This window comes from Hoplias malabaricus, chromosome 4 (assembly GCF_029633855.1).
Source record: "Hoplias malabaricus isolate fHopMal1 chromosome 4, fHopMal1.hap1, whole genome shotgun sequence".
In the NCBI taxonomy this organism is placed as follows: domain Eukaryota; kingdom Metazoa; phylum Chordata; class Actinopteri; order Characiformes; family Erythrinidae; genus Hoplias; species Hoplias malabaricus.
In genome coordinates this window covers 35701531-35806392 of record NC_089803.1, presented here as the reverse complement: position 1 = coordinate 35806392, position 104862 = coordinate 35701531, and the positions used below count along the sequence as shown (strand labels likewise).

Below are 104862 nucleotides of genomic sequence, written 5' to 3'. Positions count from 1 at the left end.
AATGACTCTTTACTCCTTGGTAGAAAACAGGTTGTTTTTGTTAGAGCCATTAAAACTAAGATATTTAAATGAACCCTTTTTGTGCAACTTTCAAAGCAGAAACAGTCCTTGTAACTTCAGCATGTAAGTGTTATTTATATACATATATATTATTTATATCATTTACACTCATCCACATATGCACTTTTACACACGCGCACACACACACACACACACACTTTTTCTCAAAAAACGAAACCACAGCTGGGGAGCCTCCTGTCCTTATACAGCCTTATACTACTCAACCATGAAGGCCAAATAGGACTTACCTAGGTCTTTATCGGCCATATGTTTAGGCTATTATAGCTATAGCTAATTGTCCATACAATAAATATCTTTTATTTACAAGGTATGGCATACGTTGTGTGAGATTCTTTTACACTAACTGTATGAACTTTGATGCCCTCAATCTCTTTATATTGTTAAAAATGTATGATTAAAAAAACTGTGTGTGTTCACCTGCATTTTTGTTTTCACATGCAGGTTCTTACAAGTTCTCAGTTCTTGGAGTTAATGTACAGCAACAAGCTAAATTCCTGGAAATGCACTTGGAGTAATTCTCTAGAGGCAAAACATAACCACGTTATCATATCGCTTATAAAAGAAAACAGTGATAGCTGTTCTGCTTCTATAAGGAAGACATCCCTAAAGGCATTCTGTACACATGCCAATGTAATCAACTCCAAGACACATCTTCAGGAGCACAGTGTACAGAATAGTGCTGAACCAGCAGAGCCATGAAATTCCCCACAGGAAAAAGAATAACCCGGGTTTAATAATACACCCTTACCCATAATGTAACTAATTATGTGAGAAATTGGCACACAATGAGAATGATATTGTGACTGTGGGCTACAGTCCTCTTGTTTTAGGTCATTTTTAATTATCGCAAGACCTATCATGAGAAATTAATTAGGAAACATTTCAGTTGTCTTGTTCAGAAAGTAGTGTGGAGATGCTGTGGCTTCCCTGGTCCTGAAGGGATTGTGTAGGGGTTCAGTTCATGCAACCAGTTCCCATCATGTACAGTGCGCCCTCCTAAGGGACCCTTTATTTTGTTGGCATTGTTTTGGTAGGGTGTTAGTAGTTGTGTTTTTGTTCTGTTTTGTGTAGTGCTCACTGTCCTCTTAGCCGCTTCTTTTTTTGTAAACCTCTTGGAAGCTGGTAGGTTTACACATGACCTGGGTGTGATTTTCTTTTCTTTTTAAAGTTTGTACTGGATTTGCCTTTAACAAAGGGCCATAAAATCCCAGTGAGTGAAATCACCTGTATTTAGATTAGATTAGTGATATATGACATGACATTGTTGAACGTTGGTAAATTTTAGTAAATACATTTGAAGAACAGACACAAACTGGCAAAAAAATAAAGACAGACAGGACCAAAACTCGCATTGTCCCCAAAAGTGTCTCCCGCTGTTTTTTTTGGGCCACTGAACAAGCGCAAATGATTCTCTCAATAGGAGCTCTGTAACCGTATGGTTAATCTCATAATTAACTGCAATGTTGTTATGGCTAAGGCTGAGATTTTAACAAGGGGAGACAGAGCATCATCTTTAGATGAGGACATGGCTGACCATTGACCTGCGCCACTGAAGTGAGGAACAGCATGAGACTGTAAAAGTCTGAGAGGAAAAACACAATCATTGGCCCCCACCCTTTCCTGCTGGGCCTTCAGAAAATCACACAGTGTAATGATTACTTTTGAAACGTGTTATTGGCTTCAGTGGACAGTGAAGGCAATTCAATTTTCCTAAAGAATGTAGTATCTCTGTAGTATTGTGCTAAAAAAATGTATTTAATAGCACCACATGTAGATATCGAGTTTATATGACTTCTGTCCCATTTGGGGAGGAAAGGGTTTAAAAAGCATTTTCTCTGTATTGTTAAAAGCCAAAAACCCATTTGCAAAATATCTCACGTCACCCTTCATCTGAAGGAACACAGCTACTTGCAACAAACCTGCAATGAGAACAGTGGGGCCAGATGTGTCAGATGTTGGCAAGGTCTTACAGCATGTTTAAAGTCTGACACACTATACTATTAAGAATGTGTTTTATTTATTTCATAAAAATGAAACGTTTTGGATATGTGGAACCCAAATCACAGATTATGCTAGTTTTCACAGTCAGAAGTTGGCTACACTTGGAGTGGGTAAATGTATGCACTATTTTTATATTTTATTTAACAATATAACATGAAATAATAAATTATTTTGGTTAATTAATCTGCTAATGAGTAGAGTTGTGTATCTGTACTTTACTTGAATGTTTTTATTTTGGGGAAACTTTCTTACTTTAACTTCACTACATTTCATAGTCAAATATCTTACTTTTACAATACACTTACCACTACATTGAGAAATCTGTTGTTGCTTTTGCCTCATGCGTGCTTAAAAATGATTTCAATTTCAAAATGAAAGAAGCGCATAATCTTTGTCAAAAGTGGGTTGGCCAGGACAGAGCTCTCAGTTGCACTCAGACACTGTCTGCATGGGTTTTGCACTGACTAAATACGCCTGAAGGTAGACTGACTGGCTGTGAGGAACTGCCCATAAGTGTTAATCTGTGTGATTGGGTGAGTGTGTGGTGCCCTGCCTCTATTTTTTTTTAGACTTTGTCCAGACTCCATGCCAAAAAAGCTATACATAGCAAATGCCATAGGCTATGTATTCTCTCTGACCATGTTGGATACTATCAAACAAGCAGCTGTGCTGTCTCTGGCTCTAGAAGAGCAGTCAGACCAATGGCTACACGCAGAGGGCATGCATGATCAACCAATTGGGACTTGCAAAAGGCGGGACATACAGAGCAGTTCACAACACATGGTGGGATTGTGGCTGTGCAAAGCACATGTCAGCATTGAAGGAAAGCCTCCATGCAGAATGAATTATATGTCCCTAAATGTGGACATGAAAAATAGAAACTCACCCTAATAAACAAAACCTAAAGACAAGCACACTCCCTCAACATACTGCTGACCTTTATGCCTTTTCAGACTAGCTCATATGGACAGTGTAGATTTGTGCTTCATTCATTTTCTTCCTGTTTGGGGTCTGGAGCCTGCATAGAACCACTCATAGAACCATATTTATTTGCAATACAGCAGCCATTGAAGTAGCCTTTAGCATTTGAGCTAAAGGCTTTGCCCAGTGTCTGTGAGTGCTGTGGCCTTGCAGTGCTCTAATGTCATTTCAGTCAGTGTGGTCTGGCCAGGGTGGTCTTCTGACCCAATGCCATTTTCTCCCTGCTCAGCCTCCTTTCTCACTAAAGACAGACGCTCTGTGGGCAGAATGGGAGAGTAAAGAGTTATGCAATCCATCAATCACTCTCGGAGGCTGCACAGGCCTCTAGTGTGCTGCTTCATGAATGAGGGAGACAGAATTTGGGGGGAGGAGCTGGTAAAGCTTCATTGAAGGCTGAGGGGTGAGCCTTAGCAGGATCCCTCCTGTGCCTTCAATCACATTATATAGTCGAACCTCCAAAATTATTGGCCGCTTCTCTGCACGACTGCAATCCACAATCCAAATGACAGGTGAGTGCACACAGAAGCAAATGCTTGTTTTTATTCTCGTGGAAACTATAAGCTTGGGAACTAATAATGTTGTGTTGTGTTAGAGTCTAATGTTATTTAGTCTTGTTAATTTTATAATATGGTTTCAAGTTTCTGGAACACATTACTAATCAGCATGTATATATTCTTCGTTTTATGTGTTATATGTATTGAATTTAACAATTTAACATTTAATTTTCCATTCACAGTTTGTGTTATACTGATTTATGTGAAGGTCAGTTATAGTTTTGTATCTATGCTCATCCTGTGAGTGAAGGATGAGTTAATTACTCTGTAGTTTAAAAGCTGCACTATATATATATTGCATGCAGACATGCAGTTTGATTTTTCCTGCAAGGGTCAAAGTGCAGTCAGCACTGAATACACATTTGTAGACTGTCGGTCAAAGCATTGCGGCACATGCTCCAGCTGTAAAGGTCAGTTAGTTTGTTCGGCATGGTAAAAACATACACTACATTTGAGATTGGGCAGTGGTTTTATTGAACTTTTCGGAAAGTTACAAAGTCTCACCTGAACTACAGATGAGAAAGGCACAAGTATGAACCTGTCACAATGTGCTTCAAGGAATTTCACCAGTGTAACATTCTTCATGTGGTACTTTTCCAGTGCAGTCCCCATTAGATACAAGAAAAGAGCCACAAAAAACTTTAAACTTTCACTAATATCACAATGACCAAAACTAGATGTAGATAGTCTTGTGTGTGTTTTATTTATTTATTTTTTTGACTTGAGAAAATAATCAAAGAATTATATACATTTAGGATCTACCCACCCCTGCCTACACATTAATAACTCGTTTAATGAGTCAATGAGAATTAATGGGTTAATAAAAGAATTAATGGGTTAAGAATTATGGAATTTTAAACAATTATTTGACATTACTGACCTCAATATATCTGTGGTATTTAAAACTACTTTTATGGGAAAGACTGGGGGACTCCCTTTTTTTTTCCAGATGACCTATGTGATCATTTAGGACGTAATACTCTTGCCTGTTCCCAATGGTGCTGGCCTGTAAATATTGATTTTATGACCAGATAGCAGTGAGCACAAACCCTTGAAATGTCATTGACTGCTACTGTGTCACCTGACCAGGATTAATTCCCTGTTGATTTCTGAGTGGAATACTAAGTCACACCTAGTGAACGACGAGCACATCTTGAACCTCTTATTTCTGTGGTGCTTGGTAATCAGGCCACTTTGTCAGCTCCCTAAGCCTGTGAAAACCAAGGTAAACTGTGATCAAACTTCCTGGCACCAAGTTTTCTCCTCAAACACAAAGGCCTCCAAGCCACAGAGCTTTTTTCTGCTCATTGCTGCCAACCCTTCATTCCCACAAGTTCCTTGTTAAAGCAAGAGTCTATTTTTACTCCCCGCACCAGGCTTTTCAGTAAAGGCCCGGCAGCGGATGGAGGGACAGAGGCTGAGTTGGTGCTGCTTGTCCCCACATTCTCCTCTGAGAGAGAGAGAGAGAGAGAGAGAGAGAGAAAGAGAGCAAGAGAGAGAATTCTCAAGGCTTTTGGCACAGCAGGATGCCTTCGTTATTTGTTGTTTGAAACCCCAAGTATGTCGAGAAAAAGTTGTCCCTATCCCCCCTGAGCAAAGAGATGGAGGGCTTGAACATATTCTTTCTCTAAATCCCTCAGCTGAGGACGTCTGGTGCTTGAAGACCACACACTGTGGAAAAGGATATTGCTGTTGTGTAGGATGCAAATAGCAAAGTTTGAACTATACATTCCTAGTGTCCTATTTTCTGCATAGGTTAACTAAGCTGCAAAAGCAGTTAAATTGGAATTAGTCACATTATAACAGGGCTGGGGTGCTGGAGTGCCCTGGAAATAGCTGTTAATGTGAGCTGACAGGAGTGAACACAGTCAGAGAGAGTTCTGTTTGTGGCACAGAGAGAGCTCTTTTTGAATCGTGCCACTAACAGGGCAGAGGCACAGCCCACAGTGCTGTTGTAATGCAGCACTATGTCTTGTGTGTTTGCAGCACAACTGAATGATGTAGGCCACAATGTGTGTATAAGAGTCGTTGAAGCTGGAACGCCAGTGCTTTTTTTGGATAAATAGGGCTTGAGCACTTAGGATATTTTTAAAGTAGTATAAAATTGCACAATAAATAAAAGAAAACCACGAACACAGTTAATGTGCTTCATGGTTTTTGTGAATGAAAAGGATAATAGATAGATTAAGCGTACTTGATGTATTTAAACTCTGCAAACATAGAAGAAATATTCATGTCATTGTTAAGACAACAGTTTGGAAATGTTCAACAGAAATGTATCCAAGATTTTCTTTTCTTTGAAATGTAGGTAGATACGTTAAGCTACTATTCCTTGGCACTAACATAACACTCCAAATCCCTAACACTTGAAATTAGCGTGACTGTATCAGTGGCAATCTGATTAATAATTTTGTAATGTAACTATGTGTATAACTGTGGTTATGTGAATATTGGATCACTGCCAGGGCAGTGCTACAGAAGTGGATGTTCCTCTACACTCTCCGAAAAAATGGTATGATACATGTACACTGTTGGTCACTAAAGGTATAAACTCTGTAAATGAACCTTTAAGGGTACAGTGGTGGTTTTAAAGTCCAGAGCCAATACATAATTGTTCAATTCTCAAAGACAGAAATCCCAGGCACAAAAGCTGTTTTCCATCTCAGCATGACACCGGAGTCCAAACCCAGGGCTCCTCCGCTTCACTGTGACTGTGCAGACTATGAACAGAAAGGTATATTTCAAGTTGATCCACTTGAGCTCCAAATGTTCCAGGGGCTTGTATGTTCCTTACAGACAACCCAGACAGAGGGAAAGGTTTCATGGTGGGGCACTAACATAACATAGAGGGGCCAACTTCAGCATGCTTTAAAAAAACTACAAAGCTCAGAGCCCAGCCTGTGGTGACATGTAAGGAAGAACACAAGAAGAATAATTGTGTTTATTAATTGACTTAGGAAAATTGCTTTTCTGCATTTAACCCATCTGTGGTAGTGAACACACACACACATGCAGAGCCATAGCAGGGGGCTGCCAATCACCTTGGCACCTGGGGAGTAGTTTGGAGGTTAGATGCTTTGCTCAAGGGCACTTCAGTTGTGGATGAATTTTTTTCCTTCCTGTCCTGGGAACTGAACTGATCACATATGAACATGGCCCTGAGAAAGCAAAGGCCACATGAGACGTGAGTCTTGTATTAGTATGGCTGGGTCTTCAAGGAGGTGCTTGTCAACCAGTTGTCAAGATATGGAGGCACCTTCAGACCTTGAGATATCAGATGAGGCAGAACCACTCACATGTACCTCGGGAAGACCCTCAGGACAGGGCAGAGTCCAAGACTGAAACACATTCTCGTAAAAGACAATAAGAGAAAACGCCTGTGTTTGCAAATGCAACGTGAATATGGAAATAAGAATTTTTTAAAAATACCAGGGATAACCACTACTCTTTGTGGATTAGGCAGTTACACTACAAATCCTAGTATAAGAATAGCAGAATTTTAGAAACATGTTCATGCTCTATAGTACTGTATTTTATTGTATAATCATGTTTCACCAACTGGTTTACCTTTCACAGTGTTAATTTAACACTAAATTTGTTGATTTAATGCTGTGCAATAACTAAGGAAAAATATGCTGGAGTGTGTAAGGTGGTTATGGTTGCTCATTGTACTGTCTCACACATGTGAGAGAGCCATAGTGAACAAACGTGCATACTGTCAAGACAACCTGCATTGATTCTAGCAGGGCAACAGTTCTAGATATCAGAAGATAAACAAAGCTCAGATGAGCTGTACTCAGGTTTTTATTTAATTTTTTTTTACGAAGAGGAAAGATGAAATCCATTCTTTTCAGAAAATCCACTTCTGGTGGACAGGACGTTTGAGGGGGAAAAAACAACAATTGAGCTTTATTTTATGGTATTCCAGTTGTATAAGGCTATTTTTAGTTTTGCAAACATGACCTTTGTCATACAAAGTCTGCATAGATGCATCGCCTCTGAACATGCTGAATCCTGTCATGAAACAAGGGATTATTTTCTATTGCATTCAATTTACACAGGACGCTTTGAAAGTATTCTGCCTTTTACGGTTTTTTCATTCAATTTTTTCTTGTACTCTCTCAGGAGAAAAAGACATCATGTGTAAAATGGAGCCTTCTAATGGTCTGAATCGCTCACTGGACATTGTGCCCAGCACCGAGGAGAAGATGAAGGACAGAGGCCAGTGGAGTAACAAGCTGGAGTTTGTGCTGTCTGTAGCTGGAGAAATCATTGGACTGGGCAATGTGTGGCGCTTTCCTTATCTGTGTTATAAAAACGGAGGAGGTAAAAAAACAAAAACAAAAGGCAGACTGTAGAACAGACTGGCTTGGCTTGATTTTCTTATTTTCTGTTTAGCAATAGATAGATATTGGGATACAGAGAATAATAATAATAATAATAAGAAGAAGAATAGTCATACTGTTTATAATATCTGTCTATATAAACAATGTTAAATGTGTACATTTAAATAAAACCATGTAAATTCGAATTTTTTTTTTTTACCAGACAAGCATTTTGCACTGGGTCATTTATTAAGCTAAGGAGCTTTTAATAGGTGAATTAATCAATGGAGCAAAAGCTAATATTTTTGGCATGAGTTGAGTAGTTTTTAGTTGAGTAGTGATATAGTGGGTATCACTAGCACATGCTTCATTACAAACAGCATCAACATTGCTATTTAAGTACATTTACTGATGTACAGTATGTAAAACCTTAACATTAGCCATGGTATTCAGAGTTTGTGAGAATATTTAAAAAAAATGGTGGCCCTCGTAACTTAAGTTTCTATGTCAGATAAATGGCCCAACTAAGCTTTAAACCATTTAGGTCCAGATATATTAAAATTACAAAAATTAGTTTGATTAATTCTTATGTTTAGAGTTTTAGCTGGAATTTCTTACACACAGAAATTTCTCTCTTTTAGGTTGATCATCCCACACAGCCATTAGAGAATTTGTAACCTGACTGGGAAGTCGGGCCCAGTTTTTATTTTCTGCTTTTACCAGGTGGCTGTGAAGCTGACCTCTTGACCTGCTCGCTGGGGTGTTTGGAACATAGCTGCCTCACTGGGTCACAGATGTTCTTTGATGTGTCTGTGGTATCTGGATTTGGAAGACAAGCATGTTGGGAATTCACAAAAGAATCAGCTCAAAATAACAACCCAACTCACCAAAAAAGCATACACCAATATGACAAATTATACCACTAAGCGGTTTGTGGATGCTTGCTCAGTAAATGTGTGGGTAATAATAGGAAGGTTGTTCCCCCTCTGATGCAACAACAGCACCCATTTTTGTGGAAAAGCTTTAGACTTGATGTTGAAACATTTCTATGAGAATTTGATGGAATTCAGTCATGAGCTCGTTAGTCAGGTCAGGAACTTGTGTTGAGTGGTTGGTTTTGAATCACAATGACCACTCAAACTCACACCAAATTCTTTGGATGGTGCTCCATCAATCCAGAGAATTCAGTTCCACTGCTCCACAGCCCAGTGCCGGGGGCTTTTTACTCTTTAGCCAACACTTGTCACTGAGAATATTGACCTCAAGTGAAGGTGTGTGTCCAGAATCTGTGTGCCTTAAAGTAGTTTACTGAATTAATATAGGTATGTCTTTAAGTGCTTAGACACAGTGAAACAAGATTACAGTGGTCCAGTGTACCCTCAGAAGGCAAGATATTTGAAACACTGATGTTTACACATTTGTTTCAGTTTTGCTAATTTCAGCCATTTTCTTCTTCTGTCCCTCTACACAGGTGCCTTCTTCATCCCTTACTTGATCTTTCTGGCCACCTGTGGAATTCCTGTGTTCTTCCTGGAGACGTCATTGGGTCAGTACACCAGTGAGGGGGGGATCACCTGCTGGAGGAAAATCAGCCCACTGTTTGAAGGTTGGAAAAGCAACACAAAACCTTCTAAGCTTCTCATTACTCTTTCATATTTCTAAACCAAGTTTTTATGAGCAGGTGTTGGATATGCCACTCAGGTCATAGTGGCCTTGCTGAATATCTACTACATTATAGTTCTGGCATGGGGAATCTTTTACCTCGCCTTCTCGTTCTCCTCCAACCTGCCATGGGCCTCCTGCAACAACACTTGGAACACTGGTGTGTTGATTTATCATCATTTAGTTACCATTTTGTTATTGGATATATTCTTTTGCTTATTCAGCAAGTCTACAACTGACCATTCAAAACAAGACAATACCATAGCTTCCAAGATAGATTTATTGTTAATAATGTTAAATCATGTTGTTTAGACTCTTGCATGGAATTCCAGCGAAGGAATGAATCTGTGGACCAAAGTCATTTTGAGAACGCCACTTCCCCAGTCATTGAATTTTGGGAGTAAGTATTATAAGTGCCACATATGTGAATCATTGCTTTTATATGGTATATATGAATGAGTGAGCGAGCGAGCAATTTACAAGGAAGGTTCCTGCATATAAATTGTCTCCCATGTAACCATAGAAATGCTGAAAGCTTCTCATATTTATTGTACATTTTACAGTTAATCCCTTGTTTAAATATGTCTTTTATACGGTTTTGTTTTGTTTTGTTTTAGCATATATTTTGCAGTAGAGCATTAATGCAGTTGATGACACTTACAGTTATCCCATAACATAAATTTCAATTAGCCAAAACATGTTTGGTGGCCAAATTCTGTCTCAGTTGTTTAGCACTTGATAGATTCTTTATTCATCCCAGAGGGATAAAAAAAAAATACAAAATAGCATGTTGAAGTATGTTATAAAATAAAATAGATATAGAAAATAGAAATAAATATAGTAAAATATAATAAAAATATTTACAGTGTAATGGAGGTAGTGCATTAACCAAGGTAAACAGTGTAAAATACAGTACAGTACAGTACAGTAGTGCAGTTGTAATGTCAGCAGTACAATATGTGCAAATATATAAATATAAATATAGGCATATACTTATAGACATAACAAATATAGGGATTTGTGTATTCAATTGTCCAGAGTACAGCAGAGTCACAGGATTATTATTTGCTGTGCTGAGATGACTTGAACAGTCAAATGGCCTGAGGGACAAAAGACTTCCTGAATCTGTCCGTGGAGTAAGACTGGGACAGCAGTGTACCGCTGAATGAGCACCTCTGCCTCCTCTGATGATGACACTGTGCAGAGGGTGGTCAATATTGTCCATGAGGGTCAGCAGTTTACTGAGGGCCCTTCTCTCTGCCCCTGATGTTAGGGACTCTGTTTCCAGCACAGAACCAGCTTTCCTCACCCGTCTGTCGAGTCACCTGGCATCACTCTTCTTAATGCTACTTCCCCAAGATACTACTGCACAGAACAGGACACTGAATATCACAGACTTGTAGAACATCTGCAGGAGTTTCTTTAACCTCAGAGTGCCTCTCCTCTTGTCCAGATGATTGAGCCCTGTGCAGAAGATAGATGAGGTCATCCTCCACTCACACCTTCTCTTGGTACGCAAACTGCAGTAGGTCCTCAGCATGGCAGACTTGGGGTCTGAGGAGGTTCAGCAGCAGTCACTCCATGGTCTTCATCACATGGGATGCAAATGTGACCGGCCTGTAGTCATTCAGCTCTTTTGGGTGGGCCTTTTGGGAACTGGAATGATGCAGGATGACTTGCAAGTGACCAGAACCTTCCCGAGATGCAGGCTCAGATTGAAGACGGGATGGATGGTCTGTGTATGCCTTGAAATTTCTAGGGCACAGTTTGACTGGGCCTGCTCCCTTCCTGGGACAGATTCTCCTCGACTCTCTGCTGACCTGGTCTTCAGTGAATGTGGGAGGACTGTGGGAGTGGATGTTGGTAAAGGCTAATGTATTTAACCACTAATACATATGTGATCTAGTTAGCTTTGTGCAAACTATCAGGTTTGCCTAAAAAAATATATAGCTAAATGGGTTTCAGATATAGGGAATTCTAAAACAGTGCAACCTGCAACAAAATTCTTTTACAGACAAAAGTGAGAAATCACTTAAATCTCTTAAATTTGCACAGAAATTTCTCAACACTCATGTAAGTCCCTTGCTTTCTTTTCTGTTGTGTGTGTTCAGGAGAAGGGTTCTGCGGATTTCTTCTGGGATTGATGAGATTGGGGAGCTGCACTGGGACATGGTCCTCTGTTTGCTTGTGGCCTGGATCATCTGCTACTTCTGCATCTGGAAGGGTGTCAAGTCCACTGGCAAGGTGAGATCAAGATGGAAGGAAGAATACCAAATGGAAAATAGGGAAAGTTGCATTTTTTTCAAGTATAGACTTTAGAATGTTTCATGTAATTTGAGCTTCTTAGATTTTTAAACCCTTTTTACAGGACTCCAGAAGCTATTAATGCTTTGTTTCTGGTCTGAGGGTCCTCAAGTTAATGTTAATAGAATTCATTTTTTGATGGAAATGTGAATGATGTACAAAAACTAAAGTGAACTGTATCAAGTAAAGAGTTTAATATGTTTAAATTATTTTCATAGTTTGAAGTATATTTCTTTAATATCAAGAAAGCTGCTGTTGTGTTATCCATTCTTTCATCGCACAAACATTTTTCACTGAACAAGTTTTTGTCCTATTGCCCCCTAACAGCTCACCAGAGAATCTCATAATTTCACACAAATTCAACACTGCCCGGGTTCATCTGATTACAGAGCTGAAAAACATGTTACTGGATTAAAAATGACAAATATCCACTATAGGGCCACAAGTAATAATGCTGTATCACAATGTAAAACAAGGATGACCATTTCAGTAGCATTTAATATTTTATTTCATCTCATGCTTCTTACCAGGTTGTATATTTCACGGCAACCTTCCCTTATGTGATGCTGCTGATTTTGCTTATCAGAGGAATCACTCTGCCAGGGGCTTCTCGAGGAATTCAGTTCTATCTCTATCCTGATCTGGGACGCCTGGCAGACCCACAGGTATTACACTCAACTCAGCATGATGTTTAGCCCAGTGTGCATTAGAAAGAAGTTGCTTGTTTGTATTTGAGCTGCTAAGCAGAAAAAGTCTGTGAACTTTTATACATTAGACAAAAAGTTCATACAACAGTTTCTGTATGAAACTGTAGAACAAAACTAAGGCACTAATGGCACTAAGAACTCCTTGTTTCCAGTGTTGTGTCCTGTTATTTGAAGTCTCTGACTGCACTTTAGCTTGAGGTTGAGTTCCTCTGGGGTGAAAGTACTTTTTTCCACTGCTACACAGGAGGGTTCTTTCCCCTTCTACACAGGGTTCACCCAGGTGTTTGGTATGTCCTAGAACTGAACACCCAGCATGAAATCACGGGTTGTTTCATGTCTTGTTATGGTCCGGCTGTGCATTTTGAACTTTGCTCAAGTTTCTCCATCTGTTACAGAAAAAGCCACCCCCCCCCCCTAGGTAGAAAAACAGTGAAAAGTTCAATAGGGTCAAAAGGCATAGGAATTTAGAATTTACCTATACTCTCTTGAAACACCAAATGAAATCTGTTTAGCAGGTTTAGCAGAGCAATACTTTATATGTGGTGCAGTCTTAAAGGTACCGTAAACAGTTTTATTTTGAGCAAGCGACACCAACTTTTAATTTTCTAGTTCTTTAAAGAAACATTTTTGAAAATTAAATGAATCTGAAGGACATACTTAAGGTTTAAGTAGAAAAGTTCTATACCACAGGATGTGTTATACCCCATGAAATATAGTTTCTATACCACCGAATGTTTTATACTACATGATACTATAGTTCTATATCATAGGAGGTTCTATACCACTACGATGTAAACTTCCTGTACCAATTAATATTCGGAAAATAGAACACATTTTCTCAAACATTTCTATAAGTGAATAATGTCAATTTTGTTTTTCACTGTTATCAAAGCACTGGAATATTAGCTGTGTCACTGTCATTCTGTAGTAGAGTGATGCCTGATTGGACAGATTTCTTGATACAGTCATGTGATTACTCCTGGTGTTACTGGGCAGTTTAGGAGTCAATTAATTAAAAAAGAGCTTGTTTCAGAGAAAATTCGTAAAAATAGAATCTTTCATTTTCTATAAAAGATCTAAGAAATGACCTGGCATTTGTCAATATAAATTCTAAGGGGACTAATAAATAATAAAATATTGCATTTTGCATAGAACTGGTGGTCTTGTGATTGCCCCACAGCCCGTGTCACTCTACTGATGGAAAACCAATGGAAACCTAGTAGAAAAAATACTGTCATTCATATATTTAGTTAGTGTGGGAGAATTCTGTTTCGTTATGGTCAGGGTTAGAGAACAGTTCCTTAAATTGCAAAATCATCGCTTTTTCCCTTTCATCATATATCTGGCTGCCTGGAGCACTGCGCTCAAAACTGTTGTGAGATTATAGCACCTGTTTGCTGGGGCTGACATTGCATAATCAAAACTGTCATTAAACCCTCAAGCTTAATATACTATTTTCCTTAGAAATCAAACCAATTTAAATGACCCATGCCCCACGCTTTTCCAGGTGTGGATGGATGCAGGGACCCAAATCTTCTTCTCCTATGCTATATGTCTGGGCTGCCTCACAGCCCTGGGCAGCTACAACAAATACAGCAACGACTGTTACAAGTAAGACCCCTTTTGTAAGACTCAATGTTACAGTGACTGATTAATGGTATGTTTTTAGAGCATGATTTAAACTGACAAAAGGAAGCCTTGTAGGTCTTGTAGGTCATATTTTTGTTGACTCTTTCTGATCCACAGAGATTGCTTGGCTTTGTGCTTCCTAAATAGTGGCACAAGTTTTGTAGCTGGATTTGCTATTTTCTCCATCCTTGGCTTCATGTCTTATGAGCAGAATGTACCTATTTCAGAAGTGGCAGAATCAGGTAGGTGCAATTTCTGTTGGGAGATTAAGTATGTCTTTTGCAAGTTTGCATATGCCCAGAAAGGCTGAAGGCAGCTATTTCACTAATGACATGCAAAGTAATAAATGGTAACACCAAATTAAGTGTTAATTTTATTTAATTTAAATTAATTTCACAAATATGCATAGTTTCTCCTGTTAGCATTACACATAGTAAATGGTGAATATTTTATTTTTATGAGAAATTATACATTATAATATAATACACTATGTCATTCCTAAACTCATAATCAAATAAATGTACTGTTAATTGGGTAAAATAATAACTCAAATAAAAGGACTACCCCCCAAAAAAAGTACTTTACTTTTTACTTAGTTACTAAAGCTAAACTGAATAAACAGGCTTTTATGACACTGTTCTTCTTTTTGAATCTTTAGTCAAAAATACAAGTTACAAGTCAAATTTAGCACACCAGTAATGCATGATGAAACTAGATCAAAATAAATGTAAATTAATATGGAAATGCAAATGCAATGTAAATTATTTTTGAATTACTAATATACTTGAGTAGAAATGAAAGTGTTACTATCCTGAGGAAAGTACCAATATATCATAACTTTACTTAAATACATGCACTTGAGTAAATGTAACTAGTTAGTCTGTAAGCTGTGGTAGTCCAAAGTTGTTCTGCTCTCAAAGTATAAAATCAATGAGAGCAGCAGGGCAGTACAAGAAAAGAGAGATGTAGAAACTGATAATCTATGTTCCAGGTCCTGGACTGGCCTTTATTGCTTATCCACGTGCTGTGTCCATGATGCCCTTCTCTCCTCTCTGGGCTTGTTTCTTCTTTATTATGATTGTGCTACTTGGCCTGGACAGTCAGGTAAGAGGCACACATGTGAGATGTAACTGAGATGTATATATATATCAGTTATATTTAGCTAATCATAGACTGTCCTAAAGAAAAAAAATCCAAAACTTTTTATTTATAGTCTTACACACTTTAGATCCAACTGTTTTGGAGGTTATAAGTGTTGCCATGACGAAACTGTTGTGAAACCGTTAATGGTGATGATAAGCCACTGCAGAGATAACTGATATTAGATATGAGAGAATTAGCCACTAGCCTGAATCAGCTTTGCTTTTTTTGTCCCGTTTACTTTCCCATCATTTAGTTTGTCTGTGTGGAGAGCTTGGTGACCGCAGTGGTTGACATGTACCCATCAACGTTCCGCCGCAAAAACCGCAGAGAACTCTTCATCCTTGTAGTGGCCATTGTTTCATTTCTCTTGGGCCTGATCATGCTAACACAGGTAGGGCTGACTAAATGACAGCTTCTTTTGAAGGAAACCCACCCAGACATGGGGAGAACACACTAGACTCCTCTCAGACAGTCACCAGGAGCAGGGCTCGAACCCACAACCCCAGGACTCTGGATCTGTTGCGACAGCGACTTTACCTGTTGTGCCACCCTGTTCAAATTATGTATAAAAAATAAAATAATATCAAGATGAGGGTTTTGATATGACAGTGACTATACGTCAGTACTTTCATTGAGTGAGGGGTTGGGATTAGAGTAAGTTTTTGGCCAAATGGAATGTGGTCGCAGGAGAGATTTGGCACTCAGGTCACACTTAGGGTAGATCTGGTTTATAGGGAAAATCCAAAGTCCAGAAAAGAGCATTGAGGAAACCCACATACTTTTAATTGTCGTCATCCATAATAGTTCTCTCTTTGCCTCTCAGGGTGGAATGTACGTCTTTCAACTTTTTGACTACTATGCAGCGAGTGGGATGTGCCTCCTATTTGTTGCCATATTTGAAACTATTTGCATTGCCTGGATTTATGGTGAGAACATGGACACAGATGCTACTGTCCTTCAGTCACAATATGTTTTGTTTAATGTATTTCATACTTCATTATTCAGCAAAAAATAACCAGTGTCAAAACAAGTAACTGTTTTCAATGTCCAAACAATAAATCTCCTACTTGTTCTAGAGCTACACACTCTACACTTCGTGCAAAAACATGTTGAATTATGATTAAACAGTTTACACAAATTCTTCTATTAATTTTATTTACATACAACACATACATGCATTTCTTACTAGCTCAAGGTTTAGCCAGAAAATGACTGCTTCTTTTGCTTCTCAGGTGCTGACCGTTTTTATGACAACATTGAAGACATGATTGGCTATCGACCAGGACCCTATATTAAGTACTGCTGGTTGTTCCTGACCCCAGCCACCTGTTTTGTATGTTGCAATTTAGCATTATTCCCTCAGTAAAAAATATGTTCATGCAAATGATTTAAATAAATGTACTTTTTATTGTGTGGTGTTAATAACCACAGTTATGGGGCAGCCTCATATTTGCCACTTTAATTCTAGCCTCATTGTATTTTTTTCCCCACTAATATCTTCATCTTGTAGGGCACCTTTGCCTTCTCTCTGATCAAGTACACTCCACTTAAGTACAACAATGTATATGTGTACCCTTGGTGGGGCTATGCTCTCGGATGGCTACTGGCTCTATCCTCCATGGTCTGTATTCCTCTGTGGATCATCTATAAGATGGGCACTACCAAAGGAACACTCAAAGAGGTGATACCCTCTGATTACAAAGGCAACATGTAGACTATCGATCTTCTAATAATTCTAATGAGCATTCACAAATTTCTTCATATCTTTTTCTGTCTTATTAGCGATTCCGTGAGCTGTCCATTCCCTCCCCTGACCTGCCAAAAACCAGACAGGAACAGGAGAAGATGCAGGCTATCTTTTCAGCAGATGGGCACAGTCTTCGTCAGAGAGGAACCCCTACCAAGGAAGGATACTTTCCAGTCAATGAGAAGGAATCGAACTGCTGAATCCTATAATGCCATAGGCCATGATGTACCACTTTAAGTCTCTGTAAAGGTGGAACTTTGAAACCTTACACTGATACCTCACACTGCTAACAGCAGCCAAATAGCACCAAACACGCAATGGAGGCCATTTTTCAGCTTCCTTTAAGTCCTAGAAAAGACTCTGTCGCCCTCTGTAGGTATATTTTTTAATTATCAACAACACTGGCCCTGTTTCTGTTTTGCCCTAGTCCAGGCAGCCAAAAATTCCCTTTTAATCCCTATTTGCATTAGTTCTCTAATAAAATTCGCAATTATTTTTTAAATCAATTTGCTGTATAAACCTAGCTAATAACCCAAACTCTAAATATTTATAATGTTTAATAGGCCTGTCAGATGTAGAGGGGCAGAGAAGAGTGAGGAATGGGCTGAGATAAGAATGTGTGTGTACATTTACCACTGGACTAATATACCCAGTGTCTTAACATTTTTATAATTCTCTTTGTAAACATTTCAGTATTATGTTGAACAGATATTCAGTGTGTGGAGGGATATATACAGGCTCTCTCTGCCGAAGTGATTGCTGTGATCTGCTTTCTAAGGAAGCAATTTGTATTTTAGCTTTCACATGGAGATGTGACATTGTTTCATATTTCAAGCCACAAGAAGTACACAGTCTTTGTGGTAGAAAACACTGCAGAATGCAGGAACTGCATAAAATATGTATGTACTGTATTGGAATGTGTTGACACTCTCAGACACATCACAAACAGAATGTAAAACACCACACGAACACAGACTCTCAAACACACATCACATACATCAATGTGCCTGATCCACTTGTACCAGCACCAGTACACCATCACCCAGTGTCAGGGTAGTGATAGAAAATGACCATTAAGGAACAGGTATATGCAGAAAAAAATTACACAAAATTGACATTCAAAAACACACTTATATTCCACATACACACACTCTCACACATATCTTTGACACTCCCCCACACAAGACACAAGACACTAGACCCAGACACTCATACACATACACACACTACTCACAGATATTCACATAAAAGACACATCGCACACCGGCTCCCAACACTTACACCATGTTCTAAGTCATTACATTTCATCTGTTCAAGAATCTTCACCCAATCTGACTTACCCCTGAGACCGTTCTAAAACACCTACAAACACTAATTAGCCCAAAACATCAGTGGATTAGAGAAATTCATAATATATTTTCATACTGAGATTGTCATTTTAGACACAGAGTTCAAGCATGCACTCTCAAAAATAAAGGCGCTGCAGAGGATCATTTGAGAAATGCCCAAGAAGATTCATTTTTGGCTCCGTAAAGAACTATTTTTGTTTAAGGAATGCGTGTGTGAAGAACCTTTTAAAGGTTTAAAATCCATCACTCTGTCTTAAGGTTCTTTATCAATTTAAACATATCAGCAAAAATGGTTCTTTATGGCATCACTCTAAGAACCTTTTGTAGCAACTTTATTTTTAAGGGTGTGGGCTTAATTTGTGGTTCAAACTACGAAATGGCACAACAACTACATGCGAGAGACACCTTGGACCATACAGATACACACTTGCTGTTATATTTTTGATTGCAGCTGTCTTTGAATTTGTTTTCAAAGGGCATGAAACAAACCAAGAAACGCTTCAAAGTATATTATAAGATATGGCATATGATATTTTGAACCACCAGAAAAATGTAATGGCCAACTTCATAACAGTAAGTAAAGCATAGAAGTAAGGGCAGTCCAAGGCATTTTAAGGAGTACCTGCATTTAAGTTAACGTAAAACAAAAATACTGGAGGTCCAATAACAAAGAAAAGGTTAAATAGAACATGTAGTTAAAGCACGGTAGTTCATGGACACAACCTACAGATATTTCTGTGTGAAATTTTTCAACCTAGCCTTTCCAAGTAAAACTGAATTTAAAACAAATATACAGTGCAATACACATTAAAAGAGTAAAGCAAAGGTAATTGCATAACCATGGTCAGTGTTTTTAAAGTGACATATTTTCTTTGCATGTTCAGCTAAGATGTACTGCTTTAAAGGTACATGAATAAAGTTGACTTTTGGTAAAAGGTATTTGTATTAAAGGATATCTGTACTCTGTACAGTAGTTTTAGATTCCCTATCTAAAATGATATAAAACTTGTTGTATTGAATAATACAGTAATTTAGCTAATTAGCTTTTCCTTTTTCAGTATTCTGTGTGTACAGAAGTGTGTAGAAGTATATGTACATATACTTATACTAGGCTTTTGATTGATTTGAAATATCTTTGGTATATTCCATACCTTCTTCAAAAGTATGCCTGTAAAGAAAGTCTGCATTAATCTACATTTTAGTTCCAGTTTAGTTATTTAATTTTAGGGACTGTTTCTTGTTTTTGTTTTTTAATGTACATTTCTGTTGGTGACAGTGTCTGTATCAGTGTATGATTGCTCAAACATATTTCATTTCAGGCTCCTAAATGTGCCAAAAAGAAAATAATGGAGCCTAATAAAGGTCAGTTCCTATTCTACGGAATAGGACACTAAGAATACTGATACTAAGAATGTCCACTACAGCTTCGGAAGTTACTGAGTACTTAATTCATTTTTAGAACTGCAAGGTTTGTTTTGTACTTCAACTCAAATTATTTTTGGGAAAGATCTTACTATTTTTAGTATAATTATTTCACAAGGTGAGACATTTCCTTCAGTTTATACATTACCCACCTCTGTGTGTATATACTCTAATCTTCTTATTTGCATTGTGATGAAACATGTTTGGCAACAATGACTAAAACTTTGACCAGTCTATATGTATATAATATGTAAAGAATGGTTATGGCTTATCTTTAATGAGGAGCTACAAATAAATATATCAATTAAAACCATTTTCACTCGTTCACTCTGTGCTAAGAAATATTTTCAGTTCTTTAAGACTGTAAAAGCCAAATAGCTGTTTACAGTAAATACTTTTCTGCTTTTAATGTAAATACTTCTTAAAAGTATTCGTGATCCACAGAAAAAATGGCATAGGAACATGATGGCACTATGGTGTAATGTTATGGAGGACTTGTTTTAATATATACAGAACTGTGCAGAAGTCTTAGGCACCTAAGATAATTTATATATATTTAAGCTAATGCCTTCTCAGTAAATGTGGTGCTTGTATAAAGTTATCAGTCTCAGTAAACACAAAAATGTAATAATATAATACAAATAAGAAATATAAGATATTAATTCTATAAAGTACTAGGTGTGAGTGAGTTTGAAAAACAATGTTTTGTTCAGATTCTTGAATTTGTTAAATCAACAGCACACATTATTTAAAATCATTATTTATAAAACTAGGTATTGGATGATAACCTCAAATAATGTAGATTGCCACAAGGAGAGATTTGCTAAAAACAAACAAACAACACACAAATTACGCCCAACATTAGAATAAAACCAAATAACATTATTCCAGTAAGTGTGATATTCTGTGTGATATCTATGGAGAGAGATTAGTCTCAAAATACTTTACAAATGCGTAAATGTTAATCCACAAATTAAACACAAGTCACAAATATGTTTCACTGTTCACAAATGAATACATCCCAGTCTGTGTCTCACTGTCTGCAATATGTACAAATACAGTTACATTCATAAATACATGCTTTTCATAGATATTTCATCTTTCATCAAATTTCATATCATCATTTTATGCAAAAATAAATACATTTGTTTAAATTTACATTGCAAATATTTGTTAAGTCAAAGTCTCGAATTTAAATTTTATTTGTAAAATGTAGAATCTGCGTTTGTGGATTAAGTCACTCACGAGTTTTCCGTGACGTGCATTTGTTCATTTCCTCTCGGGTTTTTGGATTTTGAGACTTTCCTTTCGCATTTCACCCGCTCCAAACACAAATGCATCCTGATCCACAAATGTGGCCAGCAGGTGGCACTGTTGTTTTAGGACGTGGGGGGAGGGGGGTAACTTAAACGGAGACGCATTTGCGCAACATTTAATGTGGAAGTTCGAACAAAAAGCCCTCAAACTGCTGAATTCAGCTTCATATCACAGTGAGGAGGGGGATCACTGGGGAACACTTGAAGGTGCCCTAAATTTAACGTTAAAATCCAGCGGAACTTCCCTAATTTCGCTGCAGACTAGGGTTGTCAAATAAAATACGCTAAAATCATCCCGTATTTGGACTAAAACCGTGTTGCTTATTGGACTGATATGTTTCGTAATGTTGAGATTGGATTGTTAAAACGGGTGATTTCTTTCAGACAGATGCTCACCCTCAGCCGGAGGGAGGGGCGGATACCCCACGGCTCCGAAACAGAATAAGCGCTTCTCATTGGTCATCACTTTTATTTAGCCAATCAGCAGCCAGGGTTAGCTGTCTATCATTTACTGCGGCAGCCAATGGAGTCATAGTCCCGCCTGCAGGGAGTTGTTTTGCTGCGGCCCTGACAGGAACGGGCCGCAACAGCGCAAAAATTATTAAAAAGCTAAGAATACATACACTACACAGTACATTTTACACAGTTTATTTTCAGAAATTACGTGCATAGACTGCATCCTGGCTTAGAGCACTTAGCATAATTTTCCGTGATTTCTGAGGTATCGCTACATTATTGGCTAACGCTAACTTTGATAACTGACAAATCAACACAGGTTATGATTACAGCTCATATATAACACACAAATTCATTAAACATTTGTAAGTTGTTTTATTATAATCAAATGATATTTAAAGAAGTTATTGTCGTATATACAGAGTGTCCGTTGCTCCACTGAAGAAAAGCTGAAAAAAAACGGCTTCAACTGGAAAGGCTTCAACAGGGCTTATGCGCCTGCGCCGCTTCTATATTGAGACTTACTAACCCTATCATTTACCAAAGTCATTTATGGACTATTTATTTAATACTGTTATAACGCCTCTGTTGTTACACATGTATTCACCCGTGCACACGTCTCTCTCTCTCTCTCTAGCGCCGTAACGTCTTTTCAAAATGAAGGTCTTGGTTGTATGGCATTTAAACACGTTAAACCTTTATAACCTGTGATAAAGTACACCTAAGGAAAAATACATGTCATGTTGATTTAGACATGTGAACATTTTAACACATTTGTGAGAACATATATGTCAGATTTCCCTCTATTTTCTATTGGTTGAAGGGGTCTCAAATTTAAATCACATGATCCACAGGCCTGTGATGAATTACACACAAAGAGCAATGCATTTCGTGCTCAATTGTACATGTGTACCTATAAACAAATTTGTGAAAGCAGATATATACAGACATATCTGTAGAGGTGCTATTGGGATTGTTGGTGATGTAGCATGTGAAATTCACATGGAACTGATGGCACTGAGAATGCATTAATGGTGCCATTGGGACTAGGTACAGCCTTAGTCACCAGGGAGGCCAGTGTGGATTTACAGTTGTTCATGGTAAAGGGTAAGGTAGAACTGTAAAGTTGGCTTGGAGGGGGGTGGGTCTGGGAAGCCAGACTTCACTTTTGAGCTTTATGGATGTGTTGTGTATGGTTGTGGGCTTAATTAATCGAAACACCAATGAGAGGAGGTGCCTGCCTGATGACCCCTGTGAAGGGCTAGTGATACCATGGCTGTTTTGGGTACTCATGGGCTGGGCTCAATGAGTAACCTTAGTTGTTATGGATAGCCGGTTGCTGATTGGATCATAAATGGCCACAGCAACCTTAGCATTGTGGTGTAGGATTCAACAGGATATTTGTGGCTGCCGGTAGGAAGAGAGTGTGGTGGGCCTAATGTGAAGCTCTAGTGGATTGGCATAGTATATTTTACATCTTTTTTTACATCTTGTGTATGATTATGTTGTGTTATGATCAGTTGTCCCATATTTTCTATTTGTGGACTAGGGAAGATTTCAGGCCTATGACAAAGTAGGTAACCCTCCAAATTACAGCCAGCTAATTACTGGAAAAGTACAGAGTAAGTACTTGGTATGATACTAGAAATATGTGGTTATTACTGGGTATCTTACAAGCATTTTACACATAAGGCATAATCTTCTAATCATAATCATAGATTACAACATTGAATTAAATGTATGACAGGTCAAGGTATTATTACTGTCATTGTTTTATAAATAAGGAATGCAGCTACTATTTTGAACTCACTGTGGTTCTTACAAACATTTTGCATAGACACAAAAGTACCTCCTAAGTGTAAAAAAAATAAGTACATACAGCAAATTCACTAGTGTTAAATCAACTCTATTAGTGTTAACACTGAGAGTGTTAAATTATTACACTAACAGTGTCGATTTCACACTAGTGAATATGCTGTGCAGTTAAGGGTATGAGAATAGATATATTTGGCAAGTGGCAGCAATCTGCTTCTATACTTCTCAGAAAGAACTCATTGGTAAATCAAATAATCTTTTCCAGGATCCTGGAGCTGTGTGAATGCGACACTGCTGCGCAGTTGAAGGACAAGGAGGTGAGCAATACAATCCATGAATAAAGCCTTTAGGGTTTAAACATGTTTAATTTATACAGCGAGCAGCTATGAAGCTATTTAGCAAATTAAAATTTTGGTGATAATAGACAACTGTCATAATTAGACTGAAAAGACTTACCTTAAAATGGACATATTATACCTATTTTTAAACAAGTTAGAATCAGTCTATGGGCTAAAACATGTTCATGACATTCTTTGCACAAAATCACTGTCCCATAAAGAGATATCACCAGTTATATTCTTGACAGTTTCAGTCCCTTTCAGAATGAGTCGTTTAAGGGCTCTTTTATGCAAATAAGCTGTTGTTGGTCACATCCCACCAATCCCATGTTCACACTGAGAGTTTACCACATGTGAAAATGACAGAAAACAGAGGTGCTATCCAACCCTATATGTTCTTCCCTCAGTCTGACCCAGAGCAAAAGAGGAGCCATCTGCACACAGGGACGGTCCAGATTTTACTGGGGCCCTATGGCCCAACTCTGAGCAACAATGTGACCATTTTTGATAGTTTCACCTGACTCTAAACTAGTACTATCCCTCCTTTTTTGGCTTAAGAATAAATAACCAACCATATACAGAACAAAATTATGTGTAAACAATTCATATTTATTCAAAAAACAATATGTAAATAACAAGCAAATGTAGCTGTTTATTCTCCAGCTTGCAGCATTGTGTCATCTTAAATGATGCAGTAGTTTTGTCCAGGCACCTGTAACTGCTCCACTGTTTGTGTTTAACAAAAAGTTCAAATATGACAGTGTTAGTGTGATTGTGTGAATGTAGCGGCAGCAATTAAGGTGGAACTGAAACTTCAAAGAACTCAACTTAGCACTTGAAAATAACTACGTAATTTTTTAAGGTGGTATGAAATAATAAGTTTAGTTTTTGGGAAAGTTTAAATGAGTACTAGACTGTATAAAAACATTATATATTCACTTTTCAGCTTCAAAGTTTGGTTCATGACACTGTGGCACTACAAGGCTTTTAAGGTCGTGGAGAGCAGCTGCATAGTGCACGTCGCCTCTGTTCCTGCGGCTAAGTTTGTGGACTATTATTTATTAACAGACCAACCTCAAGAAGAATAATCACAAGTTTATCTCACTGCTCTACCTGCAGCTCAGTCTCTTGGAGTATTTTTTCCTCTTTTCATTTCCTGAAGGATAGTTTCTCTTCATCTTCTTCTGATGATACACAATCTCTGCCTAACTGAGATGCCAGGCGGAACCAGAACTCCATAGGGTGGAGCTGGATATGATCCATCTCCTCCCTTGCCCTCTCTCATTGAATTGAACCATAACCATCTCCTCCCACCATCGTTTTCGCTCATGTTCAGGCCAGAGTGGTAGAAACAACAGAGCGGCGACACTCTCATAGGGAACTGTTGTAAAGAGTCACATTAATCACATTAATTTCCATTACTTACCAAGCGGGATGTTGCATTTATTTATTTATTATTTTGCTGATGCTGATGCATTAGTCATACTTAAGGCTGCTATTGTTTTGTACTGGTTCTTAACTGTCAAATGTTTATCTTAATTAATAGATATGAATGAATTTGGTAGTAAGGACTTTGCTAGTTTTAGACAACTTATGAAATAAACAAGTGATGGCACTATGAAGACAATGTGTGCCAGTTAATAAGAGGTGATCTCAGTGAGAGAGGCTTCTCTGAAACAAGTGGTTGTTGTGTTTCATTCATTCAGTCAGTCAGTCAGTCAGTGTACAGACTTTGTGATTAGGTTAGACTTATTAAAGGGATCTATCTTTTTTTTTGAACATATAAAATAATATAAAACACTTATGTAAACTGTTAAAAAATGATCATACAAGGACCTATTAATATAAGCTTCAAAACACAGACTAAACCAAAGGGATGATGAAACTGACTTAACAATGACCAGGCTGACATGAAGTTACTGAGAAAGTGCTGGTAAAGTTATGATGAGGCTATTGCGGCAACCAGGCTTCCAGATCCTCCACAGCTTAAAATTGCAGCTGCAGGTACACAACTAATTTTCATGGCAACAATCAAGGTACTTGACAGCGGTGTGGTTGTTGTAGCTGTAGGTATTCTTTGCTTTTCTACTCTGACTCTTACTAACAAGATGTCCATCATCAATTTACTTTTTCCCCCCTTGCAGCTTTGATACACTTGGACTCTATTCGTAACCTCAGCCTGATGTACCTGCCGGTAATTGTTTTTTCAGATCATGACATGAGGGAAGCTTTCTTTCCAGGAGCATGGCCTCTATTTCAAGCAATGCCACAACATCATTGAGTTCCATGAGAGAAACACTTGTTCTCACCCAGAACAGCTGCTCTGTGCTCTGTGCACTCTGCAAGAGTAACCCTCCTTTGTCTCATTAAAAACCTGGAAGTTATTCCACAAAGTAGGCTTTTTAAATTAGCCAGATACTTTAAGTCAAACCTTGAGGACTATCTAATAATAATCCTGCCTGCTGTCCTGCTGCTATTTTCTCATTGAACAGATTTGACATTAGGCTTAAGTTACTTGACTAAACTTAGAAATGCTCCTTTGTGAGATACCCCCTTGATTGGTAACAAACTAAATGCATGCCTTAATGCAGGAGGAATGTTATATGAATTCATGTAGTAATAAATGTATCATATAATAATAACACTGCTCAGTAAACAAACTCAACAATGAGCAAGTTTCAGAAAACACTCAGAATTTCAAAAATTGTTCATTTACATTAACGATTTGTTACATAAAAATTTTAAAAAGTACAAATGCATAAATAAAACAGTGAATAAACACAAAAACTCAAATATCATGTAAATAAATAATGGTGTATTTTTAGATACATTAGACATAATTTACTTTATTAACTTTATGTATCTGCTCAGTCAGTGCAGACAAACCACAATGTGTAGTGTATGGCCAAACCTGTTCAGTATTTTTATTATTATTATTATTATTATTATTATTATAAATCCCTAAGAAAGTGAAGGGAGATGTAATGCATGTTAACAAGAAGGACCCTTTTCCCTCCAAAAATAAAACTGGTAAACATCTTGCCCTTCACCTGCCACGTTGATGTTAAAATATGCAGAAAATATAAATGCAGTTGAAAATACAGAGAAATGGTATAATATTATATTATTTACCCATATGAGAACAGGACAGCGCAGGGATTGTTTGGGACTATTGAAGAGGAACATGAACCTTGTGATGGCAGCGAGATCAATCAGTGTCGTAACTCTCTCTCTATACAGCTCTGATTCAGGCCATCTTGTCATCTCTGCATCACGACAAGTAAATTAGCTAGCTTCGAAGTAAGTTAATCATTAAAAAAACATGATTTTATGTCTCATGGTTAGGGAGACTGTATGGTATTTATTTATTTATTTATTTATTGCAGGGTTAGTGTTGGGGGGGCTGAATAGAGGAAGACTGTGTGCTTAGCTGTTATATCCCTATTTATCCACGAGATGTTAGATATATTGTTAACTGTATGCAAACATTCCATACTAATGCATGTTAATTCACTAATCAGGTGTTCAGATCATTAACCTGGTAACTACATGTATAGAGTAATGGATTTACAAAGTATCAGTTTGTAAATCAGTTTTTTATCAGTTTTAATATTTTTTATTCTCTTGTGCTGCTTAAAAGCTCAAGTGTCTGTGTGAGGTTTCTTTTACTCTCTTCATGGGCTGAGATGATACTTCACTAATTAGTTATCTATGAGAAAATCTAGATTATTTTAGAAAATACTTGTATCATCAAGCACTATTTAGTGAGTATTGCCTTAAACTTCTTTTGAGTTTTTTTACTGGCATTTCATTGGAAAGTTCTTTTAAAACTTGCAGACAGGAACATCATGTTCCTACATAAACATAGACACCCACTTAAGCTAATAGCACACTGTGTCTACACATACTGAAATATATTATTACTAATTATTGATTTCTGGGGGAAAGCACCGGATGTAAATACCTTGTAGTGCACTGATTCAGACCTGATTCAGGGCTGATAAATGCCTGTTTTTGGAAACTGCATGGTTCTTCAAACTTTATCACTATCTTATGTTTCCCTGTGCTGTACATGCATCTTTCAAAGATTGTGTGTTAGTCTGTGTTGGGTTTGCATATTGATTTGCCCAGTCTTAATAGTATTCAGTTTAGTCATTAAATGAAGATAGTTACTGTTTCATTATGAAATGAAATCCTTCTTTATCATTCTGACTGTCATGTATGTATTCTGTGGTAGTGGGGGGAGTATCAATATATGCATTACAGTTTCAACATGAGATATGCAAGATAATACATACAGATGAGTGTGCAGAATGTTAAGTAGTACACTGGACTGTGTTGACAGAAATATCAGTAAAGAAAAACAATTCTCAGACGTGCGAGAACACCTCAGTTGCTATATTCATATCACATGAAAAACAAGGATGCCAGACAATTTATCAATTCAAGCTTAAGTCAAGAATAACCAGAGTGACTCTGGTCACAACTGTGTGGTGACTTAAATTCCAGCTCAGAGGTTCAGACCAATAGAAACATTCAATTTTTTAACAAATGAAAACACAGACTGGTTGGAGTTGGACTGGATTTTGGTTCCGCAGGGCGGAGTACTTTTGCCTTAAGATGAGAGGCCCTTTGTTAATTAGCGGGACCATACACAACATGCCTAGTGAGCATATTGGGCGGTAAGGCTCTGCCTGCACAAACAACTTCACGAATGCCTGGGTGGTTCTATGCAAATTTCCCTAGTGTGACGTTACAATACGGGAACGTCCAAACGGCTCTTAAAAGTATATGATTCCACAAAAATCTTTCAACTGACTCACAGAAAATGGATGGATTTTTTTTTCATGCGTGGAGTGTTTATAGGAGCAGTAGAGACCCAAGTGGAAATACAAAAGGGTTTTGCATAATATGTCCCAATTAAAATGAAAATTCCATCATCACTTTCACACAATTTTAAGATATTTCTTTTGTTTTATGAGCAACTGTTGTTAGGCTAATTAGTATGGAATTCATTCAGTTCAATGCAATGAAAATGTCACTATCACTACCACTCTTTTTCCTTTCATGGGCTCCAATATTTCTAGTAGCACCCTGTTAGCTCCTCATCTGAGAGATTTTGGAAAGCTGACAGCACTTTTTACTCTTTTTTCCTAAACTGGGCACCTGATGGCTTAGACCTTTTCTTATCCATTTTTGTGTGGTTAATTTGGCGCTGGGGCAGCACGGTAGTGTTGTGTGCTTAAGTCCCGCTCCGGGTGACTCTCTGTGAGGAGTTTGGTGTGTTCTCCCCATGTCTATATGGGTTTCCTCCATTGGTCCAAAAACACATGTTGGTAGGTGGATTGGCGACTCAAAAGTGTCCATAGGTGCGTGTGTGTCAGCCTGCGAAGGACTGTGTTCCTGCCATGCTGCCAGTGATTCCAGGTAGGCTCCAGACCCACCATGACCCTGAACTAGATAATCGGTTACAGACAAAAAAGAAAGTGAATAATTTGGCACTGAACTGGAGCATTTTTACCCATCGTTCAACACCGTCAACCAAGTCTCAAGACTAAATCTTTAATGGTGAACCGTTTTGTTTGTCCCACACTCATTTAGTGCCTGTCAAAATCAAGGGGCAAGTGAACCCAAGGTGCTGTTATACCGTGAATTATACCCATGGTTGAACTGACAGGAAAAGAGACAACAACGGGGAAGCTACATGACTCATGAGAACATCGTGATGACAGGTCGCCCGCTTCAAAGCTAGTTCATTTAGTAACGATGCGCAGCACAAATATCACCGTCTTTTCCCAACGTCGCGTGCCGCCCCCTGCCCCTGTGGCCCATGCCTACATCTGCCACTGTGTGTAGTGATTGGAATGCACCTAGAATGGTGAAATCAGCTGGTTGCCATGCACCGTGATAAGTGACCGGCAGAGGACCACGCGCGGATGTTCTCTAAATGTAACAAAAATAACGTTAACCGGTACTAGGTCGTTACAGGAATGGATGTTTGGGAACGTTCGATTAGTTCTAGAATAGGACGTGTAGCGGACGTCCATAAAGTCCTAGAAATGTCCAACAGGGAACATTACAAATGTACACAAATAGTGGTCGCGGGGACCTTATCACTAGTTGTTTGATGGGGTAGGCACCAGACACCACTACCGAACACTACCCCAAGCCTGAATTCAGGGATAGGTCCGGTAATCTGCCCCCTGAACAGGATGAAGCATGAAAAAACCGAATGAATGATTCATTTTGTATTCTTCCATTCGCGTTTTTAATGTTAAGGTCCAGTAGAGTGCGCTCCTCTCTCTCTCTCTCTCTCTCGCTCTCTCACTGTTTACGGAAGTGTGTGTGACGTGTCAGTGTGTGCTGGGGCATTCTGGGATGCGAGCCTGTTCTCCTGCGGTGGAGAGAGCGAGAGATCTCAGTGAAATGGAACAGTAAAGATTGCGCTGTGAGACGCCGCGGAGAGTCCAGTCGAGCCGTAGAGAGGGTGATGGCGGCGGCCCGCGAAGGGGGAAAGTCCTGGAGCTCGTAGACCGGAGCGACTGTGTAACTGTGTATCGAGAGCGAATGGCCGCTCTCCTGTTTCTCCGTGTCGCGATAACGTTAATGTTAGGCCCGAGCGGGCTGTAGGACTGCAGCCGTACTCCGGTTTTCCCTTCGGGATATTTGTTTACAGACTTGTGGGGGAGGAGAGCAGGAGAAGAGAGAGAAAATGTCGACCTCCAGCCCCGAAGCGGTGAAGAAGCTGCTGGAGAACATGCAGACGGACCTGCGCTCTCTCTCCATGGAGTGTAAGAAGAAATTCCCCCCGGTCAAAGAGGTAACTGAACACCCCCCGACCCCGTCAGGAGGACGGGTCAGCACCCCGATATTAACAGCACTCTCAGGGAGGGAAAACACTCGGGACTAAACCTGGCCTCAGATTCTCCGTGGCGTGTCTGTGATGTGTGTTTTGACAGACAGGAGGGATCTTGTCGCTGAGGTGTCGCTTCAGCCCTTACGCACGCACGCACACAGAGGGAGAGCAGAAAAAGTGAAACATATGAGTAGAGCACGGTTATGACCCTGCTAGTTATCAGTATATGGTCATATTGCTAACCATATGGGACGTGTGTGATAGTTACATGGCCATTCGTGTTATCCACAAAAGTCTTTTTTGTTTTGCTTAATTATCATAATTTTGTGTTATTTTTTTTATACCAGTTATGTTTTTGTTATGTTTATCGGCTTGGTCACATGTTGTCCTAATATGAGCTCTGCATTGATTTTAGTTTATTAGAGAACATTTGTCATTTGTATTAGCTGTATTTCTGTGTGCATATACATGTATTAGGTGATGGTAATGGTCATATTGTTATCCATACAAGTGTTTTCTCTCTCTCTCTCTCTCTCTCTCTCTCTCTCTCTCTCTCTCTCTCTCTCTATAAAAGTATTCATTGTGTGTATCTTACAGTACATTACAGTAGAAAGTGGAGTTGTAGACATTGTCTTTTATTACAGCAGGACAGGAACATTTGCCAAAGACATTTTGGTCAAATCTGTTGTTGTTATTATTAGGAATTGTTTTTTGTTTGCTCTTGTTGGTTCATAACAGCAGTCCTGTGCTCAGTAACCTAGTGGAAGAGTCACTGTGTGTGGGTTGGGGGGGTGCCAGGGCTGGATTGGTCCCAGCACTATTGACTGTTGATACTATTGTCTACAACATTACATCATGTGTGGGGCCTGTCACAGCAGGAGCTAGTTCAAGAAGGTTTTGGTGTTTAAGCTTCTGATTTTTGTCACACAAAGCTGATCAGTGAGAGATGAGTTGAGGATAGTTACATGTTGTCAACAAGTGTTAGTTTTCATGAAAGCTGCTTTGTGTCTGCTGTATACCAAACGGTTTTGATGTTGCAGAAATCCTGAGGCTTTTTGTTAGCAATGTAGGAAACTCCTTGTCGTCTCAGTCATTTGGTGTAAGGTGATCAGCATGGTTGTGTTTAGTCCGTTTTTTTTCTCATCTTGGCTTAAATACGGACTCTTCAAGAACCGTAGTTTTGCAAAAATTAATTGTCTTTATATCTGAGAAATCTACTTTTAAATGTCTTTTCAAAGTTCTCTAGTGTGTGGATAGCATTACTCAGTTTTCCTAGAAAATAAAATAACTACTGTCACTTGTTGGAAGAAGGCTTTATAGATTCGATGTTACTTTGTGTTTATATCAAGTGTCCTGAAAGGCTTATTTATGTGTGATATAGTCAGTAATTTTTTGTTTATGAGTATTTGTTTCTAATGCCATCAAAACTACATTATATTCTATACTATATAGAGTAGTTTGTAAATATTGAAAAATCCTTCAATTATATATTTTTTTGTAGTAGGTTAATTGTGCCTGCCACATTTTTTATTTATGCAAATGTTTGTATCTGTTCTGAGATACACATACAGAATTTACCGTATTTTCCACACTATAAGGCGCACCTAAAGCACTCAAATTATCTCAAAATCCGACAGTGCGCCTTATAATCCGGTGCGCTTTATATATGGACCAATATTGAGCCACAACAGGTCTCGCAACTACGGTAAGCAGCCGCCTACTTCATTTTCTTCCGCGCGCGGTGCATGCTGGATATATACCGGTATATATATTTCATTTCCATTTGTTTTTTATGTAAAGACCCCAAAATGGCTCCTATTAAGAGACACGCATATGACGCAGAGTTTAAACTCAAGGCGATCAGTCACGCAGAAGAACACGGGAATAGAGCAACAGCAAGAGAATTTAACATTAACGAATCAATGGATGAGGAATAACTTAGTAAAGTGAGCTTTACGTGTTTATTTTGTGTGTTGTGCGATTTTAACGTTTGAGCAACGTTGAGTTATTGATATATTGTTATCGCTTTGCACTATTTCGAGTGTTACTATATTGTGATTATTATTATTATTGAATCGAGGAAAAGTCCCCCCCCCCACTATGTGGGGTATATTAACATTGCACTACATGTTTTACCTTAAACTACGCTGGGTTGTAATCTATTAATAAAGTTGAACTGACCTATCTGACTGTTTTGTTGACATTCCCTTTAGCGCAGCTCCATCTAATTGATGCATAACGTAACCCCCAGCCTCTACTGTAGCGTCTATTGTATGCGCCTTATAATCCGGTGCGCCTTATATATGGACAAAGTTTTAAAATAGGTCATTCAATGAAGGTGCGCCTTATAGTGCGGAAAATACGGTAATGTTTTGTTACTATTCAGTGTCCAGATCAGGCCAGATAGGTTGGCACCATGATGTACTTTGTTGCATTGAGAAAAGTTAAGAATAATGTTGTAGTGCTACTAAATCTTTCGTCTTTTTGCTCAAGGTGTTTAGGTGGTGTTTAGCTCTTTTCTAAACTACCATGAAGTGTTTCATTAACTGATATGCAATAATGTCTTTAAATAAGCTGTAGTTTGCAGTTTTGGCTGGTTTCATTTTCCTCTTTGCTAAAATAGTCAAGAATAGGTTTGGCCGCTTGCCTCACAATGTGACTTTAAGTTTGAAGGAGCTTTTTGGTTGTGAAAGTTTCTCTGTATGACCAATAGTCTGTAGTCTAAACAACAAATGTCCAAGTATTTCTGAATTTGAATGTTAGGACCTAAGTAGTTAGTATAAATATCACAGGATGGTTTGACTACATAAGGGCCCAGTGTTTCTTTGGTGAATGAGACTTTAAAATACACCCTCTTTTGTCTTAAGCCTTTTGTATCCAAATTTTGAAATGGTTTTAAACAGCAAGTTAAGTGCAATCTGACATTACCATTTGGAGATGGTTGTACACTCTGTTCTTTCATTTCTACTCAGGATATAGTGAATCTACAACCATATTTTTGGGCACCCCTCTTAAAATAACATGTTGAGTGAAAATAATTACACATACACCACAAAGGATTTGTGATCCTTCACATTTTAATTCATAAAAACATTGAAAAAGTGTAACGTAAGTCTCCTACCATAAGAAATAATTTGACCTGTATCCTGTGAAAACAACCCAAAAGCATCTCCACAGTTCAGTGTAAAGACACTGTTCTGGAGACTAAAAACCCTTTTAACTGTTAAAGAGCCATTTCATGACAGTTTTAACTGTTAGCTAATCTCTAAATTCGGCTAAAGCTCCACACAAATCAGTCCTCTACTGACAAACCCACCTGTTATCCAAACTTTATTCACCACAAATCAATGTGCAGCACTGTAGTCCTGCTCATGGTCGTGACAGTGCATGTTCTGATTAAAAACTGACAACCTCACCAGTCATTTTTATCCGTATCAGAGCTCTACAGGTGATTGGTTGTTGGCGTATCACTTGTAGCACAGCCCTTTATGAAGGGAGCTGATAGGCTGTTTATAATCTTGGATGGGAGCACGTCTGGGGTTTGTTAATAAAGCCAAACATTGTATATTGGTTATGTGCTCTCCTGGAGTTTCACATTTAACTCACTTAAGTTAAACTATTAAGTATTCTTATTGAACATATGCTATCAACCTTGTGTCTAACACATATTGCTGTCTTTGTAGCCCACAGGCCTATGCTAGTAACTTGTAGATGAACAGTAACTGCTGTAGCAATTACTATTATTAATAATTATTTTTTTGTTAGCAATGTAATATCTTTTTATGCCTTTCAGTGTTCAGAGGTGTCTCCACCTTCCAAAAACCTCACCAAAGATTGCGTATATCTTCATATTTTCTGCTCAGCTTTTGTTAGTCAGATGCTTTTATTTTTGGGTGTTTCACAACCATCTCTCCTTGACAATGCATTTAGTTAAACATTTAGCAAGTACCAGATACACAGCATATGCCCCTCCACTTGTTGCTGATTGGCTGAAATAGTGATGTGATTCTCTGTCCGAGCCACAGTGTTTATTTCCCATTTACAGAGCCGGGGCTGAGTACGAACACCAAACTTTTTTTCCGTGGAACAGACTGGAGAGCTAATAAACCATGAGGAAACATTAGCTCTTGTAAATTGTATTTGCAATTTTATATGCATTAACAGTTATTAGGGAGAGTTGTTGTTGTGGAAATTGTGAGGTTAGTGACAACTGCTTTGGGTGTGTAAATGTGTCTATTTCTTCTGTATTTAACTTAATAGGACATTATTGAATCATGGTTTGCCTGTAGCATGTTCAGAGTATGCTAAAATGAGGGTTTTGAAAATTAAGTCCAGAACCTGTGGTTAAAGAATCTGAGGTGGTCGGAGCTACTTAGTGCTTGTTGCTAAGTAACCGGCAGTTCAGGAGGTCAGGTGTCCAGCTGCTAACCATTGTTGAAGGTTGGATAAAATATTAAATAATACCATGCTATAATAACTCAGTGAGGTCAAGTGATACCCTGCTGCAAGAAGCAGAAGCTTAAGCTGTGCCATTAATTATTTTAACTCTTGTTTACTTGTATTGAGAATGATGTCTTTATACTGAGTGAGGACTTTTTAGCAAGTCAGCTCTGCAAATGATATAGGAACTAAGAGACCTTGAAAAGTATCCTTTGTCTAGGTCATAGCTTTGTGTTTGTCAATGTGTGATATAAGGATTGTGTTTATGGATTTGCTTTTAAAATATTCTGTGGTGTAATATGGCTGACAAATAAGACCTCAAAATAGACCTCAAATCCACTTCACAGTACTAGTTTCATTTGGAAATCACATACAGTGGCATTTCTGTTACCTTGGCTTTACTTTAATCTGTCACTCTACTGCACTTTAATCTGTGTCACAGGTTTGTTGAAGCAAAAATGCAGAAAATGTATATTTAGTTGTAAATTAAGTCTCTTTTTGATTTTACTTAAATTTGAATGCATATTTAGTTTGGAGAACCATAGCACCATATTTGCTTTTTCTTTCATTTTTGTTAAATTCCTTTTCCTCCTAAATTCCTTTAAAGAAAAAATATATTTTCCAGGAAATGTGACTTTTAAGAGAACTTTAATTCCTAATCACAAAAAGATTGTGCTTATTGAAACCTCACAAAATTAAAGAAGCATTTGCACTGTATAAACTTTATGTAACTTAAATTAATGAAAACATGCCTTATTGCAACTCCAGTGTGTACAGCTCTTTACTCCTAATTTACCCTTTGCGAATTTGGGTGCCTGAGTGGGCATATGTTTTCTTTTCCTCAATGGTTTGTACGTAAAATATTAATAAACGTTTTCATCACATAAAAAGGGGTGGCATGGTGGTGCAGCAGGTAGTGTCGCAGTAACACAGCTCCAGGGACCTGGAGGTTGTGGGTTAGATTCCTGCTCCGGGTGACTGTCTGTGAGGAGTGTGGTGTGTTCTCCCAGTGTCTGCGTGGGTTTCCTCCGGGTGCTCCGGTTTCCTCCCACGGTCCAAAAACACACGTTGGGAGGTGGATTGGCGACTCAAAAAAGTGTCTGTAGGTGTGAGTGTGTTGCCCTGTGAAGAACTGGTGCACCCTCCAGGATGTATTCCCGCCTTGCAGCCAATGATTCCAGGTAGGCTCTGGACCCACCGCGAACCTGAACAGGATAAGCGCTTACAGATAATGAATTAATCAACTTAAAAAGTGTGTAAAATGTATTCAGTGGACTTTTTTTTTGCCCTAAACATAGGGTATCTTTATTTATTTATTTTATTTATTACATAATATTTAGTTTTGAGGTAATTATAATAATTACGATTTTTATTATTTCTCTTTTTAATGTCTGAAGAAAATATGAATTGAGTGCATTTTCATCAGCAGTGGGGAAACAAATACATGTAAATAAGGAAGAAATATATATTTTTAGTTTTTTATTGAGACACGTTATGGGTTTTATGAAAGTCTGACTGTTGTTTAACAGCGGTGAGCAGTGGTAATGTTTGTTTATTTGAGCTTTAATTATTTTAGGTTTTGTCCACTATTAAGCAATGTAGTTAGTCAGCCTATAAAGCAAGTTTTGTTGGAATTGTAATAACACATGAACAAAAATAGACAAGTAAATTGTTAAAGAATTTATACAAATATTGGTCATCAGCAATTGGATATAAAGGGGTGTCATTAAAATGTATGTCAGAGAAATAAGTTAAAGATAAATGTTCAAAAGTGCAGTCAAGAATGCAGACATAATGCATCTACAGACTCCTTGACTTTGTAATCAATAATCACTGCAACCTCTGAAAAGATGTGCCCATAAACTTATGAGATGTTTTGTATTTTAACTAAACTTGGGGGAATTCTTCTGTAGATCCCATTGCTGCAAGAATGTTAGCAGACATTACTTAATGTATTGAAAGTTGCTTTATTCTTATTTGTGTACAGGTATGTCAGGTTTTGTTTGATCAAGCTTTCTTTGCACTAGCTCTGTTTGCTTTAAATATAAGCTAACTTGTTTTCCTTAGCTTTCAAAATATACAAGCTTATCCCCAACGTGCTTGCTTATTTTCAGCTGTGTTCAAACATTCGCAGATGGCCCCCATCCAAGTGGTATTTCTGAGAGATTTTAGAGTTATTAATGTTTATCACATACAAATGTCAGATATGCCTTATAACATACATGTCTTGTGCTGCTGTTACCAGGAAAAGGAGGCAATATAAACTGCAAAATATATCTTCAGATAATAATGCATTTGCCTCACTGTGTACCTCTGGGCATTGAGTGAAAAGGTTAAATTAATGTGCAGACTTTCAAAGCTATAATTTCTAGTCAAAGTGAAATACAACGTACTACTTTTTCTTCATCATCTGGGAAAAACCTAACACATAGTAATAAGAATATTACATGTATTTTTTTTAGTAATTAATTTGCAAACATTTTGCCTTATTCTTTGTGCAAATATAAAAATCCAGTCTTGTTAGTTGATAGACACTGAGAGATTTGTTTTTAAAGTTAGTGTTGAAGCCTTTTCTGTAATATAAATCTTGGACAACTTTCTATGGCTGTTCTGGCCAAAAGTTGAATGAACAGAAGAGTTTGATAGTAAATTAGTAGTTTTATCAAGCTGACAGCCGCATTTGTTTAAAAAATTCTGTTAATCCAGTACCAAGACTATACCATTTTGTTATGTCTGCAGGCTGCTGAATCTGGCATTGTGAAGATTAAGACGATTGCTGCAAGAAACACTGACATACTTGCAGGTTAGTATGTTTCTGAGTACTTGCTACAGTACTGAAATACTTTTTTATCTACACTACTGCTTAATTAATCTCTAGCAAACACACAGTATTATTGTGTAATGTTATTTTTGTCTGAGTTCAGGATGTTTCTCAGTGTGTGTGTGTGCTCTTTTTCTCTTCAGCTCTAAAGGAGAATAGCTCTGAAGTTGTGCAGCCCTTCCTTATGGGCTGTGGCACCAAAGAGCCCAAAATCACCCAGCTGTGTCTGGCTGCCATTCAGAGACTCATGTCCCACGAGGTGGTGTCAGAGGTACTGCCTCACACACACTAAAACCCTCCTCACTTCATACATTCCTGGCTGTACAAAGGTTTGAATACCCATGGGCGAGTGAAATTTTGACGTTATTAACAAGGAATGAAATTAACATTCCTTTCTACAAATGTGAGGGCACATTTTTTATTTAAGTTTTTTTCTTTTGCTTCTTCTCTGGTTTGAATATTTTGGACTATGTATGTAACTTATGAAAAAAGAAAAATAATAATTTCCATCAAACTGGTTCCAACTTTCTTGAATAGCGGTTGACAGATCAGCTTTATGGGAGAAAGCCTTGTCATGGAACATGGTACCAGGTAACTGATTTAAGTAGAAAGCTGTTCTCCTTGTTTGCTTAAATGTATTTGCTCTCAGAGATGTTTATGCTAACCTTATTTTAAAATGCCACCAATACCATAATGCTTTTTAATTAAAAGCCTCTCAAAGATTCCCAGGTAACACCCTTGCCCATGAAAGCAGCTCTGTGGGGAGCACTACAGTCCAGTTGCATTTGATGTCATGTTTGATTTTAAGCTAAAATATATTTGGCGTGTCCGAAATGGCTCCCGACTCCCTGTTCCATACATTGCTTGCTATGCAGTACAATATAATAAGGGACTGAATTCAGGAGGATAGAGAGCGATTTCGGACCCAAAAAAAGTGCAGTATATAGTGAATAGGGCACAGTTTTGGACACGCTGTTTGTATTTGGTTCATTAGTCAGAATTATATTAAAAATGGCTGCCTTTGGTTTCGAGCACACACTCTTATAGAACAGTTGATAAGTTAAGATTGTATGTAAATATTTCTGATATATTGTCAGTGTTGGAAATAATAACTGGAAAGTAAGCATTTTAATTGCATTCCAGAGCTTTCAATAAAAAAAAAAACTTTGGCTTAAAAGTTTTCCCCTCTAAAATGTATTTAAGAACAACACCATGTTTTGACTGGTATTTTAAGCTTACTGAGCCAGTCTCATGTTGCTTATGATGCAGAGCAAACTGTATTTTTAAGTTTCTTCTCTGCAGGAATCACAGACCTGACTGTGTTTAACGTCTTTATTTTATCAGGGCCTTTTGGACTTAGAGAGCAACCACTGTGTTGTTGAACTGATTATGTGATTTTGAGTGGAGAAAAATGTCCAAGCTTTGGTCCCATCAGAGATCCTGGTGACACTTCAGTGATCTTAGGCTGGGAGACGAGAGCACAGTAGGCTTTGTATGGCCTCTCTCTGTATGTTACAGACTTGGAGCTAGTGTTCTTCTCCAAGCGGCATTGAAATGCTGACCTTGCCAGGCTGTAGTAGAAACATGTTATTTTCTCTCTGTGCTGGCTTGTGTAACTAAGTAATCATGAATCTTAGGTTTGTTTATGAACACCTTATTAAATTATCTGCACCACAAGAGGGCAAAAACAATAGATGCTCTGTGTAAACTTTGCTTGATGTACATTATATTTCACAGTATTTCATAGGTTAAATGTGCAGGAAACATATAACATAAAGTTACCTTGAATCTGGAGTTAAACCGTGCAAAATGTGTGTACTTCCAGGCGGCAGCAGGAAACATCATTAATATGTTATGGCAGCTGATGGAGAACGGCCTAGAGGAGCTGAAGCTATTACAGACTGTTCTTGTACTTCTTACCACAAACACAGTAGTGCATGATGAAGTCCTGTCAAAGGTAACACACACCTAACCAATCGCATGCAATAAATCAAGAAGCATGAAGACCTTTATCTACTCCCAATATTGCATTGCTTATCATTATGCCCAATATATAATATATATATACAAAACCAAACCCAGGAGAAAAATTTTGTTTTAAATATTATCCACACAGATAAATTACATGATATGTTCTATACTGAGATATGCTTTGGGTTGTGATATGAATAATATCTTATTTAGCGCACTGTTTATCTAAAGTATCCAAGTTATAAAATTTGTAAATTCAGATGCAAGTGTTGTGATATCTATACTGCCTGTATTTTGTATTCCTGGTGTATTCTCTCACAGGTGGTGATGGTTTGAAAGCCTAATAGTCTTCCTTTATTTATTACGATGTCAGCTGATGCAACTTTGTGAAATCAGAGTTATAAACTTTGACTGCTTGCGGCTAGAGTGTTAAACAAGTCAAACTGAATTTACCATACTGTGCTCAAAACAGAGTGAAAATGGAGAAATAAGATACGGTTCCTCCTCAACTCTGATTCTGATCCTGTACCCATTGGCAAGCTTGCTTCCTGGCTCAGTGAAGGCTGATTAGATCTCTAAATGAATTTGATTGGTTTGATCTCGTTCTGAGAAGCACATGAAGGTCGTTCGTTTTTAATAAAAAGAGGTTTACTAGCGGTACACTCATACCTTGGAGGCATATCCTGTTTTATGATAAATCCTTAGTGAACCATGTTGTGAATTCCAAGTTCCTAATGAGAGATTGCATGCTTTCACCTGCATGAAACAGGACTTAAATGTTTTTCTCAGCTAATTACAACTGAGTTACCGGCAATTTTTCAGGTAACACACTATTCAGTTAAAGTGTACAGTAAATTAAAATTATGTTCTGGATGGATTATGAAAGAACATCATGGCCTAGAGCTTTTACACTCAGTCTTCTGTTCTTTTGCAGGCCATTGTGTTGTGTTTTCGTCTCCACTTCACTAAAGACAACATCACCAACAACACGGCAGCAGCTACAGTCAGACAGGTCGTAACGGTAGTGTTTGAGAGGATGGTTGCTGAGGACGAAAAATTTAAAGGTATATGATAAATGTCAAACCAGCCAGGTGTATTTATTTATTTATTTATTTTTATATTAAAGATGATCTGGGGCTTTTAATTGTTAGAGCTATGAGAATTTGCTACAACAATGAATATCAAAATGATTTTTTTTTTTTTTATTGTTATTATACACAATGTCTTAATTTGGCAGAAGGGCGGTGCAACAGCTAGTGTCTCTTTCACACAGTTCCAGGGTTCTGGGGTTGTGAGTTCAAGCCCTGCCTTGGGTGACTTTCTGTAAGGAGTTTGGTGTGTTTTCTCACTGTGTCTGGGTGGGTTTCCTCTGGGTGCTTCAATTACTTCCCATAGTCCAAAAACATTGGTAGGTGGACTGGCTGTTCAAATGTGTTCATTGGAATGAGTGACTGGGTGAGGGCTTCCTGCTTTTTGGTGGTCTGGCACCCTGTCCATTGGCCTTATGTCCAATGATTCTTGTTAGGCTCCAGACGCACTGTGACTCTGAACAAGATGAAGCAATAACAGAAAATGTATTAATTTATTTTTCTCTCTCATTTTCCCCTAAATTAATTTAGATAGTTATTGTTTTGTGTACAGGAGCTTTTTTTAAAGCAAGTAGTTGATGTTGTTATAAAGAATATGATAAAAATTTGTAAATTTTTGGAATTGATTAACAAATTATGGTCAGAAATTAAGAAAATGCATGTGATTTAAAGAAAATAAGAGAACTACTTGAAAATTGTGGAAATGAGTAAAAAATGTTGCTCACAAATTGCAAATGATTTGCTCAGCATAGATTTTTTTCTTATCTCTGGCTCCTCATGGGTTCTGTACTGTATTTTTGGATGGTGTTTGTCACTCTTTTTATTCCTATTGGATCAAAGTATGTGCCAGTTGGAAAAATGCAATGTAAGTTTAAAGTAGCCACTCCTGGCCTCTTCAGGCACATTTCAACCGCACTGTGAAATCCGTTATATTGTCTACTGAGAGAGGCTCGTCAAAAGCATCACTGAATGATCCCCTTTGTTGAGAAAGTGTGAATTGTATATCTTCTTCCCTCACATATTTTTTTCATCAGTTGGGATGATTTTGACTCCCACACGAGCTACTGTATTATTTAGCTGAGTTGTCCAGAAGCTTTATTCATGTCTCCTGTGTTCCCCTTAAGGTCTGGCAGAGCAGCCTCCTGCTGTCCAAGGCAATAGTAACCGCAGATCTGTGAGCACTCTAAGACCTAGCGCTAAAGATGCCTACATGCTCTTCCAGGTACAGTAACCACAGCTGTTGAGACAAATTCCTGTACGCATTTAGCAATGTATCCCACCCAATTCATATTTATATTCATATTACACCAGTCATCGCCTCACTTCATTGGCTACCAGGTCAATATAGGATACAGTTTAAATTGCTTGTGGTTGTTTTTAAAGCACTAAATGGTCTGGCCCCTTCTTATATTGCAGATCTGCTCACATCCACAATCACGCAGCGCTCTGAGATTTTCAACACATAATTTGTTGGCAGTTCCTAGGGCTCGTTTTAAACTGAAAAGTGATCAGGTATTTTCGGTGTATGCCCCAAGAAAAAGGAATAGTCTACCATCCGGTATTCGCCAGTCTACCTCTATCTTGGTTTTTAAATCAGGTCTAAAAACTCACTTATACAAACTTGCTTTTGAACTGTGAGAGGCTGTGGTAACATGAGATATTTTATGGTCATTTGTTTTATCTCTTATCTGTTTCTTATCTGTGTTTTATTTCTTGTTACTTATTTTAATACATGTTATTTGTCTGATCCCTTTTACCTGTGCATTCATGTGTAGTTATTAGTCATTTGTATGTACAGCACTTTTGTCAACATAGATTTTGTAAAGAGTGCTTTATAAATAAAGTTTACTTACTTCCTTACTTACTTACTATATAATAGAAAAGGTGTGTTTGATCAAGCATTATGCACTTTTTATATACATATCCATCCAATATTTCTTTTGAAATAAGGGCATACATAGGGGGTTTTCACCCCTTTTTCTAGAGTCACCCATTCCCTACTGGGAAGCCTTTAGATCACACTTCTGAACATTTCTTCATGGGTGTAATTACTGTCAGCTACAAGAATATTGGTGTGTTCAGGTACTGGATTTGAGTGGTTCTGGATTTCAAAATGGCACTCAAGTCATCCAAAGTTATTGGCTGATGCTCCTTTACTCCAGAGCGGATGTCTCCACTGCACCACAACCCAATGGGGTGTCTTTATTGCCCTAGCTGATGTTTGCCATTTAACATGGTGACTTTGATATAATTTGCAGCTGCTCCATAACTTCCCATTTCTGATTTTCTATGATGATTATGCGAAAATGTCTGTTTAAAATATAATTTTTTCCCCCTTACTTTTCTTTCAAACTATGGCTTTAGCAGTGAAGGCCCTGCAAGAGCACCTTTCTTTAGTTCTTTAATTGTATACAGATTACCACATGTAATTGGATTGTCCTGTTGCCTTATTATTTGTTTTGTAGGACTTGTGCCAGTTGGTAAATGCTGATGCCCCCTACTGGTTAGTGGGTATGACTGAGATGACTCGGACATTTGGGCTGGAATTGTTAGAATCGGTTTTAAATGATTTCCCAGGAGTCTTTCTACAGGTAAACACAATTATTCTTTAAAGGGACATATTATAACCCTCTCCGCATGTTTTCACACTTCTCTTGGTTCCCAATGAAATCAGCAGGATCAAACAGCACAACACCTTCTCTTCTCAAATCAGCATTGTTCAGAATCACCAATTTCAGATCCTGTTAAGAATGAGCCTCTATTTAAATCAAACACATGGTGCCCAGCAATGTGGCATGAGGAGCGGAAATGTAGGTTTTTGTCATTTTTGCCCTAATCCATTTCTTTATTCTTGTTTTCTCCATACATAATCAGTACTCTTATTTATCTGTGCTTGTTGTGCCAGTTTTGCTTTGTTTAGTCTTGTTGTTGCACTCTCACTTAAATGTAAGCGCTCTGGTTGGAGAGACTTAGACAAGGAAGTGGGACAATTTTGAAATTTCTGCTATCTACATAAAATATAGGAAAAAATCTAAATGAATTTACTAATATTTCTACAGTTTGTGAGTTTCTGGGAGCTCTAGATCTGGATGGGGTGGGAGTGCAATGTTGGGCTGCATGAACCTGAGCACAAAGCTGAGTGAAGGGTTTTTGTGCTATGCAGTGCACATCAAAATATTTTCAAGATAAAAACCTTTATCTGTGAGCAAATTTCAGCGACTGGTGCTGGAGGAACAGAAAAGTTCAGAAGCATAGCACAGGCACTTGTGGTTTAGCACAGCAGAGAGGTTTCTAGCGAACTGAGTTCAAATCAAACATAATTACAGGACAAAGCCTAATACCTGTGTGCACAGTCCAGTGTAGAGTATTTTGTATTTTGCTTCGTTCCTCTCTTTTAACACCTCAGCTCTAAACTCACAACTGTGGTGGGCTACTGGGCTCCTGTTTTTTCCCCTCACCCATTTTCAGACTCTCACGTTGGGTATTACTGTTATACCGCTCAACCCTAATGTGCACACACACTACTGAGTAATTTTTTTTTTCATAATATGTCCCCTTTATAATACATTTTCATACATTTATAATATAATATATGAACAAATATGTTCATACATTATATAACATTTTTTAAGGTTGACAAAGCATTTTTCTAACTCTCTATGTCTAACTGCTCTTTAACTTTTATGACCCTCAGCACCAAGAGTTCAGTTTTCTGCTGAAGGAGCGTGTGTGTCCTCTGGTGATCAAGCTCTTCTCTCCCAACATCAAGTTTCGTCAAGGCAGCAGTAGCAGTGCTGCTTCTCCTGCACCAGTGGAAAAGCCCTATTTCCCCATTTGTATGCGTCTGCTCCGCGTTGTCTCAGTGCTCATCAAGCACTTCTACAGCCTGCTGGTAAGGAGGACATCCAGGTGGATTAATTACACCTTCCTGAGGCTTTGCTAACAATTTCTCAGTTAACTGCATACCATAAGCAAGGTTACATGCCTGTCCAATAGGAGACAAGCTTAGGAATGTTCAAAAGACCAATTCTATTTTAATCAATCACTTTTTTAACACATTTAAGCTTTTCTAGCCTTCTTTCTTCAAACACCAGCTCTAGTGTTTTATAATATATGCATGCTATTTTATTCTATGAATATTTAGTATGCACCTGCAAGCGTATATAAAACATTCCACATTTTATTGTTTTATCTGAATCTTAAACTACCAACTTTCTGCCCATATACCTACACAATGACTAGATATATGAAAATACACAAGATTAATCTGGAAATTTTAACGCGGTAATTTAATTTATTTTTAAAAAAATAAACGAGTCTAATTCATATATCATAAAAATGAATTTGAATTGTTATAATAAAGTATAGAGAATGGTTCCCTCTAACAAGTTTGTCCTACATACCAGTCTAAACAGGTCATGTTTAATCACAGAATATTGTTGTTATTAACTTTTATTAAAAATTTTTATAATAGACACCACTACTAATAACACAATTAACACATATTGAGCTATATCTATAGCTAACTGATAAGATAGTCATGGAAATTTACCTTTAAACATATGCATTTTTCAGAAGCTCTTTTAATACTATAGCTATAGTATTTAAAATAATATAAGTCTTTTTGGTGTAGCAGGGTTAACTTGTTTTGGCAGAAAATTTGCTTGGTGTTAGTTACTGTGCCATATTTATTAAAATACCCCTCAGTACTGATAAAATGAAAGAAGGGTACTTCTTTGAGCTTACACTTTACTACATGGATTTTTTTCTGTTGGAATGGATGAATGAAATTTTCTTATGTTACAGATTCGCAGACCTTTCATAAAATACTCTGTATTTTATGCATTTGTATTCCGTAGGTGACTGAGTGTGAGATTTTTCTTTCTCTGCTGGTGAAGTTTCTGGATGGGGAGAAGCCTCAGTGGCTCAGAGCTGTGGCTGTAGAATCAGTGCACAGATTGTGTGTTCAACCACATCTTTTACGGTGAGAAACACAGGTTCTGCATATTGAAGTCTTTCAATCTCAGCTGTGACTTTATTTAAAGAAAGAGTTTGTGTTAAGTCTGGCCCTTACATGTGTCCTGTATGTCTTTGTGCTGTGTATAGTTCTTTCTGCCAGTCTTATGACATGAAGCAGCACTCCACCAAAGTATTCAGAGACATCGTCAATGCCCTGGGCTCTTTTATCCAGTCTCTCTTTATTGTACCTAGCGTTGGAAATATCTCCTCTACCAATGTGCCCACAGGTCAGACATAGATCAGCCTGTATTGGAAAATCTAACTACATTCTTTAGTAATGCATAATAAATTATAACTTTTCTTTTCTTTTGTTACTCACTCTCAGGTGGTTCAGCTTCTAGTGCTCAAACATCTGCTCAGGGTGGAGCTGGAGCTGCAGTGGGCAGTGGGGGTTTGACCACTCAGGCTGCCTTTGAGTACAGAGGCACCTGGATACCTCTAATGACCGTCAGTGTTCAGGGCAGTGCCAAGGCCACATAGTCAGTATCTCTTCTTTCAGTACTTTTTTCCCCCTAACATTTCTCACACCAGTGCCCTCCACATAGCAGATCTACTACAGTAATGGGCAAGACTCATAATGCTGCACTAGCCTATATCTGTAGGTTGTAATTGTAGGTTGTTAGGGATAAGAGCATCTGTCAGATGCTATATATTTAATACATGTAGTCAGCGTATTTGTATGTTTTGTCTTTTTTTGTTGATGAGTGCTGTAAATTATATGAGATATTGGACACAAACCATACGTATTCTGTCTCCATGTTCTTAATGTAAAATAGCCTCCATTTTAGATAAAACAGCAATGAGAACTTGCTCAACAATAAAGATTTCTTAGAAAACATGTTCATATATATCAGTGTATTTGCTAATAAAAATATGCATGTAATATTAAAGAATTCCAAATTTCTTGTTTGAATTTTAATATAGCCCTCCCATGTTATCTTTCTAGTAGCATATTTCTTGATCAGTTTAGTGTAATTTTGTGTAATATTTACAATTGGGTCTACTCTGATCCCTGACCCTTTCTGATCCTGTACTCCAGTCTGGAGATGCTGGATAAGGTAGAACCCCCCTCCATCCCTGAGGGCTATGCTATGTCTGTGGCGTTCAGTGCCCTGCTGGACCTTGTCCGGGGCATCACCTCAATGATTGAGAGAGAGCTGGCTAAAGAGGAGGAGGAGGCTGCAGCCAGAGGAGTCTTAGAGTCTACAGTCCCAGCTCAGAATGAGGATGCTTCACAGGAACCACGTGAGTGCTCTTCAAGTGTTCTTGGTGTGATCGTGCCTTTTCTGTTGCAGCACCAAGGCTGTGGAACAGTCTTCCACTGGATGTTAGGTCTGTTTCCTCACTTTCAGTTTTTAAGTCCAGACTTAAAAGGCATCTTTTTACCTTGTCATTTTTATAATTAATGTTTGTTTATTGAATTGTATGTTTTGTATAGGTTGACATTGGTGTGTGAAATGTTCTCTGTAAATAAATTTTACTTACTTTCTGCTTCCATTGCCCATAAGCAACTTGTGTCAATTAAATTTACAAATTTATTAGACAAGTGGACATCACGTGACTTGGCTGATTGATTGCATCTGGAGTAGGAGTAAATTATGTCAATTTGTGTTGTATGAAATGCAGTGTGGTATGTAAAATGTATGGGTCCGTCTGATAAACTTTTTTGACACATACAGTAGATGTGTTTTAGTGACATGCATTTCCTATTGTGTCATGGACATGTTGCCTGTATTACAGGACCCCATCAGGTATGGGAGGAGATGGTGAGTGCATGCTGGTGTGGCTTGCTGGCAGCTCTGTCTCTCCTACTGGATGCCAGGTAAGAGGAGTCTCTTGGTACTGTAAACAACAGTATACAAGCATGCCAGTGTTTACATACACATGGGTAATACATACATACATATGTGATCAAACTTGTCTGTGTGTGTGTATGGTGCAGTACGGATGAGACGGCCACCGAGAACATCCTGAAAGCTGAGCTGACGATGGCATCTCTTTGTGGTCGTCTGGCTTTGGTGACACCAAGGGATGCCTTCATCACAGCTATCTGCAAAGCCTCACTGCCTCCACATTATGCTCTCACTGTCCTCAGCAGCAATGCAGCCACACTCTCTAACAAAAGTAAGTAACTTTGCAGAGGACAGGGTGTCTGGGCTTGTGTGTACTCCAGTGCTTGTCTTGTTAGTGTTAAACGAGTTATAATGTGGTGCTTTTGATTTTGATGGTGTTATGCTCAGTGTGAGAGCGTGTCACATAATAGTCTTTCACTGATTATTTTAGTACTCTGACAGGTTTTTTAATGTATTTTCAGACTAATTTGAAATGTTTGTAGTAACATAACTAATGATATAAAACTATTGATATAGGAGTAGCATGAGAGACACACTCCTAAAATAAAACTAGATGCAACTTTTGCTTTTATTTGTTGCTCTTATAACGATCAAATTTGGAAACTGTGTTCACACTATGGAAATCACAATTTCACGTCTAAAAAACAAAAAGAACTGCAAGCTGATTTTCGATTATCAAGTAACTATGACATATTTCAGCATATGATGTCAACATGTGATGTAAATACACTCATTAGGGTTTGTGTATTTTCTCTCTCTCTCTCTCTCTCTCTATATATATATATCTCTCTATCTCTGTTTTTCAGCATATTCTATTCAGGGTCAGAATGTGCAGATTATCAGTCCGTCCAGTGAGTCTCATCAACAGGTTGTAGCAGTGGGGCAGCCACTCACCTCACAACCCCAGGGCACTGTGGTGGTAAGACACACAACTTCTGTTGAATGTTATAATCAGAACACTGCCTAGTTTCACAACTAAGAAACATTAAGGATCACACAAACACACACAATTTGAATCTAAAGTTCTTATCTGTAACACTACAAGACCGATTTCGGAGATATATTCTCCCTTTTATGTACCTGTTTTTGTCTCTTGATCTCAATTCTGTCTCAGCTCACAGCCAAAAACATCCAGTGTATGCGGACTCTGCTAAACCTGGCTCATTGCCACGGTGCTGTATTGGGAACCTCTTGGCAGCTAGTGCTTGCTACCCTGCAGGTATTAACACAGCCCTACATTAGTATCTCATTCTGCTACTTCTCTGTTTGTTTTTATTTATTTGTCTAGTCAGAGTCTAGGCCTGGAGCATATTTCATTACACATGCTGATTGTCTATGTAAAAACATTATTAGATATTATGGAGCCCCAGTCCTCAGACTTGACCTTTTTGGTCACTGTAAATGATGAGCCTGTAGCCTGAATATGCACTAGCCCTGGGGTAATGAATTAAAAATCTTTAAGGTCCAGTTAGATAAACTTTTCTCAAGCCAAGGTCCGGAACCTAATGTATAACCTGCATTATGATCAGTGCCATATCCTGCATATTGAAGCAGCCTTGTAATTGTAGCAACATTTTGTGTAGGTAACAACAGGATGACAAATCAAATTACCCTTTCAATTACATTTCAGTATATTTCAAAAAGATTTATAAATATTATAAATAACAAATACTCTAAATTTAAACAAATAAAACAATGTTTTTGAAAAGAATAAAGCAAATGTAAATAAATAAATTCCCTCGTGACTTGTAGGTGCAGTCGACTTAATGCTTTTCCAAAACCAGAACTCCGATTAGATCTTATTGCTGGAGGGTGGGACTTATCCATTAACAGTGAACTGATTTGACTCTTTATGCTGAAGGACAGGGACTTTATCCATAAATAGAATCCATGTTCAGCGTTAAGATAATTTCAAGTGGTAATTGTTCTGTAATTTTTAAAGTTTCTGGTTTTACCTCACACAACACTCTTGTACCAAAAGTGTCCCAAAAAGAGCTTTTATCACGTCCCTTGGGCTATTTTTACTGGCCCCAGGACAGTGGTGTTTGTCACTCGTTCAAGTCACTGCACTCATCATAATGCACAGATCTGATTGGCTGAGTATCCTCGTGTGTGATTGAATAGTTTATAAGTTACAGGTCCAGGTCCGGATAGGACAGCATTTGGGTCCGGACTTGGAATGTGATCCGCCTATTCGTGACCCCTGCACTAGCCTTTTTTTTTTTTTTTTTTTTTTTAAAAAAAACCTACAGTATTAAACAAAGATCTAATTACATAAAGTCAGTTCTGAATGGAATTTGTGAATACTGAATGGCTCATGCTTAGTTGGTTCACCTGGCAATGTAGATTAAGTTTTATTGGCTAAAGTTTACTAATATCACAAGAGATGCACTGAAATTACAATTCTTTGTCAAAACAAAACTTCAGGACACAATTTGGCCATAGAAGGAGCCAAAATCCCCATTATACACTCATAAAAGCTTGTGCATGTGTTCTGATTTCTAAGCTTTTAATAGAACTATTTGTTCCACCTTAAATGGTATAATTGTCAAATTCTAGTGCCACTCCACTTCAGATGCTACAGCCGTTAAGTTCAAACACCTAGGCATGAGAATATAATTACGGCATCATTTAAGGAAGAACAGTAAATACAAATACAATGCAAACTTTAGCTTTGTAGTAGTTTAAAGTCTGTTTGGCCCTTTATAATTTGAAATTTCTCATCATTGTAAGCAATTATAAATATTTTCCACACCGATACAGTAGGGCTCTTTTTAGCAGCTTGTATATATATATATATATATATATATATATATATATATATATATATATATATATGAGATTAGCATATTTTATGTCTAACCCTGAGTTGTTGGAAATGGAATCACAGTAGGCCTGTTGTCCATATGTGCAGTACAGAGCGCAGATGATCGGTTATTACCCTCACTTGTGTGTCATTTTTCAGAATACATCCATTATTTATAAGAAATTATGCAGCACAGAGACTGAGTCTCATATGGTTCATGGCTTCAGGGCTGTGAAGCATGCTGGCAATGATTAATTACCATTCATATATATGCTGTGATAAATGAGAGCATGTTTATTCAATAAAGAAACTATAACATTCTCTTTGTTCTTTTCCTTGTTCCTCTGTCTTTTAGCACCTGGTCTGGATTCTGGGGCTAAAGCCAGGTATTGGTGGAGCGCTGAAACCTGGCAGAGCAGTGGAGGGTCCCAGCACTGTATGTGGTTTTTAAATGACCCTAATTGAATCAATTCTCTTACATGTAGATTTGTTTTTACAGAACTCTTTCTGTAACAGGTTCTAACAACTGCTGTAATGACGGACCTTCCAGTCATTTCCAACATCCTCTCCAGACTCTTTGAAAGCACACAGTACGTTCTAGACTACAATACAATACAGTTTAGCTTATGTGAGGTCATTATATTAATAATGGTCTATGATTTCAGATACTTGGATGATGTCTCTCTCCATCACCTGATTAATGCCTTGTGCTCCCTGTCCATGGAAGCGATGGAGATGGCCTATGGAAATAACAAGGTTTTTTTATTTCTCTCTAAATGTGTCTTAAAAATGTATTTATTACGTTATGGCTATAAGCCATTGGTCTTTATGTTATGATTGGTGTATTTCGGCTGGTTAAAATTTTATAATCTTTTTAAATCTTTTCACTATAGTGTGTAGAGTTCATAGTCTCTAAAGATTGTTTCCATCTGTCCAACAGGAACCATCTTTGTTTGCAGTTGCTAAACTTTTAGAGACAGGTCTGGTGAATATGGACCGCATAGAGATCCTATGGAGACCCCTTACTGCACACCTACTTGAGGTAAGGCCACTGATTACAAACTTAGTTTAATTTTTTTTTAATTATGAGAAAATTATTAGAGTTTATTGTAACATTGGAGATTTTAAGGGTGGTTTAAGGGTGATGTTTAGTCCCGTCATCATTAACCTGCTCTCTGCCTTTAGCCATGTCTGTGTGTCACTAACCCTGAGCTCCCTTAAGGTGGCTTGTGTATGCTCTGACGCAGTTGTCTTCATGTTATCCTTTTCATCTCTCTCACTGTCTCTCTGTCTGTCTCCTTCTCTTAATCTGTCTGTCTTGGTCTGCTCTCTTTCTTGTGGCACCATGTCTGTCTTGCAGAAGGTAAGTTCCTAAACCCGTTCTCTATCTCTCTCTCTCAAACTCCTCTCACTCTTATCATGGGTTTTTGATTTTTTTTCTACTGGGAAGTATCAATCATTCCCTTTTCTTTAAGCCCACCTGATTGCCCTAGTTTTTTGTGCGTGTTTCATGTGTGTTTCTATCTATGTTTGATTTCATGAATTGTAATGGATTTTATTTATTTACCATAATTTTTTTAATTGTAAGATCCGAGCAAATCTCTTGGTGGTTCTAGTGAACCTGCCAATGAAATCACATTTGATTTTACAAAAAAAAAAAAAACACACAACACACACAGATGTTTGTTTAATGAGATGGTTTGTTGTATGTTTAGGGGTGTAACATTACAGAAATGTGTAAAGATATAGGTGCACTAAATTGTAAGTATACACAGGATTAGATGTAAAATATCCCATGCTAATTTATTAGAGCTTCTGTTTAGTCCATATTGTTTAGTCAGTCTGTGAGGAGTTTGGTGTGTTCTCCCCGTGTATGCGTGGGTTTCCTCCTGGTGCTCCGATTTCTTCCCACAGTCCAAAAACACACGTTGGTAGGTGGATTGGCGACTCAAAAGTGTCTGTAGGTGTGAATGTGTGAGTGTGTGTGTGTTGCCCTGTGAAGGACTGGCGCCCCCTCCAGGGTGTGTTCCAACCTTGTGCCCAATGATTCCAGGTAGGCTCTGAACCCACTGCAACCCTGAACTGGATAAGCGCTTACAGACGATGAATGAATGTTTAGTCAGTAATACGCTCTGCCTAAGAATTTTATAACCGGCTCAAACCCTTTTGAGGCATTTTGTGTGGGATAGGAAATATATTGAGAATATTATGACTACCTTCCTTGTTTCCACACTCATTGTCCATTCACTCAGCTCCACTGATCATACAGGGGCACTTTGAAATTCTGCAAATACAGATTGTAGCCCATCTTTTGCTCTTCATATTTTGTTTGCCCCTTTATAATCTTGTGTATTATTATACAGAGCACCTTGTTTCTCACAGTTGTGTCTTTATTGTCTACCTGTCACATAAAGTAAAATATTTGTGACTCGCTACAATCTCAGAAAAAAAAGGCACGTTAGAGGAACATTAACGTTCCTAATTATCCAAACACTGTAAATGTAAATTTAAAGGTACATCAGTGTTTAAAATCCAGTTGTGTTCCCTAAAGGTACGTTATGTTCTCTTCTCCAAAAGGAGAAATTAATAATTGTAAAATTTCATTATAGAACTGAGTAAAGTAAAAGAACATCATATAAGTTCTGGAAATGAAATTGGGCAATTGGGTATGAAATCAACACAACTTAAGAATCTACAATTATACCGAATATGGTACAATATTGTTCCCTTACTAAAGGTACTGAGTATGTGTCCTTGTGGATGCCACCAGTGACAGCAAAAAGTACCATCATAGTGACCATTTTTCTTGCAGTGTATGCATGGAAATCAAACAACCTTGTCCAGTCAAAGTATAGTCAGTTGCCACATTAAACAACAGCTTGCGAGACGTCCTTCATGAAAGAAAAAGAACATTCATTGTATTTTGATGGATTTAATAAGCAGTGCTTCATTTGGGACTTTAGAAATGCTGTCAAAGAAACAGTAGGAGCTACTATTAGTGATATCAGTGTTTGCATGTGAATTCCACTTATCAAAATGCTTTGACAGCTACTATATTTTATCATACCTTATATTTAGCAATACTCTGCTGTATTCTTACACAAGTTGCACATAAATAATATAAATATTGCTTACACCCCTAACATGCTGTGTTTTTGATTTTGCTATGAAAGATGTATAATTATCATTTTATTAGAATTTTTAATATCTTTCATATATTTCTTTTCTTTTTTATTTGCTTTTGAATTTGTATCTAATCATCTTTTTCTATGTTGCATTTGTTTGCATCACATTCCATTAATTCTATATATATTTTAGCACTGTACATGCTATCATATGATATGTTAGCACTGTTATCCACTTCTCACAGACCTGTGATTTATGAGTATGCATCTTTCACCCCATGTGTTCTGTTAGGTGTGTCAGCACCCTAATGCTCGTATGAGGGAGTGGGGAGCTGAGGCTGTCACATCTCTCATCAAAGCTGGCCTTTCCTACAAGCACGAGCCTCCTCTTTCTCAGAACCAGGTAGCTAGTTTTCTTGTAAATAAATCCTCTATTGCTTACATAGTGTTGTTTGTCCCAACATAGCATAATAAATAAGGCTTTGAAATGTAGGCTTGAAATGTAGGCTGAATCAGATTATGCATTGCCCATAGGCCTAAGGTACTTGGTCTTAGTCTTGATTTGGTAAAATTGAAATAAGCAGTAGTACTGTGTCAGTTGGGAGGAAAAAATATGCTATGGTTTCAGAGGTGTCAGAGTGTCAAGTGACATGGTGTGACTTTGGAAGTTGCTGACATTATCATTGGATACCTTGTGAGTGCCCTGATTTAATGCTTTTTGTCTTCAGAGGCTGCAACTGCTGTTGCTGAACCCTCTGAAGGAGCTGTCTAACATACTGCACGCTGACATCAGGCAGAAACAGCTCGAGTGTGTGCTGCAGATTCTGCAGAGTCAAGGAGACAGCCTTGGTCCAGGCTGGCCTCTAGTGCTCGGGGTCATCGGAGCCATCCGCAATGACCAGGGGTAAGACATGCTTGATTTTTTATTTTATTTTTTCCTCCCCCAATATTCCACAGATAAATTTGTGTAATTTTGCATGTAGCAATGAGCATTTAGAGTTATATTGTGATTTGAACAGTGTTTTCCTTGTTCTTGCTGCCTTGTTTTCACTTGTCTCTATTCATAAATCACTAAGATTGTTCTTCCTCTGGTTTTCCAGTGAATCTTTAATCCGAACAGCCTTCCAATGCCTCCAGTTGGTGGTCACAGACTTTTTACCAACAATGCCTTGTACGTGCCTCCAGATTGTTGTGGATGTAGCTGGTAGCTTTGGTCTTCAAAACCAGGAACTGAATATCAGCCTCACCTCAATAGGGCTTTTGGTGAGTTCTCCTACTTTAAAAGGGTCATATTTTACCCATTTTCCTGTTCCCTGCAATCTTAGTGAAATGTATGACAAGCATTGGTCAAAATACCACAAAGATCAAACAACATAGCACTGGTTCCAGCACATGTTACTATAAATAAGGGACTGTTAACCCAGGAGTGAGGAGATATTTTCCCTTCCTTTTTGTTCTCCGGTCTCATTTTCACGTTATTTAATGCCATGTACGGACCACACCTTCACTGTGATTGTTGTGTTGTTTCCTCTGTTTAACCTTATCTTTGTGCTCTCACATAAGTGTGTCTGGTGCTGGTGCTCCTCATATGAGGGGGTGTGACAACTCTAAATTCTCAGGGTAAAATCAGAAAAGCTTGTTTTACTATGTTTTCTGACATGGGCAGCCTATAGGAGAACACATTGGCTTGTCTTACTTCAGTTTTTGAGATGATAGGAGCTCAAGATCCCCAAATTAATGGTCAGATACACTGAAAAGTGATTTTGTCATATCCCTGTTAAGAAACTATAAAGGTGAACAAGCATAGACAATAAATATATGCATTTTCTTATTTTTCAAATATTTTTACAACTTATACAATGCAAAAATCGTTTTCAAAATCAACCTTTTTTTTTTTTTAAATAAATTCCATAAGTCAAAATTTCTTCCCTTATAGTGTATCAAACCATTTCTGGGGTTTTCTTACAACAAAAATTGATGACAAGTAAATGTACAAAAATCTATCAGCAACCTTAATTCTCTCTTTTAATTCTCTCAATTTGCAGTGGAACATCTCTGACTATTTCTTCCAACGTGGAGAGATAATTACAGAGGAACTGGAGAAGGAGGAGGCTATTCTGCTGAAACAGGCTCAAGAGAAGGGGGAGCCTCTTAACAGACCCTTTCACCCAGCTCCCCCCTTTGACTGTCTCTGGTTGTGTCTGTACGCCAAGCTGGGAGAACTGTGTGTTGACCCTCGGCCAGCTGTCAGGAAAAGTGCAGGACAAACAATGTTCTCAACAATTGCTGCTCATGGAACCCTACTGCAGCAGCCCACATGGCACATAGTAGTGTGGAAGGTAAATGCAACTATTTCTTCATGATTACTTTTATGAAATTATGCAGCAGATCAGTGCTTCCGTATTTAATGTTCCTACCTTGTGTGGCTTCTGCCTCTACAAAGTGTTTATAAACAAAACACAAATATGATCTGTTTTGTGCTGTAACCGGCAGGTGCTTTTTCACTTACTGGATTGTGTGAGGAGGTCCTCCACCACTGCAGATAAAGAGAAGATTGAATCAGGTGGTGGAAACATCCTCATTCATCACTCACGTGATACTGCAGAGAAACAGTGGGCAGAGACTTGGGTTCTTACCCTGGCTGGAGTTGCTCGCATTTTTAACACCAGGAGATACCTGCTGCAGCAATTGGGTAAGATATGACAGGACTATGTAGAAACTTCTTCATCAGAAAATTATGCACCTTTCAGGCTTCACTTCCTGAAACTTGGCAGTGTTGTGTTCTAAGTTCAGGAAGTGGAGAGCGTTTCAAATAGAAGAAACATCTGGGAAAAACTGCTGAGACATTTAAAACACTGCAGAGAACTTCTTCTTTCGTATGTGGCGTGCGTAACAAATGCATTATGAATGGCTCCCTACAGACACAGTTCCACAACTGAAATAACTCTTACATTAATATTTATATTAATATTTTTTTTTTACTGATCTGATATACACTAAATCCCACTAGTATCTGCCAGTAACCCATAGTCCTTCCAAGTTCAAATCTAACATGCAACATAATTTTTCTCAGCAGTAGTAGGTATTTAAATCCATGTTTTTTCTTGTGGTAGCTTTGGCTAACCATGTTTGTTGTTGATATTTTGCACCAATGAGCAATTCCCTTCTTTGTTGAAATGCTAGGTGATTTCTTCAAAGCCTGGGAGGTTTTGTTGGACCACATTCAATCAGCAGCCCTCAGCAAAAACAATGAAGTGTCCCTTGCTGCTCTGAAGAGCTTCCAAGAGATCCTCCAGCTGGTCACTCCTGTTAAAGACATGGATAAACCAGATGCTCTGGGTGCTATGGACATCTCCTCAGTGCTCATGGATCCCCTCACAGCCTCGGGCCCCGGCAGACCCCTGCCCCGCTCTGACTCTCTGGCTGAGCGGCTGGCTCAGCGGTACAGTGCACCTCCTCAGCCACCACCGCCTGGGGAAGAGCAGGATGATGCTGCCCTCTGGTGGTCAGCCTGGAGCACATGGTACAGAACGGGCATAGAATGCACAAGACCCCCGAGTGGAGGCACAGATAAACTCTCCTTTGTGCCCAGTCAGCCCTTCCTAACAGCACTCATTCAGATTTTCCCTGCTCTCTACCAGCACATAGCAGGAGGGTTTAGCATGGAGGACTTGCGTAAGTTGGGGGTCATACTGCACGGAGCAGTGTCTGTACCAATCAGCTCAGATGCCTCCCCCTTTATTCTGCCTTCTTACACAGAAGCAGTGCTCACTAGTCTGCAGGAGGCTGTACTCACAGCTTTGGATGTGCTACAGAAGGTAAGCAGCCCACCAAAATTGGTTTTGATCCAGACACATGATGTTATCACAAATCAATTTTTAGGAGATAAAATGTATTAAATAATTGACCAAATGGCTAAGATTTGCTGGCCTTTTTTTTTTTTTTTTCAGAAGATTGTTGATAAGGGTAACTATTTGATTTAATGTTGGTAACTAAAAGTGTAGCTGTCGAAATCTAAACATTCAGTGTGATTTGATGTGAAATGGTTAATTGTAGAACATTTCCAAAACGTTGTTGCGAAGTAAACTGTCTACAACGCAACTTCATTTTCCATCTAGAATGACCAGTGAACCTACACGTATCCTTTGGGTCATTACTTACTTAAAAACATATTACTTATGCTGAAGTTCAGAGATTTGTGTCTGTGTGTGTTTTACAGGCAATTTGTGTTGGACCTGAAACCCTGCAGGTGATGTATCCTGCCATCTTTGAGCAACTCCTGCAGTTTGTTGAGTTTTCTTGCAAGCCACCACAGTATGGCAAAATGGAAACCAAGCATGTGGCTAATGCCAAATATAATCAGGTAAGATTATTTTAACTTGCACTGAGAAATTCATTGCATTGCATTAGATCATTTAACTGTCATATTCAATGCATGGATATGGAGTATTACCTCCTAAATGTGGCATTTGCCATTTGGCCTGAATGATTTAGTAGTTGTTTTGAAAAGTATGTGGCCATTTGTTCATCGTCCACTTTTGCCATTAGTACATAAATAAAGCAGTCCCGACTTTCATTACAATATAGCTTAGGATGTAAACATTTGAATTCTGTTTCTTTTATTAGCCAAGCTGCTTTTTTCTGCTTCAAAATGGAAATGAAGGTTTGGGTTGCATTTTAATTTTTGTGTTCTTTACACACTTGGCAAACAACTCATCGAAGAGGGGCTTCAAGTAAGAAAACAACTGGGTTGACACAGAGTATGTACTAAGGGGGATAAAGGATAAAGTCTGGGTAAAGTCAGGAACAAATATTACAGGTGTCTGCATTCACACATACAGCTCCTCTAAGTAGACTCTGGACCATTCTAAATTACTGTGCATGCGTGAGAGGAACTTAAAGGAACATTGGTGAAATTTGGTAGTTTTGCTCCTGGGCTCCATCTACCTCTGCAGAGAGTAATGCTGTTTTACAGCACACTCCTAAAATTAAGGGGGGAGGGGAGGAGGGGTGGTTTCAGGATGAGTCAGCAGGGACACAGGCTTTATTCTCGTCAGTGGAGCATCACAATGTTTCGATACTGTAATTCTAAGGTAAAAATGAAACAGGACTCAGATTTTAAGTTTTGTTAAAATCAAATGTAGATATTGGATTGCAGGTAATTTTGTTGTTCCAATTGCAAAGCTGTGGACACTGAATAAATTGCTGGCACATACACAGACCTACCTACCGTAAACCATTGCTTGCAGAGACAGATGTATAGATATTCACTGATTGCTGACATAAGGGACAATCTTATGAGAAGTTGTGTCACTTCATGTGTGTCCTTGCTTGAATTTTTATTGTTTAAAGTAAAAATAAATTGTTGCAAATATGTATTATGTTATGAATGCATTTGTGAACAATTTCCTGGCTTCTGGCCTGTTTTACTCAGAGTAATAATAAACGTGACTTCTTTGTCTGCCCTGGAGGCCCCTCTGTATGACACTTAGCTGTGTTTTCCTTGCTCGCAACACACCTTTTACAGCTGATTAAAGGGAACATGTATGATTATGGGGAAATGATGTTCGGTCTGGTTTGTTTACATTCAGAGGCTCCACGTCTTTTAAGGTGGAACGTTATGTTTGTTTTATTCACTGTTTGTATTACCACAGAAACTCATTTGTAACTCAAGTTGTTTAGTTTTGCAGTACTTATGGTCTGGGTTTACTTTGATGCACTTAGCACTCTCCTGAATTTGATGTCGGTTCTACCTTAATTAATATGAAACAGTAAAATCAAGTCAATATCACCTACCTATGGAGCAAGAACAGAGCTATATCCTCATCTTGGTTTATGTTTTTCAACCTTTGGAGTTCTTTTCGTTGTCTAAAAAAACCCAGATTAAAATTCTGTGCTGTGAGAGAAAGCACAAAAACAGACTGGAGAATTAGCAAACTGAGGAAACATCATTGGAATCTTGTGAAATGCTTTTTGTTTAAAACTGTGAACAAAACTTTTAAGATGCTTTTACTGAGCCAATGTGAGTGTCAGAGAAAGGGAAAATAAAACACTGTACAGAGCAGTGGGTATCGCTGTGGCAGAAATCTACCGGAACTCCTAGTGGAACACTTGTTTAAAGCACGCAGAAACACAGTGTTCCTTATGCTTCAGTTTTCCCCACACCTTAGAACACTACTGTTTTCTTTATACTTTTGTGTTCTGTAGTAGACAATAAGGGACTGTTCACCCAGGACTTTTTTGTAGACTTTTTAAGTCTATATTTTTTTTAATTTGCAGTTTAAAAGATTTCCTAGAACATTTCCAAACAATGTATCTATGTTTTATCCATGAAATCTCTCCCATTTATTCACCTTGACATTAAAACTGTTGCTAGGACAAGCTCTGCTGTGTTTGGACACCATGTCCATGAAGGATGTGACGTGTCCCCAGCACAGACCAAACATTGTGAGTGAGGAAGCCCTGGGATGAAAATTTAAACAAAGTGGGAAGACTTTCATGACCCGATTTAAAGAGTTTTACCATATTTTAATAATATTTTAACCAATCCAGTGATTATTAAACATTGGCTTAGTGTTATAAACTACAAAATGTTTCACGTTGAGTTAATAATCTTACAATGTTAGCACATTGTAAATTTTACAGTTACTTTTACCACCTGTCTTCAGTTTCAGAGTTCCACACCTCTATCACTTTTCAACACTTTTTCCATTTCAGTTTAATTCACTGTTCATAATGATTGGGTTAATTTTTTAAATCTATAATCAATGAAATTTGTGTTATAATTTATTCATTTTAAAGCTGGAACATTGTTCTTTTGAACTGATTCTGAAGAAGTTGTATCTGTGGCATTTCAAAACTATAGTCTAAGTGTGTATATATTCAGCCTCTGAAGAAAAGCCATTTTTGGTTTATTGTGCACGGTCACATTAAATATTGCATGAAACATAACAGAGGTCACAGTTTTCTAAAACACAGGTCAGTATCCAAGAGTCTAAATTACTCTCAAAGATGTCTATTAACAAGGACAGGACTCACATGAATGACTGCCTCCCCATTACTGAAATATCTATGATGCTTGTGTGACATATGCTTTGTAGCCTATGGTAGTCCAGCGTGACTTTGCTTGCCTGGTTTTGTTTTGCAATATTTTCATATTACCTGTGGCATTCATTGTCTTTCTTATTCATTGCATTCTATTATCGTTAAAATCCTAAATGATGCTTCAAACGTGGACAGAGTAGTGCTATGGAGAGGAGGTTGGTGAGGGACAGTTGGGCAGTTTGTATTTTAAATTTTCTTCTGAGGGCACTAGAGAGGTGCCACAAATTACAATCCCTGTCCCAATTCATCTTTGTGTTTGTTTGTTTTTTTTTCTTCCTTCCATCCACCATCCACTTTTAAATCCTTTGCTGTTGTAGCACACATTCACTCTTATGTGTTTGCTCTTATCTTGGCCCTCTTGACTGCTTTTTCGAATGCTACAGCTGTTCAGACATCTTAACACAGCACATCTTCAAGAGGCAGACCTTCTCAGTCCTTTATCTGTTCATTCTGAAGTTTTCTGTCATTACTCTGTGCTGTCATGTGAAGCAGTTAACATTTGTCCACTTTTCTCTCGTTCTGTTTTTTGTACTTGTCATATGGATCCACTTTAGATCCAACTGTTTGCGCCGGTGAGTTTTTCCCACCCCCCTCTCTCTCTGCCACTCTTTCAGCATAATGCGGCTCGGTGGTAGCACTTGTGACGTGGGACTACTTTTTTCTGCCTTCATTATCATCACTTGTTCACCAGTTCATTCACCTGTCCTTCTTTCCTCACCAGCCCTTGCCTTTCTGACCTTCTATATGCAGTCTAGACAAGCTCCAGCAAGTCTCTGATTATGCTTGTTTGCAAATGGGCTGCTGGTAAACTCTTTTCCAGACTTTCTGAAATAAACAGATTTTCAGGAGTTGTTGGAGTTTGTGAGGCAGTTTTTGTAGGGTTTTGATGTTGACCATGTGTGTCTGTGTGTATGTGCACGCTTTGCTTTAATCTGTGTCAGCCTCTTAAAAAAACTATCTGTCTATGGCAGTGATTATACATGCAAATGTGTTGAAATTATTTGTCTTTGTACATGTGTCTCTGTCTCTAAATCTTTCTCTATCTCTAAATCTGTCTGTAGGCTGAATGGGTCGCCTTAAACTATGTGCCGTTTGCTGAGAGGTCCCTAGAGGTGGTAGTGGATCTATATCAAAAAACTGCCTGCCATAAAGCTGTCATCAACGAGAAAGTATTACAGAGCATAATTAAGGTAATGGTTTTATAGTAATTCATCAAAGCAGTAGTCAATCACGCACTCAGATTTGAATTGTGCTTCTCTGTTGTCTTCCTACTAACGCATAAGGGTACCAGTGGGGTTTAAAGGAATTACTTATATAATACCCAAAACACCAGACACCCAAGAATACTTTTCATACTTTGGAATATTAGAGAGTTGCCTTAACCAACGTGAGAGTGCAGCATTCTGCTATTTGGTGGAGAGTACAAGGCAGGAAACACTAGACTAGGCAATAGTACCTCACAGGGTTTCACACTCACTCAGTCCTTCAGATTAAACCTATGGACAATTTCACACAGTCGGTTGACTTCTCCAAATGTGTTTTTGGATTGTGGGAGGAAGTCAAGAGCACCTGGAAGAAACCCACCCAGTCACAGAGAGAACACTCCAAAGAGAGGATTTTATTTAAACAAAAAAAAATACTAAAAAAAAACATTAGGAAATGTCTAAAGTAACAGAAACTAGTTAGATAAATAGAGTACATGGGACTCAGATAATCATCTATTATCTTTCAGAGAAAATCCATAGAGTACCAATACCAATTCTTCCAATGAGAGGACAGCAAAGAGAGAGTCAGCAAAGATCTTAAAAAAGAAAAATGTCTACATGGAACACAAGCTGTATACATTAAAATAATTGTTTGCAAGAAAAAATACAAATTTTACTGATGTTCTCACTTTAACCAGCTTCCAAGACTGAAAATTTATATTTTATGTTTCATTTTTTTTTAAATACAGTTTGAGTTATTTTAAAGACTTAGAGGAATATTTCAAAGTTCAGTCTTCGAAAAAAATGTTGGTTAAAATGAGAATATCAGTAAAATGTGTGTTTGATTTGCAATTTGGAAAAAAAAAATTATTTGTATTCAAAAAGGCAATTAATTGCACATACCTAATTAGAACTATTGTCATATGTACCACACCAGGAAAATGCAGAAAACCTTTTAACTAATTAAATGAATTGCCTTTTTGATTAAATAAATGAATAGTGGTGAATTCAAAAGGTAATTTAAGGTAATGTTTCATGTTACCTGACATCTGCCTCTGTTTACTCCTGCTGCTGCAGACTCTAAGGATGCCCTTAGGGTTAAAGTACGCATGCCCTGCAGAGAGCACCTGGAAACTGGCAGTGTCCTCTCTGCTTAAAGTTCTCTCCATTGGTCTCCCTGTCGCCCGGCAACAAGCCTCCTCCGGCAAGTTTGACACCATGTGGCCTGAGCTCGCCAGTGCATTTGAAGACTTCCTCTTCACCAAAAGGTTTCTGGCACAGCCGCTATGTATTATGTATACAGAGAAGCCATTTTTAAAGCTTATTTTCCTATTAGCCTTAAATTATAGCAATATTCCAGGTGTTTAATGTTCCTATTAGAGGAATATGTCTCTCATTGTGCTTACACTGAAGAAAATATGGCTAATATACATTTTCTTTGCTCTACAGCACACCACCTGATAACCTGTCCATTCAAGAGTTCCAGAAAAATGAAGCCATTGATGTTGAGGTACACTACTACTTAGTAGTCAAGTATTACATTTTAATTATATGCATAAGTGCATATAGAAATAGTAATGCTCCATGCAGTTAATGTTGTGCTTTACATCACCTAGTTTGTGCCAAGATCATAAGTAGTTGAAGATGGCAATGGCTGGTCTGGCACTGATGTAAAAAACAATAAATATTACTGCATTACTTGTTCATCTAAGATCTTGTATTTCTTTAACTATTAAATACTTTCATAGTTCAGTTATATCCCAAATAATATAATAATAATTGCAAATAATATTTTTGGAGATAAACTGAGGTCAGTTCAGTGTAAGTCTGGCCTTCTTGGCTGTTTTGAAGGCATTTTACAGCACTTCTGAATTCAGTGACGTTGGTGTATTTTGTCCTCTAGGTGGTGCAGTTGATCAGCACAGAGATTCTACCCTATGCCAATTTCATCCCCAAAGAGTTTGTAGGTCAGATCATGATCATGCTCAACAAAGGATCCATCCATTCCCAGTCCTCTTCATTCACAGGTGGGGAATTGTTCATTGGCATGTAAATAACATATAATTAAAACCATAAATTATAATGGCAGATTTTAAAAACACATGTAAGAAATGTTTCTTAGTGTGACATTTGGAATCAGCACTAGTAGGAAAAGCTGAAACCCAGTTGCTTGTGTGCTATATGTTGCTATGATAAACGTTTATATACCCTTCATGGAAATGAGGCTTTTAACAGACTTTTAAAGGAAAACATTTGAATGACTGGACTGGCCACTTCATATGGTTGACCTATACATAAACAAGCAAACAGCAAAGTGGAAAGCTACAATTGTAACATAAGAGGGCTTCAATTGCAGAGATGATGTAAGCACTGGGTCCTGTGTGCATATGATCAAAAATATTTATAAAATACTAAGTAATTTGTTCTAAATACATTATTATTAAGCTTATTTTTGTACATACATTTAGCTACTGCACGTCACTGCTTTGGATTTTTACATTTATGTTCAAATTACTGCAAATAAGACAAAATGTTTAATTGTGATGGACTATTCAGTGTTATTAATAACATTTAATTGTTTTAATTATTTGATATGAACACATCATTTTTGTGTTTGATCTGTATAATGTGTAATAATACTTTTAAGATGCTGTTATGTTTACAGAAGCAGAGATTGATATCCGGATGCGGGAGGAGTTCTCTAAAGTGTGTTTCGAGACACTTCTGCAGTTTTCCTTCAGTAATAAAGTGAGCACACCACAGGAGGGTTATATTTCTCGCATGGCTCTGTCAGTGCTGCTGCAGAGAGCACAGGACGTGCTCCGTCGATATGTTGAAGATGAGAGACTCAGTGGCCGCTGCCCACTGCCCAGGTGATTTCACAGGCACATGCACAAACACACAGCATGCATACACGGTTCTAAAAGGTCCAGGTAAGTTACTTCAGTTTAAATTTAACAAACAAGAAACCCTTTTGCAATTCCATTTCTCTTTTTTGGCCACATGACTGGCATGTACTACTCATCTAAATGTGCTCTAACAGTGTGTGGATCTACCACACACTCAGAACCATAACAGTCTTCTCACTGTGTCTCCCTCAGTGCACACAGGATGGAGCTAGAATGCCATCCGTACAGGTTAAGCCCATTTGCATCTTTCATTCGTCTTTCAATCATCTGTTTAACGATGTCCCTCCATTTTGTTTTTCAAACATTTTTTGTTCGTCCTCACTGTTTGTTGGCACGAATGTGACACAGTGTGATGGCTCTATACCTGTGGGTGACCACCTACTGCCCTTTGTCATTTTCACTGTGATTATCTACCTGATTTTTTGGACTGGAGTGATCAGTGATGCACTTTGGCTGCATGACTCCCATTGATGACTTTGACATTTTTAATTGATATGATTTACATAATGAATGGCATTGCATAAGAATTATGACACTATTCTAGTTAGATTAATTTAAACAGGGGACGTTCGGCCATTTTATTTTGAGGGAATTGACTGCCTTTTCATGTATTCTCTTCCCAAATGTCCTTACATTCTCACAGATATGTAAACAGACATAAAAACCTGCCGTTTTTATAACAGATGTTTTTGAGGTTAGTTAGAAGAGAACTTTAGAACAATTAGATTAGGGCCAATAGCAGGTGGTTTTTCGCTCCAGAATATCCATGAGCTGTGTACAAACCTCAGATTCACGTTTGAGATTCATACTGGATTAAAATCTCCCCTTGTAAAATTAATCTAGCTCAAATACGGTTGATGTGTGACACTGCAAGTGATTTTTTTTTTTTGTTTTGTTTTTACTCTCATAGGCAACAAGTGACAGAAATAATTTTTGTCTTAAAAGCTGTCAGCACGCTCATGGATTCCCTCAAAAAGACAAAACCAGAGAATGGTAAGTGTATTATTTAGAGCAGTGTAGTGAAAACTTTGCACTGCTTGTGTTGCTTTTGACCTTTGTTTTTTTTACGCGAATATTTGCATGAGGCAGCATCTTTGTCTTCTCCAAAAGATTTATAGAAAATAAGCTTGTCACAAGAAATGATAATTCATGGTTTTAATTCTCTTGTATTTTCTCTGATTTCATTCTTGTAAAACATCTTAAATCCACACACTACAAATCATCTAAGTAGTTTTTGTAATTTGGCTTTCAGTTTGTTGTTTGAAAGTCTCACATTCACATTCACATTCAAAGAGGTATGAGCCAGGTAAGACCAGAAAAGAACTGGCCAGGGATGTTGCCAAGATGGCTACTGAGAGGACAGACTTTCTTAAAAATTATTTGAATGTATACTTTTTTCTCCCCACTTCTCACCCTGTCAATTGTGTGTTCTCTTTTCCACTCCTCCTCCTTGCACTGATGTCCGGGTGGTGTGTGTCTCTGCAGTGGATGGGAATACGTGGGCCCAGGTGATAGCTCTTTACCCCACGCTGGTGGAGTGCATTACCTGCTCCTCTCCTGAGGTCAGCTCCGCTCTAAAGGAGGCTCTGGGGCCTTTCAAAGACTTAATGCAGCCGCCGGTGTCCAAAGTGCAGAACGGGGAGTCGTGATCCAAAACACCCCGCAGGCTTTCTATTCAACCAGAACCATGAATGTGACTCTAATCACACACACACACACACATGGACTTTTTCTCACCCCAGTGCATCTTATTGCTGTCGTCATGGAAACCAAGCCCTATCATTCTGAGCTTCTTCTAACATGGTTTCTGTTAGATTATGATTGGCTGCCTGGACAGTGTATTAACTGCTCCATAAAATTTGAAGTGTTCATTGTTTTTATAGCCCCTCCCTATGACACTTCTTTTTTTTTTCTTTTCCACGACAGGCGTTAATGTACAGTGTGTGGTGATAGTGTTATTGAAAGAAAAAAAATACGTATTTCAGCATTAATAATCTTAAATCATGAATGATAATTTAAAAACGAAATACATCACTTCATAAAAAATGGTCTTTTTTGTGACATTTTCTCAAAAAGAAAAAGATTTTATGCAAAAGATCTTACTGTAACATTCCATGCCATCTTTAGTCAGCTGGAGAAGGGATGTACCCTGTGTGTGTGTAAAATAAATGGTACAGTTCTATGAACAACTAATCACTTTTAATTTATGCATCTAATCATTAATATGCCAGTGAATGTGTGCAACATTACACACTCCTTGGATCAAAACATGAAAATAAGGATGATCACATTCACACAAACAGAATTCTGGTAAAGTCTCTTACAGTCAGAGGCCTTACTAGGACGTCATCTTTGGGTGGGCAACAACAAAAATTGTGCTTTTTCTGAGTAGTTTACACAACAGGAGATGACAAAAACAACTTAAGTTTTTAATAGAGGTTGTGGACAAATATTTGTCTTTAAAATATTAAAAATATATAACATTAAATATGTCTCGACAAGATTTTGGGAAGAAACAATATAAAGCACAGACAAAATATCAACACAACAAAAAAGAATTCAGAAAATCAACCAGAGAAATGTAGTCTGTAAACATTATAGATAATGTATTACTAACTTCCAAGTTTATTAGAGCAAAGTTGAATAAAAGAGGACTCCTTTTATTTTACTTCAGATCTTGGGCAGTTTTTTTTTCTTTTTGTTAGTGCAATGCGCAACCAAAAAAAGGGGATTAAATTTTTATGTTCTACCTTCGTTATACTAGTTTTAAGTTAGTTTCCTGATTATTGTTTACACTGCAATGTGCCAATGATCTAGATCAGTGTTTCTCAAACATGGGCCTGGAGGTGCCCTGTACATTTATTGTTTTCACACCTGGTCCAACTAATTAGTTATGGGGAGCAAGGAGATATTTGAATTTCAGACAGAGACAGGCAAGCTATATGATGTCAGCATTCCCAAAAAGACCTGTTACCCTCATCCACATTAAAAACACTGACAACAGCTTATTTAAAGCTTCACCGTGGAGAGCGTTTTCAAAAACCTCTGTTTTCAGTGACGTACAACATCGTTTTCTTGTGGACCGAAGGCCAAAACGCAGAAAAAACCTTCATTTATTAAAATATACGTACCTGTGAGGACAGGATCTAAAACGTGCAGTGCAGGGTGCCCCCAGTAGCGGTACTGAGAACCACTGGTCTAGACTCATTCATTCATTCGTTGTCTGTAAATGCTTATTCAGTTCAGGGCCATGGAGCAAACACATCCTAGAGGAAGCACTGGTCTAGATTGCTACCTCTTTATTTATCAATTGAACAAGTCATGACTCCATCATGCCTCGCCCACAGTGATTTGGCAGGAGCTGCTATTGCTTTGGTTCTTTTAATTGACATTAACATAAAAGATGAAGGAACACATATAGACGATAATGATTGTCTGTGAGACAATCCAATAATCATTCATCAATATTATCATGTATTCAGCACTCTATAAAAAACATGGGTGTTAGGGAGTGTTACTGGGACATTCAGAGAAGGGCTGAAAATAAAACTTGACCAGAAGAGGGATGGGTGTGGTTCTCTTTATTTCATTGGCTCCAAGTTGAGCCAATCACGTGTGTGGAAGGGCGAGTAATCGGCGCTGCAAATTCAAGGGCTGTTCGATTCCTGAATTGGTGGAGTCGGCACTGATACTGATTCAAAAAGGACTGGAATCGATTCTTTGGTTACAAAGAACTGCCGTGAAACACAATATTTCACATAAATCCATAATTATGTTTAGGAACTCTCCCACAAATGGTACCAAGTGTCTCGTATGAAAAACAGTTGCGTAATTGTTGGACAACATTGCAGGCAGAGGCCGCAAAAGATGTAAGCTTGTAGGCTCTACCTGGACTCCTCTGTGTCGAACAAATCAAAAGCTTGAGAGAAGTCGGTTCTTTTTGGAGTCGACTCCCAGCAGTGGGGAAGGCGAGGGTGCTGTGCCGTTCGGCAGGATGCTGGAGCCATGGGGAAGCGGTCTGTCTCATAGCTGTAAAGCCAAGAAGCGGCGTTATTTCGGCTCTTCTGAAACGGCGAAGAAAACCTCGGCGGTGCGCTGCGGACCCTGGCGCCATGTCCTGGCTGAGGTAGTAGTTTGTGCTGTTGTTTGGGATGTGAGATCGCCCGCTATGGAGGTGACTGCGCAAGCTACTGCCTTGCTAGTGCTGGTGGTTTAACTTCGGCTGGAGCTGAGGCACTGGGACTGAGCTTGGGGAGAGGAACCGTCCTTCTTAAAGGCACGGGAAGACTGTAAAAAGAGCTTAAGGTGGATTTTGTTTCTACGTTAAAACAGTCACCTTGAAACACCACATTCCTCCCGTAAGCTACTGTTTATTGGGGGAATGAGAGGGTTCTCGTGACCGAAGAGAAACTCGGTGTGCTTGTGTCGTTGTTCTAGTACATTTTTCTCATATTTCTGTGGGGAAATAGCACAATGTAAAACACTGTTTTGCTTTACATGTACATGGATTTTGGCATTTATGTATTAAGTGTTGGTTTTAAATATTAAAAATGTTTCATGTGCTGAAACTTGTTTTTTTTTGGTGTGGGGGGAGTAGTTGATTTTGACTTTAGTGCAGTGAGACATATTTTATAATGTCCCACACAGCGTGGTGGTGGTACAGTCCCCGCAGGCTGATATCAGCAGCAACAGAACAATATTTAGAAGAGAGAAGTAGCTGACGCCTTTGGACTGACGACTGCAGGAGGTGGCTGTGTCTAAATGTGGGGAAACGGAGCACATTTTTTCAACTGTGTGCAGTGTTGAAGGTGTAGGCTTTTACTCTCTTAAGCTTTTTATCTTTATTAACTTTACCCTGGTGCATTTACAGTAGCTGAGAAGAGAAAATGCTGACCTTCCATCAGTTATCTGGGCGTATCTGTGGCCAGGAGTTGCTCGCCTGCAGGTGACTCATTTTTGAAGATGTGGCCACAAGTTTGTGGACACCTGCTCATCCAACACTACATCTGACATGAAATGTGTTTAGTAGGGAGTCCCCATTTACTGCACTGACGGCCTAGACTCTTCTGGGAAGGGATGTCTGAACCTATGGTGTAAGCCTTTAATGGTAATTCAGCTATGAGCATTTGTGAGGAGGTCAGGTCTTGATGCTGGATGACTAGTCCTGGATATGCCACACTTGGCGTTGTGACCTTAGGTCCGTGTGCAGCCAGAGTGTGAATAATACAGTAAATTGGGGGTGGGTGGGTGTTTCTCTGTGTATTAAAAGGAAACCAGTACAGCACAGCTGTGTGCTTCAGGGCAATGAAGTCCTGTTATCAAAGCTAATATCAAAAAGGCAAAAGACTAACTTCACAACGACCACCAAATCAAAGGTCTTTTAAAATCCTGCATTGTGTCACTGCTCATTATATCACAAGTGCAAGTGAAGTTTACATTTTATATTGCTAGTGAAATGCCAAGGCAACACTGGAAATGAAAGATTAGCCTATCAGCCAAAATACAGGCAAAAGTAACTTCAGGCAAAAGTATAAGAAACAAGCTGATGTTGGCTGTCAACAATATGCAGTTAACACAGTGTAATTCAGAAACCAAGAAGGTAATAAAGTGTATTAACCCTCCAAGATAGCTCCTTACATAAACAATGTGCCTTTTCTGCCTGCCCAACAGCAACCTTAATGAAGATTAAGCATCAATGGGTGTGAGGCAAGCAGACAAGACGAGGTGTAATATGGTAATACTGTTTAAGTTAGTGGTGTCTGAAATCGTATTACAAAAATCTATCAGGCATTTATATATATAGACACACACACAGGTAAAAAAGATGTTTCATACACACACACACAACAGCCCCCCCCCCTTGTGATTCAAACCATATCTGCCGCTGCTCCAGAGCTTGCCACCATAAAAGGTACCGCTATTCACTAATTATGAAGGGCATCTCCAAACTTCGGGATGTATTTTTAGTTCACAAATCATCGTTGCTAATTTTTTGTTTAGTGCTGCTCTTTTAGAATAGAATACAAGTTTATAACTGCCTGTGTATGGTGATTTATTGGGAGAGGAGCACAATTCCTTGTTAAAGATTCAAGTTTGTGATGCCCAGCCATTTTTTTACAGCATTAACTCCGTATAAAAATCTGCAGTGGCTTACTCAACTGAAGCTTAAATCCTCAGTGGAAATGACTACTTCTTGTTCCAGGAAGTCCAGATGTTTTTGTACACCCTCTTAAAAGTAGTCACTCTAATATTAAAAGGTATGCCACATGTAGGTTAAAAGGGATTTAAACCAAAGTTTGTGTGTAGAGGAGACGGCACAAAAATCTGTTAATATACCAATTTTCACAAGATAAATCAGTTCATTGGGCTCTTAATAAAACATCACTTTTTTCCCCTGTCTAAACAGTCCTGTTCACAACGACTGGTTTCAGTGCCTGCTGAGAATAAGCCTCTGTTTGCTTTGAATAACAAGTGAGGTATGAGGACCAAACGCATTGGTTTTATAGGTAACATCTAAGATTGTAATCAAAAAACACTTTTTTTTATGAAATTCAGAACATGTTTCCTCACCATTTGCTAACTCTCCAGTTTGTTTGCACACTGGAAACTGGTCTAATGTTTTAAAGTTACTTGTTCAGACCTGCTGGGCTTCTTCTCTCTCTCTCTCTCTCTGTTCATGGAAGGAAAACAGTTTAGAGCCCTCCAAATGTATAAAATCATGAAAAGAGACAAGGATATCGCTTTATTTATGCTCCATAATTGGGTAATATTGACTTTTTTCAATTTAGAAAGCAACCTACACTAGGGTGACCAAATCTGAGATGGGGGGTGGGGGTGATGAGGTCATGCCCCACGCTGCCGTTGTATGCTTAGATGAACCTGTGTGTGCTTTTAGGTCCTTTACACCTTTATTTGCTACACAAAACATGGGAATTTCTTTTTTAACTAATCCGAGAACTTACATTTACGTTTCGGCATAGCTGCTCGAGATGAGGGTGGGTACATGAGCTTTGCCTGACGTAAACAAGGACTACTGACGTGCAGACTGACCAATTAAATGTTTACAGAGAAGTTTATCGACCAATAACGGTAGCTCTACAGTCAGACCGTCCAATCAGAAGATTTTAGGCTACTTCACCACTCCCCCTTCTCACTCAAGAGAACCAATCGGAGTAGGGGGCGGCGGGACTAGTTTGTGAACGAAACGCTTCTCTAAATTCTATGTAAGCTCCAGAAAAACAAAATCTCGGACGTTTGTGAAATTCCGCCCGGACTTTTTCCACCCGGAAAGTCTAAAAAAGAGGACATGTCCGGGTAAAAGAGGACGTCTGGTCACCCTACCTACACTGAATTCTGGAGAGTGCTAACTGCAAGAAAGTAAACACTGAAAGTGCTACAAAACAAAACGAACACAAGTTCAAATGATTAATGTTAAAACTGCATCCTGTGGGCAGCACGGTGGCGCAGCAGGTAGTGTCGCAGTCACACAGCTCTAGGGGCCTGAAGGTTGTGGGTTCGATTCCCGCACCAGGTGACTGACTGTGAGGAGTTGGTGTGTTCTCCCTGTGTCTGTGTGGGTTTCCTCCAGGTGCTCCGGTTTCCTCCCACAGTCCAAAAACACATGGTGGATTGGTGACTCAAAAGTGTCTGTAGGTGTGAGTGAGTGTGTGTTGCCCTGTGAAGGACTGGTGCCCCCTCCAGGGTGTATTCCTACCTTGCGCCCAATGATTCCAGGTAGGCTCTGGACCCACTGTGACCCTGAACTGGATAAGCGCTTACAGATAATGAATGAATGAAAACTGCATCCTTGTTTCTACACCCATTGTCCATTTTATCTGGGTACTTTATTAGCCCCCATTTTACCCTGTGCTTTGAATTTTCAAGACCACAATATGGACAATACTTGTAGAAACATGGAGGCCAATTTTAGTTTTAGCTGCTCATTGTATATTAAAACTTCCCCACACTGTTTGGGTAAGCTCAGAAAAAAACTGGGACATTTAAATTTAGTACATATTGCTACGGGTTTTCCTTTTACAAAGGAAAGGATTACAAGAGTAATTCCAAGTACAAATGCAAAACAGTTACATAGCATACTTCTACCAATTTTTCCATTTCAATTCCAAGATCAGAGTTTTAAATGTCTTAAAGTACTGAATACAAAACCATTATTCGGTCTAACACACACCATGTGTGTACATTTTAAGACATTTAGCAGGCGCTCTTATCCAAAATGGCTTATGAACGTTCTTGGTTCATTTTGTTCAGAGTACAACTTCACCAGTACAAACAGGATTAGATTTACATTGCTATTGTACTAAGACATCACTTGACACAGGAGTCTAGCTGAACCCTAAAGAGAAATACAACATTATCCAAAGTGGAAAAAAGCCATGTTTTGTCTCATAACTAAAAAATATTAAGCTTGAATGGGTGGCATAAGTGTTTGTAATTTGATTCATACTTATAATCATCATCCATTGCTGATAGTGATACTGTATTTAAGTGTCAGTTTTGATTGCAGAACTGTAGGTGTAATTCTAAAGATTAGTGAAAAGTCACCTTTGCACATTTCGCTTTGAAGTATTAACCCATTCAGCACATTATTGGTGTCTGAGGTGTGTGGGTTTTGGAGTGTATATTTTAAATGTAAAAAACCTATGCACACACAATTGCATGACTGTTTTTGTGCATATGTCCAGTGCAAATGCACACTTTGGATACTAATTTGAGTCACTTTTCCTGTTTTTTTGGGCAAGACTCCTCAAGCAGTACTCACCTCTATTTGTAATTTTAGGTCACTCTGAAAAAGCAAGTGTCTGCCAAATGTTTTAAATGTAAATTAACACACATCCCAAGTGTCACTCTATTTTTCCACAGCCACCCCAATGGGCCTCACCTCCAGTAAGCATGTGGATGACCTTGAGGAACCATAGTCCTGTACACCTACACTTGGTGCTCTCTGTGCTCAGGGACTCTGTGTTTGTGTGTGTGAGTGTGAGAGAGAGAAAGAGGAGGAGTGATGATAAAGCCAGGGCTCATGGCACACACTCTGTCTTCTTGTGCCAAATGAGTCTTGTTGTAGTCACACTCAGGCTGTGCTGACCAGATGGTCTCTCTCTCGGGAGTGTGTTGGTGGTGCCCAACAGATCACACGACTCGACTCTGAGATCACCCACACACACCCGTCTCTTCTGCGCAATACATGAAATGTGATGAATGAGTAGTCTAATGCACAATGCAATACAAACACCCCCCCCCCCCAAGAGCCATCTTTAATTGTACAGCATTCTTCTGGGGCAGTTTTATTTTAGAACACTGAAAACTGGGTATAACTACAAACGCTATGACACTAAAAATGTATATCATTTTTGTTTATAAGTTGAAAATAAACTCACAATTTGAATGATTACTAATTACAGTATGAATCATAAATTTAGTGCTGTGACCACAAAGCAGAGCCCAAAGTGATTAGTTAAAGGTTTGCATTGATGTCGCTGACATGAAAATGTTCATGATTAACTAAATGGTGTATAACCCATTTTACAGTAAACGATCATGAGCCCTGGAGAATACAGCAATAATGATTCTGAAATTCAAGGGTTTGCCACCAGTTCCAGCAGTGGATTTTCTGAGGTGTTTATTAATTTTAGTGGTTTATGATTATAATTACATTAGGAATGCAAGAACAAACCAGACACACTTTTTACAAGATCCCAGGTCTTAAAGAAAAGAAAATAAATAAATAATTACAGTAACTCAAAATAACTGTTACACTTCACTGAACCAGTTTCTGACTTAGCATGGGGTACTAACATGGGACAATAACTGACAGAAAAAAAAAAGTATCCAGTTTTCCATCCCATAATCCATACAACATGAGTACATATGTACTCTAAGTTTGTGCTGTTGGAAAACACTGAAAAGTGGACCCTCAAAGAACACGTATGCACCATGGAAAGAAACTTGATATTTTTTCCAAATCCATCTTAGAATGTATTTACATACAGTTTACATATTGTCAGGAAAACCAAGTTTCCCTTTTCTGCCATTCACAGAATGGACACGAGGATAAAGACAAAGATCAATTGTTTATAAAGAAGAAACAAAACAGAAGGCAATAGGAAGACTAACACAGCCAGGCTGTGAGCAGTAGCCTTTGGACAGTTTTAAGTACTGCTTGGTTGTTGAGAGTATTTATTGTAAATTGTAAGTATTGTAAATCATTGATAATACGGAGTCCTACACTTGGTCAAAGTTTAAAATTATGCTTAATCTAAGGATACCTCCAGAGAGGAATCAAGACTCTTGAGATTGATCTTGTGATTGCTCTATACCTTCAAAGCTATTAGGCCAGAAAAAGCCACTGTGAATGGCTCTATGATGACACGTCTGGGAGCTTATTGTTTCCTCCTCCTTTGTCCATTGCTCCTCGGCTCTCCATTGTCACCTTTGCTCTGGTGATTGGTTTCCATACATAAGGGGAATTATATAAACAGATATGTCATCACCAGAGCCCAGTCTGTCATTGACTATCCTCCAACCTCGGTCAGTCAGGGTTCCTCTGGCTTTCATCACCAAGTCTTTAGCTGCCATGGTGTACCTGAAAAATCCAACAGAGGAAGAAAACAGCTGTTAAAAGAGATAGTCATGTACTTTTAGGCTACAGTAAATGTTTAGGTAGCACAATGTTGCTTATATATCCTCACCTCCCAGTAAGGGAAAAGCATCAAAACTCATACAAAGTTGTTTTCTTTACAAAGAGTTGATTAGTAGTTTGCTCTATTGCTAGAACAAGTATCTAAATTCTTTATTGCCGATCTAGAAAATGACTGTGCTGTTTACTAATAAGCCATCAAACTCTACATTTCTGTCAAACTACTGCATTGCTACCATCAAGAAAATCCCCCCACAGATCACCAAACTTATCCAAAAACACCTTTTTTTTCATGAAATTAAATGTGAAGACATATAATTGAAAAATAATTTAAGGGCTTTACTTAAGGAGTCAAAAAAGGGTCAAAAAGATTTTGAGTTTGTAAAACAATACTCACAGATATAACGGATGTAACTGTGTTTGAGCAACTACAAACACGTAAAATCCACCAATGTATTGGAATTCTCAAATTTAAAACAACAATAATATTTGTAACAACAAAATATTTGTAATATATAGAAATAATTTTTAAATGTGAAGAAAAGTTTGCCTTTGTAAATCAAATGTTGTGGATGTGTGAATCAGTGCCTCTCTCAAACGGCTTAAAATGTGCCAGAGCAAACATTTCTGAGGTTCCAAATGTGACAGTGGGAGTTGTGGAAGTGGTGGAAAAAATCCATACATTCACTTTCTCTGCTGCTTGTGTGAATCTCTTTTTGCAGCTGCAGATCTTTGACCCTGTTTTTACAGCCAATTGATGAACCAATATGAAATCTTTAGCTGGACCAATCAGATCGCGAGGTTTGTTTATCCAATAGAACACTAATTTGTTGTTGTCAACCACAGCGCTTTTCCACCAACAGAACTCTGGTTCTGCTTCCATTTCTGATTCTTGGTACTTTGGTTCTTTCCAGTGAACCGCTGCGTTTCGACACGTTTAGAGGGGAACCAGGAATGTCATCCCCAAAGATAAACTGTCAGAGTCATGATAGGGTCATTGTTTATTTACTGTGCAGTCAGATCAGAGTGAGATAAAACACTGAGTTCAGAGCCGTTCTGCTGATCTTGCGAACAGCGGAGAAACGTAACCAAGAGCCACGGCTCTGACCAACGCGCCAGGTATTGTGCCTAACAGCACCAGAAACACACAAAACGGGGTGTGTTCCTGTTTTTTACGTTTTTTTTGTACATATAAAACTTACGAACTGACAAAGGTACATGCATGTGAATGTGCTGGCATACTTGTCTAGTTAAAAGAGTCTACATATCAGTCAAACCTAAGTCTTTAAGGCTAGAGATAGACTTGCTGTTTGGCCATGTGTTCGCATAAACAACTGCCTGCATCGTGAACATAACAGTTCACATACTCAAGATGTGCTACTAGAGGCTTCTACTATAGGGCAGACCTTAGAAAGACACAGGTATTTGCAGATTTGTGTCTGACACAGCCTTATTCAAACTTTCCTCCATTGTGATGCTGTTGCTCGCCTGCACTGCCCCTATTGTATGCACGTTGCATACACTTCACATTTATTTTCTGAGCACAACCTTCACACCAAACAGATGCAGGATACCTGAGTCAGCCATGATGCGTAAATATAACTCTACCCTAATAACTGTAGAGATGCTGTACAATTAGGAGGAGGAATTCATTTTTTGGTTCTCCAGAACACAACTGCTCTCTAAGTGTAATGCTTCCAGGGTGCTCTTTCCCACACCAGTGAACTTGCCTGTGATGGTCATCAGGGTCACAGTTTTCAAGGGAACTCCTGACTGCTTCTGCCACTTCCTGGTTGGAAAGTACATCCCACAATCCATCTGTAGCAAAAACCATGACGTCATCAGGTCCATGATCAAACTGCTCCAAGTTGTACACTTTTACCTAGAAATGAAAATAATGTATGTCCTTTATACAGCTCAAAAGCAAGAATTTTTCATAGTTTGATGGGGTGGTAAGGCTGGTAACAAACAAGAACTTTCAAAGCCCATTTTAAATATAACTAGATTTGACATGCTGCCTAATCGTGAAATATTAACATGTCAAATGGCTGAACTAAACCTAACTGGAATTAAGGTTAAGAGTGTTTTTATTTGTAATTTGGTTCCCTTGGTCTGGACCAAGCATTGTTACATTTTAGTCATGGTTTGCTTTGCATTTTCACTGACAAATTTGAAATCAAGCTAAAATACATAAAACAAAAACTGCCAGGGCACATGACCCACGTTTGGCACACAATTTCCTGTCATCTGAACAATACACCGATTTCCAGAAATGTTCCAGGGTTTAGCGGGAGGAGCTGTGTGTGTGTGAACACGACCACACATGATATTCAACAGGACCTTACCTGGACTTTATCCTCCTCATACCCTATTAAAGGCTGTGTGAAATCAAGAGTCAGCGCATGTGAGAATGGCACAGGAAATATTCCGGAGTTTCCTAGAGCACGTGCTTCATTTCCTGCTGTGAGAGCGCGGCTGACACAGAAAATCTGCAGCTGTGCGCTGCAGTGTGGACGACCACTCCAGGACATCTCCGGACCTGGTTCTTTAAAAATTCTCCAGAGTTCATATGTAAAAGAGGCATCTTATCTGACTATGCTTTAGAAATATCGTCTCATTGCATTTACAGTCTTTGCTGACATTTCCTGTTAACCAGTGTGTCTGTGTTGTGTGTTGATTTCACTCAGAGATCAATAAAGTTATGTACATCAACTGGTTATGAATAAAATTACACAATGATATAAAAAGGGCTGCACATTGGTGCAACAGGTAGTGTGAATGTGTGTGTGTATGTTGCCCTGTGAAGAACTGATGCCCCCTCCGGGTTGTGTTCCTGCCTTGCAGACAATGAATGAATGAATAATATAAAAGCATGTGTCAGTGTGGGCTTCTTCCATGTGCTCCAGTTTCCTCCCACAATCTAAATGCATGTTGGTAGGAGAATTGTCCACAGGTGAGTATGTGATATACTGTGATGGATTACTGTTGAGGGTGTATACTTTGCTTTGACCCAAAGGATTCAGGATTCAGAGTGGCCTGTGAACCCACCCCAACACTTATCATGATGAAGTGGTTTTGGAAAATAAATAACAATGAATGAACAAAAAATATAAAAGCACAAATACTGATATATATATATAAAATGGAAAATGCATTTCGGTTGTCATTTTACATTTTTTTTTTATCAGCAAAAATTTCTCCATTTCAAGCACATGGGTAAATGTTTGGATGTTTTCGTTTACATAGTTTTTTTTTAAATGTTGTATATACATTCAGTCATCAATTTATTATCTGTAACCTGGAAGGGACGCCAGTCCTTCACAGGGCAATACACACTCACACATTCACACCTCTGGACACATTTGAGTCACCAATCCACCTACCAACGCATGTTTTTGGACAGTGGGAGGAAACTGGAGCACACAGAGGAAACCCACACAGTCATGGAGAGAACACATCAAACTCTTCACAGAGTGGCACTCAAACCCCCAACCCCAGATCTCTCTTGTGGCTGTGGAAAACGTTATTTAGATCATTTTTATTCATTATTTCTAAATATCTAAAAATGTGTATCCAAATCTAGCTGCTGGCAAATCCTGGGTGCTGAAGTACACAGCCAAAAGGAGAAAAACTACTTGTACAGACTGACAAGCTCCTGCCCAAAAAAAGCACTGTCAGAAGGAGGAGGGGATTCTCCAAGATTAAAAACTTAGAGACGCTAAGCCCTCCTTATCTTTGTATGGCTGAACTGTAGCTGAACTCTGCACAACTGTGAATTAAAGATCAAGAGAACTTCAGAAGATTTCACAGGCACAACAGACAGAGCACTGAAAGGCTGCCTTGCCGTCAGGGGCTGCAATGCTGGAAGAGGAGGCAAGTAGAGTTCAGCTTTTTAAAAGTGAACATAGTGAAAGAGGACAGCAAGTTCTCTTCAGGCAAAATGATGATGTTAACAAGAACAAAACGCTAACATCCTGACAACCAATAAACTGGCCTACAGTTTGTCCTAATTTACTGGCTATATGGTTGCTACTAGGAACACACCTACACTTTATAAGACTTCATTTATATATAGGGATTGATAAGTATATTGGAATAATATCAGTACAGACAGTTAAAATTATTTCTTTTTAAAACATTGGCTTTTCCAAGATTTGATACATATAAATGTACTGGATATTGACATAGACTCTTATTCTGAATCTTGTTGTTAGGACATTATTATTTCTGAGAGAAACCTATAGAGGTGCATTATTTCTGTAATGTGTTTTAATGTAGGAATACTACGTTCCAGTGAAATTTGGGCCATTTACCCCTTTTTCACTATATAAAATACTCCCACAACAAGAAAGATATTGGTTGTCCAACAAAGTTTTGATATATAGTAAAAGTAAATAACTGTCCTACCTCTGGGCAGCTTGAGAGAAAAGGTTTGATGGAGACATCTGTCCCAGGAACTTTAAGATCGTAGTCACCAAACCCCCTGGTAACACCAATAGTAGCCATCATCCGAGCCTGCATCCCAAATAAAACATTCCAAATTTAGAATTCATTGGTGGACGGGTAAGATCATCCTATACCTCTTCAACTGAAGCTATTTCATCAGCCCAGCCAAAACATACTCTGGCTGATGTCATGTCTTTACCCTCAACCAGTGACCAACAAACAGACTGAATTAAATAAACCAGACATGTTTTTCTTGCTTTTGCTCCTGGTCCATGCCCTCTTTTGATTCTCTCCTCAGAGCAAGAGCAGCTGCCTCATTATTATTATGAGTTTTGGATTCTGTTCCTTGTCTACTTCTGATTTCTCTTGGAGAACAAGGGTAAAGAGCTCTCTGAAACCATCTCAAATGCAACATGGGAGGACTCCGCCTTGACTAGACCCCGAAAACAAAGCCAAGATTAGTATGCACAGCAGCTGCATAAGGTTTATTATGTGCTTCAGAGAAGGCATGCATTTTCAATGATCTACAAACACCTTCCCCCACTCAGGTTGTTTTCTGTATTCATTTGGATGTAGCAAAACTGCTCTCAGATCAGAGCAAACAATATAAAACCTATCAAGAGCTGCTTGAGGTTCTCAGGTGCAAAGGAAAGTACCCTGAGATGTTTGGCTCATTACTGGGCCTCGCAGGTTCCCTGGTGGGCTTTGAAGTGCTTTGACGTTCCACCAGGGCACAAACGAATTACGATATCTGCACCACCTCTCTCTCACTTCAAAGAAGTGGATGTATAATTCCTCTGTTGGGACCCACTACACTGTTTTTTTTCTTTATTTAAAGTAAGTTTCACTGATATTCTGTCTGGCTGTGTGAACAATAGTGCAGCAGTGTAATGCTTAATTCCACGCTAGCGTGAGCTGAGACACCGTCACCAGACGATGTTTTTTAGCCCACACTCACCAAATGATGTAACATGGTGAAATCATGGGGATAAAGTACTCTTACCAATCAGACATATTTCACAGACTTCAATTTTAGTGTAAAATTGAGTAAGTAATTGTTGTGACAGGAACCTGAGTATACCTTAAACAAGGTTACAGAGGTAGACGAATTTAGCTTTAGGAGCCCTGGCCAACAACTCTTATTGGTGTAGCATGATGTGCGTATCCAGCCAGGGAAAACAATCCCCAGTCCTGAGGGGCACACACTACACCAAAGGGCCACTACACTGCCCATATATGGACATAACAGGTGTTCCTACTTTCTTTGTCCATGTGCTCCTGGTCTTTTCTCATTCATTACAGTGAATAGTTTATGGGTTAATAAAATAACAACCAGGTTTTATAATGTATTATAAGGCAGGTTGGAGTTTGGACCACATGTATTTGAGTTTTAACTTTTTAGAACCTGTTCCCTGTAGTTTGGTAACAAAACACTATGCACATTCTTCACTGTCTCCCCTGAGACTGAGGTCATTAATTGAGAAGCTCCTTTTAACTGGCTAGCTGTTTTTCCTATGTTCAGACTAGGAGGTTAAGTTATTCATGTTGCCCCATGTTTATGGCCCACAAGATCATAGCTGTTTCTGTGACTTTTCTAAGCAATTGTCAGAACCAATCATTTCTTTTTGTCACATTGCAGTGTAATAAGTTATTTCCAGTACAAAAAAAAAATCTCACCACAATTTGTCTCTTGTTGTTGTCGCCATTTTGCTTGCTTCCTGCCACCAAACCGTGGCTACAAATAACCTACATACCTCGACATGACAAAGCTGCCTGACTGTTCACAAAGTTAGTGGAGCTGGCAGTGAAACGAAGTTCAGAAAAGTTTCAACTTTATGCAAATTATAAGTGGAGCAATACAGTTATTACCAGTGGGAATTGAGGAGGGAGGTACTGCTTTATCTCTGCTACTCTAAAATGGCACTTGGCATCTGTGAAACCATGGCAACCAAATGTCAGCTTGAGTTCAGAAACACCCACAGGCACTGAGCAAAGTGCGGCAACAACAGGCAAAAGTCACTGCTGGTGTGAACACCGGGTGGAGAAGAATACCTAAAGAGTGCACAACATGATCACCAGGACTGGGATTGGGAGCCCATCATTTACCTTTGTTGCATTATTACTTCTAAAGCATCATTTGTGCTTGGAGACATGGCTTAGTGACTGTGTTCTGTCTAGTGTTTTTACACTCACCTTCTTCCCCTCTCCAAATACCAGGGGAAACTTCAAATCTTCCTCCTGAACAGTTTTATATGCCCTGCACACAACAGAGGGAATTTCACTGGGTTTTTATTTTATAAAACGTTATGTGAAGATGTCTCCTTTACACAGTGCACACCACACACACACATCCACTAGAGGCATTTCTGTTTGCTTTAATGACAAAATCATGCCTTTTTTAGTACTTCTCTAGGACTTGGGAACTGTCAGACTATTAGCTTATTTGCCATAAGTAGACGGTATGGACTGGGCAGGTAATTGAAAATTTGAAAAGTCTTGTATATTACTTAAGTCTTGGTTTGAAAAATTAAGTTGTTGAAGATATTAACTCCGTTAAGTCAGTTATAAAAAACAAATGAACTTTTGGAGTTCACAGCTGAAATCTGGCCATGTCTCTACTCACTTGAGGGACACAGTGTTTCACACCAAGAAGACATCTGTCTATCCACAAGGCATTTTTTTCATGTGTGTCTTCACTGAGTAGAGCCTATTGGGATTTAGGCAGATTCTCAGAAGCAAATAGCTCTCTCTCTCCCTTTCACTCACACACTCACACACCCCAACAGATCTAGCCATCACTCACAACAGCACCTCATCTATACTGTAACTGTCACTATCTCATCTTTGCATAGAGGGAGAGAGAGAATGATAAATGAAAGCAGAGCAGTCAACATACTGCTTCTTCAGGAGTGTTCAGTGAATTCAGTCCCAAAGACCCAGTGCTTCACACATTGGAGTAGCATACACACAAAATGAGCTACATAAACTACAGCACTACAGTCTAGCAATAAGTTTTATATTAAACATTCTAATACTGAATATAGCAAATATCAGAATACTGAATAATGCCAAGCCAATGGACTATTTTTTATCAGATAAATTTAAGAGGTCAGAAAAACTATTGATGAATATTGACATATAATCACCTGAAACAAGGCTGCACATCTTCAAAGCCTTGAGGCTTACCAAACATATTCAGAATTACAGTAACTCTCCCAATGAGATGTCTTTTTCTTTCGGCAGCTGAGCCTAGCAGAAAGATCTACTCTAGACAGTGCTTCATATTTCTGCTTTAGTACAAATAATTATTACAAATAATAGACATGTTAAAGTTGTTAAAGTCTTCAGGTAGTTGTTAAATGTTTCCCTCCCAAAAAAAAACCCCTGTACTGTGGGGATGGGGGAGCTGTTTTCAAAATTATGTTTTTATTTATTTTTTAAATTTAGAATCACATTCTAAGTTAGGCTCTGTCCACTTGGATACAGATATTATTAAAAATAGTTCTCCTCGCTGTTTTTGAAAATATCCCCATCCAGACGAACAAGAAAATGAACATTATCATGCCAGTCCAGGAGAGAGCCATATAACCTCTTGAAGAGAGAAACATACATATTATATTTATACTTATCCATATGTGAGAATGTGTCATCTGCGTGTATTTATTGTAGTATGTTGACTTCTGTAATTCACTACAGGAATGAGGAGTTATTCAAATTTCAGCCAGAGACTGACACGTGACATGAAGTTTCCCAAAAGATGTATTTACTCCATACACACATGCTGTTTTCTTGTGGACAGCAGACCAAAAGATACAAAACATTCATACCTTAGTTTTTAAAAATAAACTGATACATGTGGACATGTGAAATTATGCTGCTATCACTACAGATTCTACAATATTAACTCAGATGGGAACTAGGGTTAGCTTATTAAATATGAACAATTTCCAGTGAAGTCAAGTAGACAACAGATCAATTCTAATAATTATAATAATAAAAGTGTGAGAAGTTTCAAAGTATCAGAATCCTCAGCGCTCAATGAGGATGTTCACCTACCAGCCCTTCATGCTGTAGTCTCTGTAAAGAATCCTCTTCCCCACCTCCTTCTTGCAAAGCGTTCTAGGAAACTCCAAGTGTGTGAATTCATTCCCTAACAAATGTGGCTGCATGTAAGCCTAAGAGGAAAAAAGAAGGTATGAAGACCAAGTCTTTTTGTTCTCTGAATAGTAAACATATTCCTGCTACAGAGCCAAACTGAATGAAGGTGGTCTTAATCAGGCTTAGCTCACAAAAGAATTGTGGTGCAACTAGTGACACTAATGTAAAGCCCCGATAGCTCCACTTATGGCGCATTTTGTTACATGTGAATGAATGTGTGTGTGTGTAAGTTATGAGCCATGAGATTTGCTTTGCCTTTAAAAATAAAAAAAACAAATAAAAGCAGTTTGGGTGAATATAATTTTAAACACATGCTTAAATTAGGCAAGAAACTCAACACGAAGATGCTCCAAGACACGAGGTCAGGCTTACTATCTGCTGATTGATTTGATGAATCTTCAGGGGTTTTGTGTGTTTTGGAAAGCAAGTGCTGAAAACATTCTTTACATCTGTTCAAGACATAGTGATTTAGGACTCAAAGGTGGATTTTTCATTGCTTGAGTGCATTCCATGGAAAATGCCGAGTTCATCTGCTGAGGAGATATTGTAGAAGCAGAAGCCAATAATAAACAGGCAGCTATGAGCCATAGTATGAACAATAATAATAGATATCAGGCTTTTATTCAGTACCACTGTTGTGATGATCTTCTGGATCTTAGCAGTTCCACTTGAGCTCCATCTGGCATATCGTCTCTGTTTTGAGAGTGTGCCACAGCTAACTGGCTCTGCTGGGCTTTCCAGCCATAGCAGCCAAGAAATATCCTCTAATGTAATTTAATCATCCTTTTAATATAGCCCACAACCTAGATACGGCATCTTAATGTTCCAGCCAGCCTCAGTGTAAAGATACCTTCTGTTCACTGATAATGAGCATACAGTTAAATTTAATTACATTTATATTTTCTGGAAATCTTATAGATTATACAATCCAATCTCTTTTTTCAAACCTGACCTTTAAATCAACAAGCATTTCAAATCCTTGCAGTTACCATGTTTGACACGTCTCTTTACCCCAACGTTTGTCAAATACACCACATTGCTTTATTGCAGATCATCTGATGATTCTGTTTTTCAGGCTCTCACCAAACATTGAAGTCTCTGTCTCTCTGACTCTGGAGTGAAGGCACTTGACAGCTGGATGATCTCTCCCCCACGCAGAATGATAGCCCTGACCAAAAAAAACAACAAAACAAAACCCAATTTATGTCTGGGTAAATATTCAAAAGCAGATAAAAGGATCATTAAACTCTTTCTTGACTGGGTGTAAGTGGCTGTTTGTATGCATTAATGCTGCATTTACTTCTGTAGCAGAAGAGAACAATCTGTATTGAGAATTTTATTTTCATACACTATGCACATGCTGGCTTTAAAGTGCGATGTTAGTCCTTGCCATTACACTACACACTGCGTGGAAGTATAAGAGGACAATATAGCCCTTCGTGGTGTCTGCTGTGACAACTAGGACAACTTCCTAACAACAATGAGTTTAAGGAGTCACACAGAAAGGGTCTCACCTGCTGTCTCCTGCATTGGCCACGAAAAGCTTTCCCAACAAATGCACCACAGCTAATGCTGTGCACCCTCCTGAAATATCATACACACTCCTCTCTCTGCCAATGTGTTTATCCTGTAGATACAAATTCCTCAATTAGAAACTATTTTAGTAAACGGTTTTAAACTGCAATACTTCAGAAAATGCAACCTAGTACTCGTTACTGCACTGTGTTAAAAATCGAGTCCAGGCATCCTGCAGACAATGCAAACCGTGACTGCCATCTAGTGGCAACTAGAATTTTTACTGCGTGAAGATGTAATTAGTTTAAGTTAATTAATTCAACCATTCGTTAATTTATTCATTTTTTTAACCACTTCCTCTTGATCAGGGTCATAGTGGGAGCCTACACAGAATAACTGGGCTTAGGCCATCAACACATCCTGGACTGGGCACCGGTCAATTGCAGAGCATCTCAAATGCAGTCTGGGTTTATCTGGACTCAAATATGCTAATTAATGTAATCATTATTTACAAAAACAATGAATATGTTCTAGTAAAACCATATGGACCTCTGTAGAAAACATTTAATATTATAACCCCCGTTATTAAATAACTTATAAAATTTGCTCACTGTTATATTTTAGAAATATTTTAGAAATTGTGTAATATATGGCTTATTTTTATGATAAATAAGTAATCAGCTTTTTATTAGACTACCAGGCTGCACACAGCCTTTAGAAAATACCAAAATCCAAAATAAAAGATACCCTAAATGTTTAAATTTTGGAAAAATATAATGGGGCAAAACTGCATGTAAAATGTTCAATATATTGTAATACTTACTGACAGAATATCAGATAGAATATGTAAATATTTATTTGTCCAAATTCTACATTACAACTACTCACCATTTCTTTGAATGCATTCTCCATTGCCCCGATCACAAGACTCTCCTGCTTCACCTTCTTCTCCATGAAGAAGCGTGGGGCCACAGTGTTTGGGGAGCCTGGAGCCCCTGCAGCACCCCGCAGTGACGCTGCTCTGGACAGAGCTCTCTGAGACGAGGTTCCAGGTGGCTGCATGTGGACAATGTTCTCCTCTCCTAAGCAGGTGGGGGGCTGCAGGGAGGGCTTCTGCAGGATCTCTAGCACATACTGGAGCTGCTCCTCAATGTGCAGATGAAGGAACTTAGAAGCAAATACTGCAGCACCAGAACCGGCATGTCCATCGAAGAGAGCCCAGTAGTGGAAGTACATCACCTCCTCCTCCTGTTTTACACATAGAAAAAAAATACAAGCAGACGTATGCAGAGTATACTCCAACCAAACATTCTGTTCATTTTAGTGTTCAATTAATTCCACAGAAAAGAAGCGAAAACAATACAGTAGCAAACTATGTTAATACAATGTTGCAAAATGGGTTAATACAAAATGCAAAATGGGCTTATATATGATTAATGTGGAAAATACATGACAAAATAAGATAAATAATTGTACAGTTGTACCAAATGTATGTATACCCTTCAGAGTATGCAGTCATCAGACTTTACTGACTCCTTAAGACTAGTTAGCATAATTCATTCATTCATTGCCTGTAACCGCTTATCCAGTTCAGTGTTGTGATTGTCCAGAGCCTACTCGGAATCACTGGGTGCAATGCAGGAACACACCCTAGAGGAGGTGCCAATCCTTTGCAGGGCAACACACACATACACACACACACATTTACTCACACACTCACACCTACAGACATTTGAGTCGCCAATCCACCTACCAACGTGTGTTTTTTTGGACAGTGGGAGGAAACCTGAGCACCCGGAGGAAACCCACGCAGGCACAGGGAGAACACATCAACTCCTCACAGACAGTCACCCGGAGCAGGATTTGAACCAACAACATCCAGGTCCCTGAAGCTGTGTGACTGCAACACTAACCGCTGTATGCTGACATCATAAGCACACACATTATCTGACTATTAATACAGAATGGCAGATAATGGAAAGCTCTTAAGTATGATTTCGGTTATAATTTAAATAAGATTTGTATGTTGTTTATTAAATATTTTACACAATTTTGTAAACATTGTTGATATAAAATTTGTATTAAAATGTAAAATTCCTTTATTTAAAGGAACTATGTGAAATTCTTTAGGTTAGAAGGTGGTAGGTGGATTGGCTACTTAAAAGTGTCCATAGGTGGGTATTTGAGGCCCATTGATTCCGAATAGGTTCTGGTTCACTGCAACCCTGAACTGGATAAGCACTTACAGAAAATGAATGAATGAATGAATATTCAGAGCTGGTAAAATCCTTTTTTTTATGTGGTCTGTTAAAGATGCATCATAGCTAAGCTTTCTTTTGAATGTTTTCATTAATGATAATATTCTGTACAGGTGATGGAAGGTGTAAGAGTGGTGGATGTGAGGATAATGCACTCACAGGAATCTCCAGGCTTGTTAGTGAGTTCTCTCTGGCCTCTAGAGCTTCTCTGCTGGGCAGGGAGGAGCGTCTTCGGGGGGTTGGAGTGTAGTTCGGACTGGAGGGATCTGCGGGGCGTCTCCTCAGCTCCACCACCTCACAACATGCCTGGTCTTCATTCAGAGCACTCTTCCCAGCATTTATCACCCTGGACAACACAACAGGAATGTGTGTTAACATGGTTAAAACACCCAGTATTGCTTCCTCATGTTAGGGTGGTTTGTATTTTTTTAAAAATCCATTTTTATTTAGAATATGCAGATTCATGACAATGAAGCAAAATTATTTTCAAATCAATACAACTAATGGCTATATCTATGGATCTGCTTACAGATCAATTACACAGAGCCATATAAAAATAAAAAATGGATTCCAAATCAGCATTTGCACTGTGATGTTTGATAAATATGGTCCATTGTCTATAAGTTAAACATTATTACAAGTCTCATTGATTACCCATTTTAGTAAAACGTTTTCTTATCTCTAAGCCATTCTATGACAACCTGCCTATTCCTCTAAAACACCTCATTTAACTCAGTTAGGTGGAAATCTTCATTGGTTGATTTAGACCAGTTGTGTTAATGGCAAAAAGATACAAATATGCAATGCTCTGCATACCCTTGACTAGATTTCAACAAACCAGCCCTACAAGTACCACAACCCTGAACTGGATAAGCAGTTACATATAGTGAATTAATTAATGAATTAGTGCCCTGCAAGTTCAGCAAACAACAAATGCATTTTCCTTAATAATGCTACTGTATTGTTTATGCAAACTTTGTTAATACGGGTCACTGTACAGCAAGGTCTCAGGTTCTATTATAGGTTCTATCAGGTTGTATTCATAGGTCAAATTCTAGGCCAACTATCAGAATCCTTCAGTGCAACAAAAAATGAAAGACAGGGTTCTAAAGCCATTATGTTTTTTCATAGTTAACAAACATGAAAGCTTAAAGCATATGAGCACTGTGAAACCTGATAAAGAAGTAAACTACATTCTATACACATTTGTTTATAAAAACATGCACAAAATGACTTGTGCCTTCTTGTATCTCAAATATGGGCAAGTGCAAATAGGGTCATTCCTGCTCATGATGCTCATTCCAATGCACATGCCATAGTGACCCATTTGCTTCAGTGTGATCGGTCACTCATCATCTCCAATGTTCAATCGTGTAGTAAAACCCTCAAGGGCAGAGAGCTGCTCAAACGCGGACTGCAATCTTCATTGCTCCATCTCAGTGCAATGCAATTATTCCTGACAAGGCAGGTCAGATTACATGGATGACAACATCCAAAACTTCCTTGGGCTGCAGAGATAAGACATTGTCTTTACAATGCATTACAACACAACACATTTCTGGGTTGAAGAACTATTTTTGTTTCTGCAAACTTTGCAAGCTTTCTCTCCTTACTGTAAAAAAATGCAGAAGTTATGACATCACATAATAGACTCACATAATAGTCAGCCGCATGATCAAGGAAGCTTGGCCATTTACACAATGTGAATATAAGAGTAAGTCATGGTTTCAATGCCTGTGTGAATTACCTGCAAATGTTTGGCAACCCTATATCAATCAAGAAGCCTTGGTACACACATTCCCAACTTTATGAACAGCCTCTATAATTACACTGTTCTGAGTTGGGTAGTAACTAAATATATTTGCTCAAGTACTTGTACTTACTAATAAGGATGTACTTGTATGACGTATTTGCACTTGAATTTACAGCTAATTACAATATTAAAACTTTTCTATTTAGGTACAACAAAAGGTAATCTAATTGTTACTACTTCATTTTAGCCATTCAAATGTAGATAAATATTCCTTTATCATGTGTAATTTCATTCAGATTAGTTGCTGTACTATTTTGAATTGGTCAAAGCACTTAAGCGACCAGCAATATCATTAAAACAAGATTATACACTTGACAATTCTTAAGCTCTACTTACCATATTGATGCACTTTTAGATTATAGTCATAGTGTTTCTCTGTATAATCTGTTTACACCCTTTCACCCTGTTCTTCAACGGTCAGGTTTCTCTAGAGACCAGATATGATTTGGGTGGTGGATAATTCTGACATGATTGTGTTGGTGGTGTGTTAGTGTTTGTTGCTGCTGGAATTTTTAAAATCAGTGTGTCCACTCTGTTAGACACACCTACTACACTGGTCCACCTAATAGATGTAAAGTTAGAAACAGTAGCTGATCTCTTGCTGCACAGTTTGTGTTGGTCGTCCTCTAGTCCCTCGTCAGTGTACAGACGACAATGTCGGCTGAATGTTTTTGGTTGGTGGACTATTCTCAGTCCAGCAGTGACACTCAGGGGTTTAAGAACTTGAGCAGCACTGCTGTGTCTGATCCATTCATACCAACGCAACACACACTAAAACACCACCATCATGTCAGCGTCACTGAAGCGCCAAGAATGATCCACTGCCCAAATCATGCCTGCTCTGTGGTGATAAGAGGGCAAACATGTATGCAGAGAAACGTGTACTACAGTCTGTAATTGTAGAAGTACAAAGTGGGGCCAAGAGATTGGACAGTGACTACAGAAACAAGGAGGTTGTCATAATATTCTGATTTGACTATGCATAAGCTGCTACTTTTGTTCTTCTACTCACATTGTTGTAGGGATGCTAGATTTATTTTTGTCAGCAATCATACTTTCCTAGTAACAATACATCTAAGAGAGAACATTTTATCTACCACTGCTCCTGATTACTAATTGAAGCAATGTTTTAAAAGGGAATAATCCTGCAGGTAAAAAAAAGCCATATTGGATATATGCCCTTGATTCTGTGTGTATCACTTGTACACTGACGTCAAGTCAATCAATATATTGATTACCCAGTAATAGCTCAATTAGAGTTACATCCTCCTGCTACTGTCTAAAACTTGCTTTTATAATGTACAGCATACTCCTTGCCCATGAGTTCTTTGTTGGCAATAAACACTGCTTTAAAGTGCTCAAGGGTTAGGCCAGTAATTTTTTTTTTAATACAGAGGAATCCAATCACTGACACGCGCTGGAAAGCTCCTTAATTGACTTTTCCATTGATGGAGTCTCTAAAGTCTGATAGTGATTTTCAGCAAAACTCAGATTTCAGCAAAAATTATCTGACCAAGCTGCCAGACAAGGACCAAGAGAAACCAGGTCTGAATATAAACATATAAATATAGCATTGCCACTGTTTTTATGAGTATGGAATAGTGGACCATTTAAATATTATGATGTGGTTTACCAGACAGGGACTAAGCCCTGAAAAGTTGCCTATAGCTGATAGTGAAATAATACAAAGTCCAGCAGTAAACACTGGGATGAATTCATAAAGGAAATTCAAGATTAATGTGCTCTATGTTTGATCATTTTGATTTACTTATCTGACAATGTGGTAACATAATTCAATACAAATTCTAGACATTATTATTTTTAGAGTTTAATCAGTTAAACCCCTAAAACTCATCTATGTCCATCAAAATGTCAGATGATGTAGCCAAGAATAAAATGCCTTTAAAGTGGTTAAGACCTAAACCTCTACCTTCTCCTTCATTCAGGGTGTGCGTATGTATGAATATGCATATACTCCCATGCCCACCCACCCACCCTCTGCCACTTTTCTGCAGTTTAAATCACACACATCACAGGATTGGTTCATTCAGTTTATGACAACAGAAACACTGGCTGTCTGAATTCAACTGTCTGGATTGTAAATGCTCAGACATGACACTGACAGCTCATTTCACACAATAGGTCTAGTGTATAAATAGCCCCAAAAGGACATGTTAAAAAGATTTTCATATGAGGGGGTCTTCTGAAGGACACAGAACTGTCCCCTGTTCTTTAATGTTCAGGACACTTGAAGTGCAGGTATTATTTGGGTAATGGATATTTTGTATCAGGGGATGATTCTCAGTTCTGCAGTAACATTGAAGGGTTTAAAAACTTCAGCAGCCCTGCTGTGTCTGATCCAGTCATAATACACACTAACACAACACCACAATCACAGTATGTGACTGCTCTGCAGAGAATGACCCACCACCCAAATCATATCTGCTCTGAGGTGGCCCTTTGAAGTCCTGTCCTTTATAATCAGTGGAGCTGAGAGAATGGACAGTGCTTATAGAAACAAGGTGGTAGTAGTAATGTCATGGCTGACTGGTATATTCACATATTGTGATTGTGCCATACTGCCCACCTTGAATGATTATGACATAGAATAAAAGTGCAGATGTGAGATTTTAAAGAGTGAGTACATGGAGAATATGAGCTATTGAGATAAGACAAACTCATTGTGTGTGCAAACCTGGCAAAAAAGGGATGATTTGGTTAATTATAGTGAATGCAGTGTTGCAGCTAAGCTACAGGGGCAGTGGAAATGCCAGGTGTATTAGAAAACATCTGCAATCCAAGATTGTTTAGTGTATATAATGCTTCTAGCTGTAATTATGGCAGTCGACTAAAAAGATAGAATAATTTGGTAGGCTAATCATCATCGAGTGTAGCATCATGCAGTGCTCCCTGTGTGTGTGTGTGTGTGTGTGTGCTCACTCGGCGTATCCGCAGTTCCACGGCAGTGTGCAATCCTCCACAGCGGTGAGCACGGGTCTGCTGATGTGGTCGCCGGAGCGCAGGACCTCCTCGGCGCTGAGGCGGAGGAAGTCTGGCCTGCTGTAGCTGAAGCGCAGCGGCAGATCGGCACGCGCCTCGGACACCATCACACCGCCCAGCAAAGAAGACACGGCGCCGCGCAGCCGCGAGAGCATCACGAGGAGAGAGAGAGAGAGAGAGAGAGAGAGAGAGAGAGAGAGAGAGAGAGAGAGAGAGAGAGAGAGAGAGAGATAGATGTGTGTGTGCAGAGCCGCAGTGCGGGGATTCATACACAGGCGTCTACTCGCATTCACATACACGCTCACACACCGTGCTGCCAACCGCCTCATTCACTTCTGTTAGTGAAAGAAGGCGGAACTGGACTCCCACTGGACGCTGTCATGTGACAAACCTGCAGTAAAGTGTGTGTGTGTGTGTGTGTGTGTTTTGCTGTTTGACCTGAGAGCAGTAGGTCACCGAGGCGCGCTCATTAATGTAGTCTCCTGATAAAAGCAGCCGACAGCCAAGTCTTAAATCACATTTATTTCCACAAACTACTTAATATATTTAAAAACACAGTTCTGATCTCTCACTAGGTGAACACGGCTGTAAAACTATAGGAAATAGTGAGATTCTGACAACAAAAAATGAGAACACTGCTCAGTAAACACTGTACTTGAGTTAAAGCAGATACACTTTAAAACAGCGGTTCTCAAACGTTTTTAATATGTGGCCCTCTTTGTGGATGGTAGCTAAGTGCCACTGCGCCCCATCAGTATGTTCCATGAAATCATATTTTATATAGGTCTCGACAAATGCGCTAGGCTCTCCTTCAACACTACGTTCAACTGACGGACCAGGCCCTTGTCTTAACAGAAACTTGTCAATTTTGCTGGCTCTCTCCACAAATATTGCACACTTGCCCTGAGCATGTAGCAATGTGGCGCTGTTCTCAGGACAGACAACCCGCCGAGTCACGCTGAGGACTGTGAATCGTGATTGGCTGGCAGATGTGCATTTTTAAAAACGTTTTTATTATTATAATTATTTTTTAATCATGGACCACGTTTTAAGTTACTGCCAAATTAGTTAATGATAAATGGCCATAACTGAAAATTATATATAAAAAAGAGATACAACTTCTAATGATTTTCTGTGGCCCCCCTTTGAGAACTGATGCTTTAAAAATGCCGGGTTGTATTTTCTAACCAACTCCTGGGTTGAGTGAGTTGGGTTATTTATTTCTCTCTGACTCTATAGGTGCTGGTCATAAAATTTGAATATCATGACAAAGTTTATTTCAGTAATTCAATTCAAAAATACTCATTCATTACACACAGACTGATATGTGTCAAATGTTTATTTATTTAAATTTGATGATTGTAACAGACAACTAATGAAAACCCCAAATTCAGTATCTCAGAAAGTTAGAATATTGTGAAAAGGCTCAATATTGAAGACACCTGGTGCCACACTCTAATCAGCTACTTAACTCAAAACACCTGCAAAGGCCTTTAAATGGTCTCTCAGTCTAGTTCTGTAGGCTACACAATCATGGGGAAGGCTGCTGACTTGACAGTTGTCTAAAAGATGACCATTGACACCTTACATAAGCAGGGCAAGACACAAAAGATCATTGCTAAAGAGGCTGACTGTTCACAGAGCTCTGTGTCCAAGCTCATTAATAGAGAGGAGAAGGGAAGGAAAAGATGTGGTAGAAAAAAAAGTGTACAGGCAATAGGGATGACCACACCCCGGAGAGGATTGTGAAACAAAATCCATTCAAAAATGTGGGGGAGATTCACAAAGACTGGACTGCAGCTGGAGTCAGTGCTTCAAGAACCACCACACACAGATGTATGCAAGACATTGGTTTCAGCTGTCGCATTCCTTGTGTCAAGCCACTCTTGAAAAAGATACAGCGTCAGAAGCGTCTCGTTTTCAAAAAGGACTGGACTGCTGCTGAGTGGTCCAAAGTTATGGTCAGTGATGGTTTGGGGTGCCATGTCATCTGCTGGTGTTGGTCCACTGTGTTTTCTGAGGTCCCAGGTCAACGCAGCCGTCTACCAGGACGTTTTAGAGCACTTCAAGCTTCCTGCTGCTGACCAACTTTATGGAGATGCAGATTTCATTTTCCAACAGGACTTGGCACCTGTGCACAGTGCCAAAGCTGCCAGTACCTGGCTTAAGTACCATGGTATCCCTGTTCTTAAATCGACCAGCAAACTCTCCTGACCTTAACCCCATAGAAAATCTGTGAGATATTGTGAAGAGGAAGATGCAATACACCAGACCCAACAATGCAGAAGAGCTGAAAGCCACTATCAGAGCAACCTGGGCTCTCATAACTCCTGAGCAGTGCCGCAGACTGATCGACTCCATGCCACGCCACATTGCTGCAGTAATTCAGGCAAAAGGGGCCCCAACTAAATATTGAGTGCTGTACATGTTCATACTTTTCAGTTGGCCAGCGTTTCTAAAAATCCTTTTTTGTATTGGTCTTAAGTAATATTCTAATTGTCTAAGATACTGAATTAGGGGTTTTCATTAGTTGTCAGTTATAATCATCAAATTAAAAGAAATAAACACTTGAAATATATCAGTCTGTGTGTAATGATATAATATACAAGATTCACTTTTTGAATGGAATTACTGAAATTAATTTTTCATGATATTGTAACTTTATGACATGCACCTGTATATTAGAGATTGTCTTAAAGTGACCCAGAGGCGGTGTTTAACCCAACGTTGGGTCGGTCGTTCCCATGGTTCCCGCCCTTTTTGTCAGTTTGACTGTGATCACCAGAGGACAACAGACAGAACGGATGTGTTACAGATTTAATGTGAGTGCCTATAATTAACTGTACTCAATGTTTATTGAGGTATGTTATAATAATAATAATAAACACTACCTTTGGGTTCATCTTGGCGATGTAACGCAGCCGACCGTTAAAATACAGTTTAAGTGCAAGTGTTATTTAGCTTAACTAATTTACGTTAGCTCGCTAACAAAAACAATTAGGGAGAGGGAGAGAAAATAACATTTATAGGCTTAAAATATATATAACATTGTTTCTCTGCAAAGTCTTGTATGCATATTGTGTTTAAAACACTTTGTTCGAGTTTATTGTCGAAGCTATAGCTGTTAACGACAGACTGACAACGGATGTGTTCCAATTCACTGTGTGAGTAATGTGTTTCAATGCCATAGGGCACTAGTGCAGGGATAAGGGGGCGGATTGATACCAACTTGCGCGCATGAGCAAGAGAGAAACGGCCCGAACCAGTGCACTAATCAGGACTTTGGGAACAGATAAAACAAACTATTATATTAATAAATACAATTTATATAATGTTTTGTATCTGTTTATTATAAATAGCTGATGGATTTCGAGAATAGGATTCACAGCATGTACATTTTTATAAATGTATCAAAAATATTCACCCCTAAATTATAATTTGCTCTTAAATGAGCAATCTGTAATACTGACACCAAGCGGAACTATAATACTGAAACTTTTTGAAGCAACTGTTATTTCACTTCAGTCATTTAAAATGCACAAACCAATTGTATTATTTAACCAATGATTCACAATTCTCATATTCAAGCATTTAGTTTCACCTTACATGGGTCTGTTTAAGAATCCTATTTGAGTTATTGTCCAGCTTCTTATTGAATACTCATTTCCACCTTAAACAGCTATGCGAAGCTAAAGCTAGCGCTAGGATTTATAAACAAAACTCGTTTTGAAACACTTATTTCCCATGTTATCTATTTAAAACACACAAGTGTACATCTTATCACTAAAACATCTACCTACTAGTGAAACGGTTATATTTGCTATGTACTACCAAGCTTGATTTTTCTATTTCACCTTAAATAGGTGAATATGCGAGGTTTTTCAAACACAATACTTACTCCTTATTTTGTTTAAAACACAGACACACCATGGAGAAACACACATGAATCTGCCTCAATTTCTTTAAAATAAACAAAACAATGGTATTTTTCACACTTCAATCATGTTGTTATTCACCTTCTTTGTATAAAACAAATTAAACACAGTCCTAACACCTTTCAAATGTTGCTATGCCTCATTTTCTTTATATAAAACACACAACCTGTGGCATTTACTCCTTTTAATCTATACTTAGGCATTTGTACTTCTATATTTTTTCAGAAATTATTTGCTGTGACCTGATCAGGAGGAAATTAGTCAGCTCAGGCTCTGTTCAGTGGTGTTGCTGCTTGTAAACTGCCTACACTTTTCAAACACAAGGCCAATATTTCCTCTCATTTTACTCCTTCTCTGATCACTGAGCTGGTAAAATATAACATTAACTCTGTTCACTTAGTCATTTCATAGCTGAAAGACACTGTTTGTAGACCTGGCCACACGGTGGACTGTAAAATGATTGAACAGAGGGTGGGATCATAGGAGCTACATGCACTGGGCGCTTCTCAAAGAGAATATACTGCTTTAGCAATGCTAAAATAGGCAGCTGTGTGTTAGCTTTGACTGATTCCTTAATCTATGATCACAGATGACTAAATACAGTATATATTCTACATATTGCTCCTTTTAACTCCTTTTCATCACTGGACTGAAGACACTGCAGCAGCTTCACGTACCCTGTGTTCAGGGCCCATTCAAGGCATATGGGGGACCCTGCAAAAGGAAAAACGACCCTCCCCTTCCCAACAACAACCGAAGACCACAGCAAAAAACACTGTTGAAGTTCATCCAAACCTTATATCAGTATTTTTTTACAGTGCAAATATTGCTTACGTATGTTGCATATACTGCACACTGAGTAATGTTTACATTTGAACAGTTGCAAAAAACTCACCCCATTCCATAACAACAAACATATAAAGTGCAAATTGCACAGTAACTATAAAATCCAACATACTTTAAAATTTGCACAGTGCACATACACACTCAAGTTAAAAATAGTTATTATCAAAGTAAAAATATTGCTTACTTAGTTATTTAGTTATATATATATACATCTCACACACACACATACAGGGGTTGGACAATGAAACTGAAACACCTGGTTTTAGACCACAATAATTTATTAGTATGGTGTAGGGCCTCCTTTTGAGGCCAGTACAGCGCCAATTCGTCTTGGGAATGACATATACAAGTCCTGCCCGGTGGTCAGAGGAATTTTAAGCCATTCTTCTTGCAGGATAGTGGCCAGGTCACTACGTGATGCTGGTTGAGGAAAACGTTTCATGACTCGCTCCTCCAAAACACCCCAAAGTGGCTCAATAATATTTAGATCTGGTGACTGTGCAGGCCACGGGAGGTGTTCAACTTCACTTTCATGTTCATCAAACCAATCTTTCACTAGTCTTGCTGTGTGTATTGGTGCATTGTCATCCTAATACACAGCACCCCCTTCAGGATGCAATGTTTGAACCATTGGATGCACATGGTCCTCCAGAATAGTTTGGTAGTCTTTGGCAGTGATGCACCCATCTAGCACAAGTATTGGACCAAGGGAATGCCATGATATGGCCCCCCCAAACCATCACTGATCCACCCCCATGCTTCACTCTGGGCATGCAACAGTCTGAGTGGTACGCTTCTTTGGGGCTTCTCCACACTGTAACTCTCCTGGATGTGGGGAAAACAGTAAAGGTGGACTCATCAGAGAACAATACACGTTTCACATTGTTCACAGCCCAAGATTTGCGCTCCTTGCACTATTGAAACCGACGTTTGGCATTGGCATGAGTGACCAAAGGTTTGGCTATAGAAGCCCAGCCGTGTTACCCTGGATACCGTGGCTCTTGATACATCATAAAGACTTGCAGTCTTGGTCACAGATGCGCAAGCAAGACGTGCACCAACAATTTGTACTCTTTTGAACTCTGGTATTTCACCCATAATGTTGTGTGCATTACAATATTTTGAGCAAAACTGTGCTCTTACCCTCTGCTAATTGAACCTTCACACTCTGCTCTTACTGGTGCAATTAATGAAGATTGGCCACAGGGCTGGTCCAATTTAGCCATGAAACATCCCAAACTAAAATGACAGGTGTTTCAGTTTCATTGTCTAACCCGTGTGTGTGTGTGTGTGTGTATACGAACATTTGAAACAAAACACTCCCATCCAATGCAAAAAAAGCACACATTCTTCCCCCCATTTGGTAGCAGTGGCGGTTGCTGGTCTTTCAAGGAGGGGAAGCTCAAATTCAGCCTACATCATAAAATGTCTGTTTATTTATACGTAAATTCTACCCTCCATTCCTTTTTAAGAAAATGATCTGTGACCCTGTCGTACCAACAAGGCGTCTTTTCCAGGGACTTGTGTGCTCTCAATGGCCAGCAGAGCCAGGCTGCTTAAACGGCCTTGGCCCATGTGAAGTGTGTCCGACTGTGCTCCCACGGATCTTTACACCAAAGGATCACTGATTTGCTCATTTCGCTGTCAATCAAAAAGGGATTTTTGTAGTGCATATTTATTCAATGACACATAGACACAACAGTATATATTTGATCACTTATTTTTTACATTTTAGGGGAAGCTGAGTTTCCTTTGCAGTCTTAGAGCAGTCGTAGATGGATTATCACGGTAGAATAGCTAGCATAGCAGAGAAGCTATGCCACCTTCGTATAAAAAGTGAAGTTGAGAACGTTTTGCAATGTTATGTCATTAAATACAACAATCTGGAACAGATCTGCATTTTCCTTATCCATATTCCATATCATCAGTCCGTTTGAAAAATTGCGCTAACTGTTCTAGTTCATTACTCACATTGACTGCCAGCCAGGTAGCTAACATAAACCATATATTTTGTTGCTAATCTACCTGCTGCTAAATTACACCATTTGTACAAGACACATAGGCCTAATTTATTCAATGTAAATTATCGCTTACCACTGTCTTGTTTTTTGTTTTCTTCCTTTTCATTTCTCTTCTTTCTTTTCTGGCATCCTGATGGATATCTCTGCTTCATGATTGCTGAAGTTTCATATTTTGCCTGCTGCAGGAATCACAGACCTGGCTGCTGTCTGCAACTAATGGGAGGGGCCCCCTTGAGGGGGATTGCGATAACAGTGCACTAATCTTACAGCACTAACAGGATTTTGCCAGTTGCATTCGAATGCCTCTCTTCACATCCGCAAATCCTTTTGTCCTGGTTCTTACTGGGCCGAAGTTGATATATAAAGACTACCACCTTCTACACTTCATGCCAAAATATCAGACTTGGAATTGGTCCTTTTGCGTGTCAGTCAGATTTTTTTCCTGCCATAGAAGGTGGTTCTTGTTGACCATGTGTACAAACCTTAGCTATCTTTTATAGAAGAGAATCGCCGGTAGCACAATTCTTTAGAACACTGGGACTGACCGTGAGTGCGAGAGACAGCTCTCTCTGCAGCTTCTGTCTCCATCTCTGAGAGACACTGCTCCCTTAACGCGACTCGTCTGCTCCAGACATAGAGCAGCAAAGTCTTTCTGCACAGATCAGAATGAGCTGCGAATGTGCAAAAAGTGCTGCCAAAGACATGTTTGTTTATGCATTCCTTTTTATGAACTGAGATCCAATAATTGATTAAGGCATTTAGCTTTATTCAAACAGTAAACGTGTCTTATGAATGTATGACACGGGGCAGAAGGTGTGATTGCACCCAGAAATGATGAAACATCACGTGTGGCGTCACATTAACAAGCAGATAACAGCGATTTTACAGACAGCCCTCAGCTTGTAGAGAAAGTGTGTTACTTTTCCTGATGTTTTAGGTTTTTGCCATGGTATTGGTATCGAGATATTTAGGCTGGTATCATATCGAAAGTCATAATTTTGGTATTGTTACTAGAGCACTAGAGGGTAGTGATTTCATTGTGTGGAACTTGTGATCCAATAAGTGTGTAGAAATCATTTGTCCATGTCACTGTGGAAGGATGAAGTGATTTCCCAAGTCTCTCTCCTTCAAAGCAGCAGTGAAGTGGACGAGTAAATGGAAAAATGCATCATAAGATACCAGAAATAGCCACATATTTCTACTATCATACCTTTTACTTACTCAGGACTTATTTTATCTTACGGCTTACTTAACAGGTACTCGTACATACCCAGTAATTTGCAGGCTGTGATTTAGTGTTACCCACTCCTTATATATTGGTAAATTTAACCATGGCTGGCCCGTGGTGACAGATTTTTCATTAAAAACATCAGTAGCTTTTAAGCGATCGAACAACAATGCGGCAAAATACGTTTATTTAAATAAGTATGTCCTATACAACAAAGTACAACTCTCAGAATTGTATTTTTGATTTTCACTTTTCATTTTTTTGTCTAATAATTTCAATAACTTGGATAACTTATCCAAACACTACAAAAATATTTTTATTTAATCAAGTACCTCCTCTACAACAAACTAAAACTCGAATGTGGGCTATTGTAACTTCACTACATTGTGGTAGTCATTATTTGTTTAATTATTTCTATAGTTTTTGAACAATCCATTGTACGAATATAAAATTTGCATTCTATAAAGTGCACCCTATAGAACAATATACAACTCTTAGTATTTTTAACTTTCACTTAATTGTGGTGGTCAGTTTTTGTCCATTTCAATGGCTTTGATGCAATGCATTATAAGACCACAAAATTAGTTTTTAACCTGGTACCTTCTGTACAAGCTACTCTCAAATCAGCATTATAAACTTTCTGTTCATTGTAGTGGTCAGAAATTGTGATTGCATAAGTAGTTTTGAAAGGCAGTTATTAAACCTGGACCTAGAAATGTATGTATTCATTTTAAAATAGTAAATCAACATGTACTAGACCTCGATTTATTATTCTTAAAACATGAGTACATACATTTTCCATGTTTGTTTTGATAATTGCCTGTCATGTAAACTTGTAAATTACTGCTTTTGGCTTAACCTCTTAGTTTTTTAGTGTGTTTTTCCAGCTGAACTAGGAACTGAGATCTAGGGTCAGTGTCACGACTGGGTTGACTGACTGGGGCGGACACAAATGCAGTAACAGACTTTATTTAAACAAAGACAATTAACTGAGAGACAAAGGAAACCAACAGAGAAAACTAAATGGGGCTAACTAGACAGGGAATACTTGGGGGGGACTAACAGGAACTGACAAACTTGAGGGCAGAGAAAGAAACAGAAAGACCAAACAGGCAAAGCAAGAGCTAGGAAAAGGGAAATGTCCAAAAAAGAAACGCTAACACAACAGAACTTAAATACACACCACAGATAAGGAACACATGGGACAGATAATGAGGGCATGACTACAAAGGAGGCACAACGAGAGGGTGGAGCTAAGGTGGGTCTAGGGCAGAGACAAGAACAATAACAAACTGAGCCATGTGCTAGAGCACATGGTGGGGAAAAAACAAGTGACAGGGCAAAGGCGTGACAGTCAGAGATCAGGGAGGAGCGCTGTCATGACCTTTCAAGTCCTGAAATTGGAGGTATATGTGCTCAATCACGTGTGCTCAGTTTTTAAAAATATGAAAATATATTTTTATTTATAAAGGGTGAATAATTACTATTTGAGGTACAGGTATTTTGACTGTGATAGAGGAGCAGGTGAATAGATAAACAAGAACTCTGCTGGCACCCCCAGTTAAGGGGTTTAATTTTCCATGAAGTAAAAGAAAATTTAGGAACATTTTCTACTAGATGTCAGTCTTTGGTCAAATGATGAGCAATTATATCCAGCTGTCTGGACCTAAGCATAAAAAAAATTGGCAGAAATGTTTTTGGCAGAGTATTCTTGTTGAAAAGTTGGTGTAAAATCTAGTTTTACATAGATATGTTCCACAAAAGTGCATTGCTGGGAACATACTGAAAGAACAATCTGTTCTAAAACCAACTAGGTCAGTTTCTAGGTCAGGAAACAACAGAAAAAGCTATTACACACATACAATGTAACAAATGTTGACTATTGAATTTCCAGGATAAACCAAGCTGTATGAATGTCCATTTATCTGTATTGACCTATACTTTAACCCAGCACACATCCTTAAGGATTGGGGTAGACATAAATTGAGAGGAGTTAATATGTTTAATAGTTCTCGTGTAACTTCATAGCTCACTTCTCCCATCACTTTATAGCTCTAGCTGCCTCACAGAAGTTCCTATACTTGATCCATATGGTTTAGTCATCAGCAGTGCTGCTAATGTCATAGCAGGGATTGGAGTGGAAAACAAACTCTTTGGCTGATGGGCAAATTTATAGACTTTACAATGCACAGATTCCAAGTGCATCTGTTGATTCTCACTGCTCAGCTTGTGAGTGTTTTCCAAGCACTGCTTTAAATTTACTACTGGTGGTTTGTTATTTTTATTGCTGTTTGCCATAGACCTGATCTCCTGAATGGAAAGGTTTGTTTTGTGCTGTAACAATAAACTACTGGATTGCTGGTACTGTTATGGAATGTGGACTGTATTTTAAATGCCTATTCTAATACTTTTCCATTAAATTTGAAATATGTATGAAAATATCTTGGCTGAATAATCTATCCATTTTAAAATCTAGTGATAATTATTAAAAAAATACATTGTATAATGCTTAGTGATCTGTAAATTACTTTTGGCTTCATTATTCATTCATTCATCATCTGTAACTGCTGATCCAGTTCAGGGTCACAGACGCACCAGTCTTTCACAGGGCGAGACACACTCACTCCTACAGATGTATACCTCAGTATATGATTGTATTTGTAGGTTTTTATTGACTGAATTACACCTACCCCTGCCTCAGTTTATCCTGCTGGTTGTGGACTGGAAACATGGAAAAAAGGTGGACAAGATTAAAAAAAAATGAATTTTTTCCACTCCTGCTTACAATAATTATACATTGTCATAATTATTAAATGATATATATTTTTTAAATATGAAGGAATTGTCAAATGATATATAACAATTTTATAGTCTAGATTCTTGATATTAGTAAGGAGATTTGGCTGTCACTTTTTGTATAAAAAAAGTAACTTCTGTTTCAGTGTTGTCCAGGTTTCTTAGTCATCATTCTGGACACATGTAAAATTTTTTCATGCTTCCTATACCTTAGTTCAAATCTTTCATATGAAATCTTTTATATGAAAAACCAGTGATTTGAGACACCTGAATGGTGATTCTAAAGTTTTGAATCCTGTGTATCTCTCTATCACTGTATGCACTTCATTCTGCAACCAAAAGGGGGCAGTGTTTGTCTTGAACTCTGAGAAAAGGCGTGATGTAGCAGTGTCTGGTATGGAAGCAAATCTGTCTCATCAGACTTTGAAATATTACCACCTTTGAATTTATTTGCACTGAAATGATGCATCAGAATTTTGGTGCTTTTAAATTTAAGTTTTCAGATTTCCACCTCTGAATATTATTATGCATCTGAATAATTTCTCTTGAATAGAACTCGTGAATTTTCAAGAACACGTTTTCACTGTTATTATTCAAGGTTAATAAATTCAGATAAAAGAATTCAAGCTTAAAAAAATTCAAACAATATATTTCGAAGTTGCTCAAACGAAAGAGATGAAATTCAGAAAACAAAATACGAGGTACAAAAAATTCAGAGTACACATCCGGGATACAAAGGATGAGCAATTGAGTCATTAGGATTTTCTCTTTCACCTTAAATACTGCACTAGTTGCATTCTGTCGCTGTTAGATGGCGAAATACGAACACCACTACCACACCGTGGAAAAACTACACGTTTAGCTTCCTTCCGTGGATATTATCTCCTTATTTTCAAAATGTCTCAAAAATCTGAAAGACTCACTGAAGACACAATATAACAGACTGTTGTTATCCTGAAGATGAAGAAATTTTACTGTGGATTTATTTTTGTAATGGCCCTGTGAATATAGCATGTGATACACAAAAAAATTCAGATGCATAATTTCAGTGCAAAAAAAATTCAGTGCTACAAATTCAAAGGTGGTAATATTTCAAAGTCTGATGAGACAGATTTGCTTCCACAGTCTGGGCACATCACCCACACCTACCAAACAAATTTAT

The 104862-nt window shown here is 38.5% G+C and overlaps 3 protein-coding genes across 5 annotated transcripts; 2 read left to right on the top strand and 1 right to left on the bottom strand.

The window, feature by feature from the left end:
- Window positions 1–3433: 3433 nt before the first annotated feature.
- Window positions 3434–20210, top strand: slc6a13 (solute carrier family 6 member 13). The gene is made up of 15 exons (XM_066666859.1): window positions 3434–3572; window positions 7743–7943; window positions 9414–9548; window positions 9624–9764; window positions 9917–10004; window positions 11716–11848; window positions 12439–12573; window positions 14123–14226; window positions 14362–14486; window positions 15236–15348; window positions 15641–15778; window positions 16211–16313; window positions 16620–16720; window positions 16898–17068; window positions 17170–20210. The coding sequence occupies exons 1-15, from the start codon at window positions 3566–3568 to the stop codon at window positions 17332–17334; spliced, it is 1860 nt and encodes a 619-aa protein (XP_066522956.1). The 5' UTR covers window positions 3434–3565; the 3' UTR covers window positions 17335–20210.
- A 1608-nt stretch (window positions 20211–21818) lies between these two features.
- Window positions 21819–68094, top strand: mon2 (MON2 homolog, regulator of endosome-to-Golgi trafficking). Of its 3 annotated transcripts, XM_066667202.1 has the most exons (35): window positions 30186–30650; window positions 37866–37929; window positions 38091–38218; window positions 39773–39904; window positions 40853–40982; window positions 42131–42228; window positions 43472–43597; window positions 44701–44898; window positions 45866–45990; window positions 46113–46252; window positions 46351–46504; window positions 47065–47270; window positions 47766–47847; window positions 47968–48149; window positions 48685–48797; window positions 48993–49097; window positions 51040–51120; window positions 51201–51274; window positions 51350–51440; window positions 51625–51726; window positions 54102–54212; window positions 54538–54713; window positions 54910–55072; window positions 55855–56148; window positions 56303–56501; window positions 56993–57627; window positions 58029–58172; window positions 61468–61485; window positions 61975–62103; window positions 63196–63386; window positions 63568–63628; window positions 64022–64145; window positions 64784–64991; window positions 65938–66020; window positions 66513–68094. In XM_066667202.1, the coding sequence occupies exons 1-35, from the start codon at window positions 30543–30545 to the stop codon at window positions 66674–66676; spliced, it is 5139 nt and encodes a 1712-aa protein (XP_066523299.1). In that variant the 5' UTR covers window positions 30186–30542; the 3' UTR covers window positions 66677–68094. The 3 variants fall into 3 exon arrangements, with proteins under 3 accessions (XP_066523298.1, XP_066523299.1, XP_066523300.1); XM_066667201.1 differs by lacking the exons at window positions 30186–30650; window positions 61468–61485 and adding an exon at window positions 21819–23809; XM_066667203.1 differs by lacking the exon at window positions 61468–61485.
- Window positions 68095–74635: 6541 nt separating this feature from the next.
- ppm1h (protein phosphatase, Mg2+/Mn2+ dependent, 1H) lies at window positions 74636–94077 on the bottom strand. Its single transcript, XM_066669459.1, has 10 exons — window positions 92815–94077; window positions 88221–88407; window positions 86692–87051; window positions 85803–85915; window positions 85372–85456; window positions 84187–84305; window positions 82324–82387; window positions 80092–80199; window positions 77415–77566; window positions 74636–75630 (listed from the first exon to the last, which is right to left on the bottom strand). Exons 1-10 carry the CDS (start codon window positions 93201–93203, stop codon window positions 75474–75476), a joined length of 1734 nt encoding a protein of 577 aa, XP_066525556.1. The 5' UTR covers window positions 93204–94077; the 3' UTR covers window positions 74636–75473.
- Window positions 94078–104862: the final 10785 nt, after the last annotated feature.

Excerpts from the sequence above, each read along its gene's own strand:
- mon2 (XM_066667201.1), top strand. The coding sequence starts at position 23,669 with ATGAGAATAGATATATTTGGCAAGTGGCAGCAATCTGCTTCTATACTT. Across the intron at positions 45,991-46,112 it reads GTTCAACCACATCTTTTACG|TTCTTTCTGCCAGTCTTATG; the intron begins GTGAGAAACACA and ends TGCTGTGTATAG. Across the intron at positions 54,213-54,537 it reads CTCCTCTTTCTCAGAACCAG|AGGCTGCAACTGCTGTTGCT; the intron begins GTAGCTAGTTTT and ends TTTTGTCTTCAG.
- ppm1h (XM_066669459.1), bottom strand. The coding sequence starts at position 93,203 with ATGAGGCGGTTGGCAGCACGGTGTGTGAGCGTGTATGTGAATGCGAGT. Across the intron at positions 85,916-86,691 it reads AGAATGCATTCAAAGAAATG|GATAAACACATTGGCAGAGA; the intron begins GTGAGTAGTTGT and ends TTGTATCTACAG. Across the intron at positions 85,457-85,802 it reads GCCAATGCAGGAGACAGCAG|GGCTATCATTCTGCGTGGGG; the intron begins GTGAGACCCTTT and ends TTTTTTGGTCAG.
- slc6a13 (XM_066666859.1), top strand. Across the intron at positions 9,549-9,623 it reads AATCAGCCCACTGTTTGAAG|GTGTTGGATATGCCACTCAG; the intron begins GTTGGAAAAGCA and ends TTTTATGAGCAG. Across the intron at positions 15,349-15,640 it reads TACTTGGCCTGGACAGTCAG|TTTGTCTGTGTGGAGAGCTT; the intron begins GTAAGAGGCACA and ends CCCATCATTTAG.